The 144,179-nt window shown below is 37.9% G+C and overlaps 1 pseudogene across 1 annotated transcript; it reads right to left on the bottom strand.

The window, feature by feature from the left end:
* Positions 1-115,880: 115,880 nt before the first annotated feature.
* LOC306651624 (ribosomal RNA-processing protein 7 homolog A-like) lies at positions 115,881-118,538 on the bottom strand (annotated as a pseudogene). The gene is made up of 2 exons: positions 118,499-118,538; positions 115,881-116,525 (listed from the first exon to the last, which is right to left on the bottom strand). The product of its transcript is annotated as a ribosomal RNA-processing protein 7 homolog A-like (transcript).
* Between the last annotated feature and the right edge of the window lie 25,641 nt (positions 118,539-144,179).

The raw sequence follows: 144,179 nt of genomic DNA, 5'->3' as shown, positions 1-144,179 counted from the left end.
TATTACCTAAGCTTAAGAAACAGCTCCGGAAAACCCAAGTCAAACTTATCACCCTTAAGATGTGGAAATTTACGTTTAGTGCTTTACAGATTTGTATTTATCCCTGAGCTAACCTAAGTCCTATAATATGACTCACCTAAAGTACCAGTATCCATGGAAACCCCATGAATACCCCTTAGTATGGATATGTATATACATATATTTGAAAGTATATGTACACACCTATGTGTAATTATGTAGGTATGTTTGACATCTATGTAAAACTCTATTAAAGCAAATATTCAAATATTAGGAATAGGCAACATCATTGTGTTTCCCAAATATAGACCAATTATATAAAAAATACCAACCATTTATTGAAAATTTACGCATGTGAACACTACCTAAGAACTTTAAATATACCAAACTTCACAAAGTAGGTACAGTTATTATTTCCCCTGTTATTTGAACAAAGAAATTGAAGCACAAAGAAGTTAGGAGTTTTTCCAAGGTCAAGAACTTGTAAGTGATAGAGATAAGATTTAAACTCAGTTAAAAAACCTGATTTTTAACTACCACTTAATCACTTCAAATGTAAATGCCCTATCAAATGTCTTGACAAAACTACCAAGAGGGACTATGGGAAACTGGAATTTGGATGTGGGTGGGGCAAGTGTTCAGGCACAGACAGCATTCTTTCCTGGTGTTGTCATTAGGGAAGGATTCCAGGACTCAATCTCACTCTTTTTCCTACACTTCCCCCCCGCCATGTCTCTCACCCAGAGGTGGTCTGTTGGTTCTCCTCCAGATTTCATAAAACTTCCATTTCTGACAAGGGTATCTATCTGCTCATATCTACTGAATGTTGACATCCCACCCTTCTTCCCTGGGGCATCTTTAAAACAGGCACATAGTCTCTCTAATGCTGCTATATGAAGTATGCAAGTTTAATTTGTTTGTTTCTTCTTCTAGTAACAAAGAAACAAGACTGAAAATGATTAAGGTATAAGAAATCTCATAAAGCAACACACAACTGAGTTTTGGTACTGATGTACACAAAATGTGCTTTTTCCTGGTATTCATGCTGTCTTAGAAATTGCACTGTTTCCTTACACTTCTGTTAACGTTGTCCAGCTAAATGTCACCAGGAGCACACCTATAGTCAAAGTTGACCTCCTTGACTTGTTACAATGAGAGGGAATTAACATGATGGAGAAAATATAGGGCACCTCAAAAGACTTATAGGTGATTTGTGGGTAGGCTCTGGAAGGGTGACTTAATTCTGGATTAAATGCTGAAAAAAAGATAGAAAGCTGTTTAATCATTCTACGGTTAGAAGAATGTTTATGCTTTTGTTTGTGTTTAGACATGATCATGGGGTGGTTTCGTTTTGTTTTGATCTATTGTAGTCAGAGGTGGACTTGTCTGAGGTTGGTGTTCTGTGGTATTGTTTACATTCAACAGGAGACTGCTGTGGCCTAGTTGAGGGTGCCAGACTAGCTCCTAGTGACACTGAGTATTGTTTGAAAGACCCTGTCAGTTTCTGGGCATCATGAGAGCTTTAACTTTCTCAGTTTTTGAGTCTTACCTCTTAGCTAAATCTCTATGGACACCTGTCCACCTTATAGGGAAGGACAGAGTATCTCAAAGATACTAACAGTAGACCTTAGATATTCCAAAAGATCTTTTACATTTCAGTCAAAAACACAGATACCATATTTTCCCCGCCTCGGTTTTCTATTTCCTCATAACAAAGAAAATGATTCCATCTGTAGCTGTACCTAGAATAGACCAAAAGCTAGTGTCCCAAGGCCTGTGCTCTAATTAGGACACTAAAGAGTGAGAAGTAGGCACCAATGTATGCTGAAACCTGAAAAGCAACAGTTCAAAGGTCACACAATAGCACACAGAGCAGTAATCAATAAAGAAAGTGCACATTAATGTTTGTCATAGAAGTGATTTTAGCCAAGTGGTAAAGGAGAATTCAGAAAACTACTCAAACAGTTCTCAGAATTTGTATCCTGGCTTTGGAAACCTTTCTAACTGGCATTTCCCTTGGGTAGTAGAGGGGACCTTCCTCCTTCCTTTCATCTGGGCTCTGCCTTCTCTCCTGCCCTTTTATTTTACTGACAGTTACCTCCTCAGTAGCAATACAGACTGGTTTCCTATCATCCAAAAGTTTCCAAACACCTTTCTGTGATAGATGATAAAGCTTTTGATGAAGACACATGTGGTTGATTCTTCCTGGGTTGCTAAGAGTAAGAGTTACCATCTTGATGCCCTCCAAAAGAAATTGAAGCTACCTGCCAGTAGGATTTGAATTTGTCTTTCAGACAACACAATTTTTCTTCCTGCATGGTTTATCAACTCTGTAGTGTGTTTTTATCTGCAAGGAAAATATTTGTTAGAGCTGAAAGTTTGTCCACCTGTTATGATTTCTCTTACCATAAATTTACAAACTCTACAACTTTATATAAATGAAATAATGTAATATGTACTCTCTTCGATATCATTCCCTTAATGTAATGTATGTGAGACTCATTCATACTATTTCTTATATCAGTAGTTCTTATTTTTTTATTGCTGAATATTATTCTATGGTACAAATATATCACAATTTGCTTATCTAATCTGTTGATGAATATTTGGGTTATTTCTAATTTAGAGCTATTATAGATAAAGTCATTATAGATATTCTTATGCAAGGCTTTTTGTAGACATATCATTTCAATTCCCTTGAGAGAATATGTAGAAGTAGAAATTTGGGGTCATAGTATAGACAAATGTTTATAAGACATGAATAAATTGATTTTCAAAGCAATTTCATTTTACATTCCCACCAGCTATAAGACCTCTGATTGCTCCTAATTTTACTCTAAGAGTCTTTCAAATTCTAGCCATTCTAGTGGGTTTTGGGGCATCTTAAAATTTTCTCATTGTCCATATCAATAATAGTGCTGGATTCAGTTCTTGTATTTTTATTGGCCAGCGAGTGAAACTAAAAAGATGCACATTTTAAAAAATGATACAAAAATAATAACTATAAAAGACTGATAAATTTTATTTGATTAAAAGTAACTTCTGTTCATCAAAAGACACATTTAAGACAGATAAAAGGCAAGCCACAGATGGAGAAACATTTTTATATATACAAAACAATGTGACTCCTATTCAGAATATATAAAGAGCTCCCACAAATAAATATAAAAAGACAACTAAATTTAGAAGTGGGCAAAAGACTTGAACAAGAGCTTTACTAAGAGAATATCCACAAGTCCTATTAGCACATGAAATAGTACATAGTTTCCTTAATCATGAAGAAAGAACAAACTTAAACCACAGTGAGATATTACTACACAGAGAGCAGAATGGCCAAAATTAAAAAGATTGATAATCCTAAATGATATCAAGAATATAGAGCACTTGGCACCTACATATATGTTATTGGTGGGAGTGTAAATTGGTAAAGGCACTTCAAAACACTGATGATAAGTACTTAGGCTAAACGAGCTTATATTTAAGATAAACATGACCTAGCAATTCAACTAGTAGAAATATAATGGAGAAAAATGACTGCATATATATTCCAAAGACATGTAAAAACTTGTTCTTGGTAGGCTTATTCAGAGATAGCTCAAACTGGAAACAACCTAAACGCCTATCAGTAAGAGAAAGATATATAAACTTTGATATTTTCACATAATAGAATATTGTACAATAATAATGAACTACAACAACATGCAGTGACATGGATGGCTGTCACAGATTTAATGATGTGTGAAAAAGTCATATCCAAAATAACACTTGCTGTATGATTTTATTTATATGTTCATAAATAGGCAAAGATAATTAATATTGATAACTGTCAGAATTCTGATTATCTTTGGGGAGGAGGTATTGACCAGAAAAGGGCATGGGCAACCTTCCAGAGTACTGAAAATATTCTATACCTTAATCTGGCTCATAAAAACCTATCAAGTTGTATGCATATGATTAGTGCACATTATTGAATACTTCCTGTTTCAAAAACCCAATAAATATCAAAACAGATATATATGAGAATTAAAAAGCTGGTAGTAAGGAATTAGTCCCTTAAAATATATAACCTCCTAAGTGCGTGTTAGAATTTCCCCCTCAAAATAACAATTATTCATTCGCTTCTTAAATTGAAATGGAAAATACCCTGAATGGATGCTGTCTAGTTTGTAAACCACTGCCCAGAGACCTGGTTCTTGGGATCTTTTCAAGATGGCTTATTAACTCTGATACATCATGACCTCATTTGGAAGGATTAGAAGCTCTTCAATGCCATTAACATTCCAATATTGGATTATAGCCCCCAAATTAACTAATATTTTTCTGGTCACTTGGTTTCACCAATATAAATTTAGAGAAAATTTCATTACAAACCATGCTTATGAGCTGTATCCATAATATTCAGATGCCAAGCCTGAGAGAAAATGGCAACCTACTCAAGCATCCTGGCCAGAACATATGGTTCACAGCATCATGACATGATGGTCATCCAGGCTTGTGTGTGTGTGTGTGTGTGTGTGTGTGTGTGTGTGTGTGTGTGCGCGCGCGCGCACGCACTTCCATAGTCTCACCTAAGGCAGTATGGTTTTCTTTTACTATCAAAATAATTTTGTTTCTGTTAAGTTCAAATGGGAACAAATACAATCTTCAGAACACAACTCAATTTTGCAGATCTCCTTGCCCATACTTTCCCTTTCAGTATATTACTACCAATGATGAAGAAACACACTGGTTGGGGGATGGAGCAGTAGGGGAGACAGGAACAAAATCTTATTGGAGTAGCAAGAAGCTCTTTTGAGGAACTAAAGTACCAACAAGGGGATTATGATTTATAAATAAATTACAATAACATTCATATTTAGCAACAGAACCATAGTATTCACATGAGACTAAATAAGTTTCATTTTTCCATAGAGGAAATGTTAAGGGCAAATAAATTTCACATGCATAATGAAGTTTCAAAATGACATTTTAGAAATGTAAATTTGCCTTCTCTTGTCACTGTGGCAGCCAATTCTGCTCATATTATTCATTAAAGTTTACCAGTAAATCCTTCCTTTGGAGTAAAGGTGATAGTAAGTGAAATAGTTCCATATGTACTCAATAAACTCAGTATTTATACAGAAGAATAGACCACAACTACTAGTGAAGTATTCATTAGTTAGGAACACATTTTTCTCCATTTGAGAAATATGTTCTTGACTTCCAACAGCTGATAGGTAGTGCTTTTTCCCTTTGGATGCCTGAGTAGAGAACACAGTATTGGTGTGATTGTTTGTGTTACAAAAATTAAAAGGTGAGTTATTTCCCACAGAAATGACATCCATGTTCCAAAGTTTCCAGTGGAATAGCCAGCCATGTGAAGGAGGTCTCAGCTGAGGTTACTCTGCCATGGGCCTGCTACTTGAGCCCTCTTGTATCTGGTGCAATACATACAAGTAAGGCTGCCACTCAGCAAGAGGAATGATGAAGTTGCCTGATTGTTGATTTTAAACAACTAGGTTAAAATTGTATTTGCAAATGTCCAAAGGTGGGGGATTTCACGGGAGAAGAAACCCTGTACTCTCCAAAATATCCCTCAAAGCCACAAAATAATCAATGTGAATTCATTAAGGGAAGGATCCTCCCAAGGCTGCCCATCAACACTTATTGTGAAATGGGTAAGTCTGATTTTAGAGTATGTTTGCTTTCAGCAGACTTTTTCTTAAAAAATAATTTTTAAAAAAAAATTTAGTTGAAGATGGACACAATACCTTTATTTTGTTTATTTTTCATGTGGTGCTGAGAATCAAATCCTGTGTCTCACATGTGCTAGGCAAGCACTCTACCACTGAGCAAAAACCCCAGTCCTTAAATTTGTTTTTAACTGATACATAAATACCTAAAAATTGTACGTATTAATGAGGCACCACCTGATGTTTTGATGTACATATACATTGCATAATGTTTAAACCTGGTTACATATACCTTTCTCAAACATTTATCAGTTCTTTATGGTAAAAACAATCAAAATATTTTCTTCTAGCTTTCTGAGATATAATATTGTTATCTATAGTCAACCTACTGTGCAATAGCACACCAGAACTTCTTTCTCCTGACTGTATCTTAGTACCCATTGATCAATCTTCCCCATCTCTCCTTCCCCACTACCCTTCCCATCCTCTGGTAATCACCATTCTTCATTCAACTTGTGTGACATCATCTTTTACATTCCACATATGAGTGAGATCACGAAGTGCTTATTTTTCTGTGCCTGGCTTATTTCATTTAATGTAATGATCTCCAGTTCCATCCATGTTGTTGCAAATGACAGAATTTCATCCTTTTTATGGCTCAATAGTATTCCATTGTGTATTTATCTCATGTTTTCTTTATCCAACCATCACTTGATGGATGCTCAGGATGATTCCACATCTTGGCTATTGTGAATAGTTTTCAGCATATTTTTAAATTGTTTTCATTCTTTTCTTAGTTTTGGCGACAGGTTCTAGAGTGTTATTTAGAGGAGAGTTCATGGGGGACATTGGAGTATAGTGGACACATTACTGATTATCATAAAATTAGTGGCTTTTAAAGTTTCTAGTAATATTTATTTATGCTGTACACTATTCCTCCCAAGTGGAAGTATTTGTTATTAACTATCTGGGCTGCCCAAAGGGAACATTTTGCCAGATGGGAATGTAACACTATGTAAAAGCAGACATATGTTTTCGTCCAATCTCAAAGGTACACACACCATCACTTCTTTATTTTTATTTTTTTTTGTATTTTGACTTAATTTTTGACTCCAAGTCCCTATTATGACAGTAACTGATTACTAAATCTTGTACTTCTTTCAGTGTTCTACATTATCAGGCTTCTTTTATCTTGGACCAAAATATTGACTGGGGGCAGGGGATGAAGGAAACTTAGAATGGCCATCTGGTATTCAGTCATGGTCCTTGTAATCTTCTGCTAAATCATCCCTTATCTCTGACAACATCACCATTGGGACAGGGACATAGTTTGCTACTATCTTCTGTAAGTCAATCAACTTTGGAGTCATGCCAACAGAAAAGCCAAGAAGCAGATTGTAGAAGTGAGCTCTTTCAAGATCCTCAGGTTTTCCCTCTTGTCCCATTTCCCAAACCCGGGGATACTAATTTCTAGTCTGAGAGACAAGAGATTCTCTCTTCCCTCTGCTTTTCCAAATCAGCGAACATAACTAAAAGTCCATAGCAATTCCTCTTTACTTTCTCTGATTACACACTAGAATATCCTCAGGATATCATGGAGACCTTAAGGAATAAGGCTTTTGAAGAATTAAAGTCAGAGAAGTGTGTAGATTATTCTTTTTATTTTTTAACTCTTTCCATATACATCATCCAAAGAAATGAATACACAGTTGCCTGCCTGGTTGAATGAGCATGGGAAAAATGGAAACTAAAAAAGAAAAATTTTATAAGTGAATATGCAGGAATATTATCCATCCAAAATTACATGAATGTATTTTTCCTGTTGCAATTATAAGCATCAATAGGGTAGAAGTCATGTGATACTCTTTATACAGAGTTAGATCAGTAACTAGAATATAACAGAGGTTGAGTAATAAGTGAGATAATGAGTGAATGAATGAAGACATGAGAACTAATTAATAATATTTTATGAACAGACTTTTCTACATATCCTGTCTTGTACCATAGGGAAAATTCACTATCATCTTTACTGTTATGTCACCTCAATCTAAACCTTATAGGAGACTTCTAATTATTATAAAATTCAGGATTTTTTTGTGCCAAGAGTCATGGGGGTCACAACTGAAGCTAGTTTCAGTCTTCTTGCCCTCAAGGAGCTTCTTATCTAGTTCAAACAGGGCTTATACCACAATTATATAATTCTATATCATTAGAGAACAGTACAAGGCAAAGATGAAAGGAACATTCTGCCTGTTATGGGAGCTCCAAGCAAAAGGAGATGCCTACAGACTACAGTAAATGGAAGATGCTCCAAGAATACAAAGTCCTGAGATGGGCCACAAGCATCTTTGGCAGGTGGAAAGGAGAGGGGAGGAAGAGCCTGAGTGAAGGTGCAAAGGGCATAGGACACAATGTATTTGAAGGCAAAGAGTCAGCTATTTCAGAAGAAGATGGATGCAAGAAGATGGATATGGTGAACTGGTTTAAGTAGAAAGAGGGTGTATTTGGATGTGGGTGAAGAATCATAGTAGAACTTCGGACATTCAATCAGTGGATATCCATGACTACCATAATGGGAGATCTTGCTGTGCAATATAAGCCCACAAGCCCACCTATTTGAGGGGTTAAAAGTAAAACTCTTGGTTAAAAAAATGTTATTTTTAGCCAGGCATGCATGCCTGTAATCCCAATAGCTCCAGAGGCTGAGGCAGGAGGATTGCAAATTCAAAGAAATCTCATCAACTTAGTGTGACCCTAAGTACCAAAAAAAAAAAAAAAAAAAAAAAAAGAAAGAAAGAAAAGAAAAGGTTATTTCTAATTTTCCTTATTATATCTAAGTTCCATAACAGCTCCTAACCCACAATTGAAAAGAAAGGAGATAATATCTTGTTAATTGATTGATTAAAGTATAAAGATCTTTAAATCTGGAATGAAGAAACATGGACTCACAGATCTGCCACTCACTAGCCTTGTGATGGCAGGTCACATAGTTTCTCTTGGCCTCAGATTTCTCAACTTTAAAATGAGGAGACTGAATTAAAAATATTCAATTCTCCTTGTGTTTCTAAAGCATATAGTTGATTATCAGTCCAACTTGGAATCAAGTTGCAAAAAGATTTTCTGGAAGAAATGAAGCCTGAGGAGTTTTAACAAGAAAATAAATATCAACAAGGAAGGATGAAACAAAGATCAATGAATCTTCATTTAATTACAAGGGTGACACATCAATAAAATTGCATTGGAGGTTACAACTTCTATTTTCAACAAAAGCAGGGAAATAAAAAAACAAATGCAATTTGTTCCAAAAAGAGGAGATTTGGGGAGGGGACTAGAGGAACTCTCCATTCTTACTCCGGAGTAAATACATTCTCCATGACCTGGATTTTCTGCTGTGAGTTCTATTCTAAACTATTTTAAGCTGGGAATTTAACAGGGACTTAGCAAAAGTTTCAGTTCAGGTGAACACTTGAAATTGGTTGAAACCTTCTCACTAAATACAATTCAGATAAGTCTCTGATCACTATATTCTGGGGTGGGGTAGGCAAGGGGAAGAGAAGAAAGATCAGAAAGATTTTCCAAAATTCATAAAAACGACTTTCCATTCAAGACATTTGACTTAAGTTTTCTTATTGTTCAGATTCCTGTGTTTACTATGGAGTTTAGAAGACAGATCATGTGTTTGTACCCCACCATCGATTTTCATCTCAGTGTGTACTATTTTTTATCAATAAAAAGAAGAAAAATGGCAAAGATGGGAGCAGACGCATTTTGGATCCACTGAATTTGTTCTGCCATATAAAAGATGCTCCAAACATGGCAGTATGGTTGTTCATTTGCTCACAGAGAACCTGTCTTCCACACCTCTCATGGTGAATAAAATTGGTTTGGGGGAAGTTGTGGAATAGAGATGGAGTCTGATCTTAACTCACCCCAGAGATGGTGGAGGAAGCTGTTGAGTGAAAAGGGATCAAAATCTCTGAGCAGAAGGGTAGAGAGTTGCTCTAGGAACCGTCTGCAAGTTGCTGTGTGCAGCCAATAGAGGCAGAAGATCCAGAGCTCATAAAGGAAGTAGCCAACCTGACCCAGAAGTCACCTACAGTGGAGTCCAGAGTGTGCCTGGACCAGTATGATTGAAACAGGCACAGAGAGGATTGTGCCTAGGGTTATCCAGGATGGAGATACCCAGGAGAGAGAGCTCCCTTTGTTGCTGGTTTCCCATACAAGTAACTGGGAAGACACCAGAGACCAGTCAGACAGGCATGTCAGCTCTAGGTCTGATTGTGGGTTCACATTCATGGCAGTGGAATTTGTGAGACCTGCAGAGGTTTAGATCCCCGACTCTTAGAGTGGAATTTGGGGGAGTTTCCTGAAACCCAAACATCCCACAGAGATCAGAATCTTCCCAGCAACAAAGGGTGTGGACCTAATCTAAAGGATCCTCTGACAGAGTTCCAAAGGACAGCCAAAACTAAACCCCAACTGCTGGAACGTCCAATTTGGAACTCCACATTGGCCCTACTCTGAGTACATTGTTTGTCAGGACCCACCAGTCTATCCTATCCTACACTGCAAGACAGGAAGCTGAGAGCGACTACAACCAGCTTTGGTTCTAGACCACAAAGACTGGAAGCTTGGTGAGAAACCTAACATGGATTTTGGCCGCAGTAGTAGGTGAGAGAGGCCAGGAACAAACACAAGGCAGGGCTAAAAAAAGGGTCAGGTAACCTGGGCAACCGCACTCCATTAGACAAGGATCAGTGTGCCTACTGCAAGGAGAGAGGTCACTGGGCTAGAGAGTGTCCTAAGAAGAAGACCGGGCAAGGCAATGTGGGAGGCATCACAACACCTGATCACAAATTATACTGCTGAGCTATAGTAACAGAATGGCATGGTGTAGGCATAAAAACAAACATGAATTCCAATGGAATATAAAAGAAAACACAGAGACAGTCTTTATCCACACAGACAGTCATCTGATCAGTGACAAAGTTACCAGAAAGATACAATGGAGAAAAGATAGCCTTTTTAACAAATGGAGCTGGGCAACTGGATATCCATAGGTAGAAGAATGAAACTAGATTCCTATCTCTCACCCTGTACAAAATCAAATCAAAGTGGATTGAAGACTTAGGAATTAAATCAGAAACTTTGCAACTACTAGAAGAAAACATTGGGTCAACACTCCAACATATTAGTATAGGCACTAACTTTCTTAACAAGATCCCTAAAACTCAAAACCAAAAATCAATAAGTGGGATGCCATCAAATTAAAAACCTCTGAACAACAAAGGAAACAAGAATGTGAAGAGAAAACATACAGAATGGGAAAAATTTTTTGCCAGCTACCACTGTGTCAAGGGATTAATACCCAGACTATAGGAAAAAAAACTCAAAAAACACCAAAAAAGAATCCCAAATAACTTAATCAATAAGTGGAAAAAAGAACCAAACAGACATTTCTCAAGAGAAGAAATACAATTGACTAACAAATATATGAAAAAATCTTCAACATCCCTGGCAATCAGGGAAATACAAATCAAAACTATGTTGAGATTCCATCTTACTCCAATTAGAATGGCAATCATCAAGAACACAAATAATAATAAATGCTGGTGAGGTTGTGGGGGAAAGGTATATTGATACATTGTTGATGAACTGCAAATTAATACAACCACTCTGGAAAGCAGTACGGAGATTCTAAAAAAGAATAGAAATAGAATCACCATATGACCCAGCTATCCAACTCCTCAGTATTTATTCTAAAGAATTAAAATCAGCATACTGTAGTGATACAGGCACATCAGCATTTATAGCAGCACAATTCACAATAGCCACGTTATGGAACCAGTCCAGGTACCTTTCAACAAATAAATGGATAAAGAAAATGTGGTACATATACACAATGGAGTTTTTACTCAGCCATAAAGAGGAATGAAATTATGGCATTTGCTGGTAAATGGATGGAACTGGAGAATGTCATGCTAAGTGAAATTAGCCAGACTCAGAATGTTAAAGTTTGAATGTTTTCTTTCATATGTGGAAGCTAGAGCACAAAAAGGGGGTGGTTTCAAATCTCAGGAGGATAGAGGAAAGATAGGAGAAGGAGAGGAAGGAGATTGAGGGGAAAGGAGCAAGGATGGGAAAGGGGAGGAAATGCCGACATACCTATATAAGTATACCACAGTGAATTCTGCCTTCATGTATATCTACAAAACATCAATTAAAAAATAATAAATAAAAGAAGGAAGAACAGTAAAGGAAGTGGAATAGATGGAGGGGGGAGGGGAGGGAAAGAGGAGACACTGGGGATTGAAATGGAGCAAATTAAATTCCACATATGCAATTATGTCAAAATGAACTCCACTATTATGTATAACTATAATGCACCAATAAAAGCATTCAAAAATAGTAGCCATGCTCACCTCCACTCAAATGAAAGCTGTACCTATTATTAGTCTTTGATTCCAGCACCAGGTGGTTTTACTGCTGACCTTGGCAAGGAAACAATATTAAAATGACTTTGGAACAAGTATAGCTCAGGTGTGACACTAAAACAAACAGAAACAAACAGTTGCTGTCTTTAAAGTGACTGCAGATTTGTGTGATCTGGAAGCACAGTTTCCAATTATCTACAGCTGCCCCTTAAACATTTCATCAGTAAATGCACAGCAACAATCTTGTTCCTGGTGATGTTTGCAGTGAAAACAAACACTCTTGATTGATTTTTCCCTCCAATAGAATGAGCTATCCATGTTCCTTGTCAGTATGAGCAGTTATGTGCATGTGTGTGCACCTGCATGCACATGGGCACAAATGGAGAAAGTGCTTGTCTTTCTCACTTGTGCAATATACAGAGTTATGCAAAAGTAAGATCCACATTCAGTTTGCAAAGACTTTGAGGGCTAGTCATACCACAGTATAAAATAAGGGAATGAAAATTCCTCAGGGGGATCATTGTATCATGGTTTATTTATCCATTTACTTGTTCATTCATTCACTTGCTTATTCAGAAAACACTTATGTTAGTATGTATTAGGTATTTATTATGTATCTGCTATGTATCAGGCCATGTTTAAGGTCTAGGAGGCCAAAAAAAAATGAATAAGATAAATTCTCTGACACCAAGGAACTTGTGGTCCAGAGGAGAATGTAGATAAGAAACAGGCTCTTCTTATTGTGAACTCACAAAACATGAACAAAATAGCCATTGGTTCTGTGGATTGCTGTAGCTTTCCTGAAATTTAAACAATCTCACTCAAATTTCATAGAATATTACTTCTTGTCTTCCTAGATGAAATTCTGGATCATATTGGGTAGGATGAGCCTATTAAAAAAAAAAAACAGTCTGAAGGGCATGTGGTGCCAATTAGATCCTATACTCCATCTTGCTCCATTTCTGGATAGGCGGCTTTCTGGACTCCCAGCCTCAGACCTCAGATAAAAGCGACTTTTCTTGGCCTCCGGGTGACTGTGTCACCTACCTACATGTCAACTTTTGTCAAGAACAAATTAACTTCCTCTTTGATCCCAAAAGATCCTTTGAATTCATGAATCCAGGTACAAATTCTACCAAACCCTTTGTCATATCTGTCATGTTTCTAGCATCTGTCCCAGTGAAAGGAAGCAAGAGGGAAATCCCATACAAGATCAATCATAAGATGTATGTTTTCAACCATGTATTGAAGGACTGGTCCACATGTGTATATTGTTTGTGCTAGATATTTCCAATACTATAGCTGTGAATAATCCTGTGTATGTCTTTAGTGGGTGTATGTATACATTTCTGTTGGAGATATATCAAGAATTGAAAATTTTGAAGGAAAGGCAAATAACAAACTTGTGTTATACTGACAGTTTTCCATAGTGGTTTTATCAATTTGTGTTCTTGCCTGCAGTCTATGAGAGTTCTAGCTGCTCCAAATCCTTGCCAACACTTGGTATTCTCTGTTTATTTGTGTTATTTTAATTTTAACCAATGCAATATGAATATAGTATTCTGGCTATTTTAATATAAAAGGAATGACTTCCCCCCAAATCTTTGAGTGAAATTGAAACATCCAATTAATGTGCTACATTTATACTTTTCATTTCTGTATTTCTTAACATAACATCCATCTGCATCTTTCTCCTCGTTTGAGAAGAAATCATCTTGAGTGGCAAGCATAGGTTTTGAAGTCCAGCAGAATTTTCAAATACCAATTCAGCTCTGTCATTCATGCTGTTACCAAGGGTAAATTACTTCATCTGAGCCTTGATCTCTGTCATATGAAAATGGAATAAAATGTATTGTTTGCAAGATTGTAATAGGAGTTCAAGTGAGATGATGTAGATCAACCACTCAATCTGTAATAGTTGCTCAATCAATGTCATTCTTTTCCATTTGGAAAGGGTATAATATTCAATAACAACTTCACTGGACTTAAGATACATGACCAATTATCTCTAGATCACCCTCAATCCAAGGGTGTAGTACCATTTCTTGTTTCCACCATACAGTGAGCTCCTGGCTTCTGCTTCTCCAACTAGTGTTATCCCAAACACTCCAATATTTAAATTTCACAAAATTAATGATAATGCTTAGTGCATTTGTATGTGGCCCAAAGTAAAGCCAAAGTTGGAGAAGAGCTAGCAGATTGTGCCTCATAGTCTCTGATGACCCACAGCCTCTGAGTGGCTTCTTGTTCTCTAAGACTTCACCTTTCACATATTTTCTGACTCACTGCTGCTTGAAAACAACCAAACTCATTAAAAGGTTAACTCCATAACTATATTTGGCCTCCTGTAGAGTCTTCACAGGTATGATTAAAAATCATCATAGGTAATTATCCCATCCTCTAAAGAGCAAATCAAGATTGTTCAAGTTCGCACCTCTGATAATTTCTCAGCAGAATTCAGACACCAGGTTAAAAAAATGATCAATTTTGAGTTGTAAATGTCAAGGCAACTAGAAAAATCTACTTGAGGAATGGCTTCCTTCCCTGGTAGATGTTGCTATTACTATTGTTCCTCCCCTTCTTTCTTCCTCAACTCTCTTCTACTCACTGAGTGTGTTTTGTGATGGACATAATGTGACGTATTTGACAGAAGATTTGGGATTTTTTAGGCTTTGCACTAATTAATATTGAATCTAATTTATCATCAGTTATAAGATGCCCCTTTATTATTTTTTCTTTTTTGAATCAGTGCTTTATAATTGTACATAGCAATGGGATTCATTGTTACATATTTGTACATGCACACAATTTAACAAAATAATTTGGCCAATTTTATTCCTCAATACTTCCCCTTTCCCTCTCCTCCTTCCTTGCTCTGATTCCTTTCCTCTGTTCTACAGGTCTCCCTTTGATTTTCCATGAGATTTCCTACTCCTATATTTTTTTTCCTTTTTTCTCTCTGGCTTCCACATAGCACCATTATTTATGTAACACTAAGAAAGAAAAAGTACTTCAAATTAAATTGTGACATAATGCTTCCTAATTACTTAGAACTTCTACTGTATAATTTAAAAGAATTTCTAGACTCATTTAAATGTAGATTTAATCACATTTCACTATTAAATATATGTCAAAAGAGAAATATGAATGGGATCAATTGATTCAATTCCCAGGGATTTTTCAAATTTATTATTCAGCTCTTTAGATTCATTTTTCAACATAGAATTCCCATGCCCATGTTTTGTTTTTACATCTGTGACATACCACAGGGTGTGTATGATCTTGTCTTCTGTGTGCTTTAGAACTTTGGTGACACAGCATTTCTGAAGATGGTGCTCCACTATATTTTGTGAGATTTTCTTCCAAGTTACTGACACCCGTTCTGCAAGTGCTGATGTTGGCACATTCTTGATTGGCAAGGTGTAGGTATGACATTTAACATAAATATGAATGACAAAATGTAACCGAGTTTCATCTACCTGTGGAAATCTTTTCCTAGAGTCCAAAAAACCCCTTGGTCATTGCATTGAAAGAAATGTGAAATTGTCATCATCTCTTCACTAACAACAAATTTATATTCTGCTGATGTTTCTCTGGTGTTTATATTCATGATCTCTTAACATTTTTATACAAATCATGAAACAATCCATGGAAGATGCTATAAATTTTAGTTAAATACAACATGTAGTAATAACAGTGAATGGAACTCAACTGAATAACAATATGAACACTATGAACAAGTTGCTGCCCATTTGTGCAATAACTACGTGACAATGACCACCTGGTGGCCAATGGTGGTAACACACCATCCAACATTAGAAACATTTTGGTTTTAAAATAAGGAAGGGGATGAACATCCGGGATTGACAGAACGTATAGATTGCAAATAAGATCAAGAATGTGTTTAGATTTGCTCAGTTAAACCTCAGTTCTAATGTTTTTCCTCCTCCCTATCTGAAATCATTAGCAGTTGCAAAGTGAGATTGAGGGGGAATCTAGGGATTCTAGCCATACTTTGCATAATTTACATAAAGCTCTTCTGTGTGGTTATTTTCCCTTCTGATGGTGTTAAGAAGTGCTGCCTCTGTAAAGCTGCAAAGTTTTAAGTCCAGCTCAGTCTCCAGCATGGTTTAGGAAGCTTAATTTGAAGACAGCTCATTTCAGAATTCTCTTCTCTAGTTCCCTTCCTTTATTACAAACACACCCGAAAGCCCTTCTCTGGAGGTGGGGGTGGGTACCTGAATATTCACTAATTACATTTGAAATGACAAAATGATTCTCTTGCTAGGGTTATGAGCATTTTAATAGGGAATTCTGAAAGATAAAATGAAGCCTTCAGGACTCTGAATATTAATCTTTCAGAAAGGATACATGTGGGGTGGTATTTTGGTTGGGAGAGATTTCCCAGTGCACCTCTTTCGGTCTCCTCAGGAGGCTGGCTCTGCTTCTGAACACACATAGATTCCCTTAGTGAGATGTCACACCAGGACTAGTCCCTGGGACTAGGGAAATGCTGAAGCACTTTTCATTTATGATTAAAAAGAACAAGAAATCCTTTTGGGAAGGCCAAGAAAATCACTGTCATGCCATATGTTCAAATTTCCCTGGCATTGGTTTCTTATCTTTAATATATTTAGAGTGATCTCTAACACTCATGCCTGCAGTGAAAAGAGAACTGAGAAAGAAAAGAGGGTGATTGAGTCCTGGTCCCAAATTTGCTACCACTTACTTATGTAATCCTAGTAAAATTCACTTAACTTCTCTAAACCTCAACCACCAAAGGAGAAAGTTAGAGAAAATTAGGTCGAAATACCATCCAGGTCTACATTCTGTTCACAGTTTCCATTTGTAAGTGAACATAATATTTCTACTCTGGAAAACCTTGCTCAGAGATGTGTATTGAAAGTTATTTCAGTTCAGAAAAAGAACTAAAAAGACAGGAAACAAATAAATGGGAACCAATTTTACATTCTTTCAATGGATATTAAAGAAAAGGGAAACTTTAAAAGTATACAATATAGATAGGTTGTAGACCTAATATAATAAGAAGATGTTATGCAATTTTATTTTGAAAGCATTTTAGTGAATATCCTTGGAAGGAAAATAAATGACTACATGATTAACAGAGGAAATTTATAGTGTGTTTAATCAGAAAAGTCCACTATGAAAAACTAAATCAAAACACCTGGATGACAACATATACAAAGCAGTTCGTTTGGAACATGGGATTTCAGGGCAGACAGAGAAGTGATAACAAGCTTTATGAACTCAGCTCCAGTCATAAATTAGGGAACAGGAGACAGCCATACCACATGCACATGAGAAGCAGTACCAAGCTCTTGAGTCCACTAATAGCAATAACCAGCAGTTGTGACCAAATCAACAATCATATTTGAAACACTGTGTCAAAATTTCTACCAGGTATCCTTGAAAGGTATTAATAGTTTTTTTTTAAATAATAATTTCAGTTGACTGAAGAATGTGTTAAAGCTGGCCGATGGTGGTACAATGAAAGTAATATCAGCATAACGATTAGTTCAAGGAAGGGCAGAGTTCCTCACTGTTAGTCAGTTATATATGAGAGTGTGATGTTGTGCTGTGACCCCCAAGCAGGAGAAAAAGATTGGAACATAAAATTAACTTATGATGGTTGCAGCCCTACAAGTAGAGGCCATGTTTTGATTATCTGTTTTCTCTCTTCACCCATAAATTCACCCTTTGAGCAATAGCCAACTCACATACAAGGCAATCTTCTTCTGATTAGTTTTCACCTTGTTCCCCCAAAGCCACATCAAAGAGGTACCAATTTAGATGATCAAGCCAGACCTAATGACCTAGCTGTGTCCTGTAAGACTCTACTCCGAATGAGCTACGTGCATTCGAAGAGCTATAAAAGCAATTCTTCAGTTTGGGTTTTCCATTAAAGTGGGGTTTTTTTCTTCCCTTTTAAATAGAAGATTTGAAATCCACTAAAATTCTTCATGATGTTATTCCTATTTTTCTGTGTTTCCGAAATGGTGACTCAGTCTGTAGCCCATTAGACACCATGTGGGCTTAACCTTCAGACAAATCAGAAAACGGCCCCAAAGTTTGAATAGCAATTCAATTAAAAAGACATATTGAGCTTCTTTTATAATGTAGGCACTGACACGAGGGATGAAGAGGAAAACAGGATGTATTAGTCATTTTTTTCCAGTATGATAAATAGCTTCAAGAATCTCAATAACTTGCTACAATAAACATTTATTTCATATTCATGGGTTTGTAAGTTGGCTGTTACTTCAATGATCTCAGCAGGGCTGCATAAGGATCGTGTCAGCTCCACAATGTAGGACTCAGTCTGAAAAAGTGATGCGTATCTGGGCCATGCTCTTTTCATGGAGGGTAGCAGCTCAAAAGGGCTGGAGGAAACTTGTAATGCATGCTACTTATCAATTTATTGCCTCTCAGCTCCAAGTTCACCCTTTAGTACCTGCTCTGCAGTAATAGACTGAACTCTTCAATCATCTGTCCTCAACAGCTAACATGTTCTTTACAGTATCCTTTGCCAGGAGAGAGATACAGCAGGAAGAAGGGCACTTCTTTTATTGACTCCACTGTACCCTTTGCCTTTTCTTGCTTCTGCTGCATGGTGCATGTGTGTAGGGACATCTAGTGGTGCTCTGGGCCCTCAGTGTCCTGAGAACACGCCGTTACTCAGTAATCTCACAGTCTGGCCCAGGCCCAGTGACCTTCATGACATGGCTTTCCTAATATGGACTCTGATGAACTACAGGCCTCAAGCTTGAAGTACCCCAGTTCTCTCTGCACATCCATCCCAGAGTCATGGCTTACATGTGCCCTAGTGGTTGCTTCCTACAACCTTTCTCAGCACAGACACCATGTATCACAGGCTGTGTGCCACCCTGCCAGTGAGTAGGATCCAGGTGCCCTCCCTCCCTCTGTGTTCCTGCCCACCAGCCTGTGACCATGTACCCACCACAAATGTCTCCACCAGCCTGTGGACTGTAGCCATACCATCCCCAATGGGGTCTAAAGCTATTTTGGGGGGCCCTGTCACCATCCACCTCTTTCAAGCAGTAAGCACAGGGAATGGTCATGCCGTGCCATGGCCCTGTACCACACAGAGGAATGTGGCCAGCCCCACTAGAAGGGTTACTGTGTCTTCTTCAAGAATGTAGCTGGTCATGACATTTCCCCTTTCATGATATTCCTCTAAAGTTAGACTCTAAAGAGGAAAACGTCATTCCTACAAAGAAAGCACAAAACAATGAATGTGAGAATTTGTTTAGTTGGTTGTAGAAGTACCTCGGTGGACAAAAGGTAAAATGGAGATAGCCACTGAGGAGCTATTGAATCCCATTAAGCAAGATATAAAGGATGACAAGCTACACAATATGGTGATGGTCTTCCCTCACAAGGGTTATTATGGAATTATGGCCCTCCCTCAGACTTGGAAAGATCTCCATCAAAAAGATAAGAACATAAACTTCTGTGGAGATAATGATCCTATGGATGTTTGTGAAATAGGCAAGATCATTAGTTGAATGGGTCTTAACATCTTCACCAAATAAAGTAACGTAGACAGGCAAGTATGGCACTTCCTTGGCAAGTGATTAGAATGTTTAAAGTTCTGCCATCAAGATTTCAACTTCTAAAGGGACTCCAAGACTCTTAGTGCTGGAGACAGGCAAGTCTGTGAACATTTGCTGACTTTCTGTGGAATCTCATTGCTTTCCAAATTTTTGAGATATGCAATATGTAAATGAATACTGAAATTTTTGAATTTGAAATAAAAGAATACATTCATTTGGGGGGAGCAGGCCCCCTTCCTTCCAAACTTGTCTTTTCTTAATTGCTCGCTCTCTCTCTCTCTCTCTCTCTCTCTCTCTCTCTCTCTCTCTCTCTCTCTCAGCCTTGTTTCTTGAGTTCTTTTTATGAGTTTATATTAAACTTCCACAGAACAAACCTTACCCTTATTTCCTGTGCTTTTCCTGGTCACCTCTCCAATATTGACCTCCCCAACACACTTTCTTTGCAGTTGGAAGATGGTATTTTAGCTGGAACTCAAAGCCACCTTTCAGAGAATTACTCACTTTATCTGAATGTCTCCCATGTATATGGAAGGTATACATGATATTAAACTTGCTTGAGAAGCTGGGAATATAGCTCAGTGGGTAGAGTACTTGCCTCACAAGCATGAGGCCCTGGGTTCAATCCCCTGCACCACCAAAAAAACAAAACAAAACAAAAAAAACTTGCCTGAATTTCTATTGTTAATCTGTCTTTTGTTACAGAAGTCCCTACTAAGAACTCAGAAGGGTAGAGGAGAAAATTATTTTTTCTTCCCCTTCACTAGCATATGGGATGTGACTCTCCAGCAGTAGATATCCAATATGAATAAGAAAAGAACTCCAGGTATAACAGAAAAATAACCTATAACATGACATTCGAAAGTGAAACATTAAACATGTAACCAAATGACAGCATCAAGAAAACTTCAGAGGGTCAGGTGCAGTGGCACATTCCTGTAATGCCAGCGGCTTCGGAGGCTGAGGCAGGAGGATCTCAAGTTCAAAGCCAGCCTCAGCAATGGCAAGGCACTAAGCAACTCAGCGAGACCCTGTCTTTAAATGAAATACAAAATAGGGCTGGGGTGTGGCTCAAAGGTCGAGTGCCCCTGAGTTCATAAAAAAAAAAAAAAAAAAAAAAAATGGTGCCCTGGAACCATAAAAAAAAAAAGAAAAAAAGAAAAACTGTGGAGGGAGTTTCATCCAATCTGATCCGGAGTGAAGAAGACTAAGGTGAAAAGTAAAGTTGACTACAGAGGGAAGGGATGGGACATTCAGAAGGAAATTGAAACCACAGAGAAGACAGAGGGATCCATACCATGACATGACATTTGTATAGTATTTTTGTATTTCAAATTATAATCACACCCGTTATCCTATTTGATTTCTAATCAACTCAGTGAAACTTAATTATATTGCTGATGTACAAAAATGTTTTCCAAGAGTTGAAAACTGTTTTTATGTGGGAAAAGACTGTATATATTAGCCTCAAATGGGAATTGAGAAGAAAAATGTTGTATCCATTTAAATTGTTTCTAAACATAAATCAAATGTGACACAGGTCCCCAAGATATTATGAGCAGCATCATATTATCCTTGTTTCTAACTGAGAAATGTTATTGTTTTAAAATCCTGCCAAAACTCCCCAAGGAACAATATTTCCTTCATTTTTGTGCTTTTGTTTCTCACTCTCTGGAAGGAAGTTACAATAACATTGTCTCACAGTTTTGTTTCCACGAACACACACTTTTGAACACTGTCCTCATTCTCCAAAAATTGAGCCCATATTTCAAGGTTGAGTTCAAGGTCCCTTCCTCTGCTCTATTCTTTCCTTGTCTCAGAACTTCCACATCTCATACCCTGTTCCCAAACCTGGCTATGAACCATAATTACTGAGGGAACATCTTTAAACAATTTTTTTAGGACTTCACTTGAAATTCAGAATCTCTGGGGCTGGGTCTACATTTTGAAGTCTCATGTAATTTTAATGTGGCTGGCTCATCATCCATCAGTTGGTGACCATTTACTAGTAAGCATCGCATGGTTAACATTTTGTTGTCTGACTGATTTATGTATTTTGGCCTATGTTCTACATCAGTGATTCTTGGCCTTTAAAGTGCACATGAGTCACTTAAATGTCTTGTTAAAATGCAGATTCTGGGTCAGCAGACCTGAAGTGTGGCCTCATATTCTGCATTTCTAATCAATTCCCAGATGATGCTGATTCTGTCAGTCATTGTACCACACACACTTTGAATAACCCAGCTATAGATGTTGAACACCTTGGAATCTCTGCTTTCAGGATTCTTTCCTATTTCAAATGATATAGAAATTATATTGGTCAATTTGAAGCTATCATTTAAAATTATGTGCTTTTAGTTCAATTCTGTGTTCCATTCTTCCCCTTGACTTAACTTTCCAAAGTGATCTATTCATTTCCCTTTCCTAAGATTTCCTATACTTTCTCTCAGGATCTCAATAATGAAGATTCTATTACCACATGAGGAGGTGGAGCATTTTATTTGCTATTCCTGCTAAGAGAAGTTGAAGTGGAAGGAGAATACAGAGATGTTCACATTTGAAGATAATTTTTCAATCATCTAGTAGATTCTGCCTCAGTATAATCTGCACATCAGTTGCACAGAACCATCTGGGAGTAACTGTTAAAAAGACAGATATCTGTACTCCATCCAGACCCTCCTAAATGAGAACACTTGGGGTAGAGATTTAGGAATGCACATTTAGCAAGCTTTCCAAGCTCAAGCACATGAGGTTTGAGTAACATTGATCTAGTCAGTATCCTTCTGACATTTGAGGAAACCAAAGTGCAGAGGAATAGGAAGAAGAGGAGAAAAAGAAGGACCAGAAGCAATGGTTAATATATATTTATTACATACTCATGAGACTCAGACCATAATATTCCAAAATATGGCATCGTGGCATGCTGAGTACTTTGAATTAAAGGACATTGGGAGGTTGTCAGAAGCCAGCACCATCCTGCAGTGACTCTCTAACATATGGGGTAGAGGTAATTTTGATTTGTTAAGGGAGGTTAAAGGATAATATCCAAAAAGGTAAAATCATGATTCTCATACAGCTATAAAATGAATATGTGTCACATGTTTTCTTCAACTCATTAGTTAGCAGGAACTGGAAAAGATGTTACAACCAATTCATAGAAGGCAGAAAAAACCCGTAAATTTATATATAGTAATGTTGAAATGGATTTACAAAAACCAGTCTAGTCATTGGGCAATAATGAATTATGATCCACCAGATATAACTGAGTTGCATTTCTATGGACAAGAATGATTTACATGATCATCATTTTTCTACAAGTTAATCATTGTTTCTTCAGAATCATAGAATAGCCTAATCAAAGGCATGCTCCCCACCCCCCACAGGATGATAATCCCCAGACTCCAACATTCCACTGACAAAGATACTCAGTAATTTTTTTGCCCATTTCAAAGTCTTGTATTTCTACTTACACTATTTCTCCCCCTATCTCTTAGAGATCAAAGTAGTTTCTAAGACTGATTATTTGTGATCACAAAATAAGACTGGTCTCACTAGATTTGGTCTGATTATTTACATAGCTGTAGTGAGTGTTTATTAACTACATAAGTCACCTTAAATTCATTTTGCTGAAAATTTACATCAGGAAATTCAGATTTAAAAACCTCTATTATTTGCTATTCGGAGGTTAGAAAAACAGCTCAAGAAACACTCTACCAAATTTCACTTGCACTATCTGTAAATTCTCCTCAAAGTCCCCAGAATGTACCAAGTTTCCTAGCCTGCTAAGAACTGTGTTCCTGACCCTTCTCAGTACTGTGTGAGTTTTTCCAGAAGGACTTTGTGGGCATTAGCTCCACAAGTAAAGCCAATTTGAGTTCCATAAAAGTGTCTGGCCACACCTGATTCATTGAGCATAATTCTCTACATAAAAATCCAGGCAAGATCTTGCTCATTTAACTCTTTCTTCCAATTATATGCTAGTAAAAAGGAGAGTCTTAATGAAAGCATGGAAATAACTAAGGCTGTGAAAACTAAGGAAATAAACTTTTAGATTTAGGGGGAAGGGAAAAATGGTATCAATGAAAATCAGATGTAATTTTAAGTATTATGGGCACAAAAATGTCCATAATCAGATCAAAGGGTTAAATTTAGCAAGTCCATATGAAATATTACTCAACAATTAAAAGAAATTAAATGCTCATACATCTGTGCTATACACAAACCTTGAAAACATGATGCTAAGTGAAAGAAGTCAGTCGCAAAAGGTCACACCTTTCATGATTCCACTTATATGAAATATCCAGAATAAGTAAATCTACAGGGGCAGAAAGTTGACTAATGATCTCCATGGACCAGGGGTGACGGATGAAATAAAGGCTGCTGATGACTATAGGGTCTCTTTGTAGGGTGAAGAAAATGTTCTAGGAATTGATTATGGTTATGCTTTGGTGATGATATTCACCCTATGAATATACTAAAAACCATTGAATTATATACTTTAAATGAGTAAATTGTATAGCATGGAATTATATCTCTGTAAAGTTGTTTTAAAATGTGAGTTGCAGATATCTAAAGTAGAAAGTCTTTCTTATATATTCCAGAAAAAAAGGAACATTACAACAACTTTATTCCAAACAAATTCAACTTTACTCCAAATAAGAAACCACAATAAGATTTCTCTCACAAATTCATTCAGTCCTATATCATCGACATTTTTTCAGATGGATCTTGGGTCAGTAGTTTCACAAAACCATTGTTATGGGGTGCAACTTAAGAATAGACCGATCACCACTGAGAAGTCCAAATTTGAGAGTCTTTATTAAGCCCGCCAACTGACTGTCTCACACAATGCCCCCAAAAAATGGCTATTGGGAGAACAGCCCCAACCACAGGGTTATAGGGGTTCTTATACCAAAAATCACATCAATCATAAGTTCTGTTGTTATGATTCGAAATTACACATTAACATCATGAGATCATTGACAGAGGGGGAAGTGGGTCAAGAGGACCCTTACCTAGGTACAAACTAAAGAATGGTTACTAACATCCACACAATCACTGTTCACATGGTACATTGTTTAGGAGCAATAGGGATCAAAAGAGAGCAATTCTTTACTACATAGGAGTTGCCATTGTATATTATTAAACATGTCACACCAAGTAACTGATGATGGGCACAGAGGCGGGGTGTTCCCATGGGAGAAGCTTATTTCCTACATAACATTGAGTCTCAGAGCAAAATGGAGTCTGTTTAGTCATTTCCCTTAGAGTCTGGCCTATAACATTCTCATGGAGTCAGATCTATCAGCCCATCACATTCCCCACTGGTTTTTTGTACATAATCAAATCATTGATTTATTAGCAGTGTATAGCTGATTATACTGAGTGTGCAACACCATTAGCTTAACAGACTGGATTCTATCTCTAACATATTTAAGTCTAAATCTATTTGTCTACTTAAAGTTTTGAAATTCTTGTTTCCAGTAATCAGGGCAGTGGTTCCTACGCCGTGGAGCCCACTATACCTATTCCCACTAGGAGTGGAACTAAGACAGGGGCCGCTTGATTAGATATTAGTCCCACATGTTTTTTCCCCCTCTACATCATACACCTGGGGAAAGATGTGACTAGTAACACAGAAATCATCCCATTTGGTAATCTCAAAAGGTTGAGGGGCCAAACATGGAGTTATTCCTGACGTAGTCCAAGTAAGAGAAAAAACATGATTAACATTTTTCAGTCTTATCTTTAGATGGTGGTTGGGGTCTCTGAGGGCTACCCATTTTTCTGTTGTCTTGACTCAGATGTGATGAGTCCATGTTGTGAGTAAGGTCCCTTCCATTACAGCTGGGTGTTAGCCCTTTCTGGAACAATTTGATGTAGACATAGTCTTATGACTGAAATGTGTGTTGGAAATCAGTAATCTCTTGGGGCTGGTTCTCTCATAAGTTGAACCTGTTGGAGAGACTTAACAACAGGTTAGAACAGGAGCAGGTTCTTGGTAAGGGTGGAGGAAGGGCTCTGGAAGCATTAATATTTGAATCTCTCAGAGGTTATTTGTTTCCAACTTTCTGGACCCAAACTGGCCCTTATTTTTGTGATATAACCCAATTTACCTATCTATATTGACTCTCTTTTAAAATTTTTATTATTACCCCTCTAATTTTAGGGACTTTTTACTGCTGTAAGGAAAAAGGGTGATGACCAATCTTGCTGCTTCAAGCTGAGAGGGGGTGATGTGGGGTGGGGCAAGCAGTAAAAAGTTCCTTTTTAGAAATTGGATCTTTCTAGGGGTAAAAGTCTTGTTCTATGAAAGAAGCAAAAAAGCATGAGTACAAAATAAATAGCATATGGAACATGTCAATGAATATCATGAAGCTGATAGAAATTGATAATCTCTTTCCAGGAGATGGAAGAGTTGAGACGTTGTTTACATAAAAAGGCCTAACAAAGTAAGGTCTTAATTGTAAATCTTAACACTGTCAGAGTTATCAGGAATGTAAACACAACATTTAGTTAAGATGATCTGCAGGCTTTAAACTGACTAAAAACTTATAAACCTGGCAGTTTATCTTGATAGTTATCAGGCATTTTTGTCTAAGAATCTTTTTTGTTACCTCCAGTTTTATTTATTTTGGTGGCTAACACAAGTGTACATCTTAAGTTACATGAAAATAACTATTGTTTTGTTTTTAAAATGTCCAGGAATGACTGTGTTTTGGTTTTAACTGTTTTGCTAGGTGTTTAAGACCAAGCTTTTCAAATTGACCTTGTTCCTATCTGCTGTTAAGAGTCAGTTGAGTTCCCACAGGGGTCACTCTTGGGGAACTTAAGAGCAGCTTCTTAGCTCCTCTTAGTGCCATTTACCTGGTAGGGTCTCCTTGATGAGGTGGCTTCCTTTGGAAGCATCAGGGATGTCTCCCTTTCCCAAGGGCCCTCCTCTGCAGCAGGTACACTGATTGGCTTCTTATTCTCTATTGGTCACATCAGTCTCTCTGATCGGAAGGTTGTATGGCCCAGAGTTGCAAAGCTCCTTAGAGAAGTTCTCTTGTTCCCTGGGTTTAGGCTGACTCTGAGGGCAAGAGCCAAATATTGATTCTCTTGACCCCTTTATTTTAATCTCAATCTTTAGATTTTGATCTTAAACATCCAGCAAGTCAGTTTCACCAGTCATACAGTAAGAGTACTGGGTTTTAACTTTAATGTCTATGACTTTATAGTTATTTACCAACTTTTATTAAACTAGGATCTATATTTTATATATCCTATAGGTGATGGCTTATTATCACAAATTAATTTAGATTGTTCTTGAAGCAGTACCTCTGTAAAGCATTAATCAGTCAACAGTTACAGAGTTTACAAGGAAAATACAAAATGGAATTCAAAGAAAGCTGAGAGAGCTTTTAGCTTTCCTTTTGTGTAGTAAAGTGGCAAAATGTTTTCTTGTTTCATGATATTAACTTTTAAACAGATCAGACTCTCATTATCTTTTAGAAATACATATACATTTTTATCCCAGTGCAGAAGGTACCATAAGGTTCAGGTCCAGTTACGGAACACTAAATGATATAAATAAATCCCCAATAAAATTTCTTATTCTGATAAGTTTAAAATTACCATTACAACATTAGGTGGAGAACACCAGCTTGATAAAATGTTCTTTTAAGCCTTTTAAAGACTTGTATACCTGGAAGATATGAACACATTTAATATATGAATAAGAATAATAGAATCATAATTACGTTGATGTTTTTATATTAACCATGTTTAACTTTTAAAGAAAATTTATACTTTGTAATGTAGTACAACACTCTAACAGTTGCTGTTTAACCAGAGTTGTACAAACCCCCAATTTTTAAGACTAGTTGCTCTAGAGAATAAAACATAACAGATACAATGTTAAGAGTAAATTAATGCTTTCAGAATTATTGGCCATTTTAGCATATAGACTGTAATTTGGTTTATATCAGTACATTCATATTTGACCTTAGGAAAAACCTTGAATAGTTTTAACTGTTTTGCTACTTACATATACCCATAAACCTTTTAAAATTTACTCTTAATTAACATTTTTTTAATCACTTAGACACTCTTGTTGTTTACTTAGATGTATTACAGCCTTATTTTATCACATAAAGACTTTTTTATCTGGAAACATTTTTATTAAATATATTTTTATATCTAAAACCTCACAATGTTTTAATCTCTTGATCCCCTTTTTTAAAGTTTATATTCTGAAACAACCCTTATAAATTTCTGAATTCAGATAAATTACTCCATTTTAATCCAATGAAATACTTTGTTACTTATATAATTCTATTTAAATACAGTTGAAACTTTTGGACCCTTTATATAGAATAATACCTGTTAAGACTTTTTAGTAATCATGTTTTTGGTGATAACATAAAGTAAATTTAAACCCTTTCTTTATTTACCAATTTATGAAAACACCAAACATGTTTTAAGTATGTTACCTTGTGGAATTTAAGGAGTTAAGAGTACTTGATGTTATATTTAATAGTTAGCATTTTAACTTTTTAAACCAATCAGATGTCTCTAACAAACACATCCATGATCAATCCCATATATGTTAAATCTAATTTAGTTATTTTTTTAAAAACCAAGATATCAGAAAATTGTATTGAGCCATATCAGTCATTTCTTTCCTGTTGAAGAAAAATCTAGAAACAATGAATATTATACATTTTATAAAATTAACATTTTATTTATTTTTTGACCACCTGGAAACAAAACTGTGTTAGTAACTTGAAAGACATACTTTTGTTTACCCAATTCAAAAACCTTTTAAATCATATGAATCAAAAATACTTGGATCCATTTTTTAAAAATTTAATTTATGAGCTCACATGTCAACTTTGGTACCAAATATATGTAGACATGACAATACACCAGTGTACATATACATAAAATAAACAGATGGACAAAGACCTTATAGCTTATTTTTTTAAACCCATTAGATTGAGAGTTAACCCTTGTAAACTGGCCTCTGAATGAAACAGAGCATTAAGAAAACTTTATATTTCGATAAAATAGGTCTGATTAAAAATTAACCTAGGTGCACCAGATTGAAATTATGGATTCAAAAACAATAGAATTTTAAAAGTCTTTTTGGCCTCCATCCTGAGATGAAAAAGAATTAAGAGAATACAGACAAGGTTATGCCCTATCCCTTCCTGAAGGAGTTTCCCGAAGAGATAGCAAGGGAGCTGCTTCCATTGGTCTCCTTGGGAGAGCCCCCTCAGGTTGGGGTCTTGTTCTAAACTGGTTTTCCTGGTCTCTTGGATAGCAGCCATCAAAATTTTAGCCTGGTATTTTGGTAGACCAACTCCAATAGTTGGAAGTTCCTATTGGCAGCAGTTTACATTTTAATGGAAGCTTCAGTGAACATGGTTAAAAACCTTTTTAACCATTTTTTTCCAAATTTGACTACAAATCATTTGATCAAGATGTTCAGGCTGCCCAAAGACAATTTGGTGGTCCCCTGAGGGGGCCATCTTACCTCGAAATTTAGTCATTCTCTCTCACAGAATTTAGAGAGAGAAAAGACATCGCAGCAGGTTCTGTAGTCACTGGCTCTCTTCTGGAATTCCTGGAAATTAGTTAACATGCACTGGAGGGAAGTACATAACTGGCGTGAGGGAGACTGACCCATGCTTACACTTAAAGGCAACAAAAAACAGAAAAGGACAAACAAACACAGAACAGGTAAAACACCAAAGACACAGACAAGTGTCCTCTCCAGATTCCAGACCAGAGGGACTGAGCAACGTCTTGCCAGTACAAGACTTGGGAAGTAATGCCGCGTCCAGCCTTCCTCAGAGTCCCCAGATGCGGATCCGCCAGAAACGGACTTACCGGTACCCCAGGGGTGCAGAAACAGGTAACTCTCTTGGAGAATTTAGTCCAGTCCTGGGGTGGGGCTCCACAGACCGTGCAGCCTGGGCTGAGGAACGTCTCTCAGAGGCCTTCCCCTAGGAGCAGCGTTGTGGCCTCTCCCCTCTGCAGGAGTTTCCAGGTCAGTGGTGAGTGGTGGTTGCCCACCAGGCAGCGAGGATCTCGCTGGGACCTCCAAATGTTATGGGGAGCAACTTAAGAACAGACCGATCACCACTGAGAAGTCCAAATTTGAGAATCTTTATTAAGCCAGCCAGCTGACTATCTCACACAATGCCCCAAAAAATGGCTATTGGGAGAACAGCCCCGACCACAGGGTTGTAGGGGTTCTTATACCAAAAATAACATTAATCATAAGTGTCTGTTGCTATGATTCGAAATTACACATTAACATCATGAGATCATCGACAGAGGGGGAAGTGGGTCAAAATGACCCTTACCTAGGTACAATCTAAAGAATGATTACTAACATCCACACAATCACTGTTCACATGGTACATTGTTTAGGAGCAATAGGAGTCAAAAGAGAGCAATTCTTTACTACATAGGAGTTGCCATTGTATATTATTAAACATGTCAGGGTTGGGAGATAGATCAGCTGGTAGAGTGCTTGCCTCACAAGCACAATGCCTTGAGTTCGATCCCCAGTACCGCAAAAAAATAAAATAAAATAAACATGTCACACCAAGTAACTGATGATGGGCACAGAGGTGGGGTGTTCCCATGGGAGAAGCTTATTTCCTACATAACATGGAGTCTCAGAGCAAAATGGAATCTGTTTAGTCATTTCCCTTAGAGTCTGGCCTGTAACATTCTCATGGAGTCAGATCTGTCAGCCCATCACACCATTTTACATGTTGACTGAAAAGAATTCTAGAAATCTTGACTCAGTCCACTTGTACACTGTAAAAGTTGTCTAAATAACCCTAATATGAAAGCTCAGTTCTTGTCCCTAGTGCTGATCCAATAATGAGGACAAAATTTTGAGAAAAGGGGAAAAAATGTATTGCTTTGCAACAAAAAAGAAAGACAGTGGAGTTATATTACAGAGGCTGCCATTCTCACTGGCAGGGGGAACCAAAGGCTTTACAAAGGAGGGTACAAGGGCTGTTTTTCAATATTATTATCAGTAGATCTAATTACTGTTTAACTTATATCCTTGAATGAGCTGTTGTTCCAGTTTCCAGGTCTGTAGGGTTTTTTGTTTGTTTTTGTTTATTTTCCTTGGGGACAGAGAGCAGAAGAGCTGACCTTAGGACAACAAGAATGTGAATCTTGCTCCCTAACCCCCACCCCACAGTTGGGGAGGGAAAGAGGCAGAAAACGAAGGAAAAAAATGATTATTTTAAAATAATCCATCAGTGGTTGAGCAGTAAGGTTTATATTCAAAGCATGAAGTAGACCCGTGTTACATGAAAGAGAACCTTATTACAATGCCATCAGAAAACTCTGAGCGGGGCATGGTGGCGCACACCTATAGTCCCAGCGACTCAAGAGGCGGAGACAAGAAGATCCCGAGTTCAAAGCCAGCCTCAGCAACAGTGAGGCAGTAAGAAATTCAGTGAGACCCTGTCTCTAAATAAAGTACAAAAAAAAAAAAAAAAAAAAAGAAAGAAAATTATGCCCAAGATTCTTTTTTTCAGTGTGGATAATTTGAATTACTTGTCATAGTCCTTGTCAGCATTCTGAGATGTTTGTTTGTTGTCTTTAGTACTGGAGACTTAACCCAGCTGTGTTCTATCATTGAGCTACATCCACAGCCATTTTCATTTTTAATTTTGAGATAGGGTCTTACTAAATTGCCCAGGCTGTACTTGAACTTGTGATCCTTCTGCCTCAGCCTCCTCAGTAGCTGGGGTATAGGAGTGCATCACTTTACCTGGCTGGTCTTTTTAATTGGAGACACAAACGTGACTATAGCTCACAATAGAGAATAGGAGTAAAATTAAAACTATCTGTAAAGTAAAAGGACTTTGAAAATTAACTTTTACTGAAATTTTTCACATGTGAGAAATCTGATAAGAATTCATAATAGGAATAATGCAACTGACAAGAAAAATAGGTTGTTTCTGGAGCATGAAAAGCAAAGATAATAAAGTCATTCTAAAAATGTATGCAAAAGATCTTTGAAAGTGATGATTATGCCTATTTCCAAAAGTTAGTGAATGTTACACTTGATATATAAAAATGGGTGAACACAGAAATAGATTAACATAATTTTTTAAAAGGGAAAAATCTTGATGTTTTCAAATTATATTTATAATCTTGATACACAATAGGTGTGATGTACCAAGAATATTCCAAATCTATACTAAGAATATACTGAGAATATCAAGTCAAAAAGATTAAGTAAGTCTGGAATGGTTTGTTGATATCTATATTTTTTCACAAAACTCCACAGTTAAATCTGATGTGCATCTCCAATTGAAACTCCCTAACCTAGAAAATACTACATTCAAATTAAAGAAGTAAGGCAGTGACTTGGTTAATGTTTTAAATACTGAAATTATAATTGATATCTGTATAATGTTGTTGCCTAATATCAGGCAAAGTATCATCAGGGCTCTGATAAACAGAAATGTCTTATGGACAGTGAGGGCATTGAATCTCTAGGAACCATTGATAAAGCATACAATTCTAAAATATTCAGATTAATGATATTTACCTATACAAATTTAACATAGGGGAAGTTGAATATCTCTTCCTATCTGACTACACTTTCCATGCAACTCATTAAGAGTAAGTAATAAAGAAACCTAATTATTTCTAGCAGCTCTCTTTTTGTAAGGTGAAAGAACAAACTATTTTTCCAGGAGCCCTCTAAAAATTGCAAAGGTGGTTGTAAGTATAAAAGATATTCTGAAAAGTTTGCTTAATGTTTCCTATAAGTAGGATCTGATTTGGGCAAGGCAAAAATCAAAGAAGTGGCCAGAGAAGACTTAGACACTTGATTAAGATTGGATGGTAGGCCAGGTGCTGTGTGTACACCTGTAATCCCAGCCACTCTAGAGGCTGAGGCAGGAGGATCACAAGTTGAAAGCCAGCCTCAGCAGCTTAGCAAGGCCCTAAGCAACTCAGTAATACTGTCTCTAAATAAAATACATTTAAAAAATGGGGGCTGGGGATGTGACTCAGTGGTTAAGCATCCTGGATTCAATCCCCAGTACCTTAAAATAAAAGAAAAGGTGGGGGGGGGGGGCGGGTGGAATCTTAGGTACCTAAGAAACTTTAGGTTATACATTTAATCAAAGTGTTAATGAGATATTTTAAAATAAAAAAGAGGTTAACATGTTTGTAGAGAATCTTAGTTTTTTCACAAATGAGAAATGAGTAACCTTTTTTCTTACATATTCAAGAATATGCTAGAGTTAACATAGGAAATTATCCAAATTAGGCACAGAATCTCTGCCATCTCAAAATTTTTAAAAAATGACCCTTTCTATTGCAAAGGCAATAATCAGTAAAGTATCAAAATTGAGCATATTTTCCTAAGATTTCAACACATTTCGTAACTTTTTTTCAAACTCAGGTATTATAAACCAGAGCAAATACAATTCACTTTCCCAGTTTTGTCCTTCATTGGCTCTGTCATATTCTGGAACAAACTGACACTAATTTCACTATAATTTTAAGATACAATTAACATACAACATATTCATCACTGCCACCTTTAAATGATTTAATAAATAAGTATGTTTGCATTGTTTCCATTTTCATTTCTAATGCAGTAACTATCGTTAATCTAACCACGTGTACAAAAGTTCCTTAGGGTAGTCCATAAACCCCAACAGAATAAAGAGGTTCAGACACCAGAAAAAGAGAAAGAAAAGTTGAATACTACTGCATTCATTAAAACCATTAACAAAAGTAGCTAATTTCTATTTCTTGAAGAAAATGGGGTTAGGGTGGAAAATTAGCTTCTGGTCTTGCCCAAGCTTTTTAAGAGGACAGTCAAATTCCATGATAAAACTTTCTATAGCCATACACCTCCCCCTTATACCTTCTCAAAGTGGCAAATCTGAACACATCCATTGACATGACACAAAGATACAACCTCTCTGCGACATATAAAAAGTAAAAGCAAAATGTTGTAAACATTAAATTATGCTTGGCAATTATGTGACCTAGGTATCCAATGGCTATTTATTAATTAACTCAATTAGCTATCATCCCCAAATGTTAAACTCCCTTAAGATTTGGACAATTATCCTCAAGTTGATATACTACAAAACATAATTGCAGCTAAAATAAAAAGGTTTTCAGAATAATGACAGTTTAATTGGCACAAATTTACATTTTACATAATCTTAAACATCAAGTAGGAATAATGTTAGTTTATTTGACTTGTATGCATTCAGGAAAAACAGGTCTCTTGCAGCAGCAATGAGAAAGGGAGAACCAGGAGCCAGGATTAGAGCCAGATGCCATGGATTGTTTTAATAAAATGACAGACAAGTAGGACATGGGGCAATTTTCAGCATCCATAAAGCCAAGCTGAAGGAAATGGAGACACAGTGGAACACCCTACTGACCAAAGAGAACATTGAACAGAAAAAGCAGAGCAAAATTTCCTGAAAGCCTGGAGGATTCCCCACCCCTATCATCTCTGAGTCCTCAGTGGTGATGTAGGGAAGGGCCATCTGCAAGATGGACATGAGCCACAAGCTCTATTTTGAACCCCAGAACTCAGAAGCACCAGCTTCTGAGTTTCTGAAGTGACCCCCAATCAGACTGTCAAATTCTCCGGTTTTCCCTGGCATATTGCAGAAATTTATTTGTATGATTAATGAAGAAAAAGCACACCTTGAGGTAAAAAATAAATAAATAAAGGAATTGGGAAAAGCATATGAAATTAGAATAAAAATGTATTTAGCATTGATAAATCGGAGAAGACAGTTGTTTTTATCAAACCAAAATATTCAGTTAGTCTCATTTGCCAAAATTATGTAAACTTGGATACTTTTTTTTTTAGTTTTTCTAAGAACTTTTTAGCACATTTACAGAATTAGAAGTTTTCATATTTTCTGAAATTTGGGGAATATTCCATTTCTATATGCAGTTAGTTATATCTATAAGCCAATATAAATTGAGTGTCCCAAGAACTAGAGCAGAGATCTTTTACTTTTAGATATTTTATAATCTAATTAGTTAGTGTCCTCCAGAGATAGGAAAACATTGCACACTCAAACAAAAGAGTTAGTAAAGACCTTTCTGAATTCTAGATACATGGACACACAGACCATAGTGAACCTATAGCTTCAATTCTGAAATTGATTTAATTAATATTTCACCATTAAATATTTCTTGCTGTTTTCTTCTTTTCTTCTCTAGATAATCTTTACTCACCCTTCAGAAACCTTTTTAAGTGTTACCTCACTTGGGGAGATTTCCCTAGTCTGACTGAGATTCCCCTTCACCAACAAGGCTTATTCATGCTAGATCCTTTTTTTTTAAATTTCATCATATTAATGATTTATTTGCTACTTAAAATATATGAAAAGGAGTATACTTATTGACAATTTTAAGTAGTTTTTGCAATATTGCTTTAATTTTCAAAATATGCCATGATATGCAAGTGACCAAATGATTCACATTATATTTTAAATGATAGTCTATCTCACTCTTCCTGTAGCTAAAGAATTCCTTGTACCTAACAAAGTGTTCAGCACATGGAAAGAAATCAATAAGTACCTATTGGATGAGTGATCAAAAGTGGTACGTTCTGGTTCTCTTTTTTCCTGGATGTGGCTTTTAAATGATTGCTACATTCTCATAACCATATTTTCATTAGAGGGGAGAAAATCTATGAAACAGAATGAATGCAATTCCTTATGAAGTATATACACCAAGAAGAAAATCTAAGTGTGGTCAGTAGTATCTGGTTTCCCTTCTCCAATGCCCTACCTGGTGGGAGGACTTGTAAATTCTCACACTAGTAAACTTTAAGGCAGTCATAAGCTTTTGTTGAACAATAAAATATAGGTGGAAATTACATTAACCACATCTGAACAGAAGCTTTAAAAGCAATCAGGCAATTTGCCAAGATTTTTTTCTCTATCAATGATTACGTCTAATTAGCCAATGGTCATTTTGCTACCAAAGGTTTCACCCCCAGTCTGAGTTCCAGAATGAAAGCAGCATGGAGTAGAATCAGTGATAAAAAGATGGAAAAGTAGCATGAATGAGAGTTAATCTTTGTTGATGTAAGCCATTGTGACTTGGAGGTTTACTTATTACCATAGCATGACATAATCTAATCTAACATACTTGAAATTCAGCTTCAACCTTCTGTAGTACACTATTATAGCTAACATAGCTTATATTACCTTTCTTAAATTAATACAGCCCTTATGTTTTATGTAAAGGTACTTCTATCTATTCTTCTAGTCAAAAAATGAACAATCCTTAGCTTTCTAAAATTAATTTCAAGGCACACAGGTGAGGCAGACATTACAAGTTGTCTATCAAACATATGCATGCTTACATAAGTCCTTATAAATAGAAATTCAATATTGTTTAAAGGGACAATATTCCTAGTCAACACTCTAACTTTCACAAATTCCTTTGCTGATAAATGTGACTGTGAGACTCCATTCCACTAAGAGAGAGAGAAAAAAAGCAGGATGTTTCCAAGTCCAGTTTTGGGGAGAGCAATTATTTTTCTGATTAAAAAAATAAAAAGATAGTCTCTGCCATATTGTGTCTTTGCCTTTTCCTTTCCCTAATGATTCTTGTATATAATGACCAGAGGCTCAGTAGCCATCTGGTGTTCATGAAGATAAGAATCAAATGAGAGCAGGAAGCTAGAAGATGTCTTACTACTTTAAAGAAATACCAGTCCTAGGCTAGCTATCTCTGGACTTCTTGGTACTAAGGAAAAAAAAAAAAAACTGTAACTGCATTCTCTGCCAAAGACACCCTATGGATGCCAACAAAAAACAAAAATAAAAATAAATTAGCATGCCTTAGTCAAGGTTTCTCAAAATCAGTACTACTGACATTTTAGGATGCATAATTCTTTGTCAAGAGGTTATCTGGGTGGACGCCAACTGCTCACGTGAGCACCTTTTCCTCCCTTGCTACAGAAAGTTGCCGAAGATAGCATGTCAAGCGCCTGGTACTTGCCCATGCACTCGGAGAAATGCCCACATGGGATGATTGCCAGCAGCTACTGCAGACCCTTTTCACTACTGAGGAGAGGGAGAGGATTTTATTGGAGGCAAGGAAGAATGTACCAGGAGCAGATGGATGACTCACCCAGCTCCCCAACATCATTGAGACTGCCTTCCCCCTCTCCAGGCCTGACTGGGATTTCAACACGGAAGAAGGTAGGGAGCGACTGACAGTCTATCGCTAGACTCTAGTGGCCAGCTTCCGTGGGGCAGCGAGATGCCCCACTAATTTGGCTAAGGTAAGAGAGGTTATCCAGGGGGCCACGGAACCCCCGGCAGTATTTCTCGAGTGCCTAATGGAAGCTTTCAGGAGCTACACCCCGTTTGACCCTACCTCTGAGGGGCAAAGGGCTTCCGTGGTCATGGCTTTTATAGGGCAGTCAGCAGTAGATATTAAGAGAAAGTTGCAGAGAATAGAAGGGTTACAAGATTATACCCTACAGGATTTAGTTAAGGAGGCAGAGAAAGCGTATCATAAGAGGGAAACTGAGGAAGAGAAGGAGCAAAGGAAAGAAAAGGAGAGAGAGGAAAGAGAAGACAAAAGGGATCATAAGCAGGAGAAGAACCTAACACGGATTTTGGCCGCAGTAGTAGGTGAGAAAGGCCAGGAACAAACACAAGGCAGGGCTAAAAAAAGGGTCAGGTAACCTGGGCAACCGCACTCCATTAGACAAGGATCAGTGTGCCTACTGCAAGGAGAGAGGTCACTGGGCTAGAGAGTGTCCTAAGAAGAAGACCGGGCCCTCCAAGAAAGTATTAGCCCTAGAAGAAGATTAGCCGGGACGGGGCTCGGAACCCCTCCCCGAGCCTAGGGTAACACTAGAGGTGGAGGGGAAGCCAGTTGAGTTCTTAGTAGATACTGGGGCTCAACACTCGGTCCTACTGCAACCGACTGGGCCCATCTCCCACAAGAAATCGTGGGTCATAGGAGCTACAGGGCACCAGCAGTACTCATGGACTACCCGAAGAACGGTAGACTTAGGAACGGGACGGGTAACCCACTCGTTTCTAGTCATCCCCGAGTGCCCTGCACCTCTACTTGGGAGAGATCTCCTAACCAAAATGGGAGCTCAGATTACCTTCACCCCTGATGGCCCAGAGGTGACCCGAAGCAAGAGAATAACTACTGCCCTGACTATGCACCTGGATGATGAACATAGACTTTTTGAGAGACAGGGAGCAAAAATATGTCACATAAATAACTGGTTGAACAGGTATCCAGGGGCGTGGGCCGAAATAGCTGGAACAGGACTAGCCGCAGAAAGGCCACCCATAGTTATAGAGCTTAAGGCCACATGTACTCCTGTGGCTGTACGTCAATACCCTATGACTAAAGAGGCCCGGGAAGGAATTAGGCCCCATATCCAGCACCTCCTTCAGCAAGGCATCCTAGTGAAGTGTCAGTCACCATGGAACACTCCCCTGTTCCCTGTTAAAAAGGCCGGCACAGGAGACTATCGCCTGGTACAGGACTTAAGAGAAGTAAACAAGCGAGTACAGGACATCCACCCCACTGCACCTAACCCTTACAGCTTGCTGAGCTCTCTTCCCCCGGATCATATTTGGTACACTGTCTTGGACTTAAAGGACGCTTTCTTCTGCCTGCGACTACACCTTTCCAGCCGAAACATCTTCGCATTTGAGTGGACGGACCCTGACTCTGGGACAACAGGACAATTGGACCCGATTATCCTAGGGGTTCAAGAATTCCCCCATCCTCTTCAATGAAGCTCTCCACCAAGATTTAGCCCACCTCCGTGCCAGCCACCCCCAGGTAACACTTCTGCAGTATGTAGAGGACTTACTACTGGCCGGAGCCACAGAGGAGGAATGCCAACGGGGCACGGGACTACTGCTAGAAGAACTTGCCCATTTAGGATATCGGGCCTCCGCCAAGAAGGCCCAGATCTGCCAAAACGAGGTAACGTATCTGGAGTATGCCCCCAAAGGGGGGCAGAGATGGCTAACGGAGGCCAGAAAACAAACTGTGACTCAGATACCCGTTCCTCACTCGCCCCGCCAGGTGCGAGAATTTTTAGGGACTGTGGGGTTTTGCCGCCTGTGGATCCCCGGGTTCGCTACCCTGGCAGCTCCCCTCTATCCTCTGACTAGAGAGGGTGCCTCATTTGAGTGGGGTAACGACCAGCAGCAGGCCTTTGATGACATCAAGAAGGCATTACTGTCTGCCCCAGCCCTGGCACTGCCGAACGTAGCAAAGCTCTTTGTCCTATTTGTGGATGAGAGGAAGGGAGTAGCCCGAGGGGTGCTGACCCAGCCTCTAGGGCCATGGAAGAGGCTGGTAGCCTACCTCTCCAAGAAGCTAGACCCTGTTGCTAGTGGCTGGCCTGCCTATCTGAGGTCCGTGGCAGCAGTGGCAGTATTGGTGAAAGATGCTGACAAATTAACTATGGGACAAAAGCTAACGGTCATTGCCCCTCACTCCTTGGAGAGCATCATCAGACAGCCCCCTGACCGGTGGCTGTCCAACGCCCGCATGACGCATTACCAGAGTCTCCTACTGAATGGAGACAGGATCCAGTTCGGGCTGCCTGCCATCCTCAACCCAGCTACCCTACTACCTGACACGTCCACCCAGGAGAGTGTGCTGCATACCTGCCAAGAGATACTAGCAGAAGAAACGGGGATCCAAAGGGACCTCCAAGACCAGCCCTTACCAGATGCTCAGCTGACCTGGTTCACTGATGGAAGCAGCCTACCCGAGGGGACGTCGGCTCAGAAGGCCGAGTTACTAGCTCTGACTCAGGCTCTGTGGTTGGCAGAAGGAAAAAAATTAGCATCTACACTGACAGCAGGTATGCCTTCGCTACTGCCCATGTCCAAGGGGCCATCTACCGGCAGCGGGGGCTGCTGACCTCGGCAGGGAAGGAAATCAAAAATAAAGAAGAAATTCTAAGCCTGTTAGAGGCCGTTCACCTTCCTAAGAAAGTAGCAATTATTCACTGCCCCGGACACCAAAAAGGGGGGTCAAAAGTTGCCAGAGGGAACCAAAGGGCTGACAGCGAAGCCAAGCGGGTGGCTCAAGGACTTAACATCCTATCCTTGTCGGGGGAAAAACTGATGCCTCACCCTAAGGAGGCGGTATACCCCTCTATTAGGAACTTTGAATATTCAGAACTAGACCTTGAGGAAATGGACAAATTAGGATTTCGACTGGAGATTCCAGAGGGGATCCGGGAAACCTCAGAAGGAAAAAGAATTCTCCCTGACACCTTCACAAGTTAACTCATCTGGGCCCAAAACATTTAAAAACTCTTGTCCAGTCTTCACCGTATTACATCATGAAGCTCGGGGAGCTTGCAGATACAACTGTAAAAGAATGCAAGTCTTGCCAGATGGTGAATGCCCAGCCCAGCAAGCTACCTCACGGCAAACGGCTCCAAGGAGACCGTCCTGGGAGTTACTGGGAAGTGGACTTTACTGAGGTAAAACCAGCCAGGTATGGATATAGGTACTTATTAGTATTCATAGATACATTTTCAGGATGGGTTGAAGCCTTTCCTACCAAGAAGGAGACTGCTCAGGTGGTGGCCAAAACAATACTAGAAGACATCTTCCCAAGGTTTGGGGTGCCCAAGGTAATCGGGTCAGACAACGGCCCTGCGTTTGTTGCCCAGGTAGGTCAGGGACCAGCCAAAATCCTGGGGCTTAATTGGAAATTACATTGTGCTTATAGGCCCCAAAGCTCAGGGCAGGTAGAAAGAATGAATAGAACATTAAAAGAGGTCATGACTAAATTATCCTTAGAGACTGGCATAACAGTCCTCCTTCCCTTTGCTTTGTTTCGGGTGCACAATACCTCTGGCTCCCTCAAGCTAACTCCTTTTGAAATCCTTTATGGGACTCACCCCCCACTCATTACCATACAACACCTTCCTTCCCCAGAAAGTTCCATGATTCAAACTTACCTAAAAGCAAATGGGGGAATGAAAGAATGGACATTTTTTTAAGCTGTCTGTTTTATTTCAACTCCCTAAGGTCTCCCTCCCTGTGATGGGAACAAAGCCCTTAAAGCTGTTCCAGGATATAAGATTACCAGAAACTGTTGACCAGAATCTACACCTTGTTGTAAAACATTGTGAAACATGTTGTATGTTATCAGCAAACCCAGACCCCCTTTGGAATTTCCCGGCGGCTTTGTCCCCCTTTTCCCCTTTCATGTGTGACCCCTCCCGATGTGTGGTTTCTGCCTTTATAAACTTGTAAGATTTTCTGCTAGGGACTCAACTCCTGGACTCCTGCGTGAGTCACGAGTTGGGTCCCAGTGCACTGGAATAAAAGCCTCTTGCGGTTTGCATCAAAAAAAAAAAAAAAAAAAGAGAGGTTATCTGTGCCCTGGATGTTGAGCAGCATCCTTGCCCTCTACCTACTAGATTCCAGTAACAACTCCTCCAGTTGTATACTGGTTAGCTTTCCATCACTATAATAAATACCTGAGATTATCAACATATAAAGACAAAAGGTTTTTTTTGGCTCACAGTTTTGTATGTTCTAGCTCACAATCAGCTAGCTTCATTGCTTTGGGCCTGCGGCAAGGTGGCACATCATGGAGGGTGTGCTTGATGGTATAAGACCAGTTGCTCACTTCATGGGTAGAAAGCAGAAAGCATGAAGGAGCTTGGGCCCCCAAATCCACTTTGAGGGGCATGCCCCCCAATCTAAAGACCTCCAACTATACCCCACCTCTCAAAGGTTTCACCACTTCCCAATGATATCCCCCTAGAGACCAATCCTTTAACACATGGGCCTTTGGGGGACATTCAAGTTCCTAACTCACTTGAGGCTTGCTCTCTCCTCTTAGTCCCTAAGGAAATAGTGTGGCTAGAAGAGAAAAGAAGACTCAAGAGCAGGTTTAAAACTTAGGTGACTCATAGCACTTTAATGTGTCAGGCACTTAGGGAAAACTGTATGATTAATACATAATATCCTGCCACTTAAAGGGTACTTCATCTTTATTTTAAAGACATTCTTGGAAATTGCAGTGTTTTTGCCTAAGAAGATTCTGGCAGTTTTGTGTTCAGGGAAGCCATGGTTTTTGAATGAGAGAGAAGCCTTTCCAGGATCCCCCTAAAATAACATCACTAATCGTGTTCTTGTGAGATTGGTGTCACAAGGTAGGAGTCATTCCATGGAGATCTAGGCAGGAAAACTCATGATTTCCAGATTTGTGCATGCATATAAAGACAGAGAGAGAGAGAGAGAGAGAGAGAGAGAGAGAGAGATCATGTTCTCTTCTTCTTTCCCTGTAGGTGACAAACTTCCTTAGCATCTATTTACAGCACCTCAAAGAGGGTACCATATTCTATGTCTACTGAATAAGTGAGGTCAACATCCTGATGAAATTTTAAAAATGGATTCAGGTCATTGCTTTTGGGGTTGAACATTATCCAACCTGTTGGAGGTCTTAACAAATACTAGGTAACAATGACAACAAACAAAATAAAATATCCCACTGCCTTTCTGGATTATGAGCTACCTGAATCTGAGTTTATTCTTTCCTTCTCCAACCAGATGGCTACTACATTGTTCAGATCACTCCCCTAAGACAGTTACAGTCTTAATGTAAGAAATTTCAAGCCTCAGTACCATGACACTGTGTCAAAAGGGTTGGAGGAGTGAAGGGTGGCAATTGTAAATTAACACCATAGTAATTCTGCATTTCAACTGTCTTTTCTCTCCAAAGTTACCTTGATCTTGAAGAAGTTATTCCTCACTTTTACTAAATGCCTAGTTTCTTTTTAATTTTTTTTAAATTTGTTCTTTTTAAATGTACATGACAGTAGAGTGTATTTTGACATATCATACATACATGGAGTATAACTTCCCATTCCTGTGGTTGTACATGATGTGGGGTTACACTGGTCATGTATTCATATATGAACATAGGAAAGCTATGTCCAATTCATTCCACTGTCTTTCTCATTCCCATCTCTCCTCCCTTCCTTTCATTCCCCTTTGTCTAATCCAATGAGCTTCTATTTCCCTGCTCCCTGCCACCTTATTACATGTTAGCAATTGTATATCAGAGAGAACATGCAGCCTTTGGTTGTTTGGGATTGACTTATTTCATTTGGCATGATAGTCTCTGAATGTGTACTTTCAAAGTCAACCAATAGAAATGCTTCATTTAGTATTGTTGTTACTATTATCTTAATTATAAAAGTTAGGGGTGTCTGCTGTGAAAAATTCAAATAGCAGAGATTTAAAAGGGGAAATAAAAGTTTCTTCTCTGTCAAGCCCACTTCTTAGAGGTACCTATTGTGAATAATTTGAGTACACTTTCGAAATTTTCACTTAAAATTAATTGTATCAATATAAGCACATAGTTTTTAAAGAGCCACATAGTATTAAAAGGCTTGTAACAATAAAACAGTGGTTTCCTGTTGTGTCCTATGCACTTCCATTCTTTTGTTCACTTCCCCAAAGACAACTACTTCAGATTATTTTAGCTGTTTCTTCTAGCACTTACATATAATTCTACTTTTCTCTATAATATTTGTATGATCTTATGTTTTATCAGATGTAGGCATTATTTTCTTCCTAAAATGATAGGACAGGATTTAGCTCTTTTACACTTCCATTCCCTTGGCTTCCTCTCTTCCATTTCTCAACAAGGTTGGATTATCATTTTTGGTTAAATCAATGTTTAGCATTTACATTAGTTTACCTATGCAAATTCAATTCACGGCTGATAACTGTGGCACACTAATAATATCAAAATTCCTTTCTTACTTTTGTTTTACCTAAAGCTAATAATTGTCTTTGTTTTATAATATGCTTAGATTTCTCTAGAAGTATCACTTATTGCTAGCTATGCCCTTATATTTAATAATTTCTCAAAAAAATCTGTCAAGGCAGAAACCTAAAAAAATATATATAATAACTTCTCAGAATGGTTTTAGGGTAATCTATCAGACTCACTTTTTTCATGGAGATCTTCAACCTCATTCCATATGGACTAGTTGCTTCCCTGAAATTCTCTTCCCTCTCCTCCTGGGAATTTCTTTTGTCTTTCTCCTGAGTTGGAATCTCTTGGCTGAATATATTTCTGCCTCAGTCTTGGTCTGCTCACCTGTTTTGGTGGAGTACACACTGCAGTAGCTAGAGAAGGTTAAATATTAAAATTTTTAAATAAAAAGTATTTCAATACTAGAAGTAGGAAAATTATAGACTCAACCAAAATATCAATTAATCCAACTTTTAAAATTTTGAGCCTTCCCCTCCCAATATTTCATTGAAGCCATTGGCATCCTTTGCTGCTAACTCCAGTAAACACTTACTCAATTATATTTTATCATGTTCCTATTACGTGGCAGGTGCTGTACTAATGCCTATTCTAAGAAACACCAATCCTTGTGGAGTTTTCGTGAGTTATCCTAGGTCCTGAATAGACATAGCTAATCCTAAACTAGTGACCTACTATTTAGCCCCTTTATACTCTATTATATTTGCCTTCTTAAAATCCATTATACGTCTCATCATTACTTAAGCATATATATCAATTTACAGCCTTTAGAACTGTTCAATGGATTCCCTTTGTGAAATTCCCTTAACCCATCCATTTGTCAAGAATTTACCCATCCTTCAGCACGCCCTCCCTTCATAAAGTCTTTGAAGTTTTATCTATGCTCACCACCTCCTGCAATAGAATTAATATCATCCTTCTCTATTCCTTAGCACTTTGATTATGGAACTTTAGACATTCTGCTTTTAAGGCAGAAATCACATTTTGTCCCTCTTAGCACATTGTGGTCTGCACTCAAACAATTTATGACTTTGTATCCCATGATCATTCCTAACAAAAGTGTGCTTTTTAAAAATTTGTTCTGATTAGTTATACATGACAGTAGAATGCATTTTGACACATTGTACACAAATGGAACACAACTTCTCCTTCCTCTGGCTGTACATGGTGCTGAGTCATACCTGTAGTGTAATCGTACATATATATAGGAGAATAATGTCTGTCTCATTCCACCGTCCTTCCCATCCCCACTGTCCCTCCCCTCCTCTCCCTCCCCTCTGCACAATCCAAAGTTCCTTCATTATTCCCTACCCCTGCCCCCACTATGGATCAGCATCTGCTTATTGGAGAAAACATTCCATCTTTGGTTTTGGGGGATTGGCTCATTTCACTTAGCATGATACGAAAATGCATTTCCATCATTCAATAATAATTGATCCTTTGATCCAATCAACACTTTAAAAAGACATACCATATGTGAAGTCTGCTTTTAGTCCCTGAGCCCATATGATAGAATCACATAAGGTCACATCAATCTAGGTCAGGTTAGGGACACAGGAACCACACTAGTTGCTTCAACAAAGGTCATGTAATTTAGGGTATAGGTTACAGGTATCAAAGTGTTGAAAAGTCAAAAGGGAAGATTGAGATGTCCAGGAAATAATAGGAGAACACAAAGAAGATCTTGGCTACTCAGAAGAGGGTTTCAATGGAGAGAGGACTTAAACCTCTGAGGGGCAGACCTGAGCTGACTGGTGCTGGTACTTCTGAGGGGGTATGAGGACATCTGTTCCAAGATTCCCAAAAGAAGCTAGAGGTTGGGACCAACTGCTATTGCCAGGGTAGAGAGTCATTGCTAGGATGATGCTGACAGGCATAATAAGCAAAATAAAAAGAACAGAAGCCCGCTTTCTCCTTTTTCTGCCATCTAATCTTCCTTTAGTGATTCCTATTAGCACAACCTAACAAAGAGCCAGATGACAAAGGAGTAATGTACTTTTCAGAGTTCTGGCATTACTGAGAAGAGTGTAGGAGTATATGTGTGGAGCTGAGAGACAACTGCTTCATAGGTAGCCCCACTCCAGTCTTATGACATACTGAGCAACTACACAAACTCTTCTTTATACATTTCAAGTTCCACACAACACTAATGACATCCATATACTCTTACCTTCACCCCATAAAATGAAGATGTCTCAATAGTCACGCTATACATTTCTGGACTACAGTCATGATTTATATCTCTAGGGGGTGTTAATTACATCTCTTTTTTAGTCATAATCACACCTGAAGTTTAAGTTGTCATATTGATCATCAAGAACAATCCTTGGCTGAGCCCCCCACACTGATGTTGGACGCCATCACTGAGCCCACCCCCCACATGGAGGTCTGTTGTGATCACTTGCCCCACTCTAAGGTCAGAGACCCATAGCTGAGCCTCCCCACCTGCCCCCCTTCTGCTGAGGGACACTGCGCCTCCCTCCATGCTGACTCAGTGCACCTTCGTTGGGGCTCCCCAACTTCTTTGGAGGCTGGTGCAGGCATTTTGAATTATTCCTGAGGGCATGGCCATCACCATTGGAAGGGAGCCTTCCTCAGACACCTACAGGAGAGACTGGAGGCCCTTTGACAGGTACCTCTATTTACTCACTTACATCCTATATCCTTCCCCATCCTCTTGTTCACAACTAGAAACACTGTAAATAGTAATCGAATGATCCTGTTATTACAATAATGTTAAAGTCTTTATAGGGGCTCTCTGGTTCAGGCTGCATTTTCTATGTATTGGGTGCTATTGGTATTGATCTCCCCTTCAAAGGAGAGGTAGTGGAAAGCTGCAGGGTCACAATAAGCCTGCAAGGGGGGAACTTCAGTATCTCTGATCTTCACTGCTAGAGGGGAATATATAGAAACAATATGAAAAAACAGGGGAAGAAAGTGTCCCTAACAAACCAAGATGCTATTGTGATAGAATCCAATGACAGCAGGGCAGTAGAAATGACAGAAAAAGAGTTTAGAATCTGCATACTTAAAATGGTCCTTGAAGCAAAAGATGAGATAAGAGAGCAAATGCAGGCAATGCATGACCATTCCAGTAAACAGTTACAAGAGCAAATGCAGGAAGCAAAAGAACACTTCAATAAAGAGATAAAGATTCTGAAAAAAAAAAAAAAACAACAAACAGAAATACTTGAAATGAAAGAAACGATAAACCAAGTTAGAAAACCAACATGGTGATGTTAGAAAGCATCACCAACAGAATAGATCGCTTGGAAGACAGAATCTCAGACAATGAAGACAAAATATTTAATCTTGAAAAAAAAAGTTGAACAAACTGAGAAGATGTTAAGAAGTTATGAATGGAACCTCCAAGAATTATGGAATGTCATGAAAAGACCAAATTTAAGAATTATTGGGATTGAGGAAGGCACAGAGATACAAACCAAAGGCATGAACAACCTGTTCAATGAAATAATATCAGAAAATTTCCCAAACCTGAAAAATGAAATGGAAAATCAAATACAAGAGACTTACAGAACACCAGGTCCACAGAATTACAGAAGATGCACACCAAGACATTATAATGAAAATACATCACATACAAAATAAAGATAGGATTTTTAAAGGCTGTGAGAGAAAAGCGTCAGATTACATATAAGGGGAAACCAATGTGAATATCAGCAGATTTCTCAGCCCAGACTCTAAAACCAAGAAGGTCCTGGAACAATATATTTCAAGCTCTAAAAGAACACAGATGCCAACCAAGAATCTTATAACCAGCAAAACTAACCTTCAGATTTGATGATGAAATAAAATCTTTCCATGATAAACAAAAGTTAAAAGAATTTGCAAATAGAAGGCCTGCCCTACAGAACATTGTCAGCAAAATATTTCATGAGGAGGAAGTGAAAAGCAACAATACAAGACAGCAAAGGGAGGAACTACCCTAAAGGAAAAGCCAATCAAAGGAGAAACCAAGTCAACTTAAAAACCAAAAATAAGCCAAAATGTCCAGGAATACAAATCATATCACAATAATAAACCTGAATGTTAATGGCCTAAACTCAATAATCAAAAGACATAGATTGGCAGATTGTATTAAAAAGAAAGATCCAACAATATGCTGCCTTTAAGAGATTCATCTCATAGAAAAAGACATCCACAGACTAAAGGTGAAAGGATGGGGAAGAACATACCATGCACATGGACCCAGTAAAAAAGCAGGGGTCTCCATCCTCATATCAGATAAAGTGGACTTCAAACCTAAGTTAGTCAGAAGGGATAACAAAGGATATTTCATACTGCTTAAGGGAAGCATAAAACAGCAAGATATAACAATTTTAAATATTTATGCCCCAAACAATGGAGCATCTACGTATATCAAACAAACCCTTCTCAATTTTAAGAATCAAAGAGACCAAAACACATTAATAGTGGGGGACTTTAAAAGTGGGGGACACCTCTCTCACCACTGGATAGATCCTCCAAACAAAAACTGAACAAACTGTAGAACTAAATAATACAATCAATGCTATAGACTTAATGAATATTTACAGAGTGTTTCATCCATCATCGAGTGAATATACTTTCTTCTCAGCAGCTCATGGATCCTTCTCCAAAATAGACCATATGCTATGCCACAAAGAAACCATTAGTAAATACAAAAAAAGAAATAAAGATCCTACCCTGTATCCTATTAGACCATAATAGAATGCAATTAGAAATGAATGATAAAATAACAAACAAAAACTACTCATACACCTGGAGACTAAATTATCTGCTATTGAATGATGCAGTGATAACAGAAGACATCAGGGAAGAAATAAAAACATTCTTAGAAGTAAATGAGAACAATGACACAACATATCAAAATCTCTGGGACACTCTGAAAGCAGTACTAAGAGGAAAGTTCATTGCATTGAGCTCATACATTAAAAAAGAAGTCAACAACTAAATGACCTAACATTACATCTCAAAGCCCTAGAAAAAGAAGAACAGATCAACACCAAAAATAGTAGAAGACAGGAAATAATTAAAATCAGGGCTGAAATCAATGAAATTGAAACAAGAGAAACAATTCAAAAATTGATGAAACAAAAAGTTGGTTCTTTGAAAAAGTAAACAAAATTGATAAACCCCTACCCACACTAATGAAGAGAAGGAGAGAGAAAACTCAAATTACTAGAATTCATGATGAAAAAGAAAAGATCATGACAGACACTATTGAAATACATAACATAATTAGAAGCTACTTTGAAAATCTACACTCCAACAAAATAGAAAATATCTAAGACATTGCCGAATTTTTAGAGACATATGGTCCTCCCAAACTGAATAAGGAAGACGTACACAATCTAAGCAGATCAATTTCAAGCACCAAAATAGAAGAAGCCATCAAAAGCCTATCAATCAATAGAAGCCCAGGACCAGATAGATTCTCAGCCGAATTCTACAAGACCTTTAAAGAGGAACTGATACCAATAGTCCTCAAAGTATCTCAGGAAATAGAAAAGGAGGGAACCCTTCCAAATTCATTCCATGAGGCTAGTATCACTCTGATACCAAAACCAGACAAAGACAAATCAAGGAAAGAAAACTTTAGACCAATAACCCTGATGAACATAGATGCAAAAATCCTTAACAAAATACTGGAAAATCGCATACAAAAATATATTAAAAAGATAGTGCACCATGATCAAGTGGTGTTTATCCCAGGGATGCAAGGTTTGTTCAACATCCAGAAATCAATAAGTGTAATTCATCAAATCAATAGACTTAAAGTTAAGAATCACATGATTATTTCAATAGATGCTGAGAAAGCATTTGATGAAATACAGCAACCCTTCATGCTTAAAACACTAGAAAAAAATAGGAATAGTAGGAACATACCTCAACATTGTAAAGGCTATCTATGCTAAGCCCACAGCCAACATCATTCTTTTTTTTTCTTTTTTTATGGTGCTGGGGATTGAACCCAGGGCCTTGTGCTTGCAAGGCAAGCACTCTACCGACTGAGCTATCTTCCCAGCCCCAACATCATTCTTAATGGAGAAAAACTGAAAGCATTCCCTCTAAAAACTGGAACAAGGCAGGGATGCCCTCTTTCACCACTTCTATTCAACATTGTCCTTTAAATACTTGCCAGAGCAATTAGACAGACCAAAGAAATTAAAGGGATACAAACAGGAAAAGAAGAACTAAAGCTGTCACTTTTTCCTGATGACATGATCGTATATTTAGATGATCCAAAAAACTCTACTAGAAAACTTCTAGAACTAATAAATGAATTCAGCAAAGTAGCAAGATATACAATCAATATGCATAAATCTAATGCATTTCTATTCATAAGTGATGAATCCTGTGAATGAGAAATGAGGAAAACCACTCCATTCACAGTAGCCTCAAAAAAAATCAAATACTTGGGAATTAATCTAACAAAAGAGGTGAAAGACCTCTACAATGAAAACTACAGAACATTAAAGAAAGAAATTGAAGAAAACCTTCAAAGATGGAAAGATCTCCCATGTTCTCAGATAGGCAGAATTAATTTTGTCAAAATGGCCATTCTACCAAAGGCGCTATACAGATTCAATGCAATTCCCATTAAAATCCCAATGACATTCCTCATAGAAATAGAGAAAAGCAATAGAGAAAGCAATCATGAACTTCATCTGGAAGAACAGGAGACCTCGAATAGCCAAAACAATCCTGAGTAGAAAAAGTGAAACAGGAGGTATAACAATACCAGACAACTATACTACAGAGCAATAAGAACAAAAACCGCATGGTATTGGCACCAAAATACACAGGCAGACCAATGGTACAGAATAGAAGACACAGAGACAAAAACCACATAAATACAGTCACCTCATACTAGACAAAGGAGCCAAAAACATACAATGGAGAAAAGATAGCCTGTTCAACAAATGGTGCTGGCAAAACTGGAAATCCATGTGCAGTAAAATGAAATTAAACTTCTATCTCTCACCCTGCACAAAATTCAACTCAAAATGGATCAAGGACATAGGAATTAGACCAGAGACCTACACCAAATAGAAGACAAAGTAGGCCCGAATCTTCATGTTGGCTTAGGATCAGACTTCCTCAACAAGACTCCCAAAGCACAAGAAATCAAAGCAAGAATAAATAAATGGGATGGACTCAAACTAAAAAGCTTTTTCTCAGCAAAGGATACAATCAAGAATGTGAACAGAGAGCCTACAGAATGGGAGAAAATCTTTTCCACACACACTTCAGATAGAGCACTTATATCCAAAATTTGTAAAAAACTTATAAAACTTTACACCAAAAATACAAAGAACCCAATCAATAAATGGGCCAAGGAACTGGACAGACACTTTACAGAAGAAGACACACAGGCAATTAAGAAATATATGAAAAATTGTTCAACATGTAGTAATTAGAGAAATGCAAATTAAGACAACTCTAAAATTTCATCTTACTCCAATTAGAATGGCTATTATCAAGAACACAAACAATAATAGTTGTTGGTGTGGATGTGGAGAAAAAGACACACTTTTACATTGCTGGTGGAGTTGCAAATTTTTGCAGCCACTCTGGAAAGCAGTATGAAGAATTCTCGGAAAACTTGGAATAGACCCACATTTTGACCCAGTTATCCCACTCCTAGCTTTATACCCAAAGGACTTAAAATCAGCATACTACAGTAACACAGTCACATCAATGTTTATAGCAGCTCAGTTCACAATAGCTAGATTGTGGAACCAACCTAGATGCCCTTCAACAGATGAATGGATAAAGAAACTGTGGTGTATATACACAAAGGAATATTATTCACCCATAAAGAAAATAATGTTATGGCATTTGCAAATAAATGGATGGAATTGGAGAATATCATGCTATGCGAAATAAGCCAAGCCCCCAAAACCAAAGGCTGAATGTTTTCCCTGATAAGTGGAGAATGATATATAATGGGAGTGGGGGGTGGGGAGTGAGAGAAGAATGGGGGAACTTTAGAATATGTAGAAGGAAATAAGAGGGAGGGGGTATGAAAAATGGTGGACTGAGACAGATATCATTGCCCTTCCTGATTACACAAATGGTAGGAATCTACATCATGTACAACCATAGAAATGAAATGACGTACCCCATTTGTGTACAATGAATCAAAATGCAGTCTGTAAAAAATTAAAAGCTAAATAAAAAAAGAATGTTCAATGGAACTTCAGCAATGACAGCATGGCTGTGACAGCCCCTCTCTGAACACTCAGCAACACTATACCTCCAGTAGCAGTGTCATTGTAATATGTTGTCAGGGCTGGGGGTTCATTGCACCCATTTTACAGGAGAACAAACAAACACACCAATTCATATGAATAGAAACAAAGGATTTCCTTGGAGGATTATGTTCCTCATCTCATGCTTCAAATGTATACGATTAATGATGGCAAGCATAATAGGCATGCATGCACTAAATTGGATGAAAATAATATAGGATTTTCAATAACAAAGTATTAAAAATTGGATATTAAAAAAATCCTTATATAAAATAATGAAAGGAAAGGAAGAGAAAGGAATAAGTAAATATGTGTGGTAGTTTCCTATTATTGCACCACAAATTACCACAGCCCTAGCGGCTTAAAATATTATCCATTTATTAGCTGACAGTTCTGTAGGTCAAAGTCCAGCATAGCATGACTGAGTTCTCTACTGAAGATATCACAAGGGCTGGGGGTGTAATTCAGTGGTAGTGTATTTGCCTATTGTGTGCAAAGTCCTGGGTTTGCTTCCCAGCATGGCCACAAACTTTTTCAAAAAAAATTTAATAAAGACATCATGAGGCTGAAATCTTGATTTCAGCTTGGTTCAATTCTCATCTGCAGGAAAAATGTGCATCTAGGCTCATTCTTATTTGCAGGAATCATTTCCTTGGGATTTACAGGACTGAGGTCCCATTTTCTTTGCTGAATATGAGTGAGGGGCTGTTCTCAGCTCTTGAGGTTACCTGAATTATTTACCACATGATCCCCTCCATCTTCCAACTAGATAAGACATGTTGAATGCTTCTCATGCTTTGAATCTGACTTCCTCTTTGTAAACAGCTGGAAAAAAATTTCTGCTTTCAAAGGGCTCATGGGATTAGGTCAGGTCTACTCTGATAGTCTTCTAATAAACTGATTTAGGACCTTGGTTAAACCTGAAAAATCTCTTCACGACAATATTTAGGTTAGTGTTTGATCGAATAACTGCAAGATGGTGTAAATTCACTGAGTCAGGAATCTTGGGAGATGAACTTAGAACTCTTTCTACTATAATACTACCTGCATATCTGCATAAGAAGCAAGAAAGAACATGTTTGATGTTTAAGTCATTGTTCTTATAATAGTTTGTAGTGGATTTTGATAATTTCCTTCTTTCACTATTTCATGTTTCCTGTGCCCTCAGCTGATAGAGCTTCTTTGCCTAGCGAGGTGACTTGACACTTTATTCTTGTATCTGTATGTGCCATGATTTTGCTGTTTAATTTTCTGTATTTTTCATTAACATTTATTTTTGGTCATCAGAGCATTAAGTGGTGCCCTAGGAAATTTCTAAGATTTCATATGCTGTTCTTAACTTTATTGTGTAATGAGAACATAATTTCCTCTTGGTAATCAAGAAGAATTACTCAATCAGTAGAGTAACCCCTTCTTTGCCCAAAGGTTCATTGGTATGAGTCCAACGTATCTAGTGTGAAGATTCAGGTTTAAATTAAATGGAACCATTACTATGTCCCCTGTTGAGAAATCCTTCTTTGGGAGCCATGATATCCAAACCTACTGCATTCAAGATGTAGGCTCAAAACCCAAAATATCCATCAATAGAATACTTGGTATAATATAAAAATAAGACATCTCCACTTCCATCCCTTGATTCTTGGACTTGGGCCCACATATTCTGTCTATGAGAGAAAGTCATTTCTGATTTAAAACATATGCCACTAAAGTATAATTCCAGTATTGCCATAATTTAGTCTTCAGTGTATCATTCCATTCTCCTACCAGGTCACTGCTTCTGGGTGTTGGGTTTTACTTCTGTATTCCATAGGTGTAAGCTCATTGATGCACTTCTTTTTTCTTTTCTTTTCTCTTTTTTTTTACTATGAAATGAGTTATTTTTGACAATTGAGTGTTTTGACGGTGATCAACTTCTGAGTTGACTAATAGTGCATTTCAGACAGAAAAAGCAAACCTATATTCACAATACATATAGCTATCCCAATAAGAATAAACCACTGCCCCTCCATGATGAAAGAAGTCTAAAGTAAGCAATCTAATGACTGGTTGGTGCCCCAGGATATAGTATTCTATTGGGGACTCAGCACTGATCTCTGCAAGAGTCAAAAGCATAGTAGGAGGGACAGGGAGCTTACAATTTGTTGGAAAGATATCACCTATAATCCTCTTGTTCTCCCAGAAATCTCATAAAAACTAAAACAAATATTATGCTTAATAAAAAATTTGGCATGACACACATTGTAATATTAATTGTAATATTTTTGTATTTCTCAATTACTAAGTGTTTTCCAAAATTTTTGTAATGGTTATGGGTTACTTTCATAGTGGGAATTTTTTAAAAGTGAATTGGTTAAAAGTTCAAGTGAAGGTTATGCATTTCATCTGCCCTACCAACATCAATGAAGAGAAATTGCTTAATTGTCTTTCTTGTTCCTCCCCATGTTATTTGCTCTATTGAAGAGCTAAATACTTTTGCCTTTTTATTTCAAGATTTAGATATGTAAAATTATATTTTTTATTTCATTAGCAGAAACAAACTTCTGGTGCAAACAGCAAAGGCCAAACATTTTGTGCAATGGAAATTAGAATTAAAAATATCTATAATGTATCTACCATCACTTAGAACAATGTTTCTCAGCCCTGACTAAAGAAACTGCTGGAAAATTTGTGGTTATGGTTTGTTTGATTGTTTCTTTTTCCCTCTATGAAAATACATCACCTTCATTCAGTTTTCATTAAATATATGTTCATTGATTGAATTGTTACTCTTTAGGAGCTATGAATATGGCAGTAAACTGTAAAGTATTTTCATCCCTGGAATTTACTTTGCTCCTGGGGAAGCTGGACAAAACACAAATATGCAAAACACAAATAAGTATCAGGTAGTTTTAAATACATTGAAGACAAAAAAAAAAAATAGAATGGAGAGATAGAAACTTACCCAGGTAGAGTATAGGGGTGGAGAGAGGCTAGATAGTTTGGCCAGGTGAGGTCAGGTGACACTTGAGCAGAGATCTATATAAAGGGAGGAAATGTATGTCATGTGACAATCTAGAGAAAGGTATCCCAGCCTAAGGAAACAGCAGGTACAATGGCCCAGATGCAGAAATAACTTATAGGAGTTAGTAAACCATGAGAAATGATAGGCTGGTGAGTCCGGAGCAGAGTGAGAGAAAGGGAGATTGGGAGGGTTTGAGGTCAGAGAGGTTGGCAAGGACCAGTTAATATAGGACCTGTTAGTCAAGGAAAGAAGTTTGAATTCTACTCCAAGTGAGAGGAGAAGCCACTGGAGTGATGTGCGTGTGTGGGAATGTGCATGTGCATACGTGGGTATGACATTCTCGGTGCTGTGTGGAGAATATGAAGTTGAACCAGAGTGGGTAGAGGGTTGTTGCCACCCACAGCAACAATCCCATGGGAATTTATCGGAGGCGAACTGGGAATGAACTACTTCTATTTCTGGGCTGCTTCCTTGCTTGGTTTTAGAGGAAGAGAGGCTTTGCTTAGAGGAAGAGAGGCTTTGCTTAATTTTAGAGGTGCTATGCTTTCAGAGAGGCTACTCTTTCAGAGGTCTACTGCTTCTTAGAGGTGGGTCGCTTCTTGGAGGTGTGGGGTGCTGCGTGTGGCATGCAGCCTGCGTTCTGCGTCCTTCATTCTGCGATCTAGAGGTGTGTGCTTAGTCCTCCGAGGTGAAGAGAATGTCTTATATACACTAAAGCAGCCAATCAGCTTAGGATTAGTAGCACAATTGGAGCAAGTGCCACGGTACCAATCAAAAAAGAATGAGGAACATCTGTTGACCACTAGCGCAGAGGAGACATTAACCAATCAGGCAAAAGGTCATAAGAGATCATGCTGGGTTAACTCTAATTATGCGCCACCTCTTGGCCCAATGCTAGCCGCCATCTTAGGGCTACTTAAACATGTCTCTACAGAGGATGATCTGTTAAGAGGCTGTTTCAATAGCTTAGTCTAAAGATGATAGTTTGGATGAGCCTCATGATGCCTCATGGTGATGAAGGTGAACAGAAATGACCAAATTTAGGCTGTATTTGGATATGCAATATGAAGCAGATAGGAGAATCAAAGATCACTTCTAGAGTTTTGCCCTGGGTGATTGAGTGGTAGTGGCTTTAACTAAAATGCAGAACACCTGGGAAGAAGTGGATTTTATGGGATGCAGGATTGTCAAGAGTTTGGACATGGTGGCTGTGCATTCCTATTTAAGCGAAGTGTTGAGTAGGCAGTTGGATATACATACCTAAAGCTCAGAGGGGACTTGCAAAGTAAGACATATAAATTTGGGAATCCTCAGTTTAAATGGCATTTAGATTATGGAACCACCTAAGAAGTAAGGATATACAGAAAAGAAGATGGAAACTAAAAGAAATTCTCAGTGAACCTTGTTTGGAAACTGAAGCAGAGTAAGCAGGGATCACTGAGAAGGGGCATCTGGTGAGATAGGAAGAAAATCAAGCCAATGTTATATCCCAGAGTGATGTGAAGGAAGTATTTCAATAGGAAGTGAGTAGTGAGTGTACTTAATGCCACTGAACTATATCCATAAAAATGATAGATTTTATGCTATGTATATTCTATCATAATATAAAAAAAGGTGAGAGTGGGTGATCAACTGTGGCAAATACTTGGGTGAGCAAGTAAGATGACTTGCTGTAGGAGAGCAGTGGTTTTCAATCCTTTGGGTAATTTTGACCCCTGGACACATTCAGCAATGCCTAAAGATATTTCTGGTTGTCACGAGTGGCAGAATGCTACTGGCATTCAAGTGAGTAAAGACCAGGGATGCTGATAAACTTCTTATAATTCACAGAATAGCTCCCCACAACAAAACATTGTTAGGCTTCAAAATGTCAACAGTACCAAAGTCGAGGAACTCTGGGATATGGCAATTTGAGGATCATTGATGACAGAGAAGAACTGGTCCAGTGGAGAGGTGGAGGAGGGAGCATCACTGAAAATGTTGAGGAGAGTATGGTAGCTGAAGAAGTGAAGGTAGCTCTTTCAAGTAGTTTTGCTCTCAATAAGAGAAATGGATGGGTAGCTAAACAGGGCTTATGGGGTTGCTATGGTTGAATATGATGTGTCCCCTAAAAGCTCCTGTTGATGCAGAAGATGAAAGAATTGCATTATGAGGGCTGTGACCTGATCAGTCCATCCTAGTTTGAATGAACTGAGAGTGGTCACTGGAGGCAGGTGAGGAGTGGCTAGAGGAGGTTGGTCATGGCGGGGGGGTACCCAGGACATCTTCCCTATGGCCCCTTTCCCCTCTCCCTTTCTCTGCTTCCTGGCTGCCACGAATGGAGCAGCACTCCTCCACCACACCCTTCCACCATAATGTTCTGCCTCATCTTGGGCCCAGACCAATGGAATTGGCCCATCATGGACTAAACCTCTGGAACCATGAGCCAAAATAAACTTTCCCTTCTTTAAGTTGCCATTGTTGACTACTTTGGTCACAAGTGATGCAAAGCTGACTAACAAACAAGTCCACAGAGGATTCTCATTTTAAAGATGGGAGCTATGTCTGTATATTTATATATGGATGGGAATGAACTAGCAAAAGGATAAACAAGAGAAAGAAGGTGAAACATTTGACATCAAATTCAGTGCATAAGAATTGTTTGGTCTTAGGTGTAAGGAATATTATTCATTGGGGTGAAATAAAGAAGGCAAAGGTAGGTACTAGAGATAAGGGAGGCGTGTAGTGGGGAAAACTTTGGCAATCCTCTTCATACTTCTGCAGTAACATTCATAAAATTTCTAAAATTATTTGTCTTTTTCCACCCACCAAGTCAACTACAATTCTTTGGGGACTTCGTGCCTTACTTTGCTTTATAAAGGCACTCCCCACTGAGCCTAGTGTCTGGAATAATAGAAACTCCTCAAATATATCTGTGGAATAAATGAATAAGAATAGCAACACTTGCTGCCTATTTTAAAAGGTATAGTAATCCTTTTGCTTCAAGCAGAAAAGGTATTTCCATAGGTCTTCTGCTACCTTATGGAAGGATATTTTTAACCCCCTCATGAAGGCAGCATCTATGATAGTCTCCAATGATCCCCACATACTCTTGTGTAAATGTTGCTTCCAAGTCTTGTTATGAAGAGCCTATGATTTCTATCTTGAATACCTTCTCTTGCTCTTCCATTCTCTTGCCCTGATGAATCCAGTTGCCATATTTTGATTTACCTTATGGAGAGGCCCATACCTTATGGAGAGGTTGATTTACCTTATAGCAAGGAACTGATGCCCCTGGCAAGGATCTGAATCCTGCCAATAGTCATGTAAGTTTGGAAGCAGATTTTTCTCCAGGTGGGCCTTGAGATGCCTATATCCCCAGGTGACACCTTCATTATACACTTGCCAGCACCACCCGACAAAGTTACTCTTCAATTCCTGACCCTCAAGAGCTGTAAGATAAATAAATGTTTGTTATGTGAAGTTGCTATGTTTTAAGAGGTTAATTTGTTAACAAAACAATAGTTAACTAATGCACCCCCACATTCTACCTATATGTAAGACTTTTTAAAAAATTTTTGAGGATTGAACCCATGGAGCATTTAACCACTGAGTCACATCCCCAGGCACTTTATTTTTAAACTTTTTTATTTTTTATTTTGAGACAGGGCCTCCCTACGTTGCTGAGGCTGGCCTTGAACTTGTGATCCTCCTGCCTCAGCCTCCGGAGTCTCTGGGATTAGAAGCATACACTGCCATGCCTGGCTGAATAAGGCTTTTCAGATTATAAAAAACTTCTACATACTAATCTCATTCAATCCCCACAATGGTGCTTGAAGTATCATTCCCATTTTACAGATTCAGAGGAATGATCACCAAGATTAGAATTAATAAATTCTAGAGTGGGTACTAGGTAGATCTTGGACACTTGAAGTCCCAGCCTGAGCTAGTTAGTTGTACTACATGTTGCCCATCTATACAGCATCATTCCAAACACATCTGTCAAAGTTATTTGTCACTACAGTGGATTTCATGTCTACAACATGCTAAAACATGTACTAACATGACTCTCAGAAACAAATGTTCATTGAATTTGTTACAAAATACAGCAAAAGAAAACAAAATTGTGTCTCCCTTATAAAAACAAATTATTGCTTTATAAAAGTGTTTGAATATCAGCTTGCTTTCCTAGTTACTTGGGCTAACAAACTTCAAAAAAGATTGGGCTAAAGAAAAATATGAATTAAATATGTTTTTGTCTCAGATAAATTTCAACAGCAATTCACTGGCTAATTATGGCAACACTGTCTTGTTATGAAGATGTCCTAATAAAGCTCATTATGTAAGGCACTTAAGTAACGAGGCAGATTATTTTCTCAAAATGTCTTGAAATCTCCAGGTGAAGACTCTAAAACAGTAAGAAATATGGATTTCTTGCTGAGGAATATTATTTACAGGTATTTTTATCCAATTCTTCATTATCTACCTGGATATCTGCCTTGTGATTTTCCTGAAGGCAAAGACCTGACCCTATTCATTTATGCAAATCACCAGCTGCATCACCTACCTGGCGCATCAAAGGTGCTTAATATAAAATTTTAATCTCCTAATTATGTGGTGATTTTTAATCACATTTTACTTATATCACCACATGATACTTTCTCAGAAACATACTTTATGAGGTGTCAGAGAAAGAGTGAAAAAACTAATATCTATGTGAGGTGAAATCTGAGGCACAAAAAGGTTTATTGTTGCTCTTTCTGCTTTCTCATTTCCATTCATGTCTCAAACCACAGCAATCTGGCTTCTGTCTCTACCAAACTGCCTGATGTAAAGTGACCAGGGACCTCTTAATTGTCATATCCAATGGACACATTCCATCCTTTACCTAATTAGAACTCTCAGTTCATTCTAACTTTTCACCTTGGATTTTGTTTGTTTGCTAATTTTTTTATTTGTTTGTTTTTTGCATTATTAGTGATTGAATCCAAGGTCTTGTGCATGCTAGGTAAGCACTCTACCACTGAGCTACATCCTCAGCTCTACTACTTTTTCATTGGATTAGAAGGCAAGACAAGTTAAGAGTGAGAAAAGAGTGACTTCTGAAAGAAATAGGTTTCTGAATACATTTTTTCAAAAGGGCATCACATTCATTAAAATAGAAATGTAGGCTCTTTCTTCGCATTGCATTGGAGAATATCATGCTAAGTGAGATAAGCCAATCTCAAAAAGCCAAAGGACGAATGATATCGCTAATAAGTGGATGATGACACATAATGGGGGGAGGGAAGGGTTAGTGTTAGGGTTAGAGTTAGGGTTAGGGAGGGGGGCAAGTATGGAGGAAGGAAGGACTGTATAGAGGGAAAAGAGGGGTGGGAGGGGTGGGGGGAAGGGAAAAAATAACAGAATGAATCAAACAACATTACTGTATGTAAATTTATGATTACACAAATGGTATGCCTTTACGCCATGTACAAACAGAGAAACAACATGTATCCCATTTGTTTACAATAAAATTAAATAAATAAATTAAAAAAATAGAAATGTAAATAAAAATAGAATTCATGCACTATGGAATAAATTGACTAGTCTGTAATCCCAGTGACTCAGGAGACTGAGGCAGGAGAATCACAAGTTAGAGGCCAGCCTAAGCAAATTAGCAAGGCCCTAAGCAACTTAATGAGACCCTGACTCAGAATTAAAAATAAAATGGGCCTGGAATGTGGTTCAGTGGAAAAGTGCTTCTGGGTTCAATCCTCAGTATCAAAAATAAGTAACCATTAGTTTAATGATAGGTTCTTATAGTTATTTAAGTATTAAAATTATCTGTCAACTATATGTTTGTGAAAATAAACAAGAATTAAATGATAGAAATAATGCTATTTAAAACTCTGTGTTTTTAATATCATGGAAACACCAAAACTCTTTCTAAGCATTTTTATTTAAGTAATGAAAGTCTTTTTCAGAAGGTCAGAATAGGAAAGAGGTAAAAACTGATGAAGCACAGGCAGCCCTTATCTTTGCTACCAACTTTACAGAATTCACTAAATATCATATAGACCTGGATAACAGAAAGTTCTATAGCAATAAGAAAATGATATTAAATTAGAAATGACAACCCCCTAGCACTTTGTGGAAGTGCAAATTAATAATACATCCACGATTCTGTCCAAGTTGTATAAAAAATGAAAGTCAATACATAGTTACATACACTTGGGGCAAAGTTAATAACAGAAATGTAATTAAAGGAGAATGTAATATATGAAAAGATTGTTTTCAAAAAGTAAAGCAGTTTAGATGTCCATAGAAGGAAACCTGTTTGGGTTCCACATGCTTCTCTACCATGAAGATTACAACAGAAGGAAACAAGATATTAGCAACTTACAGGCTAAAAGAAAACAGAAGTACTAGGTGATTATATTCTAAAAGAACAGTCAAGGCTGTAAACTGGACTAACTAATATCACGTGGTCAATTTACAATGTCAAGTGGATACTGACCAGGCATGTTGAATGCCAAGGTAACAAATAGACAAAGGCACATCTCAAAATTGTTGTTGAGGCTAAAGTTTCAGGATAAGGTGTTCATAGATTCTGGAAATTTCTGTCAGAAAACAGACAAGAGGTCAGCAGAAGTGAGTCCAAGGTTAGGAGGATGTCCCATCAGGAACACAGTATGAGAACACATTACATAGGAAAACAGTGAGAGATGCCCAAGAAAATCATCTTTGGGCTAGAATTCTGGCAGAATTCAAACTCTAAGTTCCAAAATTTGGAAGACCAAGTCTAGATTCCATGATGGAAGTTATATGTTCCCTATTGCTGTTGTAACAAATTACCACAAATTTAATGAATTAAAACAACAGAAATTCATCACCTTACCGTTCTGAAAGTCAGAAGTCTGAAATGACTCTCACTGGACTAAAATCAAGGTGTCAACAGGGCTAAATTCCTTTCTGAAAACTCTAGGGAAAATTCCATTTCCTTACTTTCCACCTTGCTCACATTCTTTAGTTCAGGGCCCCTTGCTCCATCTTCACAGATGGTTGAGTCCTTCTCACATGTCCTCACTCACACTTTCTCTTCTGAACCCTCCTCCCTTATGCTTTTAAAGACCGTTGTGGGCTAGGGAGATAGCTCAGCTGGTAGAGTGCTTGCATTGCAAGCACAAGGTCCTGAGTTCAAACCCCAGTATCGCAAAAAAAAAAAAAAAAAAAAAAAAAAAAAAAAGACCCTTGTGGTTACATTGGGACCCCTTGGATAATTCAGGACAATCACCCTATTTAAAGGGAACTTTAATTCCATTGACATAGCATATTTGCAGTTTCCCGGGATTAGAATATACACTTCTGGGGGTGGGGAACATCATTCTACTTACCACTGAGATCAAGGCAAATTTGTGGAATAAGGATTTGGAATTAAGACAAAGACAGAAGTCCAGTTTGATAAAATGGAACACAGAGTGAAAAGTCTGGAGTTTGGACATTTGAGTCAATACCATTTTCAAAAGAGAAACAACAGCCAGGCATTGTGGTGTAAGCCTGTAATCCCAGTGACTCTGGAGGCTGAGGCAGGAGGCTTGTGAGTTCAAAGCCAGCCTCAGCAATTTAATGAGGCCCTAAGCAATTTAGCAGGACTCTATCTCCAAATAAAAAATTTATAAAGGGCTGGGGATGTGGCTCAGTGGACAAGTGCCCCTGGGTTCAGGTTCAATCCCTGGTATAAAGAGAGTGGGGGGAGAGAGAGTGAGACACAACATGGACAAAATAATTGGTGGTTCAAGAAACAACTTGGGAGCAGATAAGTCATCCCTGGACAATATTGAGATTAAAATTCCACCACCCCATTTAGGCATGATATGGGGGGGTCGTGGAATTAAAACTATGAAAGTATTTGCCACTCCAGAACCAAAATCTTCAGACTGGTTCAGGACCCCTTTGAGAAGCAATCAGGATAGTTGTGTTGAGTTTGCAGATGAGATGAGTGGGACAATTCTATGGGGGTATTAGTCTGTATGCTTTTCCCCCCAGCTAGTTCCCCCTTTCCCATCCCCCTTTCTACCTCAACTTCATTCACAGATGGTCTCTGCTCATTCTCAGGAGATGTGGCAAGGAAGAAATCAAAAACTCTGCAAATTTCTTCTAGGCTTTTGTGTTTCAAAGGAATCTATGCTCAGACCTAGGAATAAAAGTGCTTGAGAATATCATGAGTGAGGACTGGGGATTTGAGAGGAATGAGACTTCCAGCAGAGACAGAAAAAAGAGCCCTGCATTATGGGAAGGAAGGCTGAGGAGAAGCAATGTATTAAGGGCCTTGGTGGGTCTGAGAACAGTCTGCCCTGCAGGTAGGTCTGCTCCTGGTGCTGACAGGAGAGGGATTTATGAAAAGCACAACAGGATGAGAATTGAGCAAAAGCATTCCTGTGTCCTAAACACAGAGCCACAAGTAAACACAGAGCCGCTGCATGAGAAAGTCCAGGACAGAGAATCTTCAGGATCAGATTTTTCCATTTTTGATCCCTCAGTAATATGTAAGATCCTTCATTTTCACATGTTTTCTATCATACGTGGAAGCTAGAAAGAAAAAAAGGTGGGGAAAGGATCTCATGGAAATAGAAAGGAGATTAATGGAGTAGAGGAAGGAGTCAAGGGGAGGGACAGAAGAAGGCAAGGGGAGATGCTTCAGACCAAAGTTGAGCACATTATGTGATGCACATGTGCGAATATGCTACAACAAAACCCACCGTTCTGTATAATTATTATGTACCAATTTTAAAAAAGTCTTTTGCTTTTAGAAATAAAAATGTGCTTTGGGGGAAACCTTTAAATTCACTCAACTTAGATTTTTGTTACTCTGGCAGAATGGGACCTGGAAAAAACAAAAACAGATTCCTAGAGACAGCAAACAACTATTCTAGGTAAAATTAAGATAATAACTCTGATGAGGAAACTCTTAGATGGGGACTAGAAATAATAGGCATGCATCTGAACACCAGCTTACTTTACTAGAGGGATCAATGCAGAAAAAAATTGGACATTAACATATTATTGCATACCACATAAGGTTGATTAAATTGGGGCTTGGAATTTGTCTTTTAAAACGGTGTTAAAAACAGAGATAGATGATGTTGAAGTATCTTTGGAGAGGATGATGTTCTTTTCTGCAATTTGAAGATGGATGGTGTTGTTTCCTACCACTTGCATTCAAGGAGATATTCATTTTACCATGATGATCATCAGCAGTGGGTGATTTTATATCAAGTAAGCACTACCAAGTAGGAATTGCACTGATATTTAATGATTTGAAGAAAATAGTTTACATTTATCAAAGGAAATCCCAGGTTACCCAATAAAGTCTCAAATGTTTTTTCTCACAGCCTTAAAATATGCATGAGAAGCCTATTAGCTGTGGGTACTGTGTGTACTGTCAACCAATCCATCTGACATGTAGGGTCAAGCAAACAGACACACACTGAGAGCGATCAGGTAAATGGCATCTCTAATATGCCCCTCACTTCTGGATACATGATTCAGGTTGTATCCCTCCCCAAGTATCAGTGCAATTAGCTTCCAAACTTGTTTATATCATTTTTACTTGTTTTTTTCTAATTCTCCAATTTAACTAAATATTATGTAAACCAATGGAGTTAGCTCAAAAAGAACATTGTTGTTATGAAAACTTGAATCCCTTTGGAAAGCCTCAATAAATGAAAATTGCTTTTGAAATTGCTGCTAAATTAGACATGGCTGGAAGAAAAGTAAAAGATGCAGTGGGTGGAGCCAAACAGTCTCAAAGGGTGCTTTATTGAGATTGCTTCCCAGGAGTTTAAGTCCTTGTTTAAGAAAAGCATACACATGTGCACATGCATGCACACAGACACATACACCAGAAATTGCAGACAATGCATCACAGGAATAGATTATTCCATGATGGCTTTTCAGTGAAAATTTCAACTCATCTAGTACAAATATGAAATAGTTTTCATTTTGGAACAACTGTCGCCAAGGGTCTCTAGTTCCTTCAGGAATTTGATTTGGGGGACAAAACTCTAATCACTTTTAGTCATTGGACTCATCCAATTTCAGTTTTTAAGGCAGTCTTGTTACAACTTCGATCTCCATATGTTCTGCTGGCTTTCATGTCCCCCCACCTTTTCTCCAGTTACCCCTCTGGTGTGAAGATAGATTGGAGAGAAAAAAAAGTCATTGTCACTTTACCCTCAAGATGTGCTCCTTAACTTGGTTGGTTGTAATTACAGCTGTAAATAAATATTTAAAAACTAAACATGCATAGATGTGTACAGGTGAAGGTCTCAACATGCCTTACTGATCAGGATCTCAATCTAAAACAACTCCTATAGGAATAGCCAAAATCCATCTTCCATCATTCATGGGAAACTCAAGAATGCAGCTCTTAACATTGTTTCCCTATGCTCTTTCTCTCACCTGGGTATCAGCAGGGCAGTTTAGAAGTGGAACATCCAACTTGGGAATGTGATGTCAATCTTTTTCCATGAAGATATGACCCAGTTATTCAGGATATACAGCCTTTCTCCACAGGAAGAGAAGAGGCCTCTTATCTTAGTCTATTTTCTGTTGCCATAACAGAATACTTGAAGCTGGGTAATTTATAAAGGAAAGAAGCTTATTCAACTTATGGTTCAGGAGGTGTGGCATAAAAGCAGAAGTGCTAGTGGACACACGTGCAAAGAGGAAACAGAAGTGGCAAGAGGTCACTCATAAAGGCCCCACCTCCCAATACCACAACAAAGGCAATCAAATTTCAACATGTGTTTCTGGGGGACAAATCATAGTTAATCCATAGCATTCTGCCACTGGCTCCCTGAAACTCATGCCCTTGTTACAAAGCAAAATACAATCATTTTGCTGGGCACGGTGCCACATGCCTGTAATCCCAGGGACTTGGGAGGCTGAGGCAAGAGGATCTTGAATTCAAAGCCAGCCTCAGCAAAAGCAAGGCACTAAGCAAGTCAGTGAGACCCTGTCTCTAAATAAAATACAAAATAGGGCTGAAGATGTGGCTCGGTGGTTGGGTGCCCCTGAGTTCAATCCCTGGTACCAAAAAAAAAAAAAAAAAAAATCATTCTATCCCAGCAGTCACAAAGTCTTGACTCCTTCCAGCAGCAATTCGAAAGTCCAAAATCTCATCTATGAACCTGTGAAATCAAAATCAGTTATTCACTTCCAATATATAATGGTGGGAAAGGGACAGGGTAGGCATTCGCACTCAAAAAGTCATCAATAGGCCAGAGGAATGGGTAACAGGTTACCAGCATGTCAGAAACTTGGGAGGACAGACATTAAGTCTTAAAGCAAGAGTATAATCTTTCCACCCCATGTGCCACCTCCTAGGAATCCTGGGGCAGCTCCAGTCTGGCTTTCTTGGGCTCAGTTCATGCTTCGGCTATGTCTGATTGGAGCTGCACACTGGTGTCTGTGCCTTTTCCAGAAGGACATTGCATGCGCCAGTGGCTCTAGTTTTCAAGGTCCTGGCAGCAGCCTTGCTCCTGGGATCCTAGGCTCTCTGATACATTCTTTATAATGTAGGTGGGAAAAGCCATGCCTCCACAGCTCTTGAATTCTGTGTCCTGCAGAATTAGCATCATAGCTTAAGCTTGCACCCTCCAGAACTATAGTACAAGCTGCACCTGGGGCTGCTTGAACACCAAAGTAGCAGCTCCCAGCACTGTACCAAACTGCAGGGAACAGAAGACTGAAGTTGCCCAGGGCAAGGAACCCTTTCTGCCCTCAAGGCTTCAACATTGTGAGCTTTTGAGGAGCAGAGCTGCTTCAAAGATCTCAGAAATAGCTTCAGGACCTCTTCCCTCACAATGAACCATACCTAGCACCCTTCTGTCTTTGCTGGTCTCTTTAGCAAACAGTTGTTTAGCCCAATTCTTGCACACATTTTCATTCTTTATGTGACCAGGCTTGTCATTTTCCAAATTGTTATGCTCTGCTTCTCTTTTAATTATCAGTTCTACCTTTAGGTCATGCCTTTGCTATCTTAGTGTAAACAGTTAAAAGCAGCCATAGAGCCTCTTGAGTAACTCTTCTGCTTAGAAATTTCTTCCACCAGATATCCTAGTTCACTACTCTAAGTTGGGCCTTTCACAAAGCCCTAGGTGTGGACACAAAGCAGCCAAGTTCCTTCCAACTGTAGAAGGATGGTCTCTTTCTTCCAGTTTCTTCATTGCCATTTGAGACCGGGTTAACATAGTTTTTACTGTCAATATTTCTATTAACATTCTGGTCATGACTACTCAAGAAACTCAAGACTTTCTCCAGTCCTCCAGTCTTCTGAGCCTTCATCAAAATCACCCATAATGCTCTAGATTGGTTCCAGCATTCACTTCAAATCTATTACAGACTTTACCCATTACCCAGTTCCGAAGCTACTTTTGCATTTTCAGGTATTGTTACATATCACCCTACTCCTTGGTATAAATTTTCTGTCAGTTCACTTTCTGTTGCTGTGACAGAGTACCTAAGTACTGGTTCATTTATAAAGGAAAGAAGTTGGCTTGGCTCCTGGGTCAGGAGGCTGGAAGTCCAAGATCAGGTGGTTGCATCTGATGAGGGTTACATTCTGCATCAGAACACAGTGAGAAAGTGGAAAGGACAGGGACACATGTGGAAGAGAGAACACATGAGAGGTGACCTCACCTTAGAACCATCTGCTCTGGTAGGAATGACCCATTTCTGCAAGAAAGACATTAATGCCTCTTAATGACCTAATGACCTCTTAAAGGTTTCCCTTTCCAATACAGTCACAGGTGCAGTCAAATTTCAACATGAGTCTTAGACTGGACAAACCAAAACACCTCTCCTTTTGAACACTACTCTTCCTTCAAAATTTACCCCTCTCTTCTCCCTGGTCTTCCCCTTGCCTAGGGTGGGGCAGATGAAGGAGTGAATAAATCTGGTTCTGTCTGGCTCTTCTCCACAGTCCCAGAAGCAGTTGACTGGCCCCAGTCATGGTTCCTTTTGTAAATTTAAGGAGTAGGTGATAAAGTTCCTTTCGTTTGCAACTATGGGACTTAAGTTTCAAGACATAAAAAACAAAACAACACAAACAAGTGAAAACAGAGAAAATCCCACTTTAACACTTTTAACAAGTAACGCCATCCCTTTACATAAGTAAGACAGCTTGGAACTCCAGTAACTCCTATGCTAAGGAAGAGGGCTTGCTCCCCTCAGCAAAGTATTGTGAGTGTCATGTTTGTGATAGGTGTGTTTTATGATTCCTGACTTTAATCAACTTTTTCAGTTCATTTATCTGCTCAGATCGCTTCACATAAAAGAACTTTTACATAATGTGAGCATCCAAATGTGAGATCTCTTCAAAGCTACTGGATTTCTCAAATTTCTCACCCTGTTTGTTGATCATCTACACTATCCTGAATGGAAGAATAATAAAAGGTGCTCCCTGCTTGCTTCTTGAAGTTCTGAGGTTGCAATTCAGCTTGCTACTGTCATCTTTTTAAAACAACTATTCCTGAACAACCTCCTTAGATTCTGCTTTCATAATTATATATTAAAACTCAAAGTAGTTGTTTCATTTCTTATGACTTGTCTCCTAAAATAGTCAATACAAAAACTTTTTTAAACTGTAGAAGATTCTAGAATAGCAATTATAAATAGCTCTTCCTGACAATCTGCCCATTTTTTTCAAAGTGTTCTAAACTATTGCTTTCACCAAATACATGCTGAGTTAAATAAAACAGATTGCTTTCAGTGCAAAAATTTTCAGACAGTGGGCAGAAATACAAATCACTGGTTGATGTATTTTTCCCAGTTTTTAACAGATTTATTATTCGCTAAGCGTTAATTCCCCCAATAGCATGTATTTGCAAGTTTAGTTTTACATTGTAATACAAGCTGAGAAGTTTCAAGTTTGCTTTTGAGTTATAACTTGCTACTTCCAAGACCACTGATTTTGTAGCAACCCAAAAAAATCTCTCTGAGGATTGAATAAACAATTCTATTGAAGTTTTACATTAGCTGATTTTGTTTTAACCTCTATCCAAAGATACATTTGCCTAAATATCTAAGGACTTCCTTTATCCTTATTGATTTAGTAACTATAAATCATATGTTAACTCAGTAGTAATGACTAAATAAGGATTATGGCTGACCTATTGATTCCAGCCTCTCTTAAACCTTTATTAATCACTGTTAACCTTGTGTCATCTCAGATATTACAGTAGCTCTGCTTGTCATAGTTTCTGAGACCTACAAAACCACTTTGCCTATATGAAAGTTGTGTTTTGGAAATCTTGATTTCTATTTTCAACATTATTCTCAAGCCAATTGTGTGTATTTTTAATTTTGAGTTTCACTTACAAAGACTGATGAAATTATAAACGTCAACATGCCTATTTATCTATACTCAATAACAGTGATTTTTTATTTTGGTACCAGGGATTGAACCACCCAGGGGCACTTAACCACTGAGTAACAGTCTCAGCCCTTTTTATTTATTTATTTTTTAAATTTTGAGACAGGGCCTCACTAAGTTGTCAAGGCTGGCCTTGAACTTGCGATCCTCTAACCTCAGCCACCTGAGTCTCTGGGAAACAGTGTTTCTTAAAATGTGGCCTATAGCACCTACATCAGAATCACCTTGAATGCTTCTGTACAATCTAGGCCCCTGAAAAGGAACTAGAGCATGAGGATCTGAGAAACTGCATAAGTGATTGTTAGGGACACCAACTCTAAAATGTCAGAAAAACAATAACTGTATGTCTTGTACTTCTATAACAGAATATTGAAGACTGTGTAATTTGTAAAGAAAAAAAATTTATTTCCTCACAGTTCTGGAGACTGCAGAAAGTGCAAGAGCAAGGCACTGAGGGTCTTTCTACTTCTTTCTATTGTGTCCTCACATGGAAGACAGAAGGGCAAGAGACAACTAACCCACTCCTTTAAGCCCTTTTAAAAATCAGTGTTAACTCATTCCTGAGAACTGAGCCCTCATAACCTAAACACCTTCCAAAGGCCCTACCTTCTAACGTTGTTGCATGGGGGGTTAAGTTGCCAACACATTAATTTTGAAGGCAACGCATTCAAACAGTGGCACTGCCAAAAGAATATTCTAAAATAACAAAAACCTTTGAAACAATAAAGCATAAAAAGATATATCTAGGGCCCATATAGAAAACACACATTTTGCCAGGTGTGGTGGCACATGCCTCTAATCTCAGCGACTCGTGAGGCTGAGGCAGGAGGATTGCAAGCTCAAAGCCAGCCCCAGTAACTTGCTAAGGCCCTGTCTCAAAATAAAAAATAAAAAGGACTGGGGATGTAGCTCAGTGATTAAGTGCCCCTGGGTTCAGTCCCTGGTACCAAAAAAAGAAAGAAGGAGAAGGAGAAGAAGAAGGAAAAGAAGAGAAAACATACATTTCTACCATTAAGGACACTATATACAGCCAATTTCTCCCAGTTTATAGAACTACCTAGGATTCACTTTCAGTCACTTAGTTGCTGCAGCCTTCATTCATTCATTCATTGAATATGCCAGGCACCAGGCAATAAAACATTTGTTCAGTGCTCTAAGAGTATAAACTTCCCTTGTGGACAATACACTATTAGAGACCTGGCTAGGCATCTTTCTCTTAACTTTTCAGGATGGTCTATAGATTTAACAGCCAGGTCCAAGGTGAAGGTTCTCTGGATGGCAGTTTACAGAAATGGACTAGATTGTTCAGGTTAAACTCTGTAAGGGAAAAGACTATCATTCATCTGTGTATTTCCTCCCCCACGGTGCCTGGCACAGTTTGTATTACACATGGCAAATAATCAACAAAAAGGCTTTAAGTAAGTATAACTGAATAATTTATATGCCATTCTATCTTCATAAATTTTGAAATATGCCATGCATTTTACTGGGGCAAGATAAAGGACACAAATATTACTTCCCAGGTTTGTTCCCTACCTGAATTTTCAAGATAATAAGGCTCTTGGTTTCTACAAAAGTGTTTTAATAATTATATGCTTGAAATGTAAGGCAGTCGTCCAGGCACAGTGGCACATACCTGTAATCCCAGCTCCTCAGGAAACTGAGGCAGGTGGATCACAGGTTCAAGACCAGTTTCAGCCACTTAGCAAGGCCCTAAGCAACTTAGGGAGACCCTGTCTCAAAATAAAAAATAAAAAGGGCTGAGGATGTAATTCAATACTAAAGCGCCCCTGGGTGTAATCCCCAGTACCAAATAAAAAATAATAAAAATAAAATTGTGAGGCTGCTTTCAAAACTAATAAATGCATTGTTACTATTTAAAAAATCAAAACTTTTTGAAAGTGACACCTAAAATAATCAACTTTCCCCTGAAAGTGGTAGGTTAAAAAATATCATTAAATTTTGAACTAAATTGACCAGGAAAAATAAAGTATTAAATCTGCAAGGAACCCCTCTGGAATTCCAACTTTCATTATCTCCATGACCCCCAAAATCTACAAATACACAAGAGCTACTTTGTCTCCTAGAACAAAGACATTGCTTCAAGTTATTGTGGATTTTATAAAAGAATTGGGGATCAAAAATAAAGATGTGAATAAGATTTCTATGGTGTACTACAAAATATTATTTGCTTCAACCAACCCCAATTCCTGGAAGTAGATTCTGAAAAACAGTAAAATTAATGCTCTGTGAATGGCAAAAAAAAAAAAAAAAAAGATGTTTAAATTTTCACTTAGCTCCAAGTTATTTTTTATAAAAAGACATGGAAGCAGATACCACTAAAGTAAAAATTTAACTTTTACATTTGAATTTGTGGAATCTTTTCTTTTAATCTTTGATTCTCTCTCCTAGATGTAGAATGAATTTAGACAGACTGAAAATTCTTGCTCATTGGTTCTCAATAAATAAGATTTTTCTGCAGTTTTAAAACTGAATGGGCCCGTTTTCCTTCCTTGCTCAAGTCAGCAGCCATCTTAATCAATGTAATACAGTGAAAAAAATCCTCTACTCTGGACCTTCCCATATTTTGTATTTCTTGGTTCATGATTCTAATCTTATTCCCGATGGAGAGAACGACAAGGTGCTTTGTGAGCAGTGTGTTTGGCAATGAATAGAGCAGCATTGGTTTTACCACCTGCCAAAAGTCTCTTTTTATTTAATATCATATCATCTCTTCCTTTGGCAAATTTACTTCCTTCTATTATGTTCCACCAGATGATATTTAAAAACAAAACAAAACAAAAGACTCTTTTTCTCTTGAAATTCCTAAAACAGATAAGAAAGAAATAATAGAACAGGAGAGATCTTCACCATACATATATAACCATTGTTATTTTAGTTTCATGTTTTCATAATAATGAAGATTGTAGTCTGGTGCTAAAGTTTAAATATTATTACTTTAAAAACAAATACAAAGCTTACTTTTTAAATTTTCATTGCTGTAAGGGTGAAACACATCTCTACAGTTTCTCAAATGAAATGTGAAATATTTATTTTAATTAAATAACCTTCAGTTAATGAAAACATTTAATTAAACAGAACCTAGTCCTCAAACATGTCAACAAAATGAAGATTCAAATTTCCTTTTTGCAAAATAAATATATGAAGAATATAATTAATAAGACAGTTTATATTTTGGTAAAATAAATACACATGCAAAAATATTCAGTATTTTTGGCTTACAGACTCCACAGTGCTAGCTCACATTGCCTTCTTCAGCAAAGGTCTTTGCTTTTTCAGGCCTAGAGAGTCTGTATGAGAGATTCTTATGGATACTATCTCCCAAATCCATACCTGGTGCTTTCACAGGACACACATCCAGCTAAAACAGCACCCAATGAACAGGAGCTTGGGATTGGGTACAAGGAGGGAGAAGAAATTTTGAAGCCTACTTTACAATCCAATAAAACCAATAAGGGCAGATATCAAGGAGACATGAGGGTAGGAGGAGATTAAGGATCAGGTCTGCTATTTTGCCCATTGTTACAGCAATAGTGATGGAAAGCTATCTTTCTGCAGTGTTTTTAGACATTTTTGGAAGTATACCATTTTCAAGTTTTGATACATAATTTGATCTTGGTTTCCATAACACAATGCTCTCCTAGTTTTTATCCTGTTTTACTAGCTTTCCCTTCTCAATCTCTTTGCTAATTCCTTCTCTAATCTAAATGTTAGAATATCTCATGGTTTATTCCTGGGGCTTTTTTTCTCTTCCTTCTACTCTTTCCTGAGTTCTGCTCATCCAGGATCTTGGCTTTAAATACTGTCTACAATTCATCTACCACCACCACCAGATTCTCACTGAAAATCATAACTCCTGTTCCAAATGTCCACCTGATATCTTCTCAAATGTCTACAAAGTATCTCAAACTTAACAAGTCCAAATTGAAGCCATTGATTTTTCTTCATCAATTCTACCTCTCTCCTACTCTTCCTCATCTCAGTTATTTGTCCCACCAACCACCCAGGCTCTCAAGACACAAACGTCCAATCCACTGGCATTTCCTATTGGTTCTATCTCCAAATATATCTCAAGTTCATCTCCTTAACTGTGCCCTAGATTATGCCATTATCTGCCACCTGGACTATTGCGATAGTCTCCTGAGTAGCCTTCCCTCTTCCTCCCTGTGCCTTTTCCAACCCCAAATTCACAAATAGCAAGGGGATTCTCTTAAAATATACTTCAAGTCAATCACCTCCTTAGATCACATTCATCAATGACTTCCCAGTAACTCCCTGGTGCCTATAGAAAAAGTCTGGACTCCTTTTCTACCTTGGCCTCCTTAGTCTTACTCCTGCCTCTATCTCCACATTTACTCTGTAAACAGATACTAGCCACATTGACCTCATACTTACCAATCTGTTCCCCTGTCAAAACCCTTCATTGCTGACTTTCTTCACAAAATGCATTTTCCTCACTTTTTGCATGGTGAATTCGTTCTCATTCTTCAAGTCTTAGCTCAAACATAATGTTCAATATCCCTAGTAATAAGAGAAATGCAAATCAAAACTTCCCTAAGATTTCATCTCACCCAAATTGGAAAGGCTATTATCAAAAATATAAGCAACAATAGGTATTAGCAAGGATGTGGGGAAAAAGGTACACTCAAACATTGCTGGTGGGATTGCAAATTGGTGCAGCCACTCTGGAAAGCAGTATGGAGATTACTTAGAAAGCTTGGAATGGAACCACCATTTGACCCAGTTATCCCATTCCTTGGCCTATACTCCAAGGACTTAAAATCAGCATACTACAGTGACGAGCCACATCAATGTTTATAGCAGCTCAATTCACAATAGCTAGATTGTGGAACCAACCTAGATGCCCTTCAACAGATGAATGGATAAAGAAACTGTGGTATATGGTGTATATATATATATATATATATATATATATATATATATATATACACACACAATGGAATATTATTCAGCCATAAAGAAGAATAAAATTATGACATTTGTAGGTAAATAGATGAAGTTGGAGAATATCATGCTAAGTGAGATAAGCCAATCCCAAAAAACCAAAGGCTGAATAATTTCTCTGATAAGTGGATGATGATACATAATGCAGGGAGTGAGGGAAGAACGGAGGAAGGATGAATTGTGTAGAGGGAAATGAGGAGTGGGGATGGGTGGGGAGAAGGAAAGAATGGAATGAGGCAAACGTGTACAATGAATCAAAAAAAAAAAATTACCACGGAGAAGTTTCCCTGATATTTACCCTGTAACAGTGGCTCCTGCTACACCTCATGGTTATTCTTGATACTTCACTCTATTTTCTTCATGTAATTATCAAAAGTTGGAACCATTGGTGTTTGGTTTCTGGATCCTTCACAGATTTTGAGTTCTTAAAAGGCACATACTACCTAAATAAGGAACATTTCACAAGAAATCATTTGTTCATGGCGAATATGTTTTGCATCATTCACTGCATCCAATATCCCTGTTAGTTTCTGGCACAAGTATGGCATTCGGTGAACATTTTTTTCAATAAATGAATGACTAAGTGGATGGAAAAATAAAAGACTGAAAGGAAGAAGGCAGTCTTCGTTCCTCAGATGTCTGATCCAAGAAAATCTGGTCTCCTTATAACTCAACTTGGTGTCCCTTTCTGTGTTTCTTCCAACCTTGGAATAAGGGAGAACAGAATAATGAGGGGAAATAACAAGGTGGAGGAATTCATATTATTGTCCTCCTTGGAGGAAAAGTCAATCTTTTACTTCATCAGGGAACCACATGCCCTTTGTCTCCCCTCTTTTCATCTTAAAAGGGCACCTCCTGGGATCTCTGTATCAGAAGAACCTCAGGAATTTGCCCTTCTGAAAGCTGAAGAGCCTCTTAATTAGCATATCTTTTTTGAGAAAATAAAATGATTACCACATAGTTTTAGTTTCTACTTTCTTTAGAACAACATTTCTAAGTAATTCAACAAAGCCATTTATTTTCCAAAGAAAAATATTACTCTTGAAATTTATTCTTCTTTTATTAAAAATATTTAAAGAGAAATAGAAAAATTATCCTACTCATCTCTAATTAAATAAGATAATAAGGCCCCTAAAGGATCACTTGTCACAAAGTCTTATCTTTAAGATCTTGTACCCATCCACCATAGAGATGGGATATCAGTTTGTTGATAGCATTCTCAATGAATTTCATTGTTATTTTTGTTTTGAATAATTCAAAAGCATATCTGCATCTCAAAACAAAAACTCAAAGTGGTGATACAAGGTAGATTAGTTAATTTTAAAAACAAGGAGAAAACATACTTAATAATGAAACAATTAGTTCGGTAATTTCAAGGTACTATATTAGTAAAATAGCTATGAATGTATTTTATTTCTCATTCAAATGTATTCAGTTTTTTTTAGAATGGGCTTGCTTACTTCCATATACAAACTTGTATAAAGAATGCAAGTTCAGTACTAAAACCTTTATCTCAAAAATTTAAAAAAATCTCTTCTGATTAGGCCATTAGTTAACTCAGCATCTGGCATGTACATGGTAGAAATGTAGTAGATATATACTAATGACTCTGATTCAGCAAATATCTACTGAGCACACCCTGTGTGCATGGCAATATGCTAATTTCTAGAGAATACAATGATAACCAAGAGAAGGGGTGGCAAAGTTCAGTAATTGAGAGGATGGACTTTGGAAATATGGCCTTACATTCAAATCCTAATTCTACCATTTGGCAAGTGAATAGTCTTGTTGAGTTATTTAACCTGTCTAAGCTTCATTTATCTATAAAACTAGAAGCATTGCTTGCCTCATTGGGGGGTGGTGAGAAATAAATAAGGGCACACATAAAAGAATGAACACAGTGTGACTAGTAATACTTCTTATTGCCATTGCAATGATTACTCAGTCCGTGTCATAAGAGTCTAGAATCTAATGGGGAACATAAACCTGCATGCAATTATGAAATAACTGGCCAAAGAAGAAACTGCCTATATTTGTCCATAGATGAGTCAATGCAAGCTCCAAGCTTACAAACTATTCTTATTTACTAGAGACTTTTTGTTGTACCCTAAAATGTTGATTCTCTCTACATACAGAAACCAATTTGTTGTCTTAGATTAATTGGAACAATCTGTTTTTCTGAGTATGGGATTTAATCTGCTCAGCCTATGAGTTAAGATTATTATTCTTCCACTACCTTAAAAACAACTAAAGTAGATAATGTTCCTTTGCTGGCAATTCTCTAGATGCTTTTATAGAACTCTGAGAAAAATTATGAAAAGATATGGTGCAATTCTTAAATTAGGAATATTAAAGTGCAACTTCAATTTATGTCTTCAACATTCAAGAGGGTATTGCCAAACCTCTGTACCAGAAGAAAAAGTGAAATGAGGGACGTTACTAGGTGTCCAAACAACAACAACAACAACAAAATACATTTTGGATGTGAGTCATACTTTTCTAAGCCCTGACAATGAACAAACTATTTTTCTCAAGATTTGCCTCTTACTAGGCCTTTTGAGATTGTTTATGACCATCTTTAATTGGTGAAATTATCTGAATCTTTCAGTTAAGCAGACATCTATGAAACATTCTTATGTGTTGAGCACCACGGATACTCAGAGCTGAGTAAGACACAGTTCTTTCATTCAAGGAATTCTTGCACTAATGGGTAAACTATTCCTTTTATTCTAAAATGTAGATTACTTATTCACATTTATCAACTCTAAAACTGAGGTGCATCCTTCAATCAATGGCAATTTATAACTGCTGTCAACCAGGTGACATTCATGATGTAGTTGCTAATACTCCATTAGTTATATATTGCTGCATAACAAATTATCCCACAACTTGGTGGTTGAAGTCAATAGTATTTATTCCAAGAAGGTTTTTGTACATCAGGAGTTCTGGCTCCAGAACTCTCCCAGGCTACAATAAAAGTGTTTTCTGGGCTGTGATTATCTTAAGGCTCAACTGGAGCTGGATTGGTTTCCAAGCTCACTCAAGTGATTGTTGACTGGATTCAAAAATCACCTATTAGTCTAAGGCCTTGGTTTCTCATGAGCTGTTGACCAGAGACCTCCTTTAGTTACTTGCCTAGTGATCCCTCTATAGGTTAGTTCATAACATGACAACTGGCTTTATTAGAAGGAGAAAACAAGGAGAAGGAGGAGAAGGAGGAGGAGGAAGAGGAGGAGGAGGAGGAGGAGGAGGAGGAGGAGGAGGAGGAGGAGGAGGAGGAGGTGGTGGAGGAGGAGGAGAGAATGACAGCCAAAAAGTAGTCACAGTCTTCTAATCTCAGAAGTGTCATCTCATTATGTAAGCCAAATTCTATCCATAAGAAGCAAGTCACCAAGTCCAGACCTTACTCAAGGGGAGAGATTATACAAGGGATTATCAGGAGGTGAAGATCATTGGGAGTCATTTTAGAAGCTGTTTGCCATGGTTGGCTATGGTTACGGAACTTGGTTTATTGCTAGGGGTATGATAGACCACAGCAATCCCTTGATATTTCAATCAATAAAACATTTAAGGACAGTTTGAGAATATAAGATGAATCCCAACCAGGTGTGGTGGTGCATGCCTATAATCCCAGAGGCTCAGGAGGCTGAGGCAAGAGGATCTCAAGTTCAAAACCAGACTTAGCAAGGGTGAGGCACTAAGCAACTTAGTGAGACCCTATTTATAAATAAAATACAAAACAGGACTGGGGATATGGTTCAGTGGTGGACTGTCCCTGAGTTCAATTCTGGTACCAAAAAAAAAAAATGATGAATCCCAGTTTTGACTGAAAATGCTTTGTCAGCACTTTCAAGTAGCAGAGGATGTCAAGGACATGAATGCCTCTGAAAGACAAATGCTGCAGAAAAGCTAGACCCTAAATGGGAAATGGTTCTAGGAAAACCATAACCAGTTTAATTTATGAATATATAATTGTGATCTATGATAAACTGTATATCTAAGTAAATGTAAAAATAGTTCTATTATTAAGCTTAAATTTTTTAAAAAATCAAATATCGAAATCATTATTTCCAAATTGAATGACATTTTTTCTTTATAAGTTGTACATGGAATAATTTCCTATAATTAAACTCATCTTAAACTTGGTATGATGAATGCAAGAAAGCAGAGGTAAGTTATTCCTGCTTATGAAATCCCCAACTATGCCCAAGAGTCTGCAGTCAGTCACGATGTCTTCAGTGGATCACCCAATTAAGAAGTAGCTAATTTAAAGTCTAATAACTGTGAGAAAGTAGAACTTCTGAAACACTAGGGCAAAAGAGTTAAAGATAGTTATGAACAATCTCATATATGTGAGCAATAGAAAGAAATGACAAAAATGTCCTATTAAGCATATTAGAAATAGTTTTCATGAAATGAGATAACTTTTTATAAGTCCCAAATGTGGTTGCCAATTTGAAATCACAGACTCCAAGGGATAGGAATTATTGCAAAGGATCTATTAATCCATATGCTTATGAAACATTTAGTGTAGAATGACTAAATAATACCTCAAACATTTTTGAATCACTCTTTTTCAAATGTATTACTGATGCTTACTTATGAAATAAATGCACATTATTTTCAAGTAATTTTTGACATCTTAACTTTTTATTGTGATTTATTTAATCCACAGACATTAGAAATCCAACTATTATCCATGGAAGGAAAAGCACATGGAATTTTTACTATAAAATATGCTCTCTATGACAAAAATTCTGGGAACTACTGTCCACAGGCATCCTGAGTTGCAAACCTAAGCGTGTTTAACAATGATTCATTTTCTACATCCCTATACCCTTAGGAAAATCATTTATCTCTGTGTTACTGGATAAAGACCCATTTTTTGCTATTACTCTTCCTATTTAAAATTTCATACTCATAGATTAAACTTGTCATGATTTTAGAAAGGACTCCATTTTTATTCCAACACATTGAAAGGAAATCCATTTTGTTTCTGAGAATAATGAATAGGATCCTGAAAGGATTTCTTTTTCTCTCTTGGTTCTTTAAAGCCATATTTTTTAACTAAAAGGAAGCCATTTTTCATTTTTAATAGAATTACCCAAAGAACATTGGTTTAATTTTTTTCAATTTTATTATACAGTTAAAAACTCAGAATACCAAAAATTACCCAAGATGGTAAGGCTATTAGTGCTCTGTTACAGCCAAAATGATTCATTTGCTTACTGCCAAAGATTAAATTAGTCACAATGCAGCTCTATATTCAATAAAATGGAAGGAGAACATTTTACTAAGTATGCTCTTATTAATAAGTTTTCTATTTATAAGAGGTTTCAAGTGTCTCTGCTAATAGACATAAGGTTAAAAAAAAATTCAGGTTCATGCTCAAACTGGTGTGCATGAACTTCATTCTAGTTCCCATTTGTAGGTTCAAGATCAAGAGAGTGGTCCAATCTGAATGTATGTTGTTTAGAATAAAGCAGACTTTGGAGGATCATGTCCGTACTGATATAAGGCAGACTAAAAGACATCTCTTGCATCCTGATATATTTGCTAAATTTCTCAAATATCCACTTGATAAGGAAAAGGGAAATGAAGAGCTACATTTTCAATTGGCAATTTGATATTAGGTATAACAAATAGGTCTGGGTAGCCAGACAATCCATCATCTAAGTCTTCATTCAATAAATATTTATTGGGGAGACAGGAAATAAACCATTACAAATTAGCATCAAAGTTATTACAAAAACAGTTAATCTAGGATACTTTGGGATTGCAGGAGGGGTTCCCAATCCAATGATATAGAATAATGGAAGATTTCTCAGGGAAAGTTAACCCAGCAACTGGTGAGGTAAAGTGGTGGGGATGGGGTAGAATGATGTTCCAAACAGGGAAGATGGAGCAGAAAGTCTCCATGACTGAGCATAGGTAGGATTAGGGAAATGAAAGTAAAGGTTCCACCTATCATTATTAGGAAATGGAAATAGGAAGTAGAATTTCCATAAGTCTTTATTGACCTTTGCGGTCACCTTTACATCAGAAAAAAGTGGCACAATCAGTGTGATATTTTACTTATGCCAGAGACTTCAAAGCAAGTGATAACTGCCCATAATACAGAAGTGAATGGCATGGCAAGCTGTGAACACATGAATACTTTCAAAGGACACTACATATTTGTGTGAGCTGCTGTACATGGGGTTAACAGCTGGAGAGACTGACATACCCCTCTACCAGCTAAAGAACAATATTCTTCATTGAAATGCTGAGATGCCTCTGTGGATTTTCCTTCTCACATTTCTTAGGGGATAAATTATTTTGTGTATATATGCTTAAGTCACTAATAAAATATGATTTAGACTGCAAATATTTTTTGACAACAAATTTCAGGAAGACATCCAGGACCTAAAATGAGATTAGACTGCAGTTAGGGAACTCAACCCAGTGTTAGAACATTCATCAATGATGCTTTAATTCAAGAGAACACGCCATCTTGTCAAGGTATCTAGCTGATTGGCATTCTTATGGAGAATCCAAATTTCTTTTCCACCCCTAAGTCTCCACTTCTATCACTGGATAGGTTTTAAATTGAAAACTGAACCAGAAATATGATGCCTATCAACAGTCTCCTGGCACATTATTTCAATTTCTATTTGTCAATTCCAACTCATATGTAATCAAAGCAAGTTTTCCACTGCCAAATCCCAGACTCAGTCTAGTGTTGGAGGCTTGAGGAGTGGGAAATCAAGCTAAGTGTTGATCATGCAGTTGTGCAGAAGATGAACATATTAGAACCATATATTTTGTGCTTCAAAGTGTTAACACTGAGAATAATATTTTTTTAAGATCAGGTCTTTTTAAATCTTTTATTTGTTCTTTTTAGATATATGTGACTGTAGAATATATTATGACATATTATATATATGTTCAGTATAATTTATTCTAATTAGGGTCCCATTCTTGTGGTTGAACGTGATGTGGAGTTATATTGGTTGTTTATTCACATGTGAACATAGGAAAGTTATGTCCCATTCATTTTACTGTCTTTCCTATTCCCAAAATAATTCTTCAGAATACAAAACACAAGAATTAGAGTTTGCTACAGCTATTCAACACATCTGTTAAGATTATAGATAAGTTTCAGTTAAGCTGTCACAAAATCCAATCAGAACATGTATTCCTAAAAGTCAGTCTTAGAATAATATTCAGCAGATACTGCAGTAAGATCTTGCAATAAAGCTATGGTTGATATATGTACACTTTAATTTTTCAATTTTATTTATTTATTCATTTAGTTTTAAAATCCTTAACCATTTGAGTTCTCTATGTACTAAGAACATTTTATAGGTTTACCACCTGGATCAGTGCAGGAATTTAGATGACTTAGTAAATAAATCCACAGCATATGACTATTTGGGCTGTGCACTGCTTAATTTCAGGGATTCTATTTGCATAAAGTATGATGTAAACTGCACCCCAGGAGTTTGGGGGTGTGGCTGTCCTACTAATAAAAATATTTAGATGATTGATACTCATTTTCAAAGAATATCTTTTCATAAGTTCATATGCTTTGGGAATAGTACTTGTTTTTTTCTTTTTTTCATTGTTTTGCTAAGGTGATAATTTATGATATGGTGGCTCCTGAAAGATGGGAAATACCAATGGAGAGATAAAGTGATGTCTCTCACTATCCCTTTCTCTCCATTCTCTTCTACACAACAGATTCACCTAGCCAGAGAGATACTTTTGAGCCTCATTAAAGGGGGCAATGGGCACAAAAGCCAAAAGTTGTGTTGGTTTATGAGACTGGACTATATCTGAGTCAGATTCCATGAGACCCAGCAGCAGTAATGGAGACCATGCACTAGCAATTGTGCCCAATTACTGAGAAGCCACATAGCACATAAAGACTAGAATGACCTTGATGAGAACAAATAGCCATGATGGGAACAGAGCCAATCAGGGTCAGCTTTTCCCCTTGCCACATGTCAAACACTGTTCTGGAAACTCCCTTCACACAACTGGAAGAACCATTGAAGAACAAGATCTAGGTGGAACAGAAAAGAGTTGGCCATGACTTTAAATGTGACCTTATACTTCTTTGCAGGCTGGAGCAGCATGGGATGTTAAGAGCTCAAAAATGTAATTTTGACTTGAAAGCAAGTATATGAACTTAAAATGCTATATTTCCCAGAAAACCATGAAAATTGACACAAAGGTTGAAAATAGCAAAAACAAAAAATGTTCAATGTCATTTAATAATGATTGCAACTGATCTTTAAAACTCACTATTTCCTTATTATCATTCATTCAAAAGTGCTGATGGAACTAGTGGGGACAGAAGGAGGAAAGAGAGAGAGAGAGAGAGAGAGAGAGAGAGAGAGAGAGAGAGAGAGAGAGAGAGAGAGAGAGAGAGAGAGAGAGAGAGAGAGAGATTGGACTGAGAAGAGGAATGAGGCAGAGAGAGGTCCAGCCTCTGCCTCCTGGAACTGTCCTGCATTCCTGGCTTACCCCTACCCACTGTCCCTCCCTGAAATGTCTTCAACACCCGTCTCCATTTGTCTCAGAGAGAAACCACACAGAGCACAGCTCTCCCCAAACAACTTGATTGATTGATCTTTATTTCTGTAGATGTGTACTCAGGTCACCTGCAGGTCTTCTCAGCCTCCTGAGCTGCTCATGCCCTCCACCCCATGTCAGGTGATACTGACAAATCATGAGCTACTGAGCAGCCAAACTAAACCCTCCAATAACGAGGTATTTATTCAGTTCTAACACCCAGCTGAAATGTGACTAAAAACTTTCTTTTATCATTGAGCAGAAAAGTTAGCAAGCTAAAGCAAGGATGAGATCATTGGTTTAAAATATGGTTTGAGAGTAGGTCCTCTCTCACTGGCCATCTTTGAGTGACCAGCCAGTCCTTTCCATGCTTGCTTTTGTCCACTCTCCCTCGAGATTACAGGACTTTTCAACCACAGCATTACTGACATTTGGGACCGAACAATTCTTTGTTTAGGGCACTGTCTTGTGCATTTCAGAATGTTCGGCAATATCCCTGGCCTCTACCCACCAAATGCCAGTAGCAATCTTGCTCCCCCATCCCTGTTGTGATGATCAAAAATGTCTCCAGACATTGCAAAATGTCCTTTAGGAGCAAAATAACCTGCAGCTGAGAATCAATGATCTAAAATTAAATCTGTCTCCATAACTGACTGCTAGTGCTACATCAACAATAACAACACATGCACACACACAAATTTGTAAATGCTGCCAATCAGAATGATTTATGATTTTTAAATAAAAAGACCAAATGCCAGTTTACTGGGGTTTTTTTCCTGTGACTCTGAGAATAGACTCAAGTAGAAATGGAAGAGAATGCATCCTGGAATTCGAAATCCATATGCAGCAGAATGAAACTAAACCCATATCTCTCACCATGCACGAAACTAAACTCAAAATGGATTAAGGACCTCAGAATCAGAACAGAGACCCTGCAGATTATAGAAGAAAAAGTAGGTCCCGATCTTCAACATGTCAGCTTAGGACCAGACTTTCTCAACAGGACTCCCATAGCACAAGAAATAAAAGCAAGAATCAATAACTGGGATAGATTCAAACTAAAAAGCTTTCTCTCAGCAAAGGAAACTATCAGCAATGCGAAGAAAGAGCCTACAGAGTGGGAGAATATCTTTGCCAATCATACTTCAGATAGAGCACTAATCTCCAGAATCTATAAAGAACTCAAAAAACTCTACACCAAGAATGCAAATAATCCAGTCGACAAATGGGCTAAGGAAATGAATAGACACTTCACAGAAGAAGATCTACAAGCAATCAACAAACATATGGAAAAATATTCAACATCTCTAGTAATAAGAGAAATGCAAATCAAAACCACCCTAAGATTCCATCTCACCCCAATTAGAATGGCGATTATCAAGAATACGAGCAACAACAGGTGTTGGCGAGGATGTGGGGAGAAAGGTACACTCATACATTGCTGGTGGGACTGCAAATTAGTGCAGCCACTCTGGAAAGCAGTGTGGAGATTTCTTAGCAAACTTGGAATGGAACCACCATTTGACCCAGCTATCCCACTCCTTGGTCTATACCCGAAGGACTTAAAATCAGCATAATACAGAGATACAGCCACATCAATGTTCATAGCTGCTCAATTCACAATAGCCAGATTGTGGAACCAACCTAGATGCCCTTCAGTTGATGAATGGATAAAGAAACTGTGGTATATATATATACAATGGAATATTTCTCAGCCATAAAGAATGATAAAATTATGGCATTTGCAGGCAAATGGATGAAATTGGAGAATATCATGCTAAGTGAGATAAGCCAATCTCAGAAAACCAAAGGACGAATGAGATCGTTAATAAGTGGATGATGACACATAATGGGGGGTGGGAGGGGTTGGTGTTAGGGTTAGAGTTAGGGTTAGGGAGGGGGGCAAGAATGGAGGAAGGAAGGACTGTATAGAGGGAAAAGAGGGGTGGGAGGGGTGGGGGGAAGGGAAAAAATAACAGAATGAATCAAACAACATTACCTTATGTAAATTTATGATTACACAAAGGGTATGACTTTACACCAGGTACAAACAGAGAAACAACTTGTATCCCATTTGTTTACAATAAAAAAAATAGAATGTGCCATTGGAAAAAAAAAGAATGCATCCTGTGTTGTTTAGCACCTAAGTTATCCACATATCTTAAATGACTACATTGTAGTTCACGTTAGAACACAAATGCTGAAGAAAATTCTTCCTGAAATCATGTCCTTCTAAGAAACCAGCAAATTTATACTAAAAATTTTGAAGAAGAAGATAAATGGGCATCTTATACTATTTTAGCACTTAAGCCAAATAAATTCATACTGTTCAGTTAAAACTGATCTTCAAAAAAAATCAAGCTATTTTTACAATGGGATTTTCAAAATATGACAAATGTTTCCATTAATACAAGGACTCAGTAGCATCAAAATGACCCATGATTTGAGGGTTTTTGGTTAAATTACTCATTGTGCTAGAGCAGAAGAGGGAGGGACAAATGAAGGAGGGAAGGAGGGGAGGATGACTGAAGAGACAGATGATACAAAATGCAGTCCATCATTTGGGATCATGAAGATAAGAAGAAATTGTTTGGGAATTATTTTTTGCTACATAATTTGTTTCTTCTTTATTTCTTTCTCTTTTTTTTTTTCAGCACTGAGGATTGAACCCAGTAGGGTCTTAACCACCAAGCCATACATACACCCAGTCCTTTTTTATTTTTTGAGACAGGCTAAATTGCCCAGGCTGACCTCCCACTTGAGATCCTTCTGCCTCATCATCCCAAGTCACTGAGATTATAGGTATGCACTCACAATTTTCTTTTTTAAAAAAGGATTTGATTTTTCTTGATTATAAAGTTCCATGCTCATTATAGAGAATTCTTAAAATATACAAAATACAAAATAATGTCCCATTTTGAAATAGTAACTGTTAATTTCTTCTAGCCTTTTTCTAGGTACATGTGTTTTTCTATGTAGTGAACAAAATTGAGCTTATATGAGAAATAAAATTTTATATACCAATTTTTAAAAGTTTTAAAAATTTGTTCTTCTTAGATATATATGTTGATAGAGTATATTTTGACATATTATACATACAAGGAGTATAACTTATTATATACCAATTTTTGACTTAACATTGTATTATGAGAATGTTTTCATGTCATCAAATTCATTTATTTTAGTCATTTATTTTTCACTGTTTTATTGACCAAATATTTTTGAATACTTGTTACATTCCAGATACTATCCTTATCACTGAAAATATAGGGATGAACAGAAGAGGAAAAAAAAAACTTCTCATGAGTATATGGGGCAACTGGCCTTAGCACAAAGCAAATGAGTAAGTATGATAGTTTGCATTGAAGATAGTGGTAAAATGGGGAACAATTAGACAGGAAAGGGAAAAAGCAGTTATGCACATGTTTGGGAGACTGAGGTTGCAATTTTAAGAAAAGTGCTCAGAAAAGCCTTCAATGAGAAGGTAGCATTTGAACCAATCCCTGAAGGAGGTGAAGGAATCTTTATGAATATGGGGAAAATCATTCCAGACTGAGAGACTTAGGCAGTAAGTAACCCCAATCTATTCCAGGGACTGCAAGAGAAGACAAGAAGGGGTTCAATGCCAATATAGGGAGATGGGTGTTGAGAAGATTCTGGTGAATGATACGAGAGACTACCGCAGGTCTGGAGTCCAGGGATGACTTATCATTTGACTAATCCACAGAGTGTTCATGAAGAAGAGTCTGACTCTATGTGGGGGACTGTTATGGTTTGGATATGAGGTGTCCCCCAAAAGCTCATGTGTGATACAATGCAAGAAGGTTCAGAGGAGAAATGGAGAAATGATTGGTTGTGAGAGTCTTAACCCAATCAGTGAATTAATCCCCTAATAGGGATTAACTGAGTGGTAACTGAAGTGGTAGGGTGTGGCCAGAGGAAAATGGAATAGGCATGTGGCTTTGGGGTATATATTTATTTTGCATCTGGAGAGTGGAGACTCTCTCTCTCTCTTTCTCTCTTTCTCTCTCTCTCTCTCTCTCTCTGCTTCCTGATGATGCAAGCTGCTTCCCTCTGCCACACTCTTCCACCATGATGTTCTGCCTCACCTTGAGCCCTGAGGAATGGAGCTGGCCTTCTATGGACTAAGACCCCCTGAAACAATGAGCCCTCAAATAAACCTTTCCTCCTCTATAATTGTGCTGGTCAGATCATTTAGTCACAGCAGCAAAAAAGCTGACTAAAACAGGGACAAATCCAAAAGCAGAAAGCCCTGTTGGGAGGCAACTACAAGGATCCAGCCTGATGTAGCCTTGGATTCAAGTGGAGGTGATAGAAGTGGTTAGATATTTTAGGTATTTTGAAAGTCAAAATAATGGGATTCCAGGAGTATAAGATATACACGATATAAGAGGGAGAAATAAAGAGTTAAGAATGATTCTGAGAATTTTGAGAATATTATTCTAAGTCATAACTCTAATGAATGCATAATTTATAATGATACTTTAAAATGATTCTTCTTAGTCTCAAAATTAAAAATAGACTAATCAAAGAATAACATTTTATTGGAATAAATGTTTAATAACTAGAAAGCAATAGTGTAAGTTCAAACAAATCAAAAGTATCTAACTTCTTGGAACTGGAAAATATTTTTAAATGGATCAAAAGAAAAACAATTCAGTAGTCAATTCAAAACCAAGATCATCAAAATCTACAGGGTAAGATGAGTATTGAAGATGAAAGAGAGTTCATGAGGAGAAGAGACAACATAAAAGATTCTGTATAGCCAGATGTGGTGGCACACACCCGTAATCCCATCAGCTAGGGAAACTGAAGCAGGAGGATTGTGAGTTCAAAGCCAGAGTCAGTAATTTAGCGAGGCCCTAGGTAACTCAGTGAGACCCTGTCTATAAATAAAATACAAAATAGGGCTGAGGGTGCTGCTCAGTGGCTAAGTACCCCAGGGTTCAATCTTTAGCACAAAAAAATTCCATATAATAAGAGCAACCCAAGCCACAGAAACATGTTCAGTGATCAACATGGCAGAAACCTCCAGTATGAGGAGGAAACGGTGAGAGAGAGGCAGGAACTTGATGGGTGAGGGCATTATATGCTATGCCAAATGTTCACATTTCTTCCGAATTCAGTAGCAAGACCATTATAAGTTTTCAAATTGGGAAAATATTGGAAGTCACTTAGTATGTAGTCTTATTTTTCCCTCTAGCTATTAAGCAGAAAATCTTAGTCTTGTTTACCAAACTAAAAAGATATAAAATTCAAAAGTAGATCATATCTACATTGTTTTACAGAGGACTTTTCTCTTTTACTCAAGCTTATAGTATTATATTCTACTTTTGTAATCAATGTAAATGGTTTCAAATTAAAAGTAATTATTGCTGTGTGCTGTTTTAGTTGACCCTTTACCCATCTCCTCTCTTCTTGCATTAAGGTTGGAGTAGTCTGAGGGCAGGAACTTAATTTCCAGGGTTTTTTGGAAGTGACACATTTGTTGTTAGACAGAGATAATATTTCTCCCAGAGCCCTCACATACTGTTACTGAATAAATTGTACTGAGAATCTCAATCATTACCTGATTCTTTTCCTTGGTATTTCATTTATTTGTTAAGGATACACTATGATTTCCCAAGAAATTTTCATGAGAGAAGACTTCCTCAATCAATTCTAAGTATGGCAAAACACTCATTAAGCATCTCTGCCACTTCAAAGCCTTTGAAGCTAATTAAGCTTCTCTCAATATATTTATCCTCATTCACACAAATAGCCTCTTTAAGATAAATATGAATGCATTTTCAAAATTTACCTGTATTTCTGCTCCATGGTTCTTCATAATACCTTGTTATTTTTCACTGACTATAGAAACTAAGTTCTTTCTAGTACATGTTTTCCTTTGAACTCAGAGCTATGTATGTACGTATGTATGTATGTATGTATGTATGTATGTATGTGTCTGATTACATAACACGCACTTTTTTTTCAGCAAATTAGAGACTATGCCTTTGTAAAAACCACAATTACTTTATTTTTGTCCCAATTCAATTGTATCAGTTGCTGAAAAGTGTTCAAGTTTGTCTTTTGGTGATTGTCTTATGCCTAAACTAGTTCCCCTATTTTCAATATGTGAAAAGAGCATAACCCCAGTTAGCTCCAAAGTGGGGGAAAAAAGACACACCAGCAAGAACATTTCATATTTTGGAAAAAAATGCCCAACTGAGGAATCCTGCAGTTTACATCATGGTGGCGGGCTGACATGTGTTTTGATCAGAGTTCCACAAAAAACAAGCCTACAGAAAAGGAATACACGATATTATTTATTAGGAAATTCAGTCCTGGAAATGTAAGAATGAGGTAATAAGAGAGGGGGACCAGAAATGAGGAGGGAATCAATACTTTATCAATCAGATTCTTTCTCTGAATTGAGTACTAATGAATACTTCATCTTTCAGGGCAATCTTCAGGGATACCCTTTGGTGACACAAAGGGAGAAGAATTCATTTACCAGTTTCAGTGTTTCATGTTTGTCAAATTTGGCCCATGAAGTGCTAACTTTCCCAGAATTTCAGAATTCAATAAGTGGGAGCCATATCATGCAGGATTCATGCCTTGCAGTGTCTCTCACTTCTATACCAAAGAGGAAGCTCCAGGTAGAAGTCAACAGGAACACACTGAGCATGAAGTGAGGGCTTTTCAGATTGTGTCAATGAAAAGTTGATCAATGTGGCAGTGCTTGAGAGGAACAAATGGCCAGAGGTCCTGGAAACAGTTGAGACAGAAAAGATCTGAAATGGGGTCTGGGATGTAGCTCAGTGGCAAAATGCTTGCCTCACATATGCAAAGCCCTGGGTTCAACCCCCAGATCCAAAAGAGAAAAGACAAAAAAAATGCACCTCACCAAAACAAGAAAGGGTCTGAAATGGCACATAAGAGATGTCTGATAACAACTCATGTATCAAATACCTACTTTTCCAGTGTTCCAAATCCAATAACTAGAGTCAAACATTGTGAAGTTCTCAGTCGAGCTGAAAGTAAATGAGTCTTTTAAGCTTTATGAGCAGATTACAAATATGCTACTAGCTATTGTGTTCGTACAGTCTCTTCGAAATAAAAATCCTAGTTGTTCTGCATTCTCTTCATTACTAAATAAAGTACCTTTAAAACCACTCATATAATGGATAACATTAGTTGGTTTTGGTTTACAGATTTATGAAGTGCTTATTGTTTCCAACAAAGCAGAAGCTACCATCGACTTTGATATCATCATCTCCATCATCATGACTACTATAGAGGTATTATCCCTGATCCCAATGCTTCCTCCTAGCAAGTGGGTTTTCTAGTCATTTTCTTCACATGAGTCAATGAGCTTTTTACCTTGATACCTTTCCATTTAATCTTATCATCTTTTATGCTCATGACCTCAGTTCCTCTTCTTTACACTGAATCTTGATCTCACTGTTTCCAATCCAGTATTGAAACATGACCTCAGATCCAGTTGGCTCTCACTTGGATCTAACAATTTAGTCATGAACTTCCTGACTGACTAAAAGTCAGGATTAGCCCTACTTGATGTTTATGCAGAAAGAGCCTGAGTCGGTTCTTTGATAGATTCTTTACCCAACCAATTTATATCCACTCAGAGAGAATTAAAAGCTACTTCTCTAAACTCTCACACCCAAAACAAATAGGTAATGTTTGGAAAGAAACTTGAATCATGGGAAGGGGCTAAAGATTTCCTTCAAAAGATCCTCTATAACCTGGATCAAAAGATCCACTCAGTCATCATTACTCAGTCATCATTATTTATTATTATTTTGGAATGGAATGGAGCAAGACATCAAAGCTAGTACTTGACTGTTCTCTCCTTCTGGAATTTTGAGAGATCCACATAGTTTGCCTGTACAACTGGAAACCTCAACCCAAACCCAGACCTTATATAAGATGGAAGCTCCTTCACAGTTGCATTTTGAGTGTTGGAAATTAGGATCACTATCTTCTGGCTGTTTTGTTTTTCTTTGTTTTATTTTGTGTGTATTTGTCTTTGTATTTTTTTTTTTACTTGCTCTATTTTAGCAATTTTGGCTTCATTTGTCCAACAGAATTTGCTGGAAGTAGGAAAATGAGACTTCTCCTAGATAAGAACCTAACACTGCCCTTAGTGTGTCAAATCCCAGTGGAACACTCTATCTTGATGTATTAAGGAGTGCTTCCTGGGAAAGCATAGTAAATTCCCACATTTATCTATTTCATAGTACAATATAGACCTTCTAGAGGATATAATTTCTAGAAAGGATTTTGGCTATAGCACCAAAGTATTTTTAAAAATTCTTTGAACAGTGATAGTCTTTGTTCCTTCTCTGAGTGTATCTAGATCTTACTGTCAATCTGGGCCAAAAAATATGCATGTATATACAAAGTGTGCTTCTCAATATAGTAGATGGAAATATTTATTTATTTACACTTTTTTTGCTTAGACCTATTGTGTAAGAAGCCCAAGGTTATGTTTATCAATTCCTCCCCACACACACTAAAAGGATAAAGTTTTGTACTTCTTTATAAAACTGAGCATCCACAGACCCAAAAGTATCATTTTCTCTACAGTCACAAGGCACATAACACCTTGCTAGAGTGCCATGGAGGACCTGTTGATGAGTCTCCCATTGTAATAACAGGACAGCAATGACAGAAATCTGCCTAGGTATGCTGATCTACAAAAGCTTCCAAGAGAGATAACTTGCATATTTTTAAATAAAAAAGTCATCTTATTTTCAGGATCTATTATAATATTTGGACTCTAGAGGATGAACCTCAAATAGAAATTGAATTTCCAAAATGTTTACTCTGGTTGAAATAATGACTAGAGTCTGATTTGGGCAACAGGGTTGATGCAACTCTGCCATTACTGCCCTTTTCTGCTACCACCTCCCTGGACTATTCTAGGGAGGAGGGTGGATGGGGCTTCAAAGCATTAGAAAGCTTCTCTGCCCACATATTATGCACTTCCAACTCTTTCCATCTCCAATGACCTTAAAGTATCACAGGGAGTTTTAAAACAATTAACTTTTCTCTGCAGAGGGAAAGAGCACTCTGCCCCAAATGGGGAGCTTTGTGTTCAGTACCTAGTAAGTGTAAGAAGTCAAAGGGGGAGAAAAAAGAGAGAGAAGGACATTGGTGAACAAAGCACAGAGGAATGAAACCAACAATCTTTTTAAAAGAAACTTTAAAAGTTTGGAAAAATCTGGGTATTCAAACTGATTATGAAATCACCAAACTGATTTCCACCCAGCATATGTTTATTATTATGCTTACTCTTGTTTTCTTTCTTTTTATCCTTGGACTACAGACAGAGAAAAAAATTGTTTAAAGTCCCACATCTTAGCTTCAAAAACCAGGGTGTTTTCTAGTTACATTTGCTGCTTCTTTTCTTGCCAAGTTCAAGCCTTTGAGTCTAATACGAAAAGGAATATGACAGAACTTTATAAGACCAAGTGAATTCATTGAGTCTAGTCCTGCAGTCCAAAACACCATGACTCTGATGTAAATTTCACTTCTGTGTCCTGTCTTCTCATTCTCTTATTTGCATTTTTCTCCTGTCATTTATTGCTTATACTGAACTTCTTCCATTAATGCATTTCTATAACATCTTTCAAGATCAAAGCCAAGTCACCTTATTTGGAAGTCTTTGCCAATTCATTTTCATCCAACTTTTGGGTCATGATGCATTTGATAAATCAAATGCTATGTTCTGCATGCTTGTGTGTCCCCCCTGCCTAATTCATACATTGAAACTAAATTCTCAATGATAGCGTTAAGATGTGGGACCTTTAGGAGGTGATTATGAATTAACAAGATTAGTGTGTGTATAAAAGAGATGCAAAGAAGCTTCATGGACCCTCTTACCATGTGAAGATGCAGCAAGGTACCATCTGGGAAGCACAGAGCAAAGCCTCACCAAGCACTTGATCTTGAACTTCCCAGGCTCCAGAAATGTAAGAAATAAATTTCTGTTGTTTACAAATTACTCAGTCTAAGGTATTTTGTTTTAGCAGCCCCAAGAGACTAAGACATCAACCTTTCTGTACTAATATTAATAATAACTAACATGTACTAGGCACTGTAATATTTTATGGAAATTGTCTTAGAGAATACATGATTCCATGCAATAGGCTTTTGCAGATGGAGAAACCAAGACACAGAGAGGTGAAGTCCTATTCCAAGATGGTTCTGTATAAATACACCTCCAAGTGTACTGCTCTCCAGTGCTTTGGTGTGCATGCCTTGAACATTTTTCCCTTAACATTTTATTGTGAAACATTTCAAACATATAAAAAAGTTGAAAGAATATTAAAGTGAACACATGTATACCCACTACCTATATTCCACCATTTCCTTTATTTATTACATATCTATCCATTCATTGATCTTATTTTTGTTTATGATTCAATTCAGAGAAAATTGTAGGAACCATTATATTTTCACCCACCAATACTTAAGCACGAATATCAGTAACTTGTTTCTCAATTTTTGGGGGGAGTACTGGGGATTGAATCCAGGGGCATTTAACCACTGAGCCACAAAACCAGCCCTTTTCATTTTTTTTAAATTTGGAAACAGGGTCTTGCTAAGTTTCTGAGGCTAGCTTTGAACTCATGATTCTCCTGCCTCAGCCTCCTAAGCCAAAATTTTGATGTTAAAAGACAATATTGATATGGAATGAATGACTGTGCTCCTCCCTCTGTAGACTAGGATTGACTGAGTGGTGTACACACCTTTTATTTAAACAGTACATGAAAAAATGTAAAAGCTGTTTTTCTTCAATATGTGTACTTCCAAAGTAGACAATACCTTTCAAGGTCCTTGGGATCTTGTTTCTACTAAGATGAAGATAAATAAAATTGCCATCAGTAGACACAGAAACAAAGGATAAACATGTACCTTTAAGCTCCAAATTCATTCCAGAAGGCATTTCCGGACCACAGACCAGTCACACTGGGGTGTTCTTGGATTTAGATGAGAAGGAGTAGTAGTAAGGGATATCTTGGGAGAACACCAGTCAGTAGAAATGAAGTGAGAAGCCAGGCTTTGGACAATGGAGAAGATTGTGCCTCTTTTTGAGTCTGGGGAAAATACACTGAAGTAGTCCATTCTGAACCACACCACACTGGTTTTTATTTCCTCAAACAGCTTCATGAGAAAACAGATATGAATTTTACATGGTTGATATTTAACTTTCCTACAAGACATTTAACTTGTTTAATTACAACCTGATTTCATTATTTTAACAGCAGTACTTCATTTTGAAAAAAGTCTTATAAGAAATACAAGCAAAGTTCCCTCTGAAATTTAATTTATCTTAAGGTTCAAATGTATGATTATAATATTTGAGATACATCTGAAATACATTATCATTTTTTATTGCTGGGGACTCTATGCTAAACAGTCATTGTTTGAAGCATTATCTAAAACACTTAAGGAAGGCATTACTTTTCTTGTGGATTATGAAAAGCAATTAAGGGGAATATTGAAGCTTGAAGTTTGAGATTCTTTTCATAGCTTTGATATTTAAGAAGCAATATTTTCCTGCTTAAGCAGACACTAACTCATCATTATGGAGTTTGAGGTTAAGCTTTATTGCAAATGAAACAGGTGGTTTTCAGATAGGGTTGCCAGATGCAGCAACTTGAAATACAGAGGTCCCAGTTAAATTTGAATTTCAGATAAACAACAACAAATGTTTTGTGTCAGTATTTCCCAAATACTGCATGCACATACTTACAATAAAAATGTATATTGTTCATCTGAAATTCAAATTTAACTGGATGACTATATTTTATCTAGCAATCCTACTTCTGGATGGAGTTTGGAAAGCTTCCAAGAAGGTAAAACACTTAAATATCTCTCCCAATGAGATCTTAATTTTTCCAATTGATGGTTCTGTCTTTGTTCAGCTAAGCATTGAACTCTTCCTGAAGTCCTATGAAAATTCATTAATTCATTATCCCCTATGCAATCATTAAAAAGAAAACATAATTCTTTATGTTCTCTCTCTCTCTCTCTCTCTCTCTCTCTCTCTCTCTCTCTCTCTCTCTCTCTCTCTCTCTCTCGGTGGTGCTGGGGATTGAACTCAGGGCCTCACACATGCTAGGCAAGCACTTTACCACTGAGCCACATTCCCAGCCCCCATAATTCTATATATTCTGGCATGGAAATATCTCCACAAAAAATTATTAAGTGAAAAAAGCAAAATCAGAAACACATGCACTCTTCAGAAAGGGGATCTGTTTGTGTATGGTTGGGGGAGACCATGATAGGGAGTCTGCCATTTCACTTTCCTGTTCTGTATATCTTGAATTTTCTGTCACATGCACATGTTATGTGCAATTCAAAGACAAATTAGTTTAAATAAATAAGCAAAGAAGCAATACAAAAAATGTTCCTTCCTAAGCAAAATAGAACAAAACCTCCAAAGAGATGCCTGATATTTGGTGGAAATTACCTTACTAATCTCTTTGATTCCATGTTTGACCTTATCAGGTCATCTTAAGAGCTCTGAGAATGTGTAGATAAACTATTTTACAATTGTACATTGGTTGTGCTCTGTCAGAATGTATCTGACATTTTTTTAAGTGGAAGAAGATTTCTTTTTTACGAAGTTGTAGCTTTTATCTGGAAGAGAATGTGCTTATTTTTATATGCTTTCATTACTTTATATATTTTTATTCTTTTCATTCTCAACATATTGCTCCTCAATAAATGTGCATGTGCCTGTGCACACAAGCACACACACACACACACACACACACACACACACACTCCCCTCCTAGCAAAAGATAACAAAGAGTCCCTTTGTGAATAACAGGTAACACAGTGATCTGTATTGATCTAAGTTTCTCCATCCACATTTTTGGCCCAGACTTCCATTACAAAATCAATTTTCAGGCTATATGGAAAGGGGTTATTTGAAAGGAAAGACCAAGTTCATAATCAAATATAATGTTCAATCTAAGAAAAGTTAGTGTAACACACACACACACCAACAACAACATTTCTAATTAAAAATATACTGAGATATTCGGTAAACTCAAGAAAATCCAAATGGGAGTTGATTCAATCCGTCAGCTTACATTCAACCTAAAACTCTGTTTACTGATCTAAGCCTTCTCCTGGGTCATTCAATACCATTGAACCATCTCCTTCCCCTTTCTGGCTCACCACATTTCTTTTTTACACATCTCTGGTAGCTTCTAATATACTACTTTTTTGGGGAAGTCCTTCCCAGGTAACAAAAGAGCTGTTTGTCCCTCCTTATTGGCTGAACCCACACCTCTGTCTTTATTTTTCTATTTCTTCAACAATCATTTATGGAGCATCTAATCTAAGATAGGTATTGTTGTAGGTGTGGGCAAAATCTCTTGTGCATCTTACATGCTAGTCTGGGAGACAAAAGAAAATAAAAAAACAAGTAAAGGGTAACAAAAGTAACAGGGGTGAGGTTACAATTGAGGTGTATTCTGGAATGTTCTTTCTGACGTTCCATAAGACAGGGAATGGATTCCTGTGGATATCCAAACAAGAGAATTCTAAATAGAGGAAGCAGAAAATGCCAAGGAATGAAGCTAGAGCGCACTGAGGATGTTTCAGTACAATGAGGGACCTAGGGTCACTGGAGCAGAATGAGAAAGGGAGATAAGTAGAAGGAGTCAAAGAAGTAGCAAAAGGCCAAGTCATGAAGGTTTGTTGAGCCGTGATAAGGATTTCAGATTTTGCAACTATTCCTCAACTTTAAAATCTTGAAAGGATTCACCAGAGTACAGTCACATAAGACTTTTACTTCAGGGTAAGAATGTGATGCTGCAAGAGAAAGAGAGGACAGGTAAACATTAAGACTCAAAAGTCTCTCATATGCAAATTCCTCAGCCGCTAAGAGAGGCCATGTGACAAAATTCTGGCCAATGATGTATAGCCAGAGTTCATGGGGAGGAATTATCTTTCCAAATACAAAGGCAGAGTCTCTCCTAGGGGCTATGAACTTTATCCTATCTCTTTTTAGCTTTTGTAGAATGTGGATATGACTTGGAGGTATAGCAACTACCATCCTGGGAAAATGAGAATGACACCAAAGAGTTCAGAGGAGGGAAATGAAAAGAACCCAAATCATGGATGACATGGTCTTGCTACCATACCAAATCTGAGTTTCATAGGTAGCCCCATGATTTTTGTTGTAGCAAACCAATAAAATTTTCTGTTAAGACTATTGTGATAGGACTTTCTGTTGAATATATGTCTAACTGATAAAGGTGGAATCTTTTATTGTCTCCAAAGGATAAAATTCAAGTTCCTAAGTATAGCAAATGCAGTTCCTATGACTTGCTTTATCCTTTGCTACCCCGTTACCTACTTTGTGCTTTTTATTACTATAATTTCTAAGAATACCCATCACATACCTATCCATTCAAACCTCAGGGCCTTTGAATGTGATATCTCTCTGCCTTCTATGCACTATGCACTTTTCCTTGTGTAGTCCCTCCCACTTATCCTTTAAGACTATCTCAAGCCCTGGATTTCTCCTTCTCCATGCTCCTATAGGACACTCTGCATTCATTTACCTTGTCATTGGCCAAATTGCATGGCTATTTATGTCTGTGTACCTCTCCCACTAGACAAGAAGTTTCTCAAGGGACTGACTCATCGTCATCCCCACAGCACACAGCACAGTGCTTGTCAAGCTTACTAAATGTTAGTTGAACTAATATGAACTAAAGGTGGTCTTCCTTATATGTGACATGGGGTCAACTAGAAGAGAGTCACCAGTTCTAAGCTACAGGAACATCCTATTGTGTAGTTCCAATTATCCATTGAGCCTCGAAGTATAATCCTATGAACAAAAAAGCCTAGGTGACCCAAAAAGTTTAAGGGTGTTTTCTGAGTTCCTCCAGGAGGAAGATGAGATCTTGAGGACATAGTTTCTTTAGGTGCTTTTCATCAATAAAGTCCAACATTTCATATCAGAGAATGCATTTGTGGTGGCATTGTAATTTGTCAACCTGGCTAGTCACCTAATGTGTATGTTAAGTGTGCCTCTAGTTAGAGTGCACTATGAGAGAAAGTCTTGGGAGAGTTAGAGGGTAGAACAGAAACAGTAGCCATTTTGTAGCTCACACACATTATCTCTGACTAGCTAATTCACTTCATCAGCTGCAACTGTTCTACCTTCCCCTAGATTCTCTTTCAGCATCTCCAATTTCTGAGCCAGGTATGTATGCTTAACTCTGTGACAAAGGACCCCAGTCTTTTTGAGACACCGACACCACCAAGGTCAGGGACAGGAACTGACATGGGTTTCCATCTGTCTTTGTGAGATTCCAGCTCATGGTAGTAATTCCAATTGCTCATGATCGCCCCAAACTTAACATTTGTCTTTCCTTCCTAACTGCCTACTCTAGAGATATCAAGATCTAACATTAAGGACAAAAATGGTAGACTTACGAGGACTACTCAACCAGCACTCACGTTTATGTCAAGTCAAGTCTCTATAATTAATAAATCCCTTAAATATATATGTGTATGTATGTACATATATGTGTGCATAATATGTAAATGTATATATATACATAGTTTGTGTATAAATTTATATACATAATATATAATCTCTCCTAGTGGTTCTATTTCTCTGAAGAAAACTGACTGATACCACATTGATTCTTGTAACCTCCCAATATTTATTATTTTCTCTATTACTGATCTCCTTACCTGAAATGATATGCTGTATAGCATTTAAGTAGCAATTTTATTATTGTGTTTTCCTGGAAGTTATCTGGAGACACTATTCCACCCTGTAGACCTTCTCTCAATGTAGAATATGCTGTGGTGGCAATAAAAAAGACTCCCAGATAAAGGACTGGCCTATATTGGATGTCTTTAGGGGGTTAGGCTACAGAAGACTTGCATGAGGTCATCAATGCAATGAGGAATCAATGCATGAGGAATTTATTTTACTATGCTCTGAGTTGCCTCAGAGGTGGGCATAATTTGTACTCTGTCCAGCAGCTCATTGCCAAAGAAGCAGGGAGAGAACTGATGAATAAGACTTTCACATCAGTACATCCGGAAAGAAGCCAAATAAATATTTTCAACAGATTTTGCTGGCTGGAGTCTGAAGCCAGAATACACTGTATAGCTTATGTCCAAATCTAAGAATGCTTAAAATAAGGAGTATCACAATTGCAAATGTCAGAGGATTCCTGAAAAAAAAGAAAAAGAAAATGAGCACGATAAGAGTCCTGATTTCGCAGTGAACTCCTAGCACTGGTCCTATTTGGGCCCTTAAAAGTTTCAGGAATTGCATACACCCTGGTTACTTCAAAGATAGCTCTGATTTAATATTTGTTCCTGGGACAAGATGAGAGAAATGTGAGCCAAAGCAAACAATGGTACTCAGCTAACTTGCAATAATATCCTGAATGTAATAGGTGCTTGAGTTTCACTTGCCCATGATAAAAATGTGCTCACATTAGTCAAAATAATCCTCAATTCTCTCTAATTCTTGCCTCTAGATGTCAATATAAGAACTTCATCCTCTTCAATTCAATGCCTAGCCCAAGTATTCCTGGGAATCCCTGTAAGTATATTGCATGTACATCCAAAGTTTCAAATTCTTTGGAGTACCCCACAAATGATGTTCTCTGGAGCCCTTTATGGTTTAGATGAGATATCCCTCAAAAGATCATGTGTGAGATAATGTGGGGATTTTCAGAGGTGAAATGATTGAATTGTGATAGGTGTGGCCTAATCAGTGGATTGATCCACTGATATGGATTAACTGGGTGGTAACTATAGGCAGGTGTCACTGAAGGAGGAGGATCATGGGGGTTACAGGAGTTGTGACTTTGGAATTTACATGTTGTCCCTGATAAGCAGAGCGCTCTCCCTCTCCCTCTCCTTCTCCCTCTCCCTCTCCCTCTCTTTCCTGATTGCCAAGTTCTGAACCTCTTTCCTTCACCATGCCCTTCTTCTATAATGTTCTGCCTCACCTTGGACCCAGAGCTGTGGAGGTGGCTGACTGTAGACTGAACCTCTGAAACTGTAAGCCAAAATAAACTTTTCCACCTCTACATCGTTCTCGTCAGGTGTTTTGGTCAGGTGTTTTAGTGATGAAAAAGCTGACTAAAATAGCTCTCAATGTATAGAAACAGTCCTATGCAAATGTGGAGAACATGCTCCCTGCCCCAGTCTGCTGTATTTTGTCATTTAGACATGAAATTTCTTCCATTATATCTTTATTGAAAACAGCTCTGTAGTAAAGACTTGCAGGGCTTACATAAACTTAGTTCTCTCCTTCTGGGTACACCAGTGAATTATACTTCCCCTGCATTTAGTCAAGGTCATAAGACTAATTGTAATCAGGGGCTGGGGGCATAAATCATATGGGTAATTTTCAAACTGAGGCACTTAATATTATGTTTGAGACTTTCCAGTGCTTTCTCCTCCTACTGTGATAATCAAGGAGTCAGTATGTTTTAGATAGTGTAGCTGCAAGACAGTAGAGCCTCCACTAACCTAGGTCTCTGAATATCAATCCATAATGAGTATGAGGAGTAATCCTTTGCTGTGGTAGATCATTAGGATTTGGAGATTTGAGGTTTATTTGTTATTGCAGCATAACCTTTCCTATCCTAACACAAACTCTTTTAGCTTACAAACCTTCTTCCAGTGCAAGTTTTTGAAATTGCTTTAAGAAAGGTTTTAATCCTCCTGCCTTGCCCCCAAGTCACATTAAGGACTCCAGTTGCACAAAATTAGAACCATCATTATCACTGGCTTATAAGTCATCAAAATCTTTGGTCCAAACATACTCTAGATATCTAACAATCATATATTTTTTTAAAAATAATGTAATGAGTAAAAATGAACCCACCAATAAATTAAAACCTAGAATATTACAAATAATTTACAGCTAACTATGCACTCCTCCCAAATCCCAGAATACTGCCTCCTCTCCAAATAAACATAATTTAAAATATTACCTTTTCCCTTCCCTTGTCATAAATATGTATGTAGTTATATAGTTTTATCACACAGATTTGTGATATGTGAAGTTCGAAAGTAATGAAAACTAACCTTGATTTCCATCTGCCTGATTGTCAATGAGGTTGTACATCTCTTCATATGTTTATTGACCATATGTGTTTCCTTTTCTGTAAAACCCCTTTTGTGTTATTTACCAATTTTTCTACTGGGTTATTTGTCTTTTACTGATATATAGAAGTTCTTCAAATATACTGGATATCAATCTTCTATCCATTTTATGTGTGGTAATTATCTAAACCAGTTTTAATTTTGTTTTTCACACTTTATTTAAGGTATCTTTTGATGAATAGAAATTTTTCATTTTGTCTCTGAAGAAATTGCCAGAGGGAGAAAGGGAACAGATTGAACTTCCTGGGGGGTATGAGTCCAACTGCTATACTTTGGGACAAGACTCTGAACTATTATCGTTTGTACTTCAGATTGATGAAGTCAAAAAGAAGCTGTTAAGTTACAAAATAACCACACATATTCACTTACGCATGCACCACTATTTCTGGCATATGGATGACCATTCAACTCAGCTATTAAAAATATCCATTAAAATGGGTAAATAGTAAGCAAAGAGCATTCTTATGATGGTTGAAATTCATTGTAATAAGAAAGAGAATGGGTTGTATGATGAAAACTGAAAAGTCATCTAAAGATATTTAAAATAAATTTCAGCATAGTGTGCTATCCTGGAGTTTTATAGATCTTTCTTTCAGGTTTTTACCTCAAAGGATTAAAGGAGAAATCAGAGGATGAAAAAAATCAATAAAAATGCAAAGAGTATATCTGTTCATTTTAAAGGCAATTATGTACATTTTAAAGGCAATTATGACTCATTAGAATGTAAAATGAAATTATTAATATTATTTAGATGGAAGTTTAAGAAAGAGAATGTTTTCCTGGTTTTGGTCATAGTTTGATCAAAGATATTTTTTCCTGTTATCCATGCTATCAGTAGAGAAATGTCTAATGACACAAAGAAGGCAGATGAAACCAACAACTGTCAATAATTTCTGAAAAAGTGATTTAAAAGCCCACACATCCTCTCCTCAAAGTGCCTGTCATTTTAATGCCATATACTTGTTAAATCGTTCCCTTTGTCTTACTGGCAGAAATCAAAATAAGTTGGAATTATACAAACTGTATCCTGAACATCAGCACAAGGAAATATATTTGATATAATTTTATTTGACTGACTACTTTAAGTCCACTGATTTATACTTTAAAAAGTTTACATCCCTAGCCAGGTATAGTGGTGTATGCCTGTAATTTCAGTGGCTTAGGAGGCTGAGGCCAGAGGATCACAAGTTCAAAACCAACCTCAGCAACTAAGTGAAACCCTAAGCAACTTTGTGGGACCCTATGTCAAAACCAAAAGGGCTAGGGATGCAGCTCAGTGGCAGAGCACCCCTGGGTTCAATCCCTAGTACCAAAATAATGATAATAATAATAATAATAATAATAATAATAATAATAATGTTTACATCCTTTATATCTGATTGATATACACATTTTATCAATAAGAGGTAAAAGTTTTAATTGATTACAATATTTGTAGACAATGCCTCTAAAAGCTCTGGTCTAGAATTTGCCTTCCCACTTCCCATAATTCCTTGTATATCTGGGGGGAGGGATTTGCTAGTGGAGAATTTCCTATTTAAAATGGTCTAAATAGACCATTGCAAGCATGGTCTATTTAGGATATGATCAGAACTCTAGTGGCTTCTACTTGAAGATTGGCATGATTGCTTTCCAACAGATATGACTCTGTATTTTGGGAAACAACTCGAGGTACTTTTAACTATAATAATGCACCCACCCCATGTCCCTGCATTCCCACATCACATACACACACACTGCCCAAACTCCTGGGCTTCTAAGAGAAAAAGAGAAAGCTAAATTGCAGTGCATTATAAAGTAAGAAAAAAATCTGAGTTTCTGAGGATACCACTAGAAGAAGGTTGTAGGGGGCTAGGAGAGGAGAGAATGGAGAATAGAGCATCTAAGGACAGAGGTTCTGGGCATCTTAGCAGGAGCCCAAGGAGACTGAGGAGAAGAGAAGACTTTACAAGCCATTTTAACTGTGTAACAACAGTGTAGAATCCTGAGGCAGTGTTATTATTATTTTATTATTATTGCTTCCCATTAGTCCAGTGGTTTTCAACAGTCAGTTTTGCCTTCCAGAAAATATTTCACAAGGTCTGGAGACATTTTTGGTTGTTATACTGGAGTAGAGTGCTCCCAGCCCCTAGGGGATAGAAGCTTACAGTGCATGGGACAGCCCAACACAACAAAAAATTATGTGCTCAAAATGTCAGTAGCACTGAGGCTGAGAACCTTGTTCTTCAACCTTTTATTTTCTTAGCTAGACTAGTTCTTCCCCTGTCCCCATATGAAAACAACTCTATGGATTTTCAAGTTGCATTCAGGAAATACAAACAGTCTCAGTGTAACAACTTAGAAAGGTCGTTTACTTGTAGAAATCAATATTTCAAATTCACTTTCAAATTGGGCTTCTTATTCAACTTATGTCATAAGCAGGACGTCCACTATCAGAGAAAGGATATTACTGGTTTACTCTTTTTCTCCTCCTGTGTCTTTTATCATTTTCTCCAGCTTGCTCACTATAGTAGCCCCTATCCTTTTGAGATACTGAATGAGGCATAGAGAGAAGTGGTTGAAAGGATCTGGAAAGTTCTTAACTGACAGGCACTGTTGTAAAACCTCTTGCACACACATGTGCACAATACCATGAAATTCTTGAAGAATTCCTTACCAAAAATTACTCTGAAACCCTTATTTACAGTTTCCTGGATTGTGGAATATACACTTCTAGTCCAAGCCACAATTTAATAATCTCTTCCATAACCCTTGGCAAGCCAGTGTTCCCTTCAATATTCTTTTCACCCCTCTTATCATCCCTAGGTAGAACCTAAGACAACCCTACTCCAGCTCTCTTGCAAGTATGGTCAATTTAGGATATGATCAGAACTCTTGTGACCTGTGCCCCCTCTAGAAGTTCAGTGTGACGCTTAGCTCAGCATCTCTCCTTCACTCTGCCATCAAGACACCAACTGGTCACTGTTTCCAGTCCTTAGATGTCTCGGCTTATAGCTAAACACCATTCTACTGCATATTCAACACCAAATTACAGCAGTCTTATGGTTTGAATATGGTTGTGCTTCAGAACTCATGCAGGAGTTTAATCCCCAAAGTCTTCTGTTAATGACATTAAGAGGATGGAAATTTAATCCCACTATGGCGTTTAGTGGTAGGACCTTTGGAAGGTAATTAGATAAGGTGTTTCATGTGTGCCCTTCACGATTGAATCCTGGTGACTTTATAAGGAGAGGGAGAAAGACACACAGATACATATTCCCACCACCATATAATGTAGCCAAGGAGGACCCTTGCCAGAGTTTGTGCAATGCTATTTGGACTTCAAACCTTCCAAACTGAAGTTTCTATTTTTCTGTAAAGTAGCCTGAGGTTTCTCTTTTCTCTATAAAATCATCTGCCTCAGGTACTTCATTATAGCAAAGAAATCTGACTAATAAAAGAAACTACAGAGGGGGTGATCCAAGATGGTGGACTAGAGGGTGACTGCATCTCCTGTTGCTCCAGAACCCAGGATTCAAGAAGGGGAGGCATTGAGAGACTCGGACTAAAATAGAGGCACAGGGTGAGTCTCTGCCACCAGGTGAACCTCGGCCCGGGCGGCAGGCCTGGTCAGGGGTGGCTTTTCAGAGCAGGGTAGGGCAGCTAGAGTCTTCCCCAGGGAGCCCTGCTCCCTCCGGCGGCAGGCTCCTTCCACAGGGCCAGCTTCTTAGAGCAGGCCCCCCAGTGAGAGCCTTTCTGCACAGAACCAGCTTCAAGTCCTGGAGCCAGCGGCGAGCTCCAGCCCACAGGCAGTGTCAGGGACCAGGACAGGGCAGCCAGGGACTTCCCCAAGCAGCCCTGCTCCCTCCGGTGGCAGGCTCCATTCACGGCCAGCTTCTCGGAGCAGACCGCCCAGTGAGAGCTTTTCTACAAAGAGCCAGTCACAAGTCCCGGAGCCAGCAGCGAGCTCCGGTCTGCAAGCAGCCTCTGGGACCAGGGAAGGGCAGCCAGAGACTTCTCCAAGCAGCCCTGCCCCCTCTGGCCGCAGGCTCTTTTCACGGGGCGATCCAAGATGGCGGACTAGAGGGTGACTGCATCTCCAGTCGCTCCAGAACCCAGGATTCAAGAAGGGGAGGCATTGAGAGACTCGGACTAAAATAGAGCCACGGGGTGAGTCTCCCCCACCAGGTGAAGCTCAGCCCCAGGTGGCAGGCCTGGACAGGGGCGGCTTCTCAGAGCAGGGCAGGGCAGCTAGAGTCTTCCCCAGGTAGCCCTGCTCCCTCCGGCGGCAGGCTCCTTCCACACAGCCAGCTTCTCAGAGCAGGCCCCCTAGTGAGAGCCTTTCTGCACAGAACCAGCTTCAAGTCCTGGACCCAGTGGCGAGCTCCGGCCCGCAGGCAGCTTCAGGGACCAGGACAGGGCAGCCAGGGACTTCCCCAAGGAGCCCTGCTCCCTCTGGCAGCAGGCTCCTTTCACGGCCAGCTTCTTGGAGCAGACTGCCCAGTGAGAACCTTTCCGCACAGAGCCAGCTCCAAGCCCTGGAACCAGTAGCGGGCTAGGGGCAGCTTTCTTCAGAAGCACTGCATTATCAAGTTCCCCCAAGACTTCAGGCTACTGAAGGCTGGGAGGTGATACACTGGAAATCTACAGGGATACTATAAGCCAATAGAGGAAATCTGCAATATCTCAGAGTCCCACTGACATCTGACCAATGTGAGAAAACAAGGGAACAAAATGTCCCAAACAAACCTGGATACTATATCAATAAAACCCAATGACAGCACAGCAAAAGAAATGTCAGAAAGGAAGCTCAGAATGTACATAATTAAAATAATCAGGGAAGCAAAATAATCAGGAGATGAAAGAGCAAATACAGGCATTGAAGGAAGAGATGAAAGAGCAAATGCAGGCATTAAATGATCGCACCAATCAACACTTAAAAGAGCAAATATGGGAAGCAAGAGATCATTTCAATAAAGTGTTAGAGATACTGAAAAAAAACAAACAGAAATCCTTGAAATGAAGGAAACAATAAACCAAGTTAAAAACTCCATAGAAAGCATAACCAATAGGATAGATCACCTGGAAGACAGAAGCTCAGATATTGAAGACAAAATATTTAATATTGAAAACAAAGTTGACCAACCAGAGAAGATGGTAAGAAATCATGAACAGAATCTACAAGAATTATGGGATATCATGAAAAGGCCAAATTTAAAAATTATTGGGATTGAGGAAGGCTTAGAGAAACAAACCAAAGGAATGAACAATCTATTCAATGAAATAATACCAGAAAATTTCCCAAATCTGAAGAATGAAATGGAAGATCAAGTACAAGAGGCTTATAGGACTCCAAATATACAAAATTACAACAGACCCACAGCAAGGCACATTATTATGAAACTACCTAACATACAAAATAAAGACAGAATTTTAAAGGCCGCGAGAAAAAAGAATCAAATTACATTCAGGGGGAAACCAATAAGAATATCAGCAGAATTTTCAATCCAGACCCTAAAAGCTAGAAGGGCCTGGAACAACATTTACCAAGCCCTGAAAGAAAACGGATGCCAACCAAGAATCTTATACCCAGCAAAACTTACTTTCAGATTTGATGACAAAATAAGATCCTTCCATGATAAACGAAAGCTAAAGGAAATTACAAAAAGAAAGCCGGCATTACAGAATATTCTCAGCAAAACATTCCATGAGGAAGAGATGAAAAACAACAGTGCAAATCAGCAATGGGAAGAACTAGCCTAAAGAAATAGCCAAATAAAGGAGAAACCAAATCATGTCAAAAAACAAAAATGAGTCAACTGACTGGGAATACAAATCATATCACAATAATAACCCTGAATGTTAATGGTCTGAACTCATCAATCAAAAGACATAGACTGGAAGATTGGATTAAAAAGAAAGATCCAACAATATGTTGCCTGCAAGAGACTCATCTCATAGAAAGAGATACCCATAGACTAAAGGTGAAAGGATGGGAAAAAACATACCATGCACATGGACACAGCAAAAAAGCTGGAGTATCCATCCTCATTTCAGATAATGTGGACTTCAAGCCAAAACTAGTCAGAAGGGATAAAGAAGGACATTACATACTGCTTAAGGGAAGCATAAATCAGCAAGTCATAATAATCATAAATATCTATGCCCCGAACACTGGCTTATCCATGTATGTCAAACAAATTCTTCTCAATTCCAGAAATCAAATAGACCACAACACAATAATACTAGGCGATTTTAACACACCTCTCTCACCACTGGATAGATCCTCCAAACAAAAATTGAATAAAGAAACCATAGATCTCAATAACACAATCAACAATTTAGACTTAACTGACTTATATAGAATATACCATCCAACAAAGAATGAATACACTTTCTTCTCAGCAGCACATAGATCCTTCTCTAAAATAGACCATATTTTATGCCACAAAGCTACTGTTAGCAAATACAAAAAGATAGAGAGATACTACCTTGTACTCTATCAGATCATAATGGATTGAAATTAGAAATAAATGACAGAATAAAAAACAGAAACTTCTCCAATACTTAGAGATTAAATAATACACTATTATATGATGAATGGATAACAGAAGACATCAGGAAGTAAATTTAAAAATTCTTAGAAGTAAACGAGAACAAAGACATCATATCAAAACCTCTGGGACACTATGAAAGCAGTACTTAGAGGAAGATTTATTTCATGGGGCACATTCAACAAAAGAAGTAGAAATCAACAAATAAACGACTTAACACTACAGCTCAAAGCCCTAGAAAAAGAAGAGCAGACCAACACCAAAAGTAGTAGAAGACAGGAAATAGTTAAAATCAGAGCTGAAATCAACGAAATTGAAACAAAAGAAACAATCGGAAAAATTAACAAAATAAATAGTTGGTTCTTTGAAAAAATAAACAAAATTGATAAACCCTTAGCCACACTAACAAAGAGAAAGAGGGAGAAAACTCAAATTACTAAAATTCGGAATGAACAAGGAAATATCACAACAGACAAGAGTGAAATACAAAACATAATTAGAAGCTATTTTGAAAATCTATACTCCAACAAAACAGAAAACCTCGAAGACATCAACAAGTTTGTAGAGACATATGAATTAACTAAACTGAACGAGGAAGATATACACAACTTAAATAAATCAATTTCAAGCAATGAAATAGAAGAGGTCATCAAAAGCCTACCAACAAAGAAAAGTCCAGGACCAGATGGGTTCTCAGCCGAGTTCTACAAAACCTTTAAAGAAGAGCTCATTCCCATACTCCTCAAAGTATTCCATGAAATAGAAGAGAAGGGAACCCTCCCAAACTCATTCTATGAAAACAATATCACCCTGATACCTAAACCAGACAGAGACACATCGAGGAAAGAAAATTTCAGACCAATATCCTTAATGAACATCGACGCAAAAATTCTCAACAAAATTTTAGCAAATCGCATACAAAAATATATTAAAAAATAGTGCATCACTATCAAGTGGGTTTTATCCCAGGGATGCAAGGTTGGTTCAACGTCTGGAAATCAATAAATGTCATTCACCATATCAACAGACTAAAAGTTAAGAATCACATGATTATTTCAATAGATGCAGAAAAAGCATTTGATAAAATACAGCACCCCTTCATGCTCAAAACACTAGAAAAAATTGGGGTAGTGGGAACATTCCTTAACATTGTAAAGGCCATTTATGCTAAGCCCATGGCCAATATCATTCTAAATGGTGAAAAACTGAAAGCATTCCCCCTAAAAACTGGAACAAGGCAGGGATGCCCTCTTTCACCACTTCTATTCAACATTGTCCTTGAAACTCTAGCCAGAGCATTTAGACAAACCAAAGAAATTAAAGGGATATGAATTGGAAAAGAAGAACTCAAACTATCCCTGTTCACTGATGCCATGATTATATATTTAGAGGAACCTGGAAATTCCACCAGAAAACTTTCAGAACTCATAAGTGAATTCGGTAAAGTAACAGGTTACAAGATCAATGTTCATAAATCCAATGCATTTTTATACATAAGTGATGAATCTTCAGAAAGAGAAATTAGGAAAACTACCCCATTCACAATAGCATCAAAAAAAAATAAAATACTTGGGAATCAATCTCACAAAAGAGGTGAAAGACCTCTACAATGAGAACTGCAGTACACTAAAGAAAGAAATTAAAGAAAACCTTAGAAGATGGAAAGATCTTCCATGTTCTTGGATAGGCAGAATTAATATTGTCAAAATGGCCATACTACCAAAAGTGCTATACAGATTCAATGCAATTCCAATTAAAATCCCAAAGATGTACCTTACAGAAATAGAGCAAGCAATTATGAAATTCATCTGGAAGAATATAAAACCCAGAATAGCTAAAGCAATCCTCAGTAGAAAGAGCGAAGCAGAGGGTATTGCAATACCAGATCTTCAACTCTACTACAAAGCAATAGTAACAAAAAGTGCATGGTATTGGTACCAAAATAGAAAGGTAGATCAATGGTACAGAATAGAGGACACGGACACAAACCCAAATAAATACAGTTTTCTAATACTAGACAAAGGGGCCAAAAATATGCAATGGAGAAAAGATGGCCTCTTAAACAAATGGTGCTGGGATAACTTGAAAACCATATGCAACGGAATGAAATTAAACCCCTATCTCTCACCCTGCACAAAACTCAACTCAAAATGGATCAAGGACCGCAGAATCAGACCAGAGACCCTGCATCTTATAGAAGAAAAAGTATGTCCAAACCTTCAACTTGTTGGCTTAGGATCAGACTTCCTTAACAGGACTCCCATAGCACAAGAAATATAAGCAAGAATCAACAACTGGGATAGATTCAAACTAAAATGCTGTCTTTCAGCAAAGGAAACTATCAGTAATGTGAAGAGAGAGCCTACAGAGTGGGAGAATATCTTTGCCACTCATATTTCAGATAGAGCGCTAATTTCCAGAATCTATAAAGAACTCAAAAAACTCTACACCAAGAATACAAATAATCCAATCAACAAATGGGCTAAGGATATGGACAGTTCACAAAAGAAGATGTACAAGCAATCAACAGATACATGAAAAAATGTTCAATATCTCTAGTAATAAGAGAAATGCAAATCAAAACTACCCTAAGATTCCATCTCACCCCAATTAGAATGGCGATTATCAAGAACACAAGCAACAATAGGTGTTGGCGAGGATGTGGGGAAAAAGGTACACTCATACATTGCTGGTGGGGTTGCAAATTAGTGCAGCTCCTCTGGAAAGCAGTGTGGAGATTCCTCAGGAAGCTTGGAATGGAACCACCATTTGACTCAGCTATCCCACTCCTTGGCCTCTACACAAAGGACTTAAAATCAGCATACTACAGAGATACAGCCACATCAATGTTCATAGCTGCTCAAATCACAATAGCCAGATTGTGGAACCAACCTAGATGTCCTTCAATTGATGAATGGATAAAGAAACTGTGGCATATATATATATATATATATATATATATATATATATATATATATATATATATACAATGGACTATTACTCCACCATAAAGAATGATAAAATTATGGCATTTGCAGGCAAATGGATGAAATTGGAGAATATCCTGCTAAGTGAGATAAGCCAATCTCAAAAAACTAAAGGACGAATGATCTCACTGATAAGCGGATGAGGACATATACTGGGGGTTGGGAGGGGTTAGCGTTACGGTTAGGGTTAGGTTTAGGGTTATGGTTAGGGAGGGTGGCAAGAATGGAGGAAGGAAGCACTGTATAGAGGGAAAAGAGGGGTGGGAGGGGTGGGGGGAAGGGAAAAAATAACAGAATGAATCAAACAACATTGCCCTATGTAAATTTATGATTACACAAATGGTATTCCTTGACTCCATGTACAAACAGAGAAACAACATGTATCCCATTTGTTTACAATAAAAAAAAAGAAACTACATACCAAAATCTGAGTGGTCTCTGGATTTTGACTAAAGGTGAAAATATCTCCCTTTCTCTTCCTTTTTAAGGGATAGGTTGTAGGTAAGAGACTTAAAATGTACTAACAGCTCCCTCAAAAATCTGAGTTTTTTTGTAAATCCTCTCCCAATTTCCATTCTCCTTATTTTTTGAATGCTCTAATCTTCCATTCTTGCTTCTACCTTTGCCACCTACCCCACACTGTCTACCTTCAGCACAGGAGCCATAAATTCAATCATGTCACTTCTCTGCTCTAAACCCAGTGGATTGCTTATCAGTCACAGTGAAATCCGAATCCTTGTGCCATCTGCCCTCACACTTTCATGTCCTCCACATAGGCAACACCAATAGGGTGGATTGATGTCCCTCCCATTCTCTCTATTCTAGTCACATTGGCCTCCTCAAAACAGACCAGGCATCCTACCACCTCGTGACATTTGCACTGGCTGTTCTTTCTAGAATGCTCTTTTTCCACATATCCACCTGGTCACTCTATCATCACATTCAAGTTCCTCTTTAAATGTTACCTTCTCAATTAGGCCTCCATTCACAACCCTGTTTATTGGTGTAGCAGTGCCCTGGCACACCCAGTGCTCCTTGTCTTCTATCAGGCCATCTAATTTGCTTTTTCTGCATGATTGCTGTTTATTATCTGTCTTCCCCAATAGTAATGTAAGCTCCATGGGTCATTCCCTATAATTTTTTAACACCTTGCTGTACTTACTGTGACCATCTCCAACACTACTGCAATCTGTTCATTCCTCCAACTTACCTCAGTCCCTCATGCCCCTAAGTCATACCATGGACTTTGTCATCAATTTAGAGAACCCTGTCATATTCTCATCCTCTTGAATCCTCCTCTGTGACCAGCACCTCTTATCTCTGTATCTCAAATGTTCTAGTACAGATACAGTAGCAGTAGTATTGCAATTGTATTGCCATGAGAAGCTCCAATTCATTGATCTTTCCATCTCTTTTCCCAATTGAGAACCTCCCCCATTCCTTTTTTCCAGGTTGAAGTCCATGAACAATCACCACAATCCCTTCCTTGACTCCCATGTTTCTTACCATATTCAGTTCACCTGGGATTGCCTGAAAAAACAGAGCCCCAGTTAAATTCACCTCTCAGTCTACTCCATGCATGGAAGAAACCAAAGTGGCTGGTCTTTGTCTGCATTCAGAACTCAAACTTCAATTGAGCCTGTGTATCGCCAGCAAGTACACTCTGCATTCCGCCCCATTCACTATCTCCCTCCCCTTGATGAACATTGCATATCTTCTCCTCTCTCTGCAAGCCTCCTCTTCAATTCAGTTGACCTTGTTTCCTACTTCATTGGGCAAGTGGAAGAAATCAGAAAAGAACTTCTTCAAATTGTCACTACTGTATCTATGTACTCTGCTGACCTGTTTGTTACCATGGATGAATGAACTGTCCATGATCCTTGGACATGTGCACAAGATTGCATCAGCCCTTGCCTCGTTCAGGCCTAGCAATTCCTCTCCTCTCTACTGGATCAGTTCCTGCAGCACACAAGCATGCAATTACCCCTTTAGGAGGTTCCTGCATCTACTCCCCAGCTACTACCTCACCTTCTGCTCCCCTTCAAAGTAAAACTCCTAGGAGGGTTCCATCCCTAGCACAACCAAAAGAAAAAAAAAAAGAAAATTTTGAATTCGGTTTAGTCCAACAGCAAATATACATCACATCCCAGTTTCAAAGATGTTAAATTATTGGTTCTTTTAAAACAGGTGTGTCATAGATTTGATCTTGGAGACGAGGGCTACTGGACTTCAAAGCCCTGAGAGATGGTTGCTAAAGGACAGAGCTAAGCAAGAGAGAAACTCAGCACAAGACAAGCTGCCCAGTGAACGTTCACTTTCTTTGATCATGTCTCAATACTACTTTAAGCAAAGTCAAGACTGCTTTGGGTGTGCTGGTCCACAAGGCAGGCAAATCACAAATATTCTGGCAAGCTTTAATCAAATGTAGCTAATCTTCAGATCTTTGGAGGAATTGATTTGTTAAGGGCATGTTCTTGTGGGGAAAAATCTGGAGGAAATGGAGCAAAGCAGGTTTGGACATAGAAAGATGAGCACAGATCTGTTTTCAGATAGATCCTAGCCTTGGTCTGATCCAAAGAAGAATCTGGAACATTAACATCACTACAGAGTTGTCACATCTTGAGACAAGGACTGACATTTTGTGCCTCACATCATCTGTCTTCAGCTGCCCTTAGAAAGGGAAAGGACATAATCTCCTAGGCTATAAACTTCCTGTTACAGATGACAGTTCTCTGGAGCAGGGGGCAGCTGTAGGCTTTAGCCAGCACTAACAGCAGTTGATTGATGGGTGCCCTGGCCAGATAAGAGGATCCAGATAGGACAGTAACAGTTTCACTACATTCATTATGAATTTGATCTTCATTCAGAAAGGATTACTCCTAAATGGAAAGGAGGGAGGTATAAGAGAATGAACATTGACTTTGCTGTGAGATCATCCTGTGCCCCAACTAACTGATCCTCCTTAAATATGAATTTTATCAATGGTAAAATGGAAATAATAATTCCTAAGGAGTATTGTATTTGGTTAATATGGCAAAAGGATCACTATTCGGTGTGTTTTCTCTTTTTTTTTTCTCTGTACCCTGTGCATGACTGTATTATCATTCTTGAGAAATTAACTTTTATTTAAAAGGAGAGCCTAATCTCTGGAAGAATTTCAAGAAGAGATTCTGTTCCAGCTTTGCTTGGCAGATTTTCTAGAACATTTCTCAGTTCTCTTATAACTCTACAATTTAATTTAATTTTGACCTTAGGCACATCATTTATACTCTGAGCTATGGTTCTCATATGTAAAGTCTATCAATCAATAAACAGTTATTTAAGTGTTCAACCATGGGGGAACTTGACTAACTGGTGTTTTCCATTTCTCCCTGCACTGATATTCTGAAGGGCACGAGAATCAGTTGCAAATGGGCTGATTCCCATCCCATTTTAGGATGAGATATTGATTATATCTCAGTTATTCTTTCTTGTCAGCAGGATCATTGTTGTTGTTTTAGATTTTTGCCTCTTTTTGTAAGACATTGTTGCAGAGTAATTAAAACTTCACATAATAGTGCACACCTGGATTCCCAGTGGCTTAGGAGGCTGGGGCAGGAGGATCACAAGTTCAAAGCCAGCCTCAGCAACTTAGGGAGACCCTAAGCAACTCAGCGAGATGCTGTCTCAAAAACAAAACTAAAAAAATAAATAATTAAATCAGATAATAGAAATCACTATCCAGACCTGAATCCTAGCTCTGTAGCTCCTCAGCTTTCTGTTTCTGGGCCTTACTTAGCTTTGCATTTATAAGATAATGATGATAACCCTGCAGGAAAAGTTGATATTTTGATATATTTTTTTGACAGAATCTTACAGTTGCTCCTGGTCCAGGCACAATTCAGTGGCCCATCTACCAGGTAGTTCCACACTTGCCTCCACAAATTTCTAGTACCAGTCATACCAGGCTGCAGGGTGGGGGTGGGGTTTATACTGTGACCTCAACCCCTGCTTGGGTCCCTGGGAGTACCTGGCACTTTACAGTCTCTATCCACTCAGAAACACTTGAACCTGGGCCTCTTTACCTCCTCTTGGTGTCATCACAAAAGAGCAGTTCTCCTGTGGCTAACTGGCTGGTGGATAGGAGCTGAGGCAAGGCTTTCCTGGGTGGTATTCACCCCCAGGTGGGAGCAAATCTGAGACCTACTTATGCACCCACCTCCTCATTTCTTCAAGGGGACCTCACCTACATGTCAAAATCAGCCTTAATGCTGACAGTGACCCTCCTCAGTTTCGTGCTAGAGCTTTGAGACTCTGGTGGCCCAGACCCCTGTGATGGCTTCCTATTCCCCAGGGTTTAACACCTCCAGGGTGCTATAAACAGTCTGAGGCCTGTAGAGGGGTGCCCCAACCACTGGGAAACAACAGGCCATGGGAGAATTTCCTCTGTGCTTATCTGGTCACAGAGGAACAGTAATGACTTCCCCTGGCCACACCTCACCACACACCCCCTTCTCTAGCAGTTTCATCTTGTGGAAATCCCAAGCAATCACTTTGTCCACACGAATGAACCCCACCATGTAGCCAGTATCATCAGCTCTTTTTTACAGAACTAACATAAGCCCAGCCCAGCTGTGTCTAAGGGGCTGTGCTACGAGACCTTATGCTCACCAGTCTAGCCAGCCTCCACCTGGACTCCGAACTCCCCAGCCCCTCAACAAGACCTAGTGTGGTGGGATTGAACCTCACTGGTCCCAAAAGCCAAGATGGATAGCAGAGAATCCTGTGACAGAACTTGGACAAGGAGACAAGATTCTGACTTTAATACCTGTGACTTCAAGAAGAGTATCTAGATTTGTCTGTTATCTATCTAATAACCTGCAGTGAGCTGGCAGTGGCTGAAGGAAGCAGAGGCTAGGACAGACGCTGCTGAGCCTGTGGTTCAGCAGCTTCTGGAGTCCTTCCCTACAGTCAGTCTGGATGGAAAATAAAACATTCTTGCCTTCTCACTGTGGTGGAAGCTGTCCATTGCTAGCAGGGGCTACTCCACTGAGAGAAAGGGGAGAAGGGAGCAGATGATTAAGTGGTTTCCTGAGAGGAGTGTCTCCAAGCAGGAGAGGGAAGGAGTTCCTTCCTAAGGGCTAAATCCTCCTGCAGAGCAGAACTTGCCAGCACTGGTCCCCAGGATACTGAAGCACAGAGACCCAAGTGTGACCCTGTCCTTTACTCTCAGGCCATGTGGACTCAGAGCTGTGACTGTTTCATGAAGCAGTCCCCTGGCCTGGTACCCGCTCCCAAAAGCATAGCCTTTCAAAGATCAGATGCAGGCCCTGCTGGCCCATGTGTTCCTTCTGGTCCCCATTCCACTGTTACTGTCTGCTCTTCATGGGCCACAGCTAGCACAACTTAGGGTTGGAGTTGGCCTTGGGTCCACATCAGTTCCTTCCTCTGCTTGTCCTCCTTGATCTTCTTGAGCAGTTGTGCTAGGTGTTCCATCTTGGTCTTTCAGTGGTGGCAGATGGAAAAGCTGAGCAGCTCCTGGCCAGCACGCTTCTGGTTCTCTCACTCTGCAGCATCTGCATGCTGCCTGCCTTAGTCCAAGGAAACACCTTCAACCTGCCCTCCTCATCAGAGACTCCCTCTTCCTCCTTGGCTTTAGCCTCTTCCTCTGCTATCTTCTGGTCAGAGTTTCCATGAATGTGTCCACTCAACCCTCAGGGCTTGAGATCAGGCACCAAATCTGCATAGTCACTGATCCACTTGTGAATGTCACCCTTTGCAGGGTGACTTTCTGTAGATACCAGCAAAGGGTCATTCAGGATCAAGGCAGCCAACACTCCACTGACTTCAGGAACACCTATGTATGCTACCTGGAACTGGAACCCTAGAATGGACTTGCAACGAGGAAACCTTCTTTGGCTTCTTCCCATCACTTGGCAGGGTTCAGCTTCTTTTGCAACTGCACAAATTGGATGGGGCCACAGGGGACAGTAGGGTCAACAGGCACTCCTCTGTGTGGGAAGGGGGACACATTGAGGATAAAAAATGCTTCTGGAGGGGAGAGGAATAATAGAAGTTCAGTGGATTAGACAAAGAGGAATGAAGGGAAGGGAGGGGGATAGGAATAGGAAAGACCGTGGAATGAATCTGACATTACTTTCCTATGTTCATATATGAGTATATCACAGTGAATCTCCACATCATGTACATTCACAAGACTGGGATCCTAATTAGAACAAGATATACTCCATTTTTGCATAAATATGTCAAAATAGAGTCTACTGTCATGTACAACTAAAAAGCCCCAATTTTTAAAAGGATATGTTTCTGAGGCCAGGCAGACTGGGTCCTTTTTCCAACTCTATATCCTCTCACAGAGGTAGTAAGAAGCCTGCTGCTTTTCTGCAAACTTGATCAGAATGGCTGAGTAGCCCCAGGAGTTGGGGTACTCCCTTCCAGGTCCTGCTCTATGCCTTCCTCCTAGGCACCACCATCTTGCCCACAGAGTATTATATTTTATGGATCTCTGGTCTAACAGTGATTATAAACAACTTGGACCAGAGAACATACTGCCTATATTTCCATAAAACTTCTCCAACTTCTATAACTCTGTCCTGCACACAGTAGAAATTTAATATTCAATGATTTTAGTGTAGCCAACTACCTTGAGATGACACAATTTCAAGTAAGCAAAGAAATGAAAAATCTATGTGGCTTCCTTGTCTCTTCACTTTCACCTTTTCCGTGGAAGGAAGTGAGAAGAAATCTCAGTGAGTTTTGTAGCTGTCATTGGAAATGAATACTAAAAAAATATTAAAATGTCATATCATTGAAGAAAATGTAATTTGCATCAGGATTATAAAGCTGAAGATGTGGTCATTTTTGCAACCTTCAAAATCACTGTATCTGGATTCTTACTAGGATTGAAATTTTTAAAATGATAGTGTGTATGGAAAGGTCCATGGGTAGGAGCTCTACAGTAATCACTTACTTTGAAAGATCAAATGGTCAAGGATCACTTTGAGTCAACACTGAATGAACAACCAAAGAACAAGAGGTTTGTATTTTTTCAGTTGGAGAAATCTACCCTTAGTAAATTCCATCAGAAGGTTCTATCTCTATTGAGTGGTGATCTTTTACAAGTGCTTTAACAAGTTATGAAAACATGAATTCTTTTGCAGTGAGAAATACAGAGAATGGCTTCCTCCAGAACATGAAAGCAAGGAAGATATAAACAATACTCTTAAAAATTAAATTTTAACATTAACACATAATGAACCTTCAACAAAGTTATATTGAGGGTTGAGAATTACCTCCAGATTATGGTCAGTATCTTCTCCCTTTCCACCTTGGCTCTTTGTCCCAGCCACAATGGCCTTCTGTCTATCCTATGTCAAACACAGGTCTTCCATCCTTTATTGAAAGTATGAAACAGAATCTGATTAGAAAGACATACATGTCCTTCAATGGAAAAACTTGATATCAGAAGAAGTCATTCTCTTAAAATCAATATATAATTCAGTGAAATATGAATTATAATTTCAATGGGAATTTTAAGTATATATATTAAAGTACATATAAGTCTATAAATACCCAAGAAAATTATTAAAGAGATAAGATTATATGCAGGAGAGTTTATCCTAGATATTAAGCATACTATAAAACCACTACAGTTAGAATACTATAGTGCTGGTACAGAGATGTACAAATAAAGCAGTGGAGTACAATGGAGATCCCAGAAATAGATTCTGACAAATATCTATTAAAATATAACATAGAATAGAGGTCATATTTAAAATAAGTAGGAAAGGAATAGTTTGATAAATGCTATTGTCACATCTGTCTATATATATTGAAAAAAAATGGAATCCCTAGCTCATACCACATTCCAAACTAAATTCCAGATTGATTAAAGACTTAAATTTTAAAAATAAATAATAAAATCCATATAATGAAAGCTTCCTGATGGGCGTTAATATCACTGATCTTGTCAGCAATCTCAAAACTCCTTTACAAAACCTCACTGTCCACATCACCATGGCCACAGGAGGACACACTGTCCATCTCCTTACAGTGCCAGTCTCTCAAACAGTTTGGTGAGTTAATTGCAGGGGTTGCTCTCAATACAAAGTAGTCCTTCACTGTTTCTGTGTTTTAATGACTCTATTTATCTGAAGGGCCTTGCTTAGGCAGATTTTACTTTCCCAGAGAAGTGATGTCCTGGAAATTTTAAGGTAAGACAGACTCCACCAGTTCCTGATTCTGTTACTACAAAACATATGATATCCTCTTTCATTGTTTCTCAAGATGTAAAACAAAATTGTTAGACTGGAAAACTTTGTGCCCTTCCTCCAGAAGAGGAAAACTTACCAACATTTGCCCGGGAGGTTAGATTAGTCCTCCTTTTTCTCTTCCCCTCTTTGTTTTAACCAATATGATGTTAGTGCACATGACACAAGCAGAGGCTTAAGATTTGTTTACATGGTTGAGTGTGTCTTTGCCATTGCCACGAGCAGCATTCTTTTGAAAAACTGCTACCCCTGTAACTTAGGTCCCAAAATGAACCACAAGGAGAAATATACTCCAACCAACTCTCAGAACAAAAGGACAACTCTCCTAGCTGACCTATAGTTCCATGAGAAAAATAAATAGCAGAATGTCACTAAGACTTTGTGATTGTTACAAAGCTATTAGTTGTCAGCTAAATACAGTTATGATGTTTAAATTAATATGCACAGATTCCAGGTATGAGAAGAGAGGCTAGGAAATCCCATAGCAAATCCCATAGCAAATCTTTCTTTTATTTATGATTCAAAATCGGAAAAGACATGCTAGTTATTTATCTATTCAACCACAATGTACCCATCCCTACCATATGACTGCTGCTTTCAATGGTAAGCAATACAAATTTGCAAATTTTTATTGAAACTAGCCCAGTAAAGAATTCAGACAACAAGCAGGACATTTTAATCCAACATGGGGAGTGCTATTATTTAAGAAACACGCAGTTCCACAGGAGGATACTTTGAGAAGCACGTACTTCCATACCTAATGAAGATCTAGGAAGCCTAGTAAGTCTGAATAAGAAGTCTGAGTTGAGACCTGCAAATGAAGAGCAGTTAAGAGGTTGGCAAAGCATATGTTCTGACTAAGGGTCAGCTTTGTAGGATCCAGAGATAAAGGAATGTATAGCACATTGGAAAATTTTAAAATGTCATTTTATCTGAAGAAAAGAAATAGTGGATTAGGAGAGAGAAATGAGGGAAGGAAAAAAGAAAATAGTCCCAAATATAATTATTGCTTCTTTTTTCCTCATTTTTTTTTTCCTGTGAAGAGCAGAACATTTTGCTTTTGGTACAGGAAGCACATTTTTTGCATGACCTTTCTTGTTTGTGCAATCTACCCCCAAATTTCTACTTAAGTATCAGAGAGTGCTGACCTACAGCAAGAGAATGTGAAATATATGGATATTATGCAAATAATGTAAGCAAATATTGCCTCAAAGATAATTTTCTTCAAAAATAACAATATGTAATGAAGTTTGACATACTTGAGACCTTGTAATGCCTGATTCTTGAGGAATTTACAATGTGCTGGGGAATAGAGAAGAATAAGGTATTTACCAATGAATCTAAGGTACTGAATTTTAAATTCTAATTTAAAATTTAAAATTTTAATTTTATATTTTATTTTATTTGGGGGGGTACCAGCAATTGAACTCAGGGGCACTCAACCACTGAGCCACATTCCCCAGCCCTATTTTATATTTTATTTAGAGACAGGGTCTTGTAAGTTGCTTAGGGCCTTGCTTTTGCTGAGCCTGGCTTTGAACTTGAAATCCTCCTGCCTTAGCCTCCTGAGCCACTGGGATTATAAGCACACAACCCCACACTCAGCTAAATTTTACATTTTAAATGTCTACAGGCCCCCAGCCATTTTTGCTTCAGCCTCTTCCCACTTATGTAGAATCTTCCCTCCACCTATTTCAACCAGCCAAGTTCAAATTCTCTTCCTACTTTCCAATCTCTACAAGCAATTTTATCTAGAAAATACCCGGCATTCATTCCTACTAAATTGGAATTAGCTGATAAGTCTTAAATGGCAAGCCCTCAAGGGACATGTATATTTCAATGAAGGGGTGAGGCACTAAACTAAAATATCATTTAGGCATCAACTGAAGGGTGACAGAATGGGATCTTCCTATTCTCATTTTATCTAAGCCTTTCTGAGAGGTAGAAGGAATCTATCCTTCATTCCTTTCAGATGTATAATTGAGTCTCATTATTTACAGTAGTGATAAGTCAGCTTGAATCCTTGAATTCTCTAGTAGTGAATACTGAAGGATTACTCCTAGGGAAAACAGAGTTAGATTCCTGAAAGCTTTTGGTCACAACATTTTCATCAACTAATCAATACATGACCTTATTTTATGCATGTTTCTGTTTAAGGACACCTTGCTTAATATATATTGCTGATTGGTTAACATTGAACTTCTGGCCAAAAGCACTATAACTTATGTTTGAATGAAGCTTATCTAACACATGTATTGACTCTGTACCACACATCACAACCTTATTATGCTTACGAATGCTAGACAACACTTTGGCCCTATGCTTGGGAGCCAATCTTAACAGCAAAATCATCCACAACAAACACACAATTGTAAAAATATGACACTAAACCAGCCATGAAAAGGACACTTGTTTATAGTCTACAAGCTGAAACAGGAAGGCTGAGTGTCACCATGTTCAACCTCAGCTGGAAGTGTACGCCGTGGGTGGCTATAATTGTTCAGCCTGCCTGTGAATAGCTGAGAAAGCACGTTAGGTATTGATTTGGGGTGACAAATACATTCATGTTATTCATTTATTCATTTATTTATTTATTTATTTATTTATTATTCAGGGGGAAGTACTGGTGATTAAACCCAGGGGCACTTAACCACTGAGCCACATCTCCAGCCCTTTTTACTTATTTTTTTTTTTAATTTTGAGACAGGGTCTCACTAAGTTGCTTGAGGCCTCACTAAGTTGCTGAGGCTGGCTTTAAGCTTGTGGATCCTCCTGACTCAGCTTCCTGAGTTGTTGGGATTATAGGCGTGTATCACTGCGCCCAGCACAAATACATTTTAGAAGTAGGTAAGTTTGCAAATATCGAATTCACAGATAATGAGGACTGAATACATAAGCACAACATATTGTTCACCTCTGTCTCATCCGTGGTTTACACAGTGAGTCAATACTCTCCAGGAATCACATACAGAGCTGTCTCTGCTTCTACTAGCATGTACTGGTATTCCCTGCATCCCAGATCCTGCTAGAACATCTTGAGTAGATGCCAGTAATATAACATATTGGTCACTTTTGGAGATTGCTTGCATTTTGTTATTGTGTAAGAGTGTGTATACCCACATAAATAAGGTCTTATAGATCCATTTTACATATCAATGTGCATTCCCAAGATGCTTAAATGACTACAGCTTATTATTCAAGGGCTCGAATGTATCTTGTTCTTTATATACAGTGCTATTTTCAATCTCTTTTAGAGATGAATGACTTCTCCCCCAAGTGTAAGGCAATACCTCTTTATTCAGTCAGTATGTGCTTCAGAAATGCTGTCAAATATTGTGCTGGCTTGTTCTATGATCAACTTTTTGCGCCAGGAACTAAATTTCCAGAGTTCACTTTCCTGTATGGTTCTGAGTTAAAGTAGTCAAAATTAAGGTTGTACAAAGTTTGGGAGGTGGAAGGGAAGCAGCACCATCATGCTCTGAAGGTCATAGTTGGTTAGAGGTGGTGTGACTTCCATGCAGAAGTGTCAATCACTTCCAACTGACCCTCATTCTCCTTGTCCCCACATCCAGCACTCTAGCTCCTGTTCACAAACAAAAAAACCCAGGCCCACCAACAGATACGTCTCTGCAGACTTACAGAGGCAATGGCCACAAGGAGCCAACAACTTCCCATGAGAACTCTTCTAGCTCCCCTTTGTGGTCTGACTGCAGCCACTGATCCTGCCAGGACCCAGGGTTCCCTTGGAAGCTCTGCCTTATTCACCAATGCCAGGGCTGCTAAGTGACCTTCTCCTGACCCCTCAGCACCCACCTCCCATTGCTTCCCCAGCTCCTTCTTCATTGATAAGATCTAATTCTCATAATAAATTTCTTCTTCCATAATTGGCATAGCGGCTCTTGTGTCATGACTCATACACAATTATTAGCTTCTGATTTCTCCTTTCAATGTCAGGCCTTACAAAGCATGTAACAGACATTCTTGTGGACAAACTAAGATACAGAGCTGGGAAAAGATCTTTGCTGCTTGCAGAGTGGTGTTAGGAAACCTCATATCCTCTAAAGAATCACCCTGAAACCAGCTCAATGCCTTCATGCTGTGATTCCTGCTTACTATGCCTTGTAAACAGACATTCCTTGTGTTTGCATTATTCCTTACAACCTACAAAGCACATGTTGTAGGAACCATCAATATAGGAAGGACCTGGAATTGGTTTCCCCAACCTGTAGATGAAGAACCTAAAAAAGGTTAAGGTCATGGAGCAGACTCAAGACTCAAACTCAAGCCTTCCAACAGACTCCATTTCACTCGGGAGACTCAAACATAAAATTGAATGTAAAATACTGAAGTAGGCACCTGTTGTCAATGGCTAATACCTTGACAGCAACTAATTTTCAGTACGACAGGTTCTCCCTTGGTGATCTAATTTATACCCTACCATTAGCCATCTCCATTAAAAAGAAAAATTACAGGCACTTTCAGAAGGGCAAGTGGAACAAAATCAGGTCTTAGAGAATTTTATGGGGCTAGAAAAGACTTAAGTAATTATCTAACATAGTAGACTCCCTTTAAAAATAAGGAGAGTCTAGTCTAAGACAGCCTTGCTTCTCAAAGTATGGCCCCCAGATCAGGAACATCAGCATCCTCTGGTAGTTTGTTAGAAATACAGTCTCTGGCCCTATCCCAGTCCTAGTGAATCAGAATTTCCAGGGGTGGGACTCAGTAATCTGTGTTTTAACAAGTCTTCCATGTGATTCTTTCAGAATCACCAAAGGTTGAGATCCACTGAGCTCAGTGATATATCCAAGTTCTCATAATTAATTTGCAATAAATCTAGCTCCAAGTTCAACACTTTTTCCATTATACCAAATTGATAGAAAAATACCAACATTTTCTCTAACTGTTCATTCACCATTTCTTTAGGCAGGTCATAATTGAAAGAATTTATTTTGTATTGTGTCAAGATTATAACAAACAAGACTTTAATAATTTTTAGAAAATGTTTTGTCTTATAAAATCCTTTAGATATTGATTTAAAAATAAACTGTAAGGAATTATCTCCTACAATATTAACCTATAGTTTTCTCTTTCTTTCCTACTGACTTGCTCTCAACTTATTTCTTTGGCACTGAGAAGTAGGTATGTTTTGGTCTCTACCTTGATAAGACAAAATAAAAACAATTACCATATTGAATAATCTTAATGTTTCTGAACACAAATCCTAAATTATTCTGCTAATCCATCTCCGTAGCAAGCCCAAACTCCCAACAGCAAAAGAGCTGGACTTAGTTTATTTAAGTAACTAGCTCAATCTTCTCCAAAGTTATCCTACAGGACAACATCTCTCCTAGAAGTTCAGACATTTCAAGAAGGCTCTTTAGATGCTATTATTGCAAACTGTTTCAGGTTAGTGACTCTGTTCAGGTTTTTATGCTATTGCAGAGAAGGCCCACCTGCTGGGACATGGTAAAGGGAAGAAGGAGTTGTACAATGTGCCACTGGATTGGTTTTTATTTTGAAACCTGCAGATTGTTCCTGTTGACAGTTGCTATAAAGACAACTACTAGAACAAAATTCTGTCTGCCTATAGTTGCCCTAGTGTCAGAACAAAAGACATAGTCAAAGAGTTCTTTCCAATGAGAAGTCCTATATGCCATGTGTCTCACCAGATAACTGTTCTCTGGGGACCCTTCTCTGGAGAAAAATACTTCACAAATAATATCATGAGAATACACAGAACAGGTGGCAATGGCTCAAACTGAAAACAAACTTTGAAGACTCTCTCAGTACATTTTCTTCCATCATCTTCTATTGTTTCAATGTTTGTGTCTCCCCAAAATCCATACACTGAAACTTAATCTCCAATGTTGAATTATTTAAGAGGTGGGACATAAGGGAGATGATTACTCTGTGAGGGCAGAGCCCTTATGAATGAGGTTAGTGCCCCTAAAAATGAGGTTCAGAGAGCTTGGTGCTGCTTCTGCCATATAAGGACACAGTCAGAAGGCACCATCTTTGAGGCAGCTAACAAAGATGGCGCCTTGATCTTGGACTTACCAGCTTCCAGCACGATGAGAAATAAACTTCAATTATTTAATTCAGTTAAAGATATTTTGTTATAGCAACTCAAACATACTAAGATACTCATCCCCACAGAATATCAGGGAATCATTAAATTTTAAACATTTCCATCTATTATTCATGTCATTCTTTCAGACATCAAACGTAGGATTTCAGCATAAACTGATCCAGTCATTTTTTTCCCAAAGACTCCATAAAGCAAAACAATTTCTGTTCCCTCTCCACAATTTTTTCTGGGTGATTTTAAACTTTGAAAGTTTTCCAAAACAATTAGCAGTAGAATAAATACTTCTGTCAAACAAAATCTTATGGTTGAATAAACACAGCAAACAAAAATTATAAGCTAAATTTAGAAGCAGTAAAGCATATAAAAAATAAATCCTGAAACAACATCTATGTAAATTCCCATGTGAAATAGTTAAAGAAATATTCCACTAATTAGTTTTCCAACCTTGGGTAAGATAGTTATTTCCACTGGGGACAATAATACACCAACCTTACCTTTAATATTCATTATAATACAATAATAATGATTTTTGAAGTGTTCTAAAATGTAGTACAGATGTTCTGTTTACTTTTTGGCTTGTTGTTGTTATTATCATAGCTCAGAGAGCCATGATATTATCATTTATGTAACTTCAAAATTAAACTAGAATGTACTCATTTTCTTTGGAAGAATTAGGCCATCTCATGACACTGCAAACTATTCTTTTTTTTTCTTTTTTGCTGTCAGCAAAATTGAATTTATTTCAAAAGTCATATTATTGTATTTCCACACAAGAGGATCATAGACTAATTTCTTTCACTCTATAGCTAGTACTCATAAAAACATGTGGGTGCCATTTTTATCTCTTTTCATTTCACACTTATATGGAGGATCCAAAAAGATCCAAAGAGTGAACATATCATTCCTTATGAAAACGGAAAACATGATTGTAACCTTCCATGTGGTTCATGCAGCTAGTGAGTCCTCAATCTTTGGCAAGGATCTTTGGGTTATGCAAACATGTTTTGCTCATTTGCTAGAAACCACAAGTATTGATTCATTTTGATTTTGAGTTAGAGTTAGAAGGAAGTGACCATTTCGTGTAATCCTCTCATTTTAACATTGCAGGAACTGAGGGTAAAAAAAATAATGAGACTTGCCAAAAGTTACACAGCTACTTAGTGGCAGAGCCCAACTCAAGTAATCCTAAAATCCACAAGGGAAAAACCCCTTGGCAAAAGACTCTACAATTCGTCTTCTACATTCAGCCATTCATTTTTATTCATGGCTCTTCTTCAAGTTTCATTTCAGCAATGAGAAATTTCACTTTTATTTTTAAGTTTTTGCTTAGCACTCATTTCACTGTTTATAACTTATCTGCCTATGGCTTAGGTGAGGATACTTTGCCACTGCTTGTCTAATGAATGGCAGCTCATTAAAATAAAACTCCATTTTTCTCTCTCTCTTTTTAGCAATCAATTCTTTAAATCTTCCAGGAAAACTTGGGGTCAGTTGTTAAGAGCAGATGTTTCAGGGTCAGAGAAGCCTAGACTGAAATCTCAGTTCTGCTATTGACTTGATGATAGGATAATTCTTAAAGCTGTTGACTAAAGTTCCCTCAACATTTCCCGGTACTTCTTGACATTTTCCCTACTCAGATAGATAAATTTTGGTCAAAGGGGAAGAGATAATATAGCCAAAGAGCAAATAAAAGCTTTTGAATTGTAGAAGTTTAGGCGCTGGGGCCACAGAGCCCTAGGCAGCTTTGAGGGGCCTTGAGAGATAGATAGCATGATAATTTAATAGTGAGATGAAAAATACTCCTAGCATCTCAAAAACCTGATGTTAAGTGGATAAAAAGCCAGAGGCAAGTGTATATACTCCACGATTCCATTGATGTGAAACTCCAAATCAGACCAAAACTGATAAATACTGATAAAAATTTAAAAAATGACTGGGTCATGAAGGCATTTTCTAAGGTGACAGAAATGTTCTGCATCCTAATACGGATGTGACTTAAACAACTGTAAATATCGGTCAGAACTTGTTGAACTGTATACTTAAAATCTGTGTATTTTAATGTATGTAAATTATACCTCAATAAACAATTTTTACAGGAGACTGAAGTCAGAGGATTGCAAGTTCAAGGTCAGCCTCAGCAACTTGGTGAGTCCCTGTCTCAAAACAAAAAAATTTTTTTTTCTTCTCTTAAAGGGTTGGGGATGTAGCTCAGTGGTAGAATGCCCCTGGGTTCTATCCCTGGTACCAAATTTTTTAAATAAAAAAATGCCTAGAGACATGGAGAAAGAAAGAATCAGGAAACAAATGCAGCTTAGATGCTGGGCATGGTTGTGTCCTCCATAAGGAGGAAATGTAATGTTCTCAGCCCAGTTGTGACAGGGCAAGGGATAGGTTGCCAAGAGACCAAAGAAGATACCAGAGATGAGATGAGTGACATGAGGCTTGTTGAGAAATGCTTACAGGAAGAACCAGTGGTGATGGACTGGGCAGGTGCTTCACCAGATTGTCCAGTGGTAACAGGCTGGACAGGTGCACTTTCATTTCAGGTGGTGCTTTGCTATAAAATAATACCTCAATTCTCCCATGACACTTTGTCCAGTGGAAGATGGCTGTGAGAACACTTCCCTCTCCATGGTGTTCTGCTCCACACCATTTACCACAGGGAGGAGTTTATAAGTTAGTTTGCAGAAGCAGCATCAGCTGTGTCACGCTATATGGCCAGCACCTAAAAGAATTTGGCATGCATGCAAAAAAGTAGCTTTCTACGGATAACACTAACTTGCCTTTATTCCCAGCATACCTGAGAGAGAGCCAGTGACCTTTGAGATAATATTTATCTGGACATTCTGGCCCAGACTTGCTCTCATTGTTCCCTTAACTTGGCTAGGCTATTGGGAACAGAGGGACACTTCAGGGACACAGTGTTTAACTGTTCTCCTTTTCTCCAAGGAGAACACAGGGAACTTCTCTAAGTCTTGCACCTTTCCCTCCCTGAGGGATAATTGGAGGAAGTGGGAGGATGGAAACCACAAGACAGTTTTGGGGGGGTTCTAAGAAAAAAAGGGGACCTTGCCCTCCTTTCCCAGGCAAAACTGCATGTAATGGCAAGAATCCAGAGCAAAAAAGGCTGCATGAGATGTCTGCACAGTGCTGCAAGGACAACAGAACATTTCCTTTGCAACTAAGAGCAGCTGAGACATAGCATTGAGATCTTGTCCCTTACTATGAAGTAGGGACAGGACATCCTACATGCAGCAGCCTGCATGGACCAATAACTGAAGACCAAGGAGACACAGCAGATCTCAGCAGATCTAGCAGGAATAGATGATGACATGAAGGCCATATTCCCTTCTCATGAATGCCTTCACCACCACGGAGCACCCTCCTCCACTAAAAAAGTTGCCACCTCGAGAAAAGGGAGACTCTCCAAGTAACTGAGATTACATTTTTCACCTCCACTAGAATCTGAAGCTCATAATACAAATAAAGATGTCAGTATAAAATAAAGTTGCATTTCATACACACTTTAGTTATTGAACTAGAATATGTCATCCCTATTCAAGCCATGTGACTACAGACAGGTAGCAACCTCATTTGGAAGATAGCAACAGTACTGTCTGAGAAAAAAAGTGGACTTTGCCTTCCTTTCCCAGGCAAAACCGAATGGCAAGAGCCCAGAGCCCAGCTCTACTTTACAGAGTGTTGTGAGGAGTTGAGCTACAACGTGCAAGTATATGACACATAGCCATTTGTATATGCCTAATGATATTCTAGAAAAAATCCCCAGGCATTATTTGATATAACCAGAAACTCTTTTTGCTGAACTATTTTTCTACTTTTTTTTTTCATATGCTAAGGATGAAACCCAGGGCCTCATGCATGCTAGTAGAGTGCACTATCACTGAGCTACACACCCAGCCCTGCCTTCTACATATGTAGACATACCATATCTGACAGTAGGGCAAGGGCTGAGTTTCCTAGAATGAAAATAAACTAAGACACTCATTATTAATTTATCTATCCAATGTGTTGCACATTGACATGCAAACCATAGCATGGAAGTCCTTGGGAAGGATGGAGAGCATAAGTGGGATAAAGATGACCATGATGTGGATCCACAGAAAGCAACACCCACCACCACCCACCCACCCAGTTTTTCACTTTAAGAGGCAGAAAATATCAGAAGAAATACAGAATACCACAATTCTAGACTAAGCAATGGCTGCCTGTGGTTTTATCAAGTGGTTTGATTCTGTTCTAGATTAATCTAAAATACATGAGAAAAATGAGCCCCATGATCTGGCACAGTCCAACCACCCACCCAGATCCAGGGATGAATCAGAGATGACTTTATTACTCATGACACAGATTCTTCATCACTAGCCACATATTAGAATTATTCCAATTTTGAAAAATACTATTGCCTGGGGCTCAGCTCAGTAGGTTTCAATTTAATTAGTCTGAGGTGTCATAGGCATCAGAATTGTTTTAAAAGGCTCCCTTGATGATCTCATAGTAAAGCCAGGTCGACCTACTTCAGGCTACATCCACACACCCAAAGGATCAGAATTTCTTCCCATCCCATAACAAATAGCATTCACAGAGCAACTTCAGACTGGGGAAAATCCATACTCCTTGATATTAATCTAATAGCCCATAATTGATGCAATGTTATAATTATAACAAGAAAGAATGTGATCTTCACTGACATATCAGAAAGCATTTGCCCTTGTTTTAGAGAGGAGAGGGCTAAGGCAAAGAGAATAGGAGTAGCTTGACTCATTCAGCTCAGTGAGTGAGTTACCGTGACTCAAACCTAGACATTTACTAATGGGATGAGTTTAAGTGCAAACTGGACTACCAGAAGCTAGAGATTATTTCTGACTTCCTGTAAGCCATTCAGTAAAACTCCCTCATACTGCCTTTTAGCCTTCCTCGCCTTTGTTCATTGTTCATCTTCCCTGTGAGCTATAAACTCACAGGAGAAGAAGGAAGAGCACATCTGTCCTGTTCTATGAAAAAACAAAAGCCTTGATCTTTATTTAAAATATAATTCCAGCTGGGGACAGTGGCGCACACCTGTAATCCCAGTAACTCGGGGGGCTGAGGAAGGAGGATTGCGCGTTCAAAACCAGCCTCAGCAACTTAGCAAGGCCTTAAGCAACTTAGCCAGATCCTGTCTCAAAATAAAAAAATAAAAAGAGCTAGAGATGTGGCTCAGTGGTTAAGTGCCCCTGGGTTCAATCCCTGGTACCAAAAATAAAAATAAAAATAAAAAAATAATAATAATTCCAAACTGAAATCCATCATATTATAAAGGATGAGTCTATTTTATTTTATTTTATTTCCTGGTGGGTACCAGGGATGGAACCCAGGGTCCTGAAGAACAATAATACCGGGAGTAAAGTTAAAGACTAATGATTAATGTTAGGCTTGTTGATTCCATATAAAGAACAAGGGCAAAAAGTAAATGAGCAGCTACTGTTTCACTGTCAGTTGGAGGGGATAAAAACGGCAACACGATGAATGAATGCTGAGCTGTGTTCCAACTGACATTTCAATATTATGCAATTAGGCACTTCTCAGGGGAAAGAAACAAATTTTAATTGGTGTCTTAAATTTTGAAGATAACCTGTGCCTCTGAGTGGAGGATCAGTGTGTTCCCAGTGGTAGATTACATAGAATTTGATCAAACCTCCAAACAAGTCTTTTTTCCAAATTCCTGTCTTCTGCATCTTGAGAGAGAGAAACACACATCCTGATAGACATGGCACATTTCTTATTACCTGCTTCACTGAGAGTGGATATTTCATAACATTATATATGAACAGCAGAATCAATAGCTCTGGGTAAAGTTAGTACTAAGGGGATTCTTCATGACACTCAAAATTATTTTAATTGAATCTCCAAAGTCTGTGGAAAAGAAATCTAAGCTGGCAGACACTGTGGGTAAATTCTCAACTCTGATCCTTTCTAAGTGCCAAGCTGCCAGCATGATGGATTAGGGTAGATGGTGGGAGGGAAAGTTCAGCACTAATACTTTACTTGCCCTCAACAAAACCACTGCAGAATTTCCAGAACCAGATAGAAGGAACATAAGATACGTATCTTTGCCACTAGCTGAGGGAAAATATACTGGGATTTTTTTTTGTTGTTGTTGTTGTTTGCTTGTTTTACCAGAAAAAGTACAAGTGGAACATATACTACATAGAGAATATGGAAGACTCAATATTATTAAGATCTCAATTGATCCCCAATTAATCAATATAATATTAATTAAAATTTCATCAATCATTTTCATAGAAATCGATGGGATGATTCTAAAGTTTCTTTTTTCCTACATTCTTTATTGGTGCATTATAGTTGTACATGGGATTTGTTGTTACATATTTGTACATGCATATGATATATGATATAACAATATAATTTGGCCAATGTGACTCCGTAGCACTTCCCCCTGATTCTACAATTTCTAACGAAGTGCATAGGATCTCAAACAGACAAATAATGTTGAAAAAGAGCAAAATCGGAGGCCTTTCATTATCTAATTCTAAGACTTACTATAAAGTTATAACAGTCAAAAAACTACAACATTTACTTAAGCATAGACACACAAACCAATAGAACAAAATAGAGAAAATGACCCATGCCTGTGTCAATTGACTTTGAACCAATATGCCAAGGCAATTCAAGGAGGAAAGGAAAGACTTTCAACAAATGGTGATAGAATAACTTGACATTCAATTGGAAAACATAAACCTTGACCCTTGCCTCATATCAAACACAAAAGTAACTCAAAATGAATTATAGACCTAAATGTAAAAGCTAAAACTGTATGATTCCTAGGAGAAAACATTTGCCAGCTCAAGGTAAGCAAAGGTTTCTTAATAAAATATAAAAAAAACACAGACTGTAATAATAAACAATCAGTAAATTACACTGCATTTCAAAAAATTGGGGGGTCAGAAATTAAACCCAGGGATGCTTAACCACTGAGCCATATGCCCTTTCTATTTTGGAGACAGGGTCTCATGAAGTTGTTCAGGGCCTCACTAAGTTGCTCAGGCTAGTCTCAAACTTGCAATCCCCTTGCCAAGTTGCTGGAATTACAGGTGTGCACCACCACGTCCTGTAACACCATTGAAATTTAAGTGATTTGCTCTCTAAAATAAAACACTGGAAAAAATAAAAATATTTAGAATACATGTGTCTTACTAAGGACTTATAAACAGCATATAAATATTATATAAAGTATCTTTGAGGGGATTTGGATATGGACTATGTATTTGATTATATCTGTGTTTCTCAACCATATTCTCTATGTCTATTTATGTACCATATGTATATCTGTGCTTTAAATGTAAAAAGAATAAGGTTTTTTTACATGCATCCCAAAGAAAACAATGTTCATTTGTCCATGCAAGGATTATATTGTTTTTTTTTTAATTTTGCAAAATGGCAATCAAATCCAGTTATTGGTTTATAAGGTAATATTGTTCTCTCAACTTTTCTGGGCACTTAAGGTTTCCATACTACAAAGTAAAATACAAAGAAAGGAATGACTAGAGAGCTTGGTGATGGGGAATGACATAGTTTAAAAAATTACTCTTTGTATTCCTCTGTGTGGTTGACATTTCAGATATGAATCATATATCATTTATAGAAAAACAATGTTATTGTTTTAAAATATAATAATACATTTTAAGCAAACTAAGAATAGAAATTGATTTATTTTGATAATATATTTCTGCAAAAAGATAAACCTACAGAAACACATTTAATGGCAAAATGTTCAAAGTATTTCCTTTACTATCAGAAAAAAACAGGATCTATCCTTATCACTTCTTTGATGTTATACTGGAGGTACTTAGCCAACATGGGAAGGCAAGGCAAAAAATGCAAAGATCTAAGGGTTTAGAAAACTACTATTATTCAAAAACAATTTAAAATAATGTACAGGTTAATAATAGGATTAACGTCATTCTATTGAATATCCACTTGAGAAAATTCTTCAGCATTATCTACTAAAAACTAAAACACATAATATACCATCATCGATTTACTCTATTTTTAGAAATATAGCCTAGAAAAGTCTTGTACATGTGCACTGAAGACAGTTGTAATCATAAAAATAGAGCCATGTTTGTATTAGCAATAAATAAAGGAATGAAGAAATCAATCCAAACATCTATCAGCAGTATATTGGATACGTAAATCATAGTATGTATGTACATAAAATAGAATGCTATTCAACACTGAGATAAATGTTCAGTCCCCTGTCTGCAGACTCTAATCCTGATCCTAGACAATGTCATATTAGTGCTTGTGACAGGTCACAGAGAGGATCAAGCAAGAAGAAGAAACGGACCAACAGAACCCCAAACCTTGGAGCAAGTCAGGAAGCACACTCTGATGACAACCTCACAGACAAAAGACTACACATTTTTATTTCCCTGGGTCAACAATGTCTCACTTTTCTAGTGTTTGAATTTATCACTATAAAATGAGTCCTAAAGAAGAAGCTTTCACATTCAATTTTGTATCAAATGCACAAAGTGTGGAGTTAGATTAAATCTCTTCTTAGTGCCCTGAGTCTTTTGATCAAAATAGAAGTGGTTCTTTTCTTCCTTCTTTGTGATACATAATAGCACATATCTTATGTTAGAATTTCAGCCAATTTTTCAATAATAATTTTTCTTTCCATTCAACCTAAATAAAAGCTCACCGTTTCAACCTTTATGGACACTGGTTCGTGTGAGGGTCACAAGCTTTCTAAAAGATTACAATCTGTTAGCATCTTCTAGTTAGCCTTGACATTATTATACACCACCACGCGTTTCCTTGTTTATAACATTGTGAACATTCCTCATTTAACCTAATATACTTCCCCCTGGAAGCTAAAGTTAAGACCCAGAACATCATCAAAACACCTCAAAGACACTTCGTTTTTTGATCTTAGAAAATTGGGTTGTTCTTTTATTCTCCCACATGCAACCTCTAACATGGCTTCCCTGAGTTGAAAGCAGATCACAGGCCAGCAGAAGTGACTTCACACTTACCTTTCAAGTCAATGCATGTTAGTCACCCTGGGCTGCCAAAATCAAATATCACAAAGTTGATGACTTAAACAATAGACATTTATTGGCTCATAGTTTTAGAGACTTCTTAGTCCAAGATTAAGGTGCTGGCAAATGCAGGTTCTAGTAAGGGCTCTTTTATAGACTTGTAGACTCCTCATTGTGTCCTCACATGGGAATAAGAGAGAAAGAGAGAGAGAGAGAGAGAGAGAGAGAGAGAGAGAGAGAGAGAGGAGAGGGAGAGATAGTGTTCTGGTGTCCCCTCTTACAAAGACACTAATCCTTTGGTAGAGTGCTTGTCTAGCATGCACAAGGCCCTGGGTTCAATCCCCAGCACCATGAAAAAATGCCACTAATCCTATAGGATCAGGACTGCATGTTTATGACCTCATTTAACTATAATTGCTTCCTTATTCCAAATACAGTTCCACTGACTTTTAGGGCTTCAACAATTTTGAGTGTCCATGTCCATGTCACAGTGCATCTTAAAATATCTGTACTGAAGGCTCAGGATAGTTTTCTTCACTTTGTTAAATCTCATTCTGTGGTAAACCAATACTTGTATACAAATCTAACAGAAATGCCTCCCTAGAATAATGAACTGGGGTAAAACCTAAAAACATACGAGATACAAGACTGAATTTCCCTTTTATTATTAGACTCAATAAACAAAAATCATTATGTAAGTGACTTTTTAAAAATATTTTTATTATAGTAAGATGCATATAACATAAAATTTTCCCTTCTCACCATTTCTATATGTATAATTCATTAGAAGTAAGTATGTTCATAATATTGTATAGTCCTAACTACTGTCCATTTCCAGAACTTTTTCACCATCCCAAACAGGAACTCTGGACCCATTATACAATAACTTGATTCCTCCCTCCCCTATCAGTCCTTCATAATCAACATTCGAGTTTCTGTCTCTGAATTTGCCTATTCTAGGTAGGTCCTACAGTATTTTTCTACTTATTCCTGGGTTCATTCATATTGTAGCTTTTTGTAAGTGAAAACATAATATATTTATTAAATACTAATGTTCAGTGAAATAAATTTCTTAATAAATTATATTTAATAAAATTAACTTAGCTGTCTAATTTTTTCTAACAAAATAATACTAAATGCTATTCAGTAATATATTTAAATTTATCTTTTGATTTTTTACAGACTGCATTTTGATTCATTGTACACATGGGGTACATAATTTCATTTCTATGGTTGTACACAATGTAGATTCATATCATTCGTGTAATCATACATGTACATAGGGCAATGATGTCTGTCTCAGTCCACCCTTTTTTATACCCTCCTCCCTCCCAATTCCTTCTACATTTTCTAAAGTTCCCCCATGCTTCTCTCCCTACCCACCCCGACCCACATTATATATCATTCTCCACTTATCAGGGAAAACATTCAGCCTTTGTTTTTTTGGGGATTGGCTTATTTCACTTAGCATGATATTCTCCAATTCCATCCATTTATTTGCAAATGCCATAATATTATTTTCTTTATGGCTGAATAATATTCCATTGTGTATATACACCACAGTTTCTTTATCCATTCATCTGTTGAAGGGCATGTAGGTTGGTTCCACAATCTAGCTATTGTGAACTGAGCTGCTATAAACATTGATGTAGCTGTGTTACTGTAGTATGCTGATTTTAAGTCCTTTGGGTATAAACCAAGGAGTGGGATAACTGGGTCAAAAGGTGGTTCCATTCCAAATTTTCTAAGGATTCTTCACATTGCTTTCCAGAGTGGCTTCAAAAATTTGCAACTCCACCAGCAATGTAAAAGTGTGCCTTTTCCCCCACATCCATGCCAACATCTATTATTGTTTGTGTTCTTGATAATAGCCATTCTAATTGGAGTAAGATGAAATCTTAGAGTTGTCTTAGTTTGCATTTCTCTAATTACTAGAGATGTTGAAAACTTTTTCATATATTTCTTAATTGCCTGTGATCTTCTTCTGTAGAGTGTCTGTCCAGTTCCTTGGCCCATTTATTGATTGGGTTATTTGTATTTTTGGTGTAAAGTTTTATAAGTTCTTTATAAATATTGGAGATAAGTGCTCTATCTGAAGTGCGTGTGGAAAAGATTTTCTCCCTCTCTATAGGCTCTCTCTTCACATTCTTGATTGTATCCTTTGCTGAGAAAAAGCTTTTTAGTTTGAGTCCATCCCATTTATTTATTCTTGCTTTGATTTCTTGTGCTTTGGGAGTCTTGTTGAGGAAGTCTGATCCTAAGCCAACATGAAGATTCGGGCCTACTTTGTCTTCTATTTGGTGTAGGTCTCTGGTCTAATTCCTATGTCCTTGATCCATTTTGAGTTGAGTTTTGTGCAGGGTGAGAGAAGTTTAATTTCATTTTACTGCACATGGATTTCCAGTTTTGCCAGCACCATTTGTTGAACAGGCTATCTTTTCTCCATTGTATGTTTTTGGCTCCTTTGTCTAGTATGAGGTGACTGTATTTATGTGGTTTTTGTCTCTGTGTCTTCTATTCTGTACCATTGGTCTGCCTGTGTATTTTGGTGCCAATACCATGCGGTTTTTGTTACTATTGCTCTGTAGTATAGTTTAATGTCTGGTATTGTTTTACCACCTGTTTCACTTTTTCTACTCAGGATTTTTTGGCTATTCGAGATCTCTTGTTCCGCCAGATGAAGTTCATGATTGCTTTATCAATGTCATTGGGATTTTAATTGGAATTGCATTGAATCTGTATAGCACCTTTGGTAGAATGGCCATTTTGACAATGTTAATTCTGCCTATCCAAGAACATGGGAGATCTTTCCATCTTCAAAGGTTTTCTTCAATTTCTTTCTTTAATGTTCTGTAGTTTTTATTGTAGAGGTCTTTCACCTCTTTTGTTAGATTAATTCCCAAGTTTTTTTTTTTTTTTTTTTGAGGCTATTGTGAATGGAGTGGTTTTCCTATTTCTCTTTCAGAGGATTCATCACTTATGAATAGAAATGCATTAGATTTATGTGTATTGATTGTATATCTTGCTACTTTGCTGAATTCATTTATTAGTTCTAGTTTTCTTTTTTCTTTATCTTTTTTTTTTTTTTTTTTTTGTGGTGCTGGGGTTTGAACCCATGGCTTTGTGCTTACAAGACAAGACCTCTACCAACTGAACTATCTCCCCAGCCCCTGTTCTAAAAGTTTTCTAGTGAAGTTTTTTTTGGATCTTCTAAATATAGGATCATGTCATCAGTAAATAGTGACAGCTTTAGTTCTTCTTTTTCTATTTGTATCCCTTTAATTTCTTTGGTCTAACTGCTTTGGCAAGTGTTTAAAGGACAAGGTTGAATAGAAGTGATGAAAGAGCGTATCCCTGTCTTGTTCCAGTTTTTAGGGGGAATGCTTTCAGTTTTTCTCCATTAAGAATGATGTTAGCCATGGGCTTAGAATAGATAGCCTTTACAATGTTGAGGTATGATCCTACTATTCCTATTTTTTCTAGTATTTTAAGCATGAAGGGGGGTGTTATATTTTATCAAATACTTTCTCAACATCTATTGAAATAATCATGTGATTCTTAACTTTAAGTCTATTGATATGATGAATTACATTTATTGATTTCCAGATGTTGAAAGAAACTTGCATCCCTGGGATAAACACTACTTGATCATGGTGCACTATCTTTTTAATATATTTTTGTATGCAATTTTCCAGTATTTTGTTAAGGATTTTTGCATCTATGTTCATCAGGGATATTGGTCTAAAGTTTTCTTTCCTTGATGTGTCTTTGTCTGGTTTTGGTATCAGAGTGATACTAACTTCATGGAATGAATTTGGAAGGGTTCCCTCCTTTTCTATTTCCTGAGATACTTTGAGGACTATTGGTATCAGTTCTTCTTTAAAGGTCTTGTAGAATTTGACTGAGAATCCATCTGGTCCTGGGCTTTTATTGGTTGGTAAGCTTTTGATGGCTTCTTCTATTTTGGTGCTTGAAATTGATCTGCTTAGATTGTGTACGTCTTCCTGATTCAGTTTGGAAGGATCATGTCTCTAAAAATTTGTCAATGTCTTTGATATTTTCTTGTTTGTTGGAGTATAGATTTTCAAAGTAGCTTCTAATTATGTTATGTATTTCAGTGGTGTCTGTTGTGATCTTTTCTTTTTCATCATGAATTCTAGTAATTTGAGTTGTCTCTCTCCTTATCTTCTTTAGTGTGGCTAGGGGTTTATCAATTTTGTTTACTTTTTCAAAGAACCAACTTTTTGTTTCATCAATTTTTGAATTGTTTCTCTTGTTTCAATTTCATTGATTTCAGCCCTGATTTTAATTATTTCCTGTCTTCTACTATTTTTGGTGTTGATCTGTTCTTCTTTTTCTAGGGCTTTGAGATGTAATGTTAGGTCATTTAGTTGTTGACTTCTTTTTTAATGTATGAGCTCAATGCAATGAACTTTCCTCTTAGTACTGCTTTCAGAGTGTCCCAGAGATTTTGATATGTTGTGTCATTGTTCTCATTTACTTCTAAGAATGTTTTTATTTCTTCCCTGATGTCTTCTGTTATCATTGCATCATTCAATAGCAGATAATTTAGTCTCCAGGTGTATGAGTAGTTTTTGTTTGTTATTTTATCATTCATTTCTAATTGCATTCTATTATGGTCTAATAGGATACAGGGTAGGATCTTTATTTCTTTTTTTGTATTTACTAATGGTTTCTTTGTGGCATAGCATATGGTCTGTTTTGGAGAAGGATCCATGAGCTGCTGAGAAGAAAGTATATTCACTTGATGATGGATGAAACACTCTGTAAATATTCATTAAGTCTATAGCATTGATTGTATTATTTAGTTCTACAGTTTCTTTGTTCAGTTTTTGTTAGGAGGATCTAACCAGTGGTGAGAGAGGTGTGTTAAAGTCCCCCACTATTAATGTGTTTTTGTCTATTTGGTTCTTAAAATTGAGAAGGGTTTGTTTGATATACGTAGATGCTCCATTGTTTGGAGCATAAATATTTAAAATTGTTATATCTTGCTGTTTTATACTTCCCTTAAGTAGTATGAAATGTCCTTCTTTATCCCTTCTGACTAACTTAGGTTTGAAGTCCACTTTATCTGATATGAGGATGGAGACCCCTGCTTTTTTACTGGGTCCATGTGCATGGTATGTTCTTCCCCATCCTTTCACCTTTAGTCTGTGGATGTCTTTTTCTATGAGATGAGTCTCTTGAAGGCAGCATATTGTTGGATCTTTCTTTTTAATACAATCTGTCAATCTATGTCTTTTGATTATTGAGTTTAGGCCATTGACATTCAGGGTTATTATTGTGATATGATTTGCATTCCTGGACATTTTGGCTTATTTTTGATTTTTTTACTTGTCCTTTGATTGGCTTTTCCTTTAGGGTAGTTCCTCCCTTTGCTGTCTTGTATTGTTGCTTTTCACTTCCTCCTCATGAAATATTCCGCTGAGAAATTTCTGTAGGGCAGGCTTTCTATTTGCAAATTCTTTTAATTTTTATTTATGGTGGAAAGATTTTATTTCATCATCAAATCTGAAGGTTAGTTTTTCTGGGTATAGGATACTTGGTTGGCAACCATGTTCTTTCAGAGATTGAAATATACCGTTCCAGCCCTTTTGCTTTTAGAGTCTGGGCTGAGAAATCTGCTGATATCCATATTGGTTTCCCCTTATATGTAATCTGACACTTTTCTCTCACAGCCTTTAAAATCCTATCTTTATCTTGTATGTGAGGTATTTTCATTGTAATGTGTCTTGGTGTGTATCTGTTGTAATTCTGTGGACCTGGTGTTCTGTAAACCTCTTGTATTTGATTTTCCATTTCATTTTTCAGGTTTGGGAAATTTTCTGATCTTATTTCATTGAACAGGTTGTTCATGCCTTTGGTTTTTATCTCTGTGCCTTCCTCAATCCCATTAATTCTTAAATTTGGTCTTTTCATGACATTCCATAATTCTTGGAGGTTCCATTCATGACTTCTTAACATCTACTCAGTTTGTTCAACTTTTTTTCAAGATTAAATATTTTGTCTGCATTGTCTGAGATTCTGTCTTCCATGAGATCTATTCTGTTGGTGATGCTTTCTATTGGGTTTTTGATTTGGTTTATCATTTCTTTCATTTCAAGTATTTCTGTTTGTTTGGTTTTTTTTTTTTTTCAGAATCTTTATCTCTTGAAGTGTCCTTTTGCTTCCTGCATTTGCTCTTTTTGCTGTCTACTGAAATGGTCATGCATTGCCTGCATTTGCTCTCTTATCTCATCTTTTGCTTCATGGATCATTGTAAGTATGCAGATTCTAAACTCTTTTTCTGTCATTTCTACTGCCATGTTGTCATTGGATTCTATCACAATAGCATCTTGGTTTGTTAGGGACACTTTCTTCCCCTGTTTTTTCATATTGTTTCTATATATTCCCCTCTAGCAGTGAAGACCAGAGATACTGAAGTTCCCCCCTTGCAGGCTTATTGTGACCCTGCAGTTTTCCACAACCTCTCCTTTGAAGGGGAGTTCAATACCAATAGCACCCAATACAGAGAAAATGCAGCCCTGAACCAGAGAGCCCCTATAAAGACTTAACATTATTGTAAAGAACAGGATCAGTTCAATTACTTTACAGTATTTCTAGCTGTGAACAAGAGGATGGGGAAGGGTGTAGTATGTAAGTGAGTAAATAGAGGTACCTGTCAAAAGGCCTCCAGTCTCCTGTAGGTGTATCAGGAAGGGAGCCGCCCTTCTGATGATGATGGCCACACCCTCAGGAGTAATTCAAAATCCCTGCACCAGCCTCCAAAGAAATTGGGGAGCCCCAGCAAGGGTGTGCTGAGTCAGCACAGAGGCAAGTGCAGTGTCCCTCAGCAGTAGGGTGGCAGGCAGGCAAGCTCAGCTACTGGCCTCCGTCCTCAGTGTGGGGGTGTGCTGGGGGGCTCAGGGACGGGTCTGACCTTAGTGTGGGGGGGCAGGCTCAGCCATGGCATCCGACCTCGGTGTGTGGGGGATGGGTGGGCTCATGTTGTAGCTTTTTAAATGCTTCTAAGATACTCACTTCCCATCTCTGTTCTTTGAGGGGAGTGTTACCTTACAGTTTGTGGGCCAATATAATCCACAGATTGCTTTGAGACCACACTTTGAGTGCTGTGCGTATATGTTATTACATAACCAGAAAAATACTTTATTAGACATTATCCCCCATTTAAAATCTGGGAAGGACTGGACTTCACCAAAAAATAAAGAGTCATTCATTTAGTAGGCAAGGTCATGCTTTCAGTGTAAAAGGAGAATCTCTTCTTGTAGTTACCTGCATGAATGTATGGACTATGGAACATGGCCCAGATCATGAGGTGATGGTTAGAAAAGTAGTGTCGATTAAACATTACTAAAATTTTGGCACAAGGAAAGCAGAAACCTCTCACCATAGGCAGTTATGATTTTCTCCTCACTATAACAAAATCTTGAAGCTGCTGCCTATTGGTTTGATTTCCATCATCAAATGGACCAAATTCAAAACATATTCCATCAGCCTTCTCAATTGCCTTGAGGATCACTTCCAGAAGGTTCAGAATGGTGACCTGAGCCCACATCTGTCTTCTCCTCTTCTTAAGAGCCCCTCACTCCTCCAGAATGGACAATTTCCAATCATTTTTTAGCCCACAATAATTATTTCTTTCCTCCCTCTTGCTGGCCTCAGAAATATTTGCTTCTCTCCTGTTCCAGCATTTCACTTCACACTAACCAAGTGACACTTTCCAGGGGTTGGGGTTGTGGCTCAGTGGTAGATCACTTTCCTAGCACATGTGAGGCCCTGAATTTGATCTTCAGTACCACATATAAATAAATAAAAATGAAGGTTCATTGAGAACTAAAAAATATTTTTAAAAAAACAAAGTGACACTTTCTGGTCTTCAAAAAGTATTGAAGCAAGTAAATACTAGGACTTATTTGAAAAAACAAAAGGGAAATGGAAAACATGGCTAATAAGTACATGTTCATACTGTAATAAATCATCTTGCCATATTCTCCCCTGATACTGACTTAGATCCAGTGGAGAACTTAAAGGGAGGAAGAGAATGTGCCTTCTCAGAGTCTGTGCCTTCCCCTTCTTGACTGAATTCTGGAGACCTCAGATCCTGGAATTTCCTGCCCGGAGGCTTCCAACTGCTTCCAGAACCAGAGTAAGCAAGCTTCCCTAAACACTCCCCAGTTACTGTGTACTTTGCTAGGTTCAAGGGGTTGTCAAAGAATTGCTCTGAACTGGGTTACAGGGGGCTTTAAAATGTGAGCTGGACTCTCCACACATGTGCTTGGGAGTCTTCTCACAATGTGGGACAGATCCTGAAGTGGGAAGAGCAAAAGACCACTATACTGCCAGAGTGAGGTATGGAGCCCGAGGAAAGCAAGAAGCCAAATGAAATCTGGCCTTCTGGATCATGCTGAAGGTATATCTGTCAAGTTCATGGGAAAGAAAGCACTTTACTTAACAGTTTGTTAGCTTGACTTACAGATTTTAAATTTTTAGACATATGCTACATAGGCATCCATTGTACTCTTGCTTCAGACACCACAGGTTAGCAGGATTCCATCTCCCTTAAACATCATCTCTCCTCCTCCCAACAACGACAGTTCACTTCCTCTGTCCTCTCCTTGTTTTCACCAATATGACAGGAAATGAACCAAGAAGACACAAAGTTCTGTGTTCTAAAGTCTCCTGAAATATATTTTCTCTCTATGTAACTATGTTACCAATTTGATACAGAGTTAGAGCATCTATTTCCTCTTATTTTCAAGTCAGGAATTTGTTGACATTCTGAATTCATTTTATTTTTGAATATGTAAAATATCCACATGTTTTAAAAGTAGAAACTATATAAAAAGATTTATTCAGAAAAGTCTTGCTTTCTCCCTCCATTCTCTTCCCTTCCATTTCCCACTCCCTACAGGCAGCCATTTTAATAAGATTTTATTTATCCTTGCAGCATGCCTTTCTGCAAATAGAAGGAAATATGCAGTTGTGTTCTCATCTCTCACCTTGTTGCACAAATACATCCTATTGCACACAATTCTGCATCTTGTTCTTTGTCACAACAAAATAGCCTAAATCTACTCTACATCAGTGTCTTTCCCTGTCCATTTTTATAGCTGCATAGAACTCCATGATATGAACATACCATGGGTTATTTTTGCTAGTCCTATATCATACATGATTGGATTTCCCCCATTCTTTCACTATTATAAAGAATGCTACTAGCAATAACTTTGTGCTTCTATCATTTCATAAGCATGCAATAATATCTTTTAGATAGATTCCTAGAGGAGGATTATTGAGTCAAACAGTAAATGCAATTGTAATTTCATGAAAGGTTATAAAATGCCTTCCTGTAGAAGTTATAGTTTGACCTTCCCACTAGCAATATTATGGGGCTTGTTTTCTCTCAGCCTTGTCTACAAAGGTTACTGTTAAGCTTTGACATAGTTGTCCATCTATAGGTGAGCAATGGTTTCTCATGTATTTTAGTTTGCCTTTCTATTATTATTTGGTAAACTTGGTCATCTTTTTAGATATTTAAAGCCCTATTTACATGTATTTTGCTGTATTGCCCATTTTTTGTTTTGATCTTGGTTTTTTTTCATATAGGTTTTCCAAAAGATATTAACCTTTGTTTTGTAATATAAATTGCAAAACTTTTTCCGTTTCTTTCATATGTCATTTTTAAATCGTATTTTTAGCCATGCAAAAGTTTGGGTCTTTTAAAATATAGTCTAATATATGATCTAATTTTTTCTTATGTGACCTTTGGATTTTGAGTAATAATTAGAAAGACTTTTGTTACTTTAGGGTTCTAAAGGAATTCACTCATGTTTTTTTTTTCTAGTCTTTCTTTCTTTCTTTTTAAAAATAATGGTAGAACTTTGAGCCAGGCGTGATGGCATGCCCCTGCAATTTCAGCGACTCAGGAGGCTGATGCAAGAGGATCAAAAGTTCAAAACCAGCCTCAGCAACTTAATGAGGCCCTAAGCAACTTAGCAAGACCCTGTATCAAAATTTAAAAATAACAAAAAAGGACTGAGAGTGTTGGTCAGTGGTTAAGCACCCCTAGGTTCACACACCAGTACCAAAAAAAAAAAGATGGTAGAATTTTGATCCATTTGGAGAAATTTTTGGTGTGTGGCACTGATATCCATGTGGAGGGTTTTTCATCATGGTTGCCTGTACTTTGCTTAGATTTTCTAGTTTAAATATTGATGCACAAGGTCTTGACCATCCTGAG

This window comes from Sciurus vulgaris (genome assembly GCF_902686455.1).
Source record: "Sciurus vulgaris genome assembly, chromosome: X".
NCBI classification, from domain to species: domain Eukaryota; kingdom Metazoa; phylum Chordata; class Mammalia; order Rodentia; family Sciuridae; genus Sciurus; species Sciurus vulgaris.
This window is presented reverse-complemented; position numbering and strand designations above follow the sequence as displayed.